The sequence below is a fragment of the Podarcis muralis genome, chromosome 3 (genome assembly GCF_964188315.1).
Source record: "Podarcis muralis chromosome 3, rPodMur119.hap1.1, whole genome shotgun sequence".
NCBI lineage: Eukaryota > Metazoa > Chordata > Lepidosauria > Squamata > Lacertidae > Podarcis > Podarcis muralis.
Window position 1 is genome coordinate 35,731,003 of NC_135657.1, and position 144,179 is coordinate 35,875,181.

The window sequence follows — 144,179 nt, forward strand, 5'->3', positions numbered from 1 at the left end:
AAAAATTAAACAAAAAACCAGAAAACAGGGAAGTGTGCAATTCTGACTTTTCCCAAAAATGTGCTTCTCACCCTGTCTGAATAACCAGGAGCAAATCATATTTTCTGTTGGAGTGTGCTCATGCTTCCTAGTCTGTGTGTTTAGAGAGAGAGAGGTGCTTGTCTAATCACTTCTTCCTCGTGGAAAACCTACAGCCTAGAGTTGCAAAAGATTAAGTGTGATTGCTCTAAGTTGAATACATTCATACATCAGTGTCCCTAGCAAAATTGATAACTCTGTAGCACAGCTGGGTTTCATCCACACACCCTACAAACCCCATCCCTGTTTGCAGCAGGAGGCAAAGTTCTGGAACAACTCTGGGTTGTTGTGGGTCTAAAATGCTTCTGCCCGGAGGTAGCCAGAGCACAGCAGACTATTGCACTAAATAACAAAGATGAAAGTGAATTGATGTAGGTATTCTGTCACCATTAAATTCAAGTAGTCCTGCACATCTGGGATTATAGGTCAGGAAGGTTTACTGGAACTCAGCTTGCGAAGGTCTTGCAGCAATTCTCATTTAAGACCTTAAGCACTGCCTCCCAACATTAGGAAACAGCCCCTTTTGCTGCATGATTCTTGAGCTCAGAGTCCTCTGCAAGATGGATTTAAAAGCATGTAAATTGGAAGATGTTCCTGCCAGACACTCTCAGCAAAACTGTCAGAATGAAGGATGATCCTACCCATCAGAGCAGCCAAGGAATTCAAGTCAACTCTCCTGGAATAACTCTCATAAGGGGGAAATATTGGCAAATATTGTCAGGTGGGGTTTGTAGGATGTTTGGTTGGGTTTGCATTTGGGGGCAATTCCTGGGTAGCATTCTTCTCCTGGACTAACCTAATATTGTGCACTTAAACTTTGGGTGCCAGCATTAAAAATAATGATCTCAATACCATGAGAAAGTTCACATTTAGATCTTAACTTTACATGGTAGTATCTTTTCCTTTCTTTTACCCAGTCCTATGCATGTTTACTTAGAAGTAAGTCCCATTGCATTAAACAAACTTTTTCAGCAGGGGGCCAGTCCACTGTCACTCACACCTTGTGGGGGGCCAGACTATATTTTTTGGGGGGGATATGAATGAATTCCTATGCCCCACAAATAACCCAGAGATGCATTTTAAATAAAAGGACACATTCTACTCATGTAAAAATATGCTGATTCCCGGACTGTCCGCGGGCCAGATTTAGAAGGCAATTGGGCCGCATCTGGTCCCCAGGCCTTAGGCTGCCTACCCATGCATTAAACAGATCTTTCTCCAAAGGGTGCATAGGTTATTGTCTAGAAAAAGAGGTCTATGGATGCTATGATCATGTAGGAATATGGAAGAAACTTGGAACATGGTAATTGATGCAGGTTCCTTTCACTTTTTAAAAAAGTAGGTTTCGAGTCCTTATGGCATTGAAGATAATAAAATAATTATATGGGCATTATCTGCAGATATTTCATAAGCCAGTAGGTGTAGTCGCACTTCCATCTCTTCCATGGCTTCTTGCATAACTGAACTCTCCCCCTCCCTCTCCTTTCTCAGAAGGCCTCCCAAATCTCACCTCCTGAATTCTCTAGGGGAGTTCCCTAACCCTCTGGAGCAGGTTTGGGAGAGAAGGTAAGTTTCATTGCACAAACAGATGTCGTTCAATGCATGCAATTACTTGGCTGGATTCAACCCCAAAGATTTGTCTAACCCTTGTTTAAACACTACCCCTAGGTGGCTGTCACCAATGGAGGCTAAGGAAGTAAAAAAACTTAACATGGAATCTAAATGGCCAAAATACTCTGAAATTTTAGAACAAGAAGGAGGAAAAGTGAAATTACAGAGTTATGAGAATTTGAAGTTCAAAGTTAGAGATTGGCTTCATTATCTTCAGATAAATGAGGTATTCAAACAGGACAGGAAAATTGGATTCCAGGTGGAGAGATCAAAACTAGAAACGGAATTGTTAGAACCCAATACCAAGAATCTGTCAAGAATGTATAACTTGCTGTTGAAGTGGAATACACAGGATGAAACAGTTAAATCAGCTATGATTAAGTGGGCACAGGATATTGGTCATGACATTATGTTTGCTGACTGGGAACAGTTATGGACCACCGGTATAAAGTTTACGGCATGTAATGCCCTAAGAGAGAATATTATGAAAATGATTTATAGGTGGTACATGACCCCAGTCAAGCTTGCAAAAATCTATCATTTGCCCAATAATAAATGTTGGAAATGCAATGAGACTGAAGGTACTTTTTATCACCTTTGGTGGACGTGCCCGAGGATTAAGGCTTTCTGGGAAATGATTTATAATGCAATTAAGAAGGTCCTTAAATGTACCTTTCACAAGAAACCAGAGGCCTTTCTCCTGGGCATGGTTGGCCAATTGGTGTCAAGGAAGGATAGGATGTTTTTCATGTACGCTACCACAGCAGCAAGGATTCTTTTAGCAAAGTATTGGAAGACACAAGAACTACCCACGCTGGAAGAATGGCAGATGAAGGTGATTGACTACATGGGACTGGCTGAGATGACCGGCAGAATCCGTGACCAAGGAAAAGAGACGGTGGAAGAAGATTGGAAGAAGTATAAAGATTATCTTAAGAATTGTTATAAAATTAATGAGTGTTAAAATGTCAAGGGTATTGGAAAAAATAGAATTACAGCTGTAAATGATTGGGTAAGAGAGGTAAGATTAAAGAAAGTGAACAAATATGTTAATGAAGTGAGGGGTTGTTGAGAAAATTTTTTTAAAAAGGGAGGCAGAAAAGGGAGGCATGGGGAAGTCGGCGAAACAAGCTTAAGAAAAGGAGGTTATGAAATTATACGTGTTTATATGTTTTTTGTTTGTTGATGTATTGTGAAGTGTATTGTGTTTATTTTATGTTGGAAAATCAATAAAAATATTATAAAATAAATAAAATAAATAAACACTACCCCAATCTATTACATTGACAATGAGAATGTGTTTGGTTTAATGTTGAATTACAAAGACTCTTTAAAAAAACAAATCCAACAACAAAATCAGGCAACTGCTTGCCCAGGAACAAATGGATGTTTCCTTAAATGCATTGCCTGTTACATCACATTCCAATGCCTGTGATATATTTACAATCCACTACATGGTGTAGATCACCAAATCATCAAATTCAAAATACTTGATCTGTGAGCACATAGAATATATGTCTGCAGTGCTCCACATGCTCTCAGGGTTTACTTCCAGGCGAGTCTGTGGAGGATTGCAGTCATATATCACAGACACACACCAAACAAACTTTTCAGTTTGATAATTTGGTGATCTACAGAGTGTGGCTGGGTTGTAAATTTCTCCCATGCATCAAGGCATGACATAATGGGCAATGCATTTTAAGAGTCTTCGTTTAGTTCCTTTCTTCACTCTCCCTCTCATATTTTCAGTAATACAAGGGGAAAAGGAACAAACCAAATGAAATGAAACACATAAAACAAAATGAAGTGAGGTGAGGATGAAATGAAATAAGGCAGTTCTAAGCCATTTTGAATCATAAAGAATGCAGAATGAATATCAGCCCAAATATTCATCAAAGCCATTTCATTCGTGAACTTCACTTGCAAATAGAGCAGGTTTCTGATCATTTCCGTCATAATAAGCAACCAGGCAAAGAAGACAAGTATTAACAATTTCCTTGTACACATGAGTAAAATGCAGCTAGCTGTGTATGTGTGTGTGGTGGTGATGTTTGTGTTCCACCTTCCCACAGAGGTTGAAGCAATCTTTTCTTATAGCAGCCTGCTTCCTTTGAAGCAGAAAACGCCAGTGACTTGTTGTGACTATGTTTGTAATACCTTGGATCCCAAATGTCTTGCGAGTCAAATGTTTTGGCTCTAGAATGCCGCAAACCCAGAAGTGAGTGTTCTGGTTTGCGAACATTCTTTGTAACCTGAACATCTGACGTAGCTTACGCGCCTTCCGATTGACTGCAGGAGCTTCCTGCATTTTCAAGCTTTCCCATCATAATCTTTCCAGATACTCTTCTCACTCCCCTAGCACTCTTTCAAATGGGGGGGGGGGAGGTTGACCACTTGCAAAATTCCCAGGGAGACACCATACACACCAATTATCATCATATGACCAAGCCTAGAGAATGTATTTTGTGCATGGAGAGAGAATATAACCCCTCTGGCTAATAACCATTGATAGCCTTATCACTATCAATCTAATCCTCTTTTGAAGCTATCTAGTCTGGTCACCACCACTGTCTGTTGTGGGAGAAAATTCTCCCTAGGTTACCTGTGTGTTGTATGAAGTACTTGTTTTCTTTCCTGGGGAGGGGAGAGAGAGAGAGAGAGAGAGAGAGAGAGAGAGAGAGAGAGAGAGAGAGAGAAAGATCCCGTTATCCATTTTCTCCAGTCCATGTATAATTTGATGCACCTCTATCATCTCTCCTCTTGGATGCCTTCAAAAGAGAATTGGGCAAATTCACGAGTGATATCAATGGCTGCTAGCCATGATGTCTATGTTCTTTCTCCATTGTGGGATGGTGCATGCCTCTGAATGCCAGTTGCTGGGAATTCCCAGCAAGGAGAATGCTATCACTGCCAGGTCCTTCTTGTGGGCTTCCTATGGGCATTCGGTTGGGCAGTGTGAGAACAGGATATTGGACTAGATGGGCAATTCACCTGATTCAGCAGGCACTTCTTATGTTGCTGTTAAGTCATGTCTTGCTCCATTCATGGGTTAACACTTTTTATGGACTCCATAGACTCAAATGTGGATTTCTTAAGCCTAGTAATGAGGCAGAGAGAAGGATAAAAAAAACCACACTGACTAGATAAGATATAGAGCAGGCAGGTGTCATGTACGTGTCTCGTTCTTTGTCCTCTATAGAGATAACTGAGGACATTCTCTGTCCCTGGTTATTTTAGATTTGGCCCTCAGTGGAGCCCTGCTAACTTACATCAGCCATGACCCCCACAAGAATCCAGCTATTCCTGCTCAGTGCTGCAGCTAAAAGGAGAGGATTAATTGTGACATCCCTCTATGTGGCAGCTTTGTGAGGTGACTTGGATTAGACAGCATAACATTTCCTCCTTTTTACCTCTTAAGGAAAATGGTGTTCAGAATCTCTTGGAAGCCCATTAACCAGCTGCACAGCCTGCAACTCAGACAAGAGATGTTAACAAAAGAATGGGGTTATTTGTTACAGCACAGAGCACCATCTGAGTCTTCAGAGACGGATTCATATGTTGAATAGGGACAGGAAGGTAGGAAGGACAGTGAACAGTCGGTGGCATCTATCTGTCTTGTGAGACAACGGAATGCACCTCTGGGGGTGAAGCCAAACCATTGTGCTAGCAGCACCAAGGTGACCTTCCCCGGGTGCAAGCCTGAACAGTGTGTATGGTGGTCCTGGGTTGCCCAGATAGCAAGATCCCCCTATCAGCCTCACTGATGTGGTCCTAAGGAAAGCAGAGCAATACATTTGGCAACAGCTTGGTTGCAGGAGTTGCCACAAGGAGGCGTACAATGCACCATCCAACCACCTTAGGGACTCCACATTGGATTTGTGTAGAGTTTACCCCTTAGCCTTTTCTTCTCCTGGAGGAAATCCTGCAAGGCCATTGTCATGGGCCAGGAGTCGGCTTCACCTTTTGAGCAGCAGCCTGAAGGAGCAGAAGGCAAAGTGACCCTACCTGCTGCTGATCAGCCTTCTTGCTCCTGATTAGAACCAGCTGGCTCCAGCTTTCTTAAGCAGGGTTTCCAGCCTCAGTCAGTTGCTGGAAACAACGTTCAGTGATCCTGGCCAGAACTTGCTGCTTCTTGAGACCTTGGACCTTTGGCTTTCTTGACCTGCCGGATCATCTGACTACATGAACTGAGATACTCCTGATCTTAGTACTGCACTGAACCTTGCATACGGACTCTGCCTCCAGGAAAGTACCCCCCTGGCTGGTTGGCTGGCTTCTCCCTCCACTGAACTCAGCCATGGCTGGCAGCACAGGACCACAACAGCTGTGGAGGATTGGGATTAGAGTTTTCCTTCTCCTAGATGGGCTACCTTTTCAGGTTGGTGAGCCCCATCTGCCCCTCATTTCCCTCCACAGCACATGCAGAAACCACCTACTTAAAGAATGGACAGTGAAGAAAAACAACAACAAAAAACCTAGTGGGAAGATTGCTTCCAGAATTTGGAGTATTACTGAATCACAAGCTGGGCTAGATCCCGCTTAAAATATGCAGAGAACTCCTTTCCCAAGAAATGTTGACCAACTTTTCTTGCATGGAGAGTGGGGTGCCATCCTTTGGAGAGAGTGATATGCAGGCAGTTTGTTCGAACTTTGAAGCCGCAGAGCTGGGTGGGAATTAGCCTTGGTGATCCTCACCAGCTAGGAGGAAGGCTGTGGTGACACCCCCACCCCTCTGAGAGATTCATTTACACAGCAAACTTACTCCTTCCTCCCTGGTAGAGGAAGGGAGTGTGCCTATACAAAGAGAACCACTGTGTCCAAGCCCTGCCAGGTTTGTACCAACCAGGGTAGCCAGCTTTTTCTTTGGTGCTGCTGGTGTTTAACTCCCCTCCCTTTCAATTTCCTCCCATTGGTTTTTATGGGAGGACAATTTGTCATGTCAGCTCCAGAACCAACGGCAGAGCAAGTCGATCAGGTGCCTGTGGCAGCGTGCATGCCCTGCACCCAGTGGCGGGGCCAGCCAGGGCAGGACGTTCCGTGGGGTCTCTGAGGAGTCTGCCTTCCTTGTCCCACTCAGCCACCCTATAGCTGAGGGGGAGGTGGCAGGTGGACTGTTTGGGCAGCACGGAGCCTGCGTGCCAAGCCACCGCATCACTCCCAGGAGAGAAGTGTGGCTCGGGGATGCTGCAGGCCCCTCAGTGAGTGCCGGCCAGCATTTTCTCACCCCCTTCAGTGGTGACACCCGGGGTGCCCCGTCCCCACTGCACCCCCTTCCTCTGCTCCTGTCCAGAACTGTTATGGTTTTCTTCTTCTTCAGGGGGCATGCTGGGAGCAAGTTCTGCATCCTGCAGATCCAAAATCTCCCTTGATCTGCCAGTCGAAAAGGAGGCTTCCACAGCTCCAATAAGGAGGCTTCCAAGGGCAGGTGTCCTTCACCCCCTTCTTTCCTTTCCTTAAGGCAGAGGATGAGATCTCTTCCATCCTATGCTCTCCTAGGGACCATATGACTCTCTCTCCTTAGTCTCTTCCCCATTATAAAATTCTCTTTCAAAATTATTGCAGATGCAAAATCAAATTCATCTTGTATTTAGCTTTCTAAGAAGTCAAGTGCTAATTCACTCTAATCTTTTCCAATGTGTTCTTTTGAGGTAAGCCCTCCAGATGTTGTCAGACTCCAACTGTCCTCAGTCCCAAGCAGCATGATCAATGGTCAAGGTTGATGGGAATTCTCATCCAACAACATTCCATGGGACTCCTGCCCTCCATTCCAAGTTTAGCTCAATAAAGATGCCAATCTAACATTCCCCTTTTGCACTTTCTGTCTGCTTCTATTTTAGTCAAAGGAGAGGAGGAGGAGGAGGAGGAGGAGGAGGAGGAGGAGGAAGAAGAGGAGGAGAAAAAAGAATATTATTCCATTCTTGGATTTTGTGACTCCTCAGTGAGAAAGCTTTTAAAAAACAGAATCAGTAACACTGGACTAATATGATTTGATCTGCATCATAAACATTGAATTATGTATATAGGCTATAATAAGATATAATGAGATAGATATATTCGGAGCTACTTTTGTTAATATTAAGGGCTTGTATACTGAAATCAAATATTGGATTGTAAGGTTGAACAGCTAGGTGAAATTGATAAATTATTTATAACCAGTCAATTCTCTCTCATATATATATGTCTGGATTTATATGCATGTTCTGCCTGGAATAATGCAATTTTAAACTGAATGCTAATAAATATGAAAAAACCCTAACCCTCTGTCCAAAGTGTGGCAATAACTTGCGCATCCACAAAACTCATAGCTAATTAGTTTTCTTTTGAGACATTAAAGAATAAGCTTTACATCTTCATTTGAAGTCGTGAGCGTTACCATCCTCCCCCCCCCCATGCAAAGACAATGAGCCAAGTAGCAACCACGTAGCTGTAGGGAAGGATTTTTTTAATTATTTAAATTAAAATGTACTCTTTAGGAAAGAGCTGACTTTCCAAATAAGGCTGGTGTCATACTCAAGGGAAGCAATTAGATGCAAAACAGGACACCTGGTATGACAGTAATGAGCCTCAAGTCCTGTTGTTATCAAGCATCAAGGACCGCACTAGGAAATTAGCCCAGAACTTTAATTAAATCTGTAGGAGCAATGAAGTCTCACATATTTTTATTAATATTACTTTTTTAAAGAATGCATTTAAATGAGGGTCTGGATAGCACACCAGCTTTTATAGAGTGCTCATTTTGGAATGATGATGGTGATGATGATTAGTATGGTTTACTAGTTATATCAGGGCTGAGAATATGCTACTGGTTAGAAACTTCACTGGGTGAACCAGTTGCAGTCTCTCAGTCTAGCCTACCTCACAGGGTCATTGTGATGATGGGGGGGGGATGCACCACCCTCGGCTCCTTCGAGGAAAGGTGAGAGATACACATACAAATGTAATAAGGAATAAAGAAATAAAGCAAACAGATTAAAAACAAGTAAAGAAAGCTGCAAATATAAAAGCTAAAAAATATTCATTGTTAATAACAAGGTGGCATATTGTACTTTCCTGGGAAGCTGTTGCCAAAGATTCAGTGTCACCTGCCCCAAAGTCCATTGGATATTTCTTCACCATGGAAAGGAAGATGGACCATGTTCTTTCTGGCAGATGTTGAAGACTGGAGAGATTCCTCTGAGAAGAAATGGTCTTGCAGATTTGTTCAACCCAACTTAGACTGTTTCCCAAACCTGGAAATGGACCCAGTACCAACTGGCAATCAGTGGGCCAGCATAGTTTTAATATAGTACCTGCAGCTTGGGTGCCTCTTTCCTGAACATCAGTTGCAAGGAAGGAAGGAAGGAAGGAAGGAAGGAAGGAAGGAAGGAAGATGGGTGCTGCTGCTCCAGATCCTATGCACTAGGGTATGAGTCAAGACTGAATTTTCATTTCAGACTACCATAGACATTTTGCTTCTTTTGAGAATTTCTAATCCATACCTTCATAGGTTCCAACAGAAAGGATTCTTAAGCTGCAGCAGTGGTGACAAAGCAAGAAGGCAGATATGGAGAAAGGGCAGAAGAAAGATAGAAGGGCAGGAGTGTGGAAACTGTGGTCTTCCAGATATTGCTGGACTGCTAGTCCCACCATACCTGACTAGGCTGATGAGAGTTCAAATCCAACCTATGCAGGTTCCTTATCTCTTTTAGGAACTTATTGTTGTGCATGAACTGAGAATTTACCAAAGAACACGTCTCATGCACTCATTAAGGAACCCTGGGTAAGCTTCCAGCTTATCAATTATTTTCCCTCTTCTAGTGTTTCAGTGAGTAGGAATCCCAAATGGATGCTAAATGCCATTTTAGCTAAAATATTATGGCGACCTAGATTTCACTATCTAATTTCACTACCATATCTGAACAATTACACCAGCCTTATCGAAATGCTTCTGACTTCTCATGAATTTCCTCTGATGGTTCACCTTAGAAGTCATCTAATTCATTCAATTTACTTCAGATTCAAATAGAGATATTCTGTCAATGTGGCAAGAATAGTTTGGACAACCTAATTCCTTGCCTCTTGTCTTCTTTATCCTTTTTTATGTCCCATCCCCCCCTTATGAATCTGACACACCTATGCCAATTTTGTAGTGGCAATACCATAAAAATCAGATAACTGTTTTTGGTTTAAATTTTGTCTAAAAAATAATGCATACTTTAACCCCTCACGTTTGGGGAAATGCTTGGTTAATTCTTTGTATGGTTTGATATTTTGTAATAGTTCATCTCTTTATGTTGCTATATTGAAACTTAGTAAAAAAATCACTTACATTTTCACTTTGGGTGAACTTGAGTGACCACACATAACAACACAAGAACCTTTTGGATTAAACCAAAGCCTATATAGCCCAGCATAATATTACACAGTGACCAACCAGAGGACTATGAGAAGCCTCCAGGAAAAACACAAGTTCAACCAGTCTCTTCATGTTTCACTGCATATTGTCTCTGGTACCAGGGATTATATATAGTATCATGGCTCATAGCCATTAATAGCTTTTTCCTCATTGAATTTGGCTACACCCCTTTTAAAAGGCTAGAAAATAAGCAGTTTCTTCATACAAGTGCTGTTGACAGTCGGTGGACATCTAGTAGCAAAATCCAAAATTTCACCTTGCCCTGTCTCTCCAGAATCCTGCACAGTTCACCTTCATTAGATTACTGATTTTTGTATTAAGAGATGAGGAGAAAAACTTCTTTCTAGCCATCTTCTCCGCAGCTTGCATCATCTTATATGCTTCTATCATGTCCTGTCCCCCAGTTACTCATCTTTTTCTTCTAAGCTATAGAGCCCCAACAGTTGGAACCTTTTGTCAGAAGGGAATTGCTCCAATCTGTGGATCATTTCGATTCCCCCTTAGTCATGGAGGGAAGATGCCAATTCAGCAAATGATAAGAATGGGTGGGTTTAGTGTTTCAAAAAAGTCAGTCGAAAAGGTAGTGCAAAGTTTGTTACTGAAATGTACTGTGCCTAGAAGAGGTATTTAATGCTCTGCTACTTTAATGTTCTGTTGATCTTTATATTATTGAAAAAAGCCACCAAGGAAGGGAGTGTAACTTGAAAAACAAGCAATTTCTTCCCAAGTTGATCCAAACACTATACTCCTACGCTTTCTTCTGGTGGAGACTTTGAAAGTCATTTAAGATGTTCAAGTCTATAGAGCTATAAGGATCTCTAAGTGCCATGGGATGTAATTTTAGCTTTCCTCAATTTGTGACCTCTGCCATTTTGCTTTTCACAAAGCTCGAACAAAGAAATAGAAAGTTACTCTTTCAAGTTTAGACACGCTGCTGTCCCATTATTCATCTTTTCAAAGCATTTAATGTTTTCTTTTCCCTAATGATTGTGCATGCCTAAAATTGCTTTGGGGGAACAACCTACATATCAGTATAACTTCTCGCTATTGCTACAGTTATGCACTAAGATGTATGGTTTCAGAGATCAGAGCTGCTGCCATTTTGAATGCTATATGGAGCGATGAGTGTACAGATAAGATGACCACTGATAATACTGTTTGAATGGTGCATTGTGCCTGTGGGTTAGCAGCCGCCATATATATATTTTTTGTACCTCCATATGAATCCTATGACAGCTTCATGACAGGGGTAGTTTCTTCTTAACTGTTGAGGGTAGTTCAGGGGAATGGAAGGGTGTTGGATCTTGAGGATCCTACAGATGTCAGTAACAACAGGAACTGCAGGACCATCGGTCCACCTAGTTCCACATTGTCATCAAGATACCAGAGATCAAACCTGGGGCTTTCTGTTTACAAGGCATGTGCTCTACCATTGAACTCTGGCTTCTTCCCAGACTTACCCCCTTCTCAATCACTAAACTGAAAGTAAGGGCATCTATAGATCACCATGCCCATTTCTTCTTTGGCTGTGTCATGCATCCTGTTTTCTCCTGCTGACGCAAACAGGATTCCAAGTGCGAAACACAGGTGAGAAGGGAAGGATGATAGGAGAATGGGCAAGAGGACCTGTGGCCTACTTTACCCAGAGATTTAAAATGCTTTGCCCACTTTCTGTATCAGATAGTGGCAACCCCAAAATATTTCAGGGGAACAGCCATAGTTCATTAGTAGAGTACATGGTCCATATGCAAAGTATCTCCAATTCAGTCCCCGTCATCTCTAGGTAGGTCCAGGAGAAATCCTTGTTCTAAACTTTGGGAACTTCTGACAGTTAGTGCAAACCGTAGTGGGATAGATGAACCAATGGTCTGACTCAATATAAGGCAGCTCCCTATGTCATGAGTAGATAATGGAAGACACCCACATAAAATTGTTGTCAGCTGTAGTGCCATCATTTTTGAGCTTGATAACTCATCCTCTATTATTTATTGTAATCGCGTAAAGATTAATAAGATAGGCAACAGCCAAAATTGGCATTAGATTGGTTCCAACACTGAAAGAAGAACTAGATTTATAATTCATGGATGATGTTGAACTAGAGCACGACTTAAAAATCAAATTCATGTTAGTGACTTGACTGTTTTAATTTATGTGCCATCGTTTTGAGAAACTCATAAGACTGGCAGTCTTCTTTGGCATATAATATATTGTCTCCCTTAACATGGCATGGCGGCTCTGCTGACATATAATTGGCTGCAATTTATTAGGTTACATTTTTTTCTCCCTGTCATGCTTAGTTTTCCTTTAAGACCACTGATTCCAGCAGGAACTTGGTTGTTTGCATTCTCAGCCTGCCTTCCCTCCTCCTATTTGCTGACTGTGCAGCTCACTCAGCATTGTTTTAATAAAATAATGTCAGATCGCAAGGGCAGCAGTCAGAGAAGGCATTCTCGGGAAATCATAAAGGTCATGCCAGTGACCAGATGATTCAGAGAATATTAATTTTTCCATCTGAAATTGCGAATAACACTCAAAGGAACCCTCAAAAGCAAGATCAGCTGGCTCCTTGGACAGAATATACACTTGAGTCTGATGAGCAAATTTTGTATAACTGCAACAGGATTTCACATTGTGGGTATATGCTAGAGGGCCAGGACCAGGAAGGGGGGAAAGAGGATTGTTGGCAAAGGCACTATTTAGCTCTACTGAATGAATCAATCGGTATATCTTAATTCCACTTTTCCTTGTGGGCAATTGGGGCCAGCAAGGAGGCTCACAAACATTATGGTTCACCTGGAATTGCTAGAAAAACAATAACTTCACGTGAAAATAGTGTGAGCTAAAAGCAGAATCCTAAACATAGTAGAGCAAAAGTAAAATAAAAAATTATAGTTACAAAGGAGACTGCTTTACACCTCCACCAAACTCATTGTCTGGCAGTGTCTACACAGACTGGCAGTTAAGGGTGGGGGCAGGAATTTGATTCAGTTTGCATTTAAAGGTGAACCTGCCTAGTTCACACTTTCTAAAACAATACAAGAACCAAAACACAGCCTTCAAAATCTGAATTTCTCCAAATTTTGCAAATGCAGTTCATCAGCCAAGTAATGTTGTCAGAGCTGCCCTAGGTCCCAGCTCACAAAGGACCAACGCCAGTTCGTTGTTATATAAAACAGTCTTTATTGAAGCTCAGTTTCTTTTTCACAGCCACGGCGCGCAGCTCTACGTCTCAAACTCTAGACCGCCAAAGCTCCGTCTGAGTCTCCTCCCCCCAGACACCAGTTTAAGACTCTAGCCTTGCTCCACCTCTTCCTCTGCTCTCTTCTCCTCTGGGCCCGCCTGTCCGCTGGGGTCTCGCCTCTCCTAGACTCTTCTGACGCAGAGTCTCCGGAGTCCTCCCCCTCCCTCCGGCGGGCTTTAGGACCTGGTTCCCCATCCGGGTTTCCTGCTGCGCGCGCGCCCAGCCGGCCACCTTCCTCCTGACCGTTACACTGCTCCTGTCACTGCTTCCCCCTTCGGGGAGGCTAGCTGCACCTGACTCTCCCTCCGTTCCCTCACTCTGCGATGGAGGCGTGGCCACCTCTGACTCATCCTCTCTCCCTGCTGGAGAAGCTGGCCCTGATACATGTGACTCTTCCCCCTCACTACGCTCTGGTGGAGGAGCTGGTCCTGCTCTCCCGCTGCTGCTTTGGGAGTCCCCACTGGCCCCTTGCTTCTGGTGTGTCCCCCCTGGGACCCCCCTTGCCCTGGCCATCGGCGCCCCCTCTGGGAATCTTCTGATTTGCTGGAGAGACTCATGGAATCTCTCGGGCCGCTCTCAGATTCTTCCCCTTCGCTCTCCATCCCCTCTCTCCCCTGTGTCTCTGCTCCTGAGCCCCTGACAAATGTGTACATAAATTCATATACTGGGATTAAGTGTGCATTAGATGCATATGTTAGTGGAAATAACATACAAATACTCAAACCATGCTAACTAGAGACTACTCCGTTTTGGTTTTTCTGGCCTTCAGTCATAGCTCTTTTCTGTCTTCTTCCACCTGTTGCATGCCATCCATTCCTATTGCACATTGCATGTACTTTTTACATAAAATAAACAGTTTTATGAAAAGTGCACATTTTTTCCAATGCTTTTCAAAGCATCCACCAATAAAATATATATCTTGTATGCATGTGTTACAGTAAATACTGTTTTTGCCTGGGCATTTTGTGCACCAAAAACAAACTGCAGAACTCTGTGTAATTCCACTGAGTTGTGTTCTGAGCTGCAAGCAAGTTCAGGAGAATTAGATTGGTTTGGTCTACTGCAAAAAGCAGACCAAACAAATTTCTCCCCCTTCCCTAGTACTAGCTATGCTTCCCCCGCCCCTGGAGTACCACATTTTTTTTAACCTCAGCTCAAGGCACTGAGAAGTGACCTAGAGGTGAGTGCTTATCTAATCCATTATCAGCCTCATAAGCAACTTGGGCCTTGCCTTCAGACCTTTCTGGTGGCTGTGAAAGCTTTATTGACTTATATTTCACTGTTTTAACAACAAGCAGGATGAGGAAACTCAAACGTCAACCTGCAGCATGAGACATGGCAACTGAAGTACAACCTTGAGAGCTAATTTATGGGTTGGGAGTGATTGTCACTTTTAAGTTATCTATTCACCACAACTGGAAAGCCTCTCTTCACTATAAACATCCTGTCCCATTACTTTAAAATCCCATTCTCTTCATGAAATGGTTGCTTACACGGCCAGTAACACCCGAGGTTGCTTCAGAGGCTGTGCCTTTTGGATTGCTATCTGAAATCGAGACATTGCTCCTTCAACCAATGATGGCCCTGCTATCGTGGAGCACCCTTTGTAGCTAGCGGGGAGAGAAGGCATGTTCAGCATCATGCATGTGCAAATGCACCAATGTGGAAGCAGGGCTATGGAGCTATATAAGCCCATGCCAAGTCCCACTTGACCACTTTAGATTTCTCCCACTTGAGGGAGATGTGCCAGATGAGATATCAGCTTCATGGTTTGAAGCAAGGGATAGTGTTTGGTGGCCTAGCTGCTGCTGGTGAGATATACTAGCCTCAGAAGTGGCTCCCTACAGTAGTTGCAACCAATAGTCAGTATCTTCCCCTTCTTTCATCACCCTTGCCTCAGGGCTTCCTGTCCCTTTGTTACTCTACATCCTGGAACCTCTTCTCATTCCCCAGTCTGTCTTTGTGCAACATTTTAATTCCACCCAAAGGGACAACCTTCTCTTTTCTCGCAGAAGCTGTTCTGCAAATGGTGTTCGGTTTGCTGAACAATTTTCAAACCAGCTCTCCCAATCCAATCCAATCCATAGCTGAGCCTTCGCAGGTAAAAGCACTATATGAGTCACACAAGACTGAGGGACAGAGTGACCTATCTTAAACAAGGGCCCTCTGCTCCTGAATTCCACCGCGAAGTTATCTTACACCTAAACACCCAATAGAAGAAGAAGAAGAAGAGTTTGGATTTGATATCCCGCTTTATCACTACCCGAAGGAGTCTCAAAGTGGCTAACATTCTCCTTTCCCTTCCTCCCCCACAACAAACACTCTGTGAGGTGAGTGGGGCTGAGAGACTTCAGAGAAGTGTGACTGGCCCAAGGTCACCCAGCAGCTGCTTGTGGAGGAGCGGAGACGCGAACCCGGTTCCCCAGATTACGAGTCCACCGCTCTTAACCACTACACCACACTGGCTCTCAATACAAAAAAGCTGTATTCAGCTAAAGAATTGAGTGAATGGAACAAGTTCCTATTGTGCGACAGGATGTCATTCTACTGTACATGTCCTGCACCTTCCCCAAATCTGCTCCCAGAGTGTAGGGGGAATCCCTAGAACAGATTTGGGGGGCACAGGGGGGGGGGATTGGAAGAACATTATGTTGTGGACTCATGGAGCATTAGCCTTAGCACAGCATGGAATTCCACCCAAAGATAAGAGGGAAGGCCCCAAATATAGAACTTTATCATAGAGAAGATGTTTTACTGATGCTACAGCTATTGTCCTTAACCCTTACATCCGAAAATCAAATCTATTTTGTCTTCCTTCCTCACCCATAAGTATTTGGGAGACTGTGGAAGATGAAGGGGCAAAGTGAACATGTCATTTGCTGGCCTGCATAGTGCCGACATAGATTTGTGAAGCTGATGAAGGAGGGAAAACTTTGGACATTTCTAGTAGGAGTGAGTTGAAATCACATGCCAAATTTTACACTCATTTTTTTGACTGGAAAAGTGGCTCTCATTTTGTGGCCATCTTCAGCACTCAACTGGGAGATATGCCTGTTTGTTTTGATGTTTTTTATTTTTGTTTTTGGAGAACTATTTCTCTTCTCTTTTGCCCTAACTGCCCTTGGCCTCATCTGCCTACACTGCTGTTTAATCATATTGGCTGTGGCCACCCAATTGATTTTGACCCGGAGGTCAGAATGCAACAGCACATGTGATGGTGTCATATTCATAAGCAAAATCGCATGGCTCACCACAGCCAATGGAAGTAAAATGGTAGTGTGGGCAACTGAGGGGAAAGGAAAATGGAAATGGCACCAGGAGGAAGCATCACCCAGAGGGATAAACAGGCACTGAATGGAATTGAAACAACAGTTCATTTAGCAAGATGAATATTTCTCAGTAATGTTTTTGGCTACATTGCATCTAACACATTTAAAGCAAATATCAAAATTAGAAGCTATTCCACAGCACTCTAATCTTTAGCTTCAGTCTTGAATCCAAATTGACTACACACCTTCATAGATGCCCATAGTTCTTTTTAATTCCCAGTATATTGAAAAGCAGATTACAGTGTCTGTTCATTTATTTATAAGGCAAGCCTATAATTATCTGTGAGGTGGATTTTTTTTTGTGTCAAAGTGAACTTTTCCCCTTTGTTGTTAAATAACAGAATGAAAAATCAAGTGCAAGTTGCTACGTCTAACTATATTACTCTAAAATGTCTTTTCAGTATATTAAAGTGTTTTCAATTACCTTCTAATACACCTCCAGGGAGCCCGAGAGAATGGAAGGATTAGTGGAATAATGAGTTTAAATTATTTAGCTTCCCCCCTTCCTTTTTTATTATGTGGCTCTATTGAATTGAATCTTTGGTCAGACGTGTTTGACAATGCAGGCCAGGTTACATCAAATGAGTTATCTTGGTTGCAAATCAAAAGGGAGGAAATAATTCATATTAATATGCAAATATCACATTTTACATAGAGAAAGCAAGTTGGCCACTCTGCTATTTATTAAATTCAATGGTTATAGCATATAATCCTTCAGAAGAGAAATGGTTGAGAATTAGGGTGATAGAAAGGGAGGTGAGTAAAGCTTTATTTTTGCTGAATTCAACGTGGTGGTGATAAAACTTTCAACTGTACCTGGCAAAATGAGTTTTAAAAACAACAACAAAGAAAACTGTGAAATAAGGTGATGAATCCTTGCAATTGCCATCTGTCTATACTTTTACCTGTATCAACTCAATGTGGATCTGACTAAATTTCAATGTACATATGATGTCCTCTTGCATTTTGTGAGTGTCACAAATGAAAGGGAGGCATCAACCAAATTAGACAGCAGAGGGAACCACAGGAAACCAGTGCATGATCTTCCATAAGAAATAAATGAACAAACAAACAAACAAAAACCAAGACAAACAACACACCAAAGAGATATTGGCAGTGGGATTGAATTATTGATTTGAATATTTGCCAATCAACTCAGAGAGAAATAATCTACACACTGCAAGAAAAAGGTTTAAGACCAAAAATATGGCTGTAGTTTCCAATGTTCTGCATGCTGAGTTCCAGCAAATAACTCAAATAGACCGAGTAATACGGATATGCAGCCAATCCTGTATCCTCACCTGATTAGTGCTCCTATTCAAGTTTCTTTTTTTTATGATCAGCCACTGCATAGAATATTGCTGGAAGCAACATCCATCTGTAAATGTGGGTGTCAGGGCTGCCTCAGGTCCCAGCTCACAAGAGACCAACGCCAAGTCCAGTTTATATACAAAGATGTTTATTGCAGTGTATTGTACGCTCCACAGCCGAGGCGCGCAGCCCCACGTCTGTTACGCTTAGACCGCTGAAGTCCCCTCTGAGTCAGTCCCTCCTCTGCACCAGTTTAAGAGGCTTGTGCTGCTCCACCTCTTCCTTTCTTTCCTTTTCCGCAGGGTCTTCCTGCCCCCTGGGGTTTCGCCCCTCCTGGATTCCCCTGACGCGGAATCCCCAGACAGCTCTTCCCCCCTCCTGCGTGCTTTGGGACCTGGCTCCTCCTCCGGGCTCCCTGTTCTTCCGCGCGCCTCCACATTTGAACTTGGCGCGTGTTCGCAACCTCTAACCTTCCTCTTGACAGTTACACTACTCCCTGCACTACTCCTCTCCCTTTCCGGGAGGATGTCTTGCTCCGATCTTCCCTCTCTCTCTGCTTTCGGACCTGCTTCCCCTGTCACACTGGAATCTCCACCCCCTTCACTGCGCTCTGGCGGAGAAGCCGGTCCCGACTCCCAGCTCCCACTTTGGGTTCCCCTGCTGGTCCCCTGCTCCTGACGAGTCCCCCCTGTGACTCCCCTTGGCCTGACCACAGGCGCCCCCTTCTGGGAATCCTCCGATTCACTTGAAAGACTCATGGAATCCCTCAAGTCATTGTCATCCTCTTCCTCGCTGTCCTGGGATTCTTCCCCCTCGCTCTCCGTCTCCTCCCTCACCTGTGCCTCTGTCCCTGAACCCCTGACAGTGGGTCTCAAATTGTCTGCTAGTCCCTAAAGAAGCCACTTTATCTTCAAATTGCCATCAATATTTATCCCAGAGTGAAATCCAAGGCAAATTTGAGGACTCATCCCTCATAAAAGTACCAATGAATTTCACCGAGGCAAATAAAATGCACCCAGGCTCTTCCACACATTCTTAAGTTGACATTAGACTTTCTACTAAGATTGCATTTTGTGGTGGCAATGCTTTGAGCATCAGGGCAATCGCTTCTTCACTCCGTAGCATCTTCTCATCAATCACAAGCAGACATGGGAAGTGGAATCAGTAACTGCACCACATACAGACTTCCTTGTGCCATAGGGGCTTTACAACATCTCTTTCTAGCGGAAGCTCTTCATAGCCTCAAAGATTTTTGAGATTTCTGGGGTGCTGCCCCATGAAGAATAAAGAACGAGAACCTGAAGAAATAATTCATCATATTATTATTATTACTATTTATTGAATTTATATACCGCCCTATACCTGGGGGTCTCAGGGCGGTTCACAGAATAAAATCAAAGTATAAAACCACAAAATACAAAACAAAAATAAAAACAACCCAATAGCCACACCCACCCCCACACACACCCACACACAAATGCACATTTTAAAAGGGCATGGAATTTTGATCAGATCAACCAAAGGCCTGGTTAAAAAGGAACATTTTTGCTTGGTGCCTAAAATGAAGGCACCAGGTGAACTTCCCTGGGGAGAGCATTCCACAGATGGGGAGCCACTGCAGAGAAGGCTGGTTCCTGTGTTGCCACCCTCTGGACTTCTCGAGGAAGAGGCACATGAAGAAGGGCCTCAGAAGATGATCTCAGGGTCTCGGTAGTGCATATGGAAAGAGATAGGCAGATAGGGGTTGTATATGCAGGCACAAAGGGGTCGCATCCCCATGAATATTGTTTGGCCAATGGTAATGTCTTTATTGGGATTTATGTATTTATTTTTTGGTGGGAGGGGGAGACTGGAAACGATACTATCATAGCTTAAACCAGTGGAAGGAAGCTGTAACTCACCAAAAGTTGCTGAATGTTCACTCCCATCATCACTTACCACTGGCCATGCTGGCTGGTGCTGATGGAAGTTGAAGCATCTGGAAGTTCACAGGTGCCCCACTTCTGGTTTAAACAGATGAACACCAAAAATATGTGGCTATGAAAAGATCTTATACATTTGTGCCGATGTATCAATATGATGCACATTCATTCTTTAAGACCTTTGCACAAGGCTCCCAGACCTACTTACCTCATTGATAGCCTACAATTGTCAATTGCTCTTCTCTGCATTTCAACACTGAAACACAACAGTTGATGTTGTAATAGCTTTGAAAGGTCAATGGGAATTGATAGATCTTTGTTAGATTCATTTTGACAACTATTTTGAGGACGCAATCAGTGAAAAATTGTATATAGAGGAGCTGATCCAGGAGGGTTAACTCATGTTTTTATTGGTCCAACTAGTGAAGTAAAAAAGAAGAATGTGAAAGGAAAAAAGAATGTGTAAAATTTGATTTGTTTATCTGACGCAATAGATGATTAGTATGGGATGCAGGAAAGCTGGAACTTCAGTATTATAGAACAAAGAAAAAATCCCCAAACTGCATTTTCATGTAAACCAACCCAACTTGCTCACTCGGTCTAGATCTAGTACTCCATTTTCAGCATTTTCTTTCTGGGAAAAGCCCTCACTAGAGCTTTTCCAAGTGCTGCAATAGTACCAAAGATGGATGCTTTTATACCAGCATGGGCCACACATTGCAGAAGCTGGTACCCTCCAGATGTTTTGGACTCCCAACAGCCCCAGCCAACATGGTTAGTTGAAGTCCCAACATGGGTGGTCACCATGTTTGTGTTGGAATTCTGCCCGGGTCAGAGGAATGTGCCACAGCGTAGGCACCGGCAGATATTCCTTGTCGACCTCCCCGCTGCGCCACTCTGCTGATAAGCAGGCGAGGTCTCGGCGATTCTTCTCAGATGTGTGAGAGGAACACACCGTTCTTCCTCTCTCCCCTTTGGTGTCCCCAGGGAGGGGAAAGAAGCAGACAGAAAACTGTTTACATTCTTTATTTTCTGTCTCCCATCTCAGTACAGAGAATCATGTCTGCACTCAACAACAGCAAGAAGAAACTCCACCCAAGTACTTCCAGTACGGGTCATATGATACACCCACTGAGCTAACATCCGGTGCTCAGTACAGAATGGACTGCCCCTTTGTTTCCATGGCAACAGTCACAAACATCCTGTCTGGCTTTCCAGCCACAAGCAGCAGACTGAGCTGCTAGAGCCTTTGCTGGCTGCAGCATTGGTGCTTTATGGTAACATACTCCCCCTAAAGTATCAATGCTTGCTGCGAGCAAAGCGTCATCCAGAGAAGAAAACAAACAGTTGTTATACTTATAACATTCCCCTGTTGTTTCAGTTCCACCCTTGGAACTTCCCGCCACTGGTTTAACCAATGTACCTCTCTGGTTGTGTGACTTCGCATTACCTTGGTTAACAACTCTCTGTTGTGCCTTTGTCTCTGACTCAGACACAGCTTCAATCTGTCCTTGATCGTTTACAACAGCAACATATGCTAGGTTAGCAAACTCCTCTGAATACCTCTTGGGTGGTACACCCTTCGTTGCTCTCTCAGACCTACGTAAGAGCTGATGCTCTTCTCTGCTTTCTGGTTCAGCCTCTGAACTCTCTGGAGAACCAGTACTAAGCTTAATCAGTGGTTCATCCTTCTCTTCTGAGGGTCTAGTCATTATTTGAGATTTCCTCTCAATGACTGTGACAACTGAGCTGTCTGAGCTATCGCTGTCATCATCAGTACCACTGAACTCAATAAGATCAAACTCATCTTCATCAACATCTGAATCAGTCTCTGTGGGAAAAGTGTGAACAATCACTCTCTCCTGTTCAGGAGCACTCTCTAGAAATTTTGTGAGAATCACTTGACCAGATTCAGACAAAATTACTCTATAGAGACCTTTTTCATAACCCACAAAAATGCCTCTGGCATTCTTTATCCCACCTGGAGCTTCTGTTCTCACATGAGACCCGAAAACCTTAAAATAGGCAACAGAAGGTTTTCTATTGAACAGCTTCTCAAAAGGAGAACATCCCAACTCTGTTGAGACTTTTCTCAACCACACATGAAGATAGGACGCTAGCGACTCGGCCCAATATTCATGTGGTAAATGTGAACTCAGCAATTGCGCATACATTCCCTTCTGCAATTCTTTGTTCACCCTAACACAGACACATTTCTTCCATGCTTCTTCAGAACTAGCAAGTTTGTGTCTTATCCCTTTTCCATCCAGGAACCTCTGGAAATCCTGTAACAGAAAAATTGGCTTGTCATCTGTGAAAAGACAATCAATGTTAGCATCATGCATACTTTTAACCTTGTCACAAAACTCCTGAAACTTTTCTAAAGTTTCCTGCGGTTTCTTCATCACATAAATCCAAGAATAATTAGTGTAACAATCAACACACAAAAGGTAATATTTTGCACCGCCTCTAGATGGTTCTAAAGGACCAATCACATCAGCATACACCCGCTGAAAAGCTCTGTCGACTTTGCTGGTCACCTTCCTGGTGCTCACTCTGGTCACACCTGTAAGAGAAATTTCGTTAAAATCAGAAGTATTACATTTCATGTAATCACTTTGATCAAAAGTCAACAAATACAGTCCATCTTTCTCTTTGGCAGTAAGAAACAGTTCTCCATCTTTGTAGATCTTGCATCTTTTAGCATCATAGTACAGTTTTAGTCCCTTCTTTGCAATCTGCGAAGCACTCAGCAGACTAAATCTCAGTTCTGGAACCAGGTAAACATCGCTTATAGTCAAGTTCAGACTCTCAAGATACACAGTTCCAATTCCGGTCGCTTCCAGTTCTTGACCGTTGGCTTGTTTCACAGTGAAGCTTTGCTTCTTCAACGTCGAAAACAGTTGTCTGTGTGGGCAGAGATGCTTCGTTGCACCCGTGTCAATTATGAAAGCGTTCCCAACATCTGGCGTGGTTCCTTTCGCCATCATAGCCTTTGCAGGTTTCACCTGGCACTTGTTACGGCTTTTGCTTGATGCCTCAGGCTTTGCTGAGCTGTTCTTGGCTCCTTTTGACTGTCGCGGCTTCCTACAGTTCCGCTGTAGATGCCCAGTCTGTCCACAATTATAGCATCTGACGGCGCTCAATGCTACAGCATGCTCTCCAGTAGCAGTAGCAGTGGGAAGATTTGAACTCTGTTCTTGCCTCCCCCTGTCCTTCACTTCCAGTGCAGCAAGTCTGTCGTGTTCGTTCAGGACCACCGCACACACTCTCTCCGCGGTCAAATCGGCGGCAGGTAGAGAACCAAGCTGACTGGCAACGGATTTGTAAGTCCGGTTCAGGCTGTTTATCATCATGAAGCAAAACACTTCCTCCTGTAGACGAAAATTGCGTTCCACCATCTGTTGACGCAAAAACTTCATTTCTGTCAGGTGCGCTTGAACATCTCCATCAGGCGCTAATCTCAGATTGGTCAATTTCTCAAAATACAGCAACGCTGAAGAACCTGCATCTCTCTGATGCGTTGTACGCAGCGTATCCCAAACCTCTTGCGCATGTTCTAAATGCTGAATATGCACCAATTGATCATCTGAGACGCACAGAATTATAGCAGTCCTAGCCTTCACATTCTGTGACTCCCAAGCACGCGTTGGTGCTGCAGGGATGGGGTTCTCAATCACCCCAAACAGTCTCTGATTCTGCAGCAGGGCCTTCATCTTTACAGACCAAGATGAATAATTGTCATTGGTCAGGAGGGGTGGAGAAGGCAGGCCTCCCCCCTTCTTAGCATCCATTTTGAGCCCTTGCATTGACTCTAAAACACAAGCCTCTAAAATCCAATAGCTGGCTTGTTTACTTCCTTTGCACCTGGCAGTTCTGACTCTGGCTGCGTTGGAAAGTCCCTTCCACCAGTTCGTGAGGACCTAGTCATAACAAAACTTTGTTTTCGCCTCTCTGAGGCATAGACTGACTGTCCAGCCCTCTCGATTAACTTTCCAATCCTCCTTCACTGAAGGACGTCGCTTAGCAACAGCGCATATCTCTCCTCGGACAGGAAACCACAAAAATGCTTGGTATGCAGGCCTCTTCTAAGTTGGAGCTGCTTTCCCACACACGCTCTCCGTGAAGCAGAGAATGAATCAATCTGCATTCACACTTTTAAGCCCTTATAAAATCTCATACCTTGGGCATCGGCTTGGCTGTCAGCTTCTTCTGGTCAGCTTCTGGCTGCAGAGAATCAGCCTCTCACAACAGGCTTCCATGGAGCAATGGAGGATTCACCAGCCTCTCATGCAGATGTCCGATGAATCGCAACCATCCGAAGGCTGCCACTGTTGGAATTCTGCCCGGGTCAGAGGAATGTGCCACAGCGTAGGCACCGGCAGATATTCCTTGTCGACCTCCCCGCTGCGCCACTCTGCTGATAAGCAGGCGAGGTCTCGGCGATTCTTCTCAGATGTGTGAGAGGAACACACCGTTCTTCCTCTCTCCCCTTTGGTGTCCCCAGGGAGGGGAAAGAAGCAGACAGAAAACTGTTTACATTCTTTATTTTCTGTCTCCCATCTCAGTACAGAGAATCATGTCTGCACTCAACAACAGCAAGAAGAAACTCCACCCAAGTACTTCCAGTACGGGTCATATGATACACCCACTGAGCTAACATCCGGTGCTCAGTACAGAATGGACTGCCCCTTTGTTTCCATGGCAACAGTCACAAACATCCTGTCTGGCTTTCCAGCCACAAGCAGCAGACTGAGCTGCTAGAGCCTTTGCTGGCTGCAGCATTGGTGCTTTATGGTAACAGTTTGGGAGGCTGATCTATAGTAACAGACTGCAGCTGTGCTAAGCAGAAGTGGGTTGCTATATGAGTATCAGACTTTAATGGACATGTATGGCAGGTAGGATCTGTAGAAAGAGGTATGGTTATATGCATCTTAAATTCCTTTTCTGTTTATGGATTTTGAACAAAACTGCTTACCGTATTTTTCACTCCATAAGACACGCCTGACCATAAGACACACCTAGTTTTTAGAGGAGGAGAACAAGGAAAAAAATATTCTGAACGAAACAGTGGATGTATGATTTTTGTGGTTCATGCTGTGGCCACAGACATGGTATGTGATTTGATGGTGAGTTTGGGGTAGCCCAATGCAAAAACCCTGAGGATCCATGTGGATCTGTGCTTTGTAATCATGTTTTTGCGCCATTGCAGCTCCACGAAACAGTGGTTGTGTGATTTTTTTTTTTTTGTGTGCAGGCTGTAGCCATTGACATGCTATGTGATCTGATGGTGAATTTGGGGTGACCCAATGCAAAAATCCTGAGGATCTATGTGCTTTTACTTTCCCCCTCCCAGGTAGCCTACTTTATCACTAGCGTCCCTTATCTCCCTCCTGATCGCTTGCCGATCAGCTGCTCTGAAGCTTCCTTTCAACACCCCCTTCCCTCTTGTTTGCCTTAGTGTCTTTTCCTTAGCTGGGGCAGTTTTTTGCTCCTCCTTTTTTTCTAATTTCTCTCCTCATTACTTGTTTCAGTAATCCTGTCTCCTCTCTTTGCAAATTCGCTGTCTTTACCTCCCCACCTCCCCCAGCAGCCTCCTTTACCCACAGCCTTATCTCCCGCCCAATCGCTTGCCGATCAGCTGCTCAGCGGCTTCATTTCAACACTCCCTTCCATCTTTCTAAAAAAAAAAAAGGCACGATCTGCTTTTCGCCCCTGGGCAATTTGGCTCCAGGGACCACACATTCACTCCATAAGATGCACAGAGATTTCCCCTTACTTTTTAAGAGGAAAAAAGTCCGTCTTATGGAGCAAAAAATACAGTAGTTACATTACATGGGGCTTTAAATCACATTTGTTTACCTACACCCAGTAGGTATCTAAAAACATCAAGCCTGAGGTTCCTTGCTGCTTTCCTAGAATGATGCTACATTGTGATAATGCATCATTTGAAGGAGTGACTGGCAACTGCCTATAGTTGAAATGTTCAAACAAGGCAGCCAGAATTCTCCCTCAGCCCATTTTTTCTAGCTAAATTGAGGGTGGCAGGTCGAGAGGCTGACGCCAGCTGTCTCTAGAACTACATAAATACAAATTTCTCGGAAAAGAACACATTACCCTGGGACCTTTGTTTTGTGATTGCTGAACCCAGAAACAACGGGAAGACACGGTGGATATTTCAGCGCTGCGTGCATGCAACAATCTGGCGGTAAGCCTCCATCTCTCCAGGTGTCTCAGTGCTGGAACAAGTGTCAGAACAAATGGGCTAGAGGGAGATGCACAGAGCTACAATTTAGATAAAAGATCCTTAATGAATACCTTTTAAAAACCGATTTAGGTTTTTCTGTCCTTGATTTAGTTTTCATGAGGGTCCCCAGAGCACATTGATTATTTATTTATTTAGCTTGAAGAAAGAAGGCTGCATCTTGTTTGGAGAACTCGTCAACAGTTCTGATAACCAAGATGTTTCTCTTCCTTAATTTATAACTAGTATCTTGTAAACTTTGGCTCGGCCTTGCATTTGGCACTGGCTAGCTAAGTACTCAGCCCAGCCCAGCTTCATGCAGCCTCACAGTTTAGGGGAATTAGAACAATAAAACAATGAGATAAAACAATAAATTAAAACACCAAAACGAAGCACTAAAAGGAGTTAAGAAGTAAAATAGAAGAGAAGATAGAAACAAATGCCTTAGAGCAGAAACTTGCTTTAGAGTTGGCCTTAGAGCTCAAAACCCTGCTTCAAGCATTCGGCAGCCATCTTTTTTCCCAGACTCCAGCAGGAGATTTCTTTTTCTTTTTTTAATCATTGAAACTTTGGTTCCGTTTTTCATTTTTTTTATCCACTATGTCTTTCCAAGCACCAGCATCAGAATATCGCAGTGCCAGTGGCTTCTCTGGAAAGGTTTTTTTTATCAGAGGAAATGTCTCAGGACATCCTGCTATTGATATTGCGTAGGAGCCTTTGCTATATTGCTTTTGACAGCTATTAAAGTCTCTTTTGTTTGGGCACATCTTACCTAGACATGCAATTTTAACATGTAATTTTATTTTACTATGTATATGTATTTATTCTGATAACATTTTAGGGCAACTTGCTTTTAACTGTCAATTTTATCAACATTTTTAACTAGTGGAAAGTGCCTGGTGCTGCCCAGGAATTCGAAGAAACAAACCAATATTGTTATTTATATAGTGATAGAGTAATCTGCAAGTTTTAGGACTGTGTGCACACACATGCATGCACACGCTAACCCAAGTTTCCAGCCTTGGGGAGCACATGACTTGGCCCTGAATCATTTTTTTGGGGTGGCAGGGGGTGCTAATGCTTAATTATGGCTTATTTGGTCTGACATCTTTATTCAATATGGCATCCAGCATCCAAATGTAGACAAAAACTGCTGCTTCCACCTCGAGATCCTCATGCCGAGTTGGATGGTGGTATCTTAAGAGCTATCCAAGCTGGTGATTGATGGAACTTTTACATCAAATTTGGTGAAGTCATGTCAAACTGGGTGATGAAATCCTCAGAGTCAAACAGATTGGTGCAGTTATGACCCATCACACCAAAATTTGGGCAAGTTAATGCCAAAGTCACATTTTGGTCCACCATCTTGATTCAGAATGGCAGCCAGTGGCCTAACATCACCCCCAAAAAAACAACCACCTCCACCTTAGGAACTCTTGTGTTGACTTCGAACTTGGCACAGTTTGGACATCTCATGCCATAAACTGGGCAAAGTCACACCATAATCAAGCTTTGGACCACCTCCCCCTGCATTGTGCTATATGGAATAACCAACTTTGGAAAGCAACTTTTCAAAATCTATTAGACTGTTATTATTTTCCAGAGCTGAATGTTGCCTTGGGCACAGATAAGAGACAATTAAAGGGGTTGCTTTTCTGGATAGATTCCAGAAGAGGCTTGCAACTAATTAGGAACGCCAATCTTCTCCATGGTATTCTGTTTTGAAAACAGAGTTATTTGACTAAACTCATTCCTGTTTCCCTAGGAAAGCTTTTATTGAGCTGTGATTTCAAGTGATGCCAATTGCAATCCTGGATGGTCACTATAACAAGGTCACTTATGAAGGCAGATTCTGTAGTTGTGGCCAATATCAGGTGGAATGCATTGTTTCCTATCTGTTAATGTGCTCCTTATACAGTGACCCAAGACAGGGACTTCTAAAACCTTTGTTGACATATGGAAGCAGGAAAACCTTGGTAGATGCAGCGCAATTGCTTCTGAGTGACACTAACGGCTTTGTGACATAGAAAGTGGCTCTTTTTGCCCTGGTTGCAGAAATGATTAGAAAGAGAGAGAACATTGCTACAAATTGTTTTGGTGACTCTGAGGGTTAATGTGAAGTTGAGTTAGCTGATGGTACTTTTTATTATATTGCTGATGTTTGTCGCTCTCCTCCCCCTCCCTCAACTCCCATGAAAATGGCAGCCTTTCACTCAGCCCAACATGCAATCCTAATATTTGTTTACTCTGAAGTAAGTACCTCTGCACTCATTGGGGCTTAAAGGTAAAGGGACCCCTGACCATTAGGTCCAGTCGTGACCGACTCTGGGGTTGCGGCACTCATCTCGCTTTATTGGCCGAGGGAGCTGGCGTACAGTTTCCGGGTCATGTGGCCAGCATGACTAAGCCGCTTCTGGCGAATGAGAGCAGCGCACGGAAATGCCGTTTACCTTCCCGCCGGAGCGGTACCTATTTATCTACTTGCACTTTGACATGCTTTCGAACTGCTAGGTTGGCAGGAACAGGGACCGAGCAACGGGAGCTCACCCCGTCGCGGGGATTCGAACCGCCAACCTTCTGATCGGCAAGTCCTAGGCTCTGTGGTTTAACCCACTGCGCCACCCACGTCCCCAGTTAATTTGTTTAGGACTGCAGCCTAAGGATGCTAACACACATCTCTAGATGGCAACAAAATAATATTGCCCAAAGTGAACTGAAGGTGAATTTGAAAGATCTGACCTAGATGAAATGTGCGCTGGCATTTGTGGGGAAGATAAAAGAATCTTGATAAGATAAGTAAACTCTCTCCAGCTTCGCATATATCTGGCGGGATATTATCTTCTTAGCTGCAGTGAGAAGAAAACAAGCAAGGATCTCCAGATCTTACTGAAATGTGCTTCGTGATTTTGGACAAGTCACTTAATCTCAGTGAGGGTATTGCTTTGCCTTTAAAACTAGTGAATTTCCTGTGAATGGGTGCTTCGAATCCTTCGTATGAGAAATTTCAGATTCTCACAGCCCTGTTTGTGGGTTATGAAAAGAGCTTGTCTGATAATTATTTAAGGCAAGCAAGGATACAAATAAGGAGGAAAGGTTTCCTTAACACAGCTGCATTCTTCACCCATTCCCTTTCCAGCAGCATTCAGGCGGGACTCCACAGTAAGCATCCTTGCAAGGCAAAAATCATTAGTTGAATGTGCTTGTGGAAAAAGGTTCTACAGCTGAGGGGCTAACACAGAAAAGGTCCTGTCTGATAGCTACCTACTTGGCTTGGTTATCTCAGCAGACAGGCAGGGTTCCGAATTGGAGTTGCTCCTTCAGATACCTTGATTTATTTGCCCTGAACATGGCTTGAGGGCTCACTGTGCGGTGTTTGAAGCATGAAGGATAATGCAGCGTGACTCAGCTCTATAGCATTTCATATAATGGATGTGTTCCCTTCAGTTTCCCTCTTAGAAAAAAAAAAAAACCCTCTTGAAAAAAAAAGTTTTGATCTGGCATCTCTATTAAAGCTTAAGGCCTGCCAGCACCAACAAGGGCAAGATATCATTATAAGAGTATGCTGTGAATCTTGGCGAGGAATTGAATATCGTTTGTTTGACAAATGAGCCTTTTTTGCAAGAGAAACAGAGCTAGCCATGAGGCCCTCATTATTAATCAAAGCCTGAATGGAGACTTGGCTAGGGAAAAGAGGGATAGGGGCAATCTGAGCAGGAAAGCATAATGCATCAGTAGTTGGCTGCAGCTGCTCTTTAGACTCTGAGAAGAGTGAGAAACTGAAGATTAAAAAGTTTGCTTAAAGCAGACACCTCGGATAAGAGGGAAAAGGCCTGCTGAGCTGGCTGCTTGCCTAACACATTGAAACTTGAAGGGAAGAGAGGGATGGTGCTGCTGCCATACAGAATAGGCCTGTGCAGACAGTCTCTTCTGACTAAAATACATGCTGTATTCAGTCCCTGTTCCCAGTCTAGGCTTGGGGCAGGCTTCCTTCACCTAGTGACTGCCTTGCGACATAATTATAAGCTGTGGCTCATCTGTCGCATACCCACAGTTGCATACGCTCTAATATACGGCCTAGGACCCTCATACCTACGGGACCGCCTCTCCTGGTATGTCCCACGGAGGACCTTACGGTCTTCAAACAAAAACGTCTTGGAGGTCCCGGGCCACAGAGAGGTTAGGCTGGCCTCAACCAGAGCCAGGGCATTTTCGGCTGTGGCTCCAATCTGGTGGAACACTCTGTCACAAGAGACTAGGGCCCTGCAGGACTTGACATCTTTCCGCAGGGCCTGCAAGACAGAGCTGTTCCACCAGGCCTTTGGCCAGGGCACAGCCTGACCCCCTCCTTTGGCAATCCTCACAGAACTCTAGCCCAATGGTTGCCATTAATTTGATTTGAATTAATTTTATAATGAAATGATTTTAGAATGTTGTATTTATTTTACTGTTGTTAGCCGCTCTGAGCCCGGCTTTGGCTGGGGAGGGCGGGATATAAATAAAAAATTATTATTATTATTTTATTATTGTTGTTGTTGTTGTTGTTGTTGTTGTTGTTGTTGTTGTTATTTCACAGGTGAAAATAGTGGCATTCTTGTGGAAAGAACACAATCTAAGGGCCACACTGTACATCAAAAGCACATCCAAAAGACATTTGAAGCACATGGCTTCTCCTAAAGGTTGCTAGAAGCAGTAGCAATGTGAAGCGCTCCCAGGATTCTTTGAGGGAAGTCTTGTGCTTTAAATGTGTGTGTGGATCTGTCCTAAACTGCCTCTTTTCTCCTCCACCACCATTCCAACCTGCTTCACGCTGACTGTATTCATTTATGGTGTGTAAGATTTGGGGGTTTGCCCCAGGAAGGGGATTCAGATTGGATCGGAACTATGCTATTTCCTGTTTCTCTAAACCAATCTGATTCAAGGCAGGGGGTGAGAGCAGCTCACTCATCACTACAGAGCCATTTTTAGAGGCATCCCAAAACCTTCCCCAAAGGACAGCAATGGGCCAGGGACAGGTACTAGGAAAGCAAGGCACACTGGAGTGACCAGGGTTACAAGCTGATGATAATTTCTAAAAGTAATTGCTTCGAGCAAATAGTTGTAGATAAAACATTTACTCTGATCCAGTCTGCTAATAATCTGAATTTTAATGATGATTTACCAAAAAGAAATGGTCTCCTTTGACATATGCTAAGAAAATGAAAAAAATGTGTACAATAGGGCAGAGAGACTGAGTTCTGTCTTTCTTCTGTGACATGTCTGCTGGGGGGGTGGAGATGCAGAAAGGACAGGGTGTGTCAGTGAAAGGACTGTGACATGTTGATATTTGGATGCTCTCCCTGTAAGATGCCCAGGAATTATAAATATAGATGATACAATGCTGTATCCAAGGGGAGAGAGTGACAAAAGCAAAACATTACAAAGCTGCTCAATTTTACGTTGCTGTTTCCTGCAGTTGAAACTGTCTTTCAAAATAAATAAACACTTCAAAAGAGAAAGCTCTGTTAGATTTATGGATTGCACCTTCTGCTTAAGGTGCCTAAACAGAGGTGGGATGGCCATCTGCCATGGATTCTTTTAGTTGAGATTCCTGCATTGCAGAGGATTCGACTAGATGACCCTTCGAATTCCACAATTATATGATTCCCTTTGGTCAGCTCTGTAAACACTTGCAGATGCTTCTGTGAATGGGCCTGGAATCTCCAGCAGCCATCCACACTGTGCCCCCAAAGCAAGCAATATTTATGCATGTGAAGTAAACCTGTTAGGGCTTTTAAAGTCTGCCAAAAGCTTTTGCGGCCCTCTAGAGAGAGGCTAAAATAAAGCGTGTGCTTTTTGTGTATGAAAGCCAGTTTTCCCTCCTCAAGCTTTTCTTATGGAGAGCGTTACTTGCCTGCTGTCTCTCCCACACAACATTCAAATCAATACCTACTCTGCCATTTGACAGGAAATTACCGTCTCAATTATTTGAGAGGTGTGTACATAAGAGGAAGCATCCTGGTTGCCTCATTAAGATGTTTGCCCGCTGGTCAAGTCCTCCCCAGCATTTCTTCTAATTAAGCATTTTGTGATCCAGGACCCTAACAAGATTGCGATCTTGGATTTTCTCCAATTCCGATAAGACCACAGGAGTACTCTATGAGCTCCACCGGCCTACACATATTGAATCATAAACAACGCTTGGGCTTTTTTTAGCAGTCTTACTTATTTTACTGGTTGGGGGCAATGGTGCTGATTATCCACAATCATGTTCTTATGCTACACATAAGGTGTGAAAAGTAATCAAAGCAGAGGATGAGTGCTTTTTTTAAAAAAAAAAAAGACAAGAAAATCCTAATTCTCACTACATGGCTACTGGAATGCACTAATAGGATGGCCTTTAATACCTGGTGGCTTTGATAATAGATGAGAGGGGGAGCCAATGGGATAAATAATAAATAAGCATTCCTCCCCGACCAGCATAGTTCACAGATGGTGGCAGACACCTACTGTGAGTATAATGTGAAAAGGGTGGAAAGGACTAGACGTGGGGATGTATGTCGACCGACCTCAGTGGAAAAAGAATCCTGCCCAGAATACCGTGAGCAGCTAGTGCCTGAAAGCCAAGCTGCAAAGTGAGTGACGTATGAGAGATGTTCTGATGCTTAGGGATGGAGGAGAAATTCAATAGGAAGGCAAACCTATTTCACAATTTCCAAAACAATATGCAAACCAGGACACAGACGTCCTTTGAAATTCACACTTCTTCGAATCTTGCAAGGCATATAATAATAATAATAATAATAATAATAATAATAATAATAATAATAATAAACAATAACAATTTTTTATTTAAACCCCACCCTCCCCAGCCAAGACTGGGCTCAGGGCATCTAACACCGAATATAAATACAGTAAAAACATTTTTAAAAAACAGTTGATTGAAATATAAATTAGAATACAGTTTAAAATGCAGCTTGAAATGCAGCCTTGTTTTAGTGGTAGCCCATAGATCAAAGCCATAAGGGGAGAAAACGTCAAGTATTCACTGGGGCCAACTATCCATGCTGGTCCTACATGAGCCAGCAAAAAGAGATGAGGGAAAATTTATATACAAAATCTCATATAAGGGGTTATTTGATATCTCTTATGAAATAATGCACAAACGCATTTCTAATGACTTGGAGCTGCTAGGGCTGTTAGGCAGTGGTGACTGGTGCCCATTGCAGCTGGTAGGGCCAATGGCAAGGAGACCAACACTAGGTGGAGCTAGAGCCAAAGTAGGGCAGAGTAAACTCATTCTAATTTGGCCCCCCTCCCCCCCTCCTCCTTCCTGCTGAATTCTGCAAGCACAGCACAGAGACATGAAATAAGCCATAGGCTTATCTGAGAGGGAACACAGCCCCTGACCCACCCACCCTGATCCCTGTTCCTTTGCCTTCAGAGGCCAGGTAAAGTGAGGCAGACGTTTGAGTCAGTTAGCAACAGAAGGCTGGGGAAATGCCTTGGGGTGGTTCTAGAGTTTCTTGGGGTGCTTGTCATTAGCATCCACCCTGCCCACACTAAATATCAATTGAAATAAGCAAAGGAACAGCCGAATCAACAATAACAAACCCATCATAAACCAATCGTATAAGGGCAGTGGGGAACAGGCAGGGAACGGTGATTGGAAAAACACCCAACAAATTCCTACTTGGCACCACAAAAGGACAGAGTAGCAAACTGGCCAAGGGTAGGAGGGTGGGATGCTGCACAGTGAAAAGGAGGAAGTTACCCAGGCAGTGACAGCCTTATAAGGCAAGCTCTGGCTCCCATCTCATTGGCCTACCTGGCCAAACAGTGTTCGCTCACCCCTCCCTTTGGAAGACTCTTGAAACCTCCTCTTCCATTGGGGTGGGGCACAGTTGTCCCCACCAAAGGGACAGAATGGTATTATGAGGCAGGCATGATAAGGGGGCAGGGGAAAGTGGGGGCGCCTGCACACTGCAAGACAAGCTGGCTGGGGATCCTTCACATTGGTACAGGCATTCAAATATGTATCCCACTAAAAGCAATGTGGATTCAGAAACAGCAGATGCTCTTCTTCTGCACTGCACACGCTTCAGTGGGATTTACTTCCCAAAGAAGATGTGAGGGAGTATCAGAACATACCCCACCCCTGCCACCAGGGAACAAGAACTGTGAATAGGCATGGGGTGGGGGGAGCAAAAGAGCTGAAGATAGCCTTTCTTTTTAACACTTCTATGCCTCTTTAGTCTTGGTGTGATCTTCCTTCCTTCCTTCCTTCCCTCCCTCCTTCCTTCTTTTTGCACTGACATTCTTGGTTGTGGTGATAATCTAATAATCTTTTTCTTCCATGTGTGTAGGTCCATGTAGAGGCTGCTACATCTGCTTTCATTATTTCAAAAGGACAAGCTTTTAGACCTCATGTGGTGGTTTTTGGCAGAGGTTGAGGTGGATAGAATATTTATTTGGGAACCCGGGAGAGGAAAAGCTAATGGCAGAGAGTTGTGTAAGAACAAACAAATATTTTGCTTCAACCACAACAGATCCAAACTGTGGAATGAGCTGGCAGAGATTTGGGGAAGGGAACAAAATCCCAGTGGCAGGTTGTATCTTCCAACTGTGCCTCCTATCGGTTTGATTTTCAGACAGAATCAGCTATGACGGACATAAGGCAAAAAGTGCTTTGCTGCTAACATTCTGCCTTTTCCAGAAATGCAATCAAATACCTGTCAGAGATGAAAGATATATGGAATGCAATGCATAGGCAGGTTGCTTGCACACCATCAAATCCACAAAGATTGATTTGGTGCTTTAGATTTACATGTGTTTGGGTACCTCTTTTTAACACCATCTTGCTTAAGTGATTTAAAAAAAAAAAAAAGAAGATTGTCTAGCTCCATCTCCCTCTACCACTAGGAAGGGGTTAACCAAGAAACAGTCAGAGATTTAGTCCTAATTCTCCATGGCTATAGCCATTCCAAGCAGCAAGGAAGGGGCATAGTTTAGTAGTGATCATGGCTTAATAAGGTCCCATATTATTTCCCCAGAACAGGGGTGGGCAATCTGTGGTCCTTGTCCCAGGTGGAAGGAAGTCCAGTTCTACAATATCCTTTTTGAAGTGAGATCACCAGAGCAGTACACAGTATTCCAAGTATGTTCTCTTCATAGATTTGTAGGTAAAACAAATTTCATCCACAACAATATGCTGGATCCTGAAATCACACACATTTCAGGTGTCAATGGCAGGGGTAAAGAGGTGTATCTTCAGCATTCACCAAAAGCCGTATATTGAAGGTGCCCAATAGACCTCTTTGGGGAGGGAATTCCACAATTCCGGGGCTGCCCTGGAGAATGCCCTCTCCCAGATGCCACCCCATACTTCTAAGGGCAGTAGAACAACCTCTCTGTTGATCTTTAACATTCCAGAAATTCTGCTACTGGTTTTCTTCTAGAAGCAAATAACACGGAAATTGGCACTAAATTGGCACTAAATTCCACTATAGTTCCAGAAAAGGTTTTATGTTGTGTGAAAACTCAAATATACTGCAGAACTTAACTGTTAAGGGAAAGTCATGAAAATGGAATAAACTGCCATCGTGAATGCAGCCACAAACAAATGTTTTGCTAGTGCGTACATCCCCTTCGCCCCTCCCTTCACAGCATGAGCAAACACATCAGAAAGTCGACAATTTACCATAGTTTCCCATTTTGTCTGAAGCAGGAAACTATCGTTACCAGCTTTGGAACAAGTCATGGCATCAAATCATGGGTTGAAGTTGGTTTAATATTCCGGCTCTTTCTGAAGCTGGTAGCCATAGATTCCCATTTTGAATTAAATGGAAAAGAGGATCCCTGCTTCAGTCATGGATCATGCAAAAGGAGAAGCAAAGAGACTGCCTGCATTGAGGAAAAGCTCCTTCATGTCTTGGCCTACTATGATATTATTACTTGTTATCGTTGCTGATCTTGTTATCAGTGTCATTTGTTCTCAACTGGAGCTTACTGTTGGTCAATGTTGATGTGGCTCCCTCCATGCATGAGGCCAAGGGCAATTACCCTCAGGGCGGCCCCAGAAGGATATGGCTTAATGATGAAGGATGTGCTACATAGTAAAACAAATATATCACTATGGCAACCTTCTCGGAAAGGTCCCTGCAACCCTGGCTCCGCTTCTCCCTTGGAACCTCACTCCCGTGGGTAAGAATAAATGCCTGGTTCTCCCCCCTCCCCCAATCTATAATACGGCCCTGGAGTCAGGGACTAACACTGTGTGTAAGTAATAAATCATACTGAGAAAAGATTTCTCTCCTCAGCCACAGCCACTGAATGCTTGAGCAAGTAACGAGTTCTTGTATCGCTCCCAGAAGATATTGCTTGGGCTGTTTCAGACCTCGGGAGCAAAGGATTCTCACAGCTGAGCAACTGCTATCAAGATCACCTCTCTGCATGTCCTCTCTGTTCTTGTCATATGAAGGGTAGCAGCAAAAGGTCACTCTTGACAGGTCTCATACTGCCTGCGATGGCAAGGAAATGGCCCCCTATGTACAAAAGAGCTCAGGATATCGAAGCCTTCACAGGTAAAACTGGCAGGCTTACATGTGCAGCATGCCTGGAAGGTGATAAGAAGTCAGTTCAAACCCTGAACTTAAGATACTTGTTCCCTATAGTGAAGATTCTACAATACAATCTGGTGCCTGGATGGGACATAATAACACCCACGCCTCCATCATTCATTTTGTAAGTTTTCAGTGTGGAAAGCTTCTCAGTGAAACGTCAGGAAATGCTTACCACTGCCCCATGTGGCAATCGGTATCAGTGCAGCTTCTCTGTGAAGCTCCTTCTGGCCATTGGCTCCTCCTGGACAAGTAGGAGAATAAGAGGGCTTCTTCCTGTTTCAGTCCTGCGCTACAAGGTCTACCTGAGCTCTGCCATGTCTTGTGTTTCTGATCTTGGTTTTGCTCCTGACCTTGCATACTATTCACTGCTGAACACTACCTACCATAGCATTCGTGGCTCCTGGCATATCACACTGCTGCCCACAGACTAACCCTAACATCCCAGGTTCCTAGGCTTCAGAGAGGAAGGCAGGGAGTCCCACTAGTTGTGATACCTTTGTATACTGATGTTAACCACTACCAAAGGGGAAAGAGGGGTGCTGGCTCCCCTGACCTTCCTGTGGAGTAGAGAGTCTCAAGCAAAGGCTGGGGAGGGGAGGACTATAAGCAGCAAAAGAGGGAGGCAGAACAGGAGAGGAGCTGTCACCTAGGTGCCACCTTCGCAGATAGAAGCAGACCCACCATGATGGAGCACACATTTGCAACCCCAATGCTCAGACAAGGAGAGCAAATGTTGCAAAAGATCCACCATCTTTAAAGCTGGTGTGTGGGATGTGAAAACTTGTCGGGACATCTTTGTCACTTCCTCAAATTCTGAATTACTTGCCCTTTTCTTGGCACCTTTGAGTCATGATCCCTGAGCCCTATGTCTGCTGCTGAGGTTGTACCTGAAAAACGATCTCTTTCTTACTTATGAGTAATAGCTTCCATCTCTGAGTGTTGGGCAGGAACAGCACACCTGTTTCAGTTTTTAAACTGCAGAAAAACTAAACGAATCACAAACCAGGGAAAGGGAGTAGAAGATGTTTCACAAGAGGTCAGAGTCATTTTGTAAACCTCGAGGGAGAAATTTGTGGCATCTGTAATGGAAAGCTGAGCTGTCGGGAGAGTGACATGGCGTTGAGGCAACTGCACCGCTGTGTCCCAAAATCCTTTGTGGCTCATTTGCTAGTTTTGCTGACTCCAGGCTGGAACCTCAGCTGCGTGTGTAATATGCAGGCTGCATACTCAGAAACTCCATCTGCTGGATTGAGAGTTGCGGGGCTCCACTAATTGGTAAAGTCAGCTCTGGGGCCTAGCTGGTAGTTGGCAAATGCTGCCGAAGCCTCATTAAGTTTCACCGGTTATGCCATTCTCTCATCTAGTCCAGAGGGGGAAAGGATCATGGCTTCCTTCCTCTGCTTGACTTGAAACACATTTCTCTCCTTAAAGGGATATTTTCCTTCAGGATCACTGGATGGTGCCCTGCAAGGATTTGAAAAGCCATTCTAAACCTTGCATTCTCGCACTTGGAGGGGGGCGAACACTCAACAGGATATTTTTTCATTTCAACTCTCCTCTTTAATTCATGTGAGAAAAAGCAGGGAGAAGGCAGCAGGCTGAATCAGTGAATGATTCTGATGTGTGGCTGGGAGCCAAACAATATTAAGTTAAGAATCATTACAAATTCAAATGGCTGCTTTCCTTCCTGAGCAAGCACAGCATTGCCATTTTAAAGTTTAAATAAAAGGCCTGACTATTTTCCCCCCTCCATATTTAAAATTGCAGAAAGCTATAAAGCACCAGAGCTTTTCCACGCCAGTTTCCTGACCATATTTGACAAAAAATCTCCATGTGTTTGGGGGCCACTGGGATTGTGATGGTTTGGGGAGTTCTTAAACCAAGTCCTCGGCTCTGGTTAATGAGCATCTCAATTGCTGGGACTAAAGGGTCTCTCTTTTTTGTACGGAAAGGGAGGGAAAGTGAATGCAATTCCCAGCTCTAGGAAAGCTTTCCAGTATTGGTAAGAGGCTACTATAGCTTTGTGCTACAGTAATTCTACATATGTTCCCACTGCTGTTCTCCACTAAGTGACTGGTGACAGAGATGTCAATGCAGAGAGCAGGGTGAAATCAAAGCAGTCTGGGAAATGATGCATATCCTGTCCTGATTTGCAGAGTATCCAAATTTGCAATGGATTGAATATGTCAAATGGGGCTTCATATTGAAGCACTAGCATTTCTTCATTGGGGATGGAGATCTTAGTGGCATCCAGTTCAGCATCAGGGAGACTTCAACTACCCCAATATCTGCTGGAACTCAAACTCTGTGAAGAATGTAAGATCCAACAAATCCCTCCATTGCCTTGCTAACCATTTCATTTCCCAGAAGGTGGAAGAAGCAACAAGAGAATTATTTATCTTGGACCTGGTCCTCACCAACAGGGAGGAACTGCTCCATGAGGTGGAAGTCCTAGGAACCTTGGGAGGAAGTGATCATGTCCTCTTGGGTTTCATGATAAAGAGGCAAGGGAAAGCTGGGTGTAGTTGGACATGTTCTCTGGACTGATTTCAAAAAGCTTAAAGAACTACTGAGTGAGATCCTATGGTGAGAAATACTCAAAGAAAATGAACTTCAGGAAGGATGGAAGCTTCTGGAAGGTGAAATATTGAAGGCACAAATGTAAACAATTCCAACAAGGGGGGGGGGAGTGAGGGGCATCTAAGGAAACCAGTGTGTCAACTTACAGATGAGCTCAGATTTAAGAAGGGCACACATAAGAAATGGAATAAAGGGGAAAGTATGAAAGAAAAGTCTACACGAGTAGCCATAAGTTGCAGGGAGAAGGTTAGGTGAGCCAAAGCTCAGAATGAGCTCAGGCTTTCAAGAGAGGTAAATAATAATAATAATAATAATAATAATAATAATAATAATAATAAAGGTTTCTTTGGCTATGTTTGAAGCAAGAGGAAGAACAAGGAAGTAGTAGTTTTCCATTTATCATCTTGGTTGCCCTCCTCTGCACATGCTCCAGTTTGTCAATATCCTTCTTAAATTGTGGTGCCCAGAATTGGGCACAGTATTCCAGGTGTGGCCTAACCAAGGCAGAATAGAGTGGTACTATTACTTCCCTTGATCTGGACACTGTACTTCTGTTGATTCAGCCGGGAATAGCATTAGAATAGTTCAAGCCAGAAAGGGAGGAAGCCTCAACATAAGGAAAATTTGTTGGAACATGTGCAACTCTAGGTCTCCTTCTCCGATCTGCGTTCCTTTCCTATGCCACCAAGTTTCTGGGAATGTGTCTAAGCAATCCATGTATACATGCTGAATGCTACACAGATCTCATTTTTATTCATTTTGTGTGTCTGACCTTTCTTAAAAAGGAAGTAGTGGTGGATTGCAAATTTCTAAATAAACATTTTCTACTAAACAAATGGATTGTGTGAATAGGCCCTCAGCAGTCCTATAGACAGATGTGGGACTTTATGCACCTATTAATCCTACCATTTTAATATGCTGGAGTTAAAAGTTGAAGTATAGTGTTCCCTTAATTAAATGTGGATTCCCATAGAAGTTAAGCTGTCCCATCTTTGCTACATTTTTATATTTGTTGATAACTTTGCTTTTCCTCAATCCTTCCCAAGTTCATCTATTTTATTTCCGCAGTTTTTCATTCTTGTGACTTTTTATGTTTTAGTACCATTTTATGATCTGAATTATGTTTTATATCCTGTTTCTCTACACTGCTTGGCTGTTCTCTGGATTTAGAACACTGTGTAAATTCTAAAATAAATTAAAAGTTTTAAAATGTTCATTTTTTAAAAAAAGGTAAAAGCTACGCAAAATGTTAAATACGATATAAATATAGATGGCATGAAATTAATAAGAGACCAAAATGCAATTGTTAATATTTATTTATGATTGACAACCAAATAAATGCTTTTGCCATTTCTATTCAAAACTTATGGTCATTTTTTCTCAGTTTGAAAGATTTAGCAAATCCACATTTGTCAAAGTTGAAAGTCTGGGAATAAAGATCCAGTAGTAAAAATTCAAGAAGTATAACGCATGTGTGTGTGTGTGTGTGTGTGTGACATTCTATGCAGATATATTTAAATATCACTATATAATTTTTCAATCCAGGAACCACTGTGTGGGAAATTATTCTTTCTTCTTCTTCTGTATGGAATTTCCTACAGTGTTCTTTTAATTAGGGTCGTTCTTTTGTTTCCATTTTCCCATTGTCCATTTACAATGAGACACTTGAGTGGCTTTCAAGCTCATTAAAATATTCAGTATTTGAAATGCAAATCATAAAAAAGAAAACCCAAACTATTTTTAAAAGCCTCCAATGTCTGTCTGAATAGCAAAATCTTAAAATATAAAATAAAGCCTGGAGGTTTTATCCATTAATAATACCAGCATGTTTAATGTGGGCCCCAAAGGAAATGGCTTCTCATAACATTTTCCCACCTCTGGCCCATCCTATGCTTCAGAATGTAAGGATAATTTCTGAACATACAAAGTAAGAAGCCATTTTGTTCTCGCTTTCTGAAACACCCTCTCATAGCAACAAGATTTAATTATGTTTGAGTCTTTGGGATTCACTTCAAAGGCTATCTACTCTTCCCAGACTTGCTTGAAGTATGAGTTGAGGCTTTATTTGTTTGTAAATTGGAAAGGGTGATTGATTGTGCATATCAACCTGCTAGAAGCAGTCTCTCTGTGTGTGTGTGTGTGTGTGTGTGTGTGTGTGTGTGTGTGTCTGCACATTGAATACAGTCATAACCCTAGGGATTAACAGCATTCCATACATAGATTCTCCAAGCACTGTTGTGGTAGAACTTCATCTGAAATGCAAACTATAAATGAACTGAGAGGTTAATAGAGCAAGCCACATGAAGGATGGGCAGGAGTTCTGTGGTTCCCATTTGATGTTCTCATAATCATTTGTAGCTCCATTGGGCATTGTATTGGGTTGCATGCAACTAAGTCACATACAGAGTAGGTCCACCAAACACTACCGGCACCTTTTTCTTTTTGAAAAGTTAAAAGTGTGGCGCTTACCGTAACAACAACATGGTGAGTACCAGCAGCATTTTTCTCAAAAGCAAAGGCACCGGACATTATCATCATGTGACAGCAGCAGGGTCTTCACAGAAACCCTGTTCTGTCTTCCTACCTCCAAAACTCTTCATTTTGGGAGTTTCCACTGGCCACCACCAGAGGTAACTTTCATCCACCTGCATTTGGGTGGTTGCACTAGGCTGCTTCTGGCTAGTGAGGTTTCCCTGCTGGTGGAGCCAGGCAAGGCTGAGCAAAGAGCCACCTTAAACGTCCTTCAGCATGGCAGATCAGGGTTTTGGATTGCTCTTTGTTAGCCACAACCACTGATTTCAATGGATTTGGGATAAAAACGTAAGAAGAGCCCACTGGATCAGGCTAATGGCCTATCAAATCCAGCATTCTGTTCTCAAAATAGCCCATGAGGCAGAATTACTCTTAGGCCCCTTATTAGTGATCCCAGTATCACAGATGCAAGAATGTGACCTGACCACAAGACTGGTAGGAAATAATAGCTGATCGTTAAAGAGAAAAACAACTCCATATAAAGTAGAAGGAGGGTCTGATGAGTAGTGGTTTGAGTAAGTTGCATTCCATGGACTGTGGTTGAATGAGAGATAGTGAAGTGCTGGGGTGGCAGAAGATGGTTTGGTAGAGGATGAACAGCTAAGATGGCATATATTTGCCTATATAGTATGTCCTCGTGGAAATGCACTTGCAGACCCTTTGGACTTTGACAGACAATGTATTACTGTATAAAGTCTGACCAATTGAGAATTGGGTGTGAACCTCTGTACTTGAACCCCGAAGGGAAATTTCCCCATACCAACCGTAGGTCCATTGGAAACCCACAAGTAGGATTCGAGCATAAGAGCATTCTTCCCTCCTATGATTTCTAGCAACTGGTGTTCAGGATATTGACTTACCATAGTAACACAAACTGATGTGTTGTTTTTCTGTTGCTTTTCAATCAGTGTGGCTCACAAGGCATGTGCCCAGTTTTGTGCTACATAACAGGATGAGGCACTTATGTATGGAAGGCAGCATAAGGCACAAGGAAGCTACAAATGGCTGTGCCAACATCAACAGAAAACATGGCCAAAGCCAAGGAACTCCTGCCCATCTCACTGTGCCTTGCTCTGAACAAAGTCCAAAGTAAATACCACTTCTGTCACAGAGCAAACTATCACATCTGGTCAGTACTGCTAGAAACCTGGCAGAGGATATTGCATCTCCCAGGGCTGTCAAACTTCATATGTGTTCTCTGTTATCAAATAAACATTACATCTGCTTTGCAGACCAGGGAATACTATGTGTGTCCCCCACTGCCTTTGTTTATTATTTAAAAAGTTATACACCACCTACTTTTGTACACTTCCTTTCGGCAAGGTATGTATGTTCTCCATTACTGTCATGGCTACCATATTGGATAATGCTGCTGCAAGTTTGGGATTTTGGAGTGGTTTTTCTTATTTTTCCTTCTTTGAATTGTTCTGTTCATGACAGGGCCAGCCCTACTATTATGCAGGAGACAGGCACCTGCTTTAGGTGTCGGATGGCAAGCGGCAGGGGGTGGTGGTGAGGTGTTAGGGGACAAAACTGTGTGTTCCACATGGTTTGTCCTGATCCCTTTGTATTAGCCTTCACACCCCTTAAATATGCCCACATTTCATTGGGTGCCAGAAATGGACACCCACCCTTCAGTCTATTTTGAACAAAGGAGAGGTACAAAGCACTTCTCTGTGAGCAAGGACAGTGGGGGTTGATTTGGGTGCCTTCCCCCCCCCCCCCCTTGATCAGGAGAGTTGACCCTCTTTGAAGTGGACTGTGGCATGGCACTATTGTGTCTTAATACTTGCACTAAAATGTGCAATGCAAGGCCAGAAAGTTATTCTTGTTCTTTACTCTATGTTTTGTCTACCTGATCTTTATGAAAGGTGTCAGATGGCATGATAAGGGGCATGCCCAGAATGTTGTGTGCTCCTGTCTCTTTATCAGCTCTTTTAGGTGTGGCCATTTTGTGTCATGCCACAATCCGATGTTGGGATGTGTGTGGCGCTGTGGGTTAAACCACAGAACCTAGGACTTGCCAATCAGAAGTTCGGCGGTTCGAATCCCCATGACGGGGTGAGCTCCCGTTGCTCGGTCCCTGCTCCTGCCAACCTAGCAGTTCGAAAGCACGTCAAAGTGCAAGTAGATAAAGGTAAATGGCGTTTCCTTGTGCTGCTCTGGTTCGCCAGAAGCGGCTTAGTCATGCTGGCCACGTGACCCAGAAGCTGTACGCCAGCTCCCTCGGTCAATAAAGCAAGATGAGCGCCGCAACCCCAGAGTCAGTCACGACTGGACCTAATGGTCAGAGGTCCCTTTACCTTTACCTTTTTAAATCCCATGTCAACCTTTTTTAAAAAATGTGATACCCCCCAAGGCAGCCATTTTGTGGCTGGTGCCTATAGCACTTCCACAAATTTCCAGATGTGTCCACTTGCCCAAAAGGTTGTTGACCCCTAGCTTAAATAGTGTGGCTTCTGAATGGGTAACATTCTGTATCTCCCTCCACCCCCACTCCCCATTTATAGTACTATCTCTGTGGGTATGTAAAACCTCCAGAATTAGCCTTCCCATTGCTGGCACATTAAATCCAAGGAATCCCAAATATGGTAATTGGCCACTTCTTTCCAGAAACGATGTGCTTAGATTATACCTTATATATTAGAGAGAGGGGGGCATTTGCAATGGAAACTGTTCATTATTTGAAAGTTGGTCAATATTTTTTTTTTTTTTTTTTTCAGGGTGTCAGTCTCAAGCCCAAGCTGAAATAAATTAGCCCTGCAGAGTTTTGCTCCGATGGATTTAGGTCACCCCTGGGTTTCTTTCTCATTGTGCCTTGGGCAGAGTATAAGCTGTGGGCAGCAGGCCTGGCTCTTAAATGTCAAAGCTTATCTGAAAAGCAACGGATTGGGTGACATACTGTGATGCCAACTGTGGTTTGTAGCTAGCTGTCAGCTGGAGTCCTCCATGTTCACACAGGAGAATTTCCTCCCTGCTGCATGCACTATATTTCTTCTTTGGGGTTCCTTTGGCTTTGCATCTTGGAGAAAACTCACTCAGGTATGCACTGGGTATCACACAGAAGGGGGCTGCTGTCTTGGATAGAGCTGTGTGCAATGTCAGGCCGTCAGGCGCACCCTTTTTCATCTTAACTTGTCTAGCAGTGTGTGGAGGAACTGGGGATTTCCATTCAACCATTCTTGCTTTTCTGGCAGAGGCAAGAAGGGCAGGAATCAAAATGGAAACTTTCCCTCTTAGGGACGGATGATAAAGGTGCCCCACAAAACACTGCAGAAATATTGCTCTACTAAACACCCCTGAACTATCTCTGTTTTTGAAGTTGGTCTCCCCCAAAGGAAAAAATCCTGAAATTTTTAATTCTGGCCATTTTTTGTCTCAGCACTACCCTGCCTGAAAGCAAAAAATAGTAATTTAGCTGTCACATGCCCTAAACCAGTGGTTCCCTCCAAAAAATAAAAAAATGGGCCACTGCCTCTTGCTCCCATAAAGTCATCCTTAGTGTCCTTAGTGTCCAAAAAGGATTGTTCAGAGTATGCATGACACACTAAGGAAGATAATAACACAATGAAACTCAAAAGAGTAGCCATTACATGCACATTTATTCAAGATTTAACTAAAACTATTTAGCTTAATTATTTCAACAAACTTGATCCAATCATACCTGCATTTCAAAGTCTGATATTAATTTGCACCTACAGCCCCCCTGTCAATCTCTTGCATCTAAATGCCCCCAAGGCAGTCTCATCACCCCCCAGGGGCCAATACCACCCACCTCGAGAACCACTGTCCTAAACTGTGCTGTTTGTATCCCCTCCCCCCCATCTCATTTTTTTCCTTAGCAGGGAAAGAAAATGGGAAATTGTGGGGAAATATTTTTCTAATTAGGGTTGTTGCTCCGTCCTAGCAGTATGAAAGCACACCAGTGCAAGTAGATAAATACTCCCACTGTGGCGGGAGGGTAAACAGCATTTCCGTGCGCTCTAGCTCTCATCACAGTGTCCTGTTGGGCCAGCAGTGTTTTAGTCATGCTGGCCACATGACCTGGAAAGCTGCCTGTGGACGAACACCGGCTCCCTCAGCCTGAAAGCGAGATGAGTACCACAACTCCATAATCACCATTGACTGGACTTAACCGCCCAGGGGTCCTTTACCTTTACCTTATTCTGAAGAGCAGAAAAGAGCACACATTTTCTGACTTCTACTTTAACAATGGATCACTATGATGACTCTCATTTTACATACCCATGAAAAGAGGATGTGTCCTGGAAAAAGAGGACATGTGGCAACCCATTTTTTAAATGTAAGCTTATTCCCAGATGTAACTCATGCATGAACTCTCTGCAATAGGGTGAAAGTGTCCTGTCCGAAAACGTTATGCTCATGACTGCCTCCCAGCCTGACTTGTGATCTCTTAGGCCACTTGTGCTGCAGTGGTGAGACCGACTAGGAACCAGCTGTAGGTTGTACAGTCATTACATTTGTACTTCTCCGCAGACATCAGACAGTGTAATGTGCTTGTGTCATCTGCCACCTTAATGAAAATGCAATGGGAGAAGGAGCTCTGACAGCCAGGGAATTCTCAAGTAACTCCCGATTTTTCTGCCACTGCTGTCCCAACAAATCTGAGCCAAAGATGGGAAAAAGCATAGAGCTCTCTGAAAAACCCATTGTCTTAGACACTGTCAGATATGCAACAATAATAGGCAGGCAGATCTAAGATCCTGTCTCTTAACAGGCAAGTCAGTTGCTACCAAGAAGGATAGCTGCTGCTAAGGAAGGAATAGAGAATAGGGATGAAGCCTTGGACTTCTGCCTCATCTCCTGCTGTGTAACTGACAGGTTGGTGCACTGGCATCAATGTGGTAGATTTTCTCCTCAAAGATGACATCCTGCAAGTACCTTCCATGCTGCCTGAGACCAAAAGTTTCTTGGTGGAGCTGTCCCAATACATGTTGGTACCTAGAGCAAAGGATAAGATGCCCCTCTGTATACGGAGCCAATTGAATTGACAGCTGAATCTTAATTTAGTACCGCTGATGGGACAAAACCAATAAAATGGAGGCCCAGAGAGGGTCAGAAATGGAAGGAGACTCCATTTTGCTTCTCATTGGTTCCACCACCGCTCCTAGCAGGAAAGGAAGGAAGCACTTATACTGGGGGTGATTGGAGGGTGTGGGGCTTCTTATTTAAAGCCCTTGGGTTTGAGACTCAACAGATGAAGTTTGTGAGGTCACATTCAGTATGGAGATGGATCATCCAAACTCCTTGGTCAGCTGCAGGCTAGCCAATGGTGAACTGTCACGCCATCCCTAATACAATGTGTGTGCTCTAGCACAGATCTACTCTATGGTCTTTCCCTGAAATGAAGGAAGTTTTATGGGAAAACCTCTGGCATTAAGCCTCATTAAAATTGTCACACACACCCTGTAGCCTTATTAGACTTTACCGATTGGTGGCCTCTGCGTTGCTCCCGGACGGGAGGAAGGAAGTCAAATGACAGGGTTGGTTCAGAGAAAGAGTTATTTATTTCTGCTCTCCGGAGCAGCAGAAAGGCACTTGCGTGGTCAGTCCACAGCAAGTCCAAAGAAATGAGAGATTTCATGCAGTATATATATCCTCCAGGCACCCTCTTCCTCCCTTCCCCAGGAATCCAGGCACGTCAGCTTGTACACGCAGGTTGACATCACAGATGTTCCTGCTCCGGTACTCTTAACCATAAAAGGGTTTTCCTTCCTGTACTTCTGACCATAAAAGGGTATTCCTGTTCCTATACTCTTATCTTGGAGCAAGAGGTCACCAACTCCAAGAACACACTCTGGCGCTGTTCCCGGACTAGGTGTGTGCATCAGAGTGTGGTAAGATAAGACCGAGACATGTCATCCCCTACTCCACTGGAACAGCCAAGTTCATCCATTGCCGTGATAAAGGAGAGAGCTTTGTTTATACAGCTGTGTTCTTGTTATGCATTTGCTCAACAGCTCAATTTAATGCATTTTAGAAATGCTCCCTTGGAGAAAGAAGAAAAGGGGGGTTTGGGGTTCAGTTTCAAACTGACTACACAGAAACCCATTCCTTCAACCCCATTGAAAACGGAAAAAAAATTGTGCACCACCACAGAACAAATTTGTCACTCCTCTGTTTGAGACTGGAATTGGAGGCCACATTATGATGACTCACCGATGTCACAACATGGGGACACGAGACTGTATGCAAGCCTTTGATAGATCCGCTCTCTTCTTCCTCTTTGTATCTGGTGTGGCAAACAGCCTCGCTTATCTGCATGGTTTGAATGGATTCTGTTAGTCATCTCTATATTGGGGGATGAACAGGATTTATTTATTTTTTAAAGGTTCCCTGATTGATCCTGAGTCCTCCTTTCTTTTCTCTTTTGTCTGTGGGGTTTAAATAAGGAGAATGATAGCCATGTATGCCACCTTGAGCTGATTTGAGAACAAGGTAGGATTTTTTTAAAAATGCAATAAATAAAATAAAATAAAATAAATCCCTACACGGTTATCATACAGCGAATCCTGCATGTGTCTACTCAGAAGCAAGAGTCACTGACTTCATTGGGACTTATTCCCGAGTAGGTAGGTATAGGAATTTCAGTATTAAGACACATGGATAAGTTAAAAAAACCAAAACCAATTCTATTTAATCCCAGTGCATTCCTGGAGCAATTACACCTAGGTTATAGAGTTACTTGCAGTTAGAGGCCCTTCTGGTTTTCAACATTTGTGCAGCATTCCCCAGGGGGCTCCAAGTGGTGGTTCCACCACTTTGTAGGCAAGAAACAGAGACAATGAAAGAAATGGGAGGACTCGGGTGAAGTCCCGGAGGGAGCCTATGGCAGAATAGGGAGCTGAGCGTGTATTAGCCGAGTCCTGGGAGACAGACCAGCTTACTAAATCCTCTTTGCTTAATAACTCTCTGTACAGATGAGATGAAGGAATTAAAATTAGAAGTGAAAATATAACAGAAAACCAATAAACCTTCACAAGAGCAGAGACTGAGGGGGCCTAGCAAGGCAAGGGCCCAGGGGGAATATGATCACACTTCAATATCTTCAAGGTAACAGTACAAATGAAGGAGCGAATTAATGCACTGCCTGGAAGATGGCAGGTCAGGAAGAAATCGCCCAGAGCAAAGGAAGGGGAAGTTTAGCCAAGATATTAGAGAGAGGTTCTTGTAGTCAGAGCAAAGGTATGGCAGATTATACTCACCAAGGGAGACAAGATTACTGCAGACATTCAGCAGCAGGTTAGGTAAGGTGGAATGTAATACAGGCTCAGAGCAGATGACTTGAAAAACCTTTTCTGGTCCTGCTATGATCTATATAAAACAGTTGCAGAAAATGTAACAATGTTTGGCACGCTGCAATGCAAAGCCCTTGGCTTGTAAGGAGCACACATACTAAAATCTCACTGCATCCTCTCTGTCGTTACCTTTCAGTCTAAAAATGAGAGAACTTGATTTCTTTCCTGTTCTGTTTCCATTGTTGACCCAGTGCTCCATGCTACCTAGTTTTAGCTGGGAATTAGATATTAGACCTGATGCATTTGGCAAAGGGTTGCTCGGCTCCGTGAAGGAAGGCTGCCAAGATCATCACAGTGCAGAAACATTAGAAACACAATATTGCTCCTAAGCTCTCAGTGATGGGTTCTGCCTCTATTGTGCATAAATATAAATCAACCATAAATGCTATGGGGGCTTCGAGCTTTGTGTAAGTGGAAAACATAGACGATGCACATTTAAAAATTAACAGAACCAAATTACTGAACCACATTTCCAACTGGAACTCTCTGTGGCAAACATACCTCATAAGCTAGTCATGCTTGATTTACAAACTGAGAGGTGCCGGGGTAGAAGTCCAATTGAGAATTTCTGTCCTGAATCTTGGGCTCGATCTGCTTGAAACAGTGATGGCTTTCCTCAAAGAATCCTGGGAGCTGTCATTTTTAAGGGTACAGTGATACCTCAGGTTACATACGCTTCAGGTTACATTTGCTTCAGGTTACAGACTCCGCTAACCCAGAAATAGTGCTTCAGATTAAGAGCTTTGCTTCAGGATGAGAACAGAAATCGTGCTCTGGCGGCGCGGCAGCAGCAGGAGGCCCCATTAGCTAAAGTGGTGCTTCAGGTTAAGAACAGTTTCAGGTTAAGAACGGACCTCCGGAACGAATTAAGTACTTAACCCGAGGTACCACTGTACTATGCCACAACCCCGTAGTCGCCTTTGACTGGACTTAACCATCCAGTGGTCCTTTACTTTTTACCTAGGAGACGCCTATTCTCCTCACAGAACTACATTTCCCAGAATTCCCTGTGAAGAGGGATTGATTGTTAAAACACTCTGGGAATTATAGCTCTGAGATTGCAACAGGACAGGACACACTTATGACTGAGTACAAGCAGAACCAAACTGGGATGGGAGTATCTGATCAGCCCATCCCTAACTTTCAGGTTAACCAGCCTCAGGCAGGTTGCAGCACAATAAGTCAGCACCAATCCCTTGACTGAATAATATGTAGTTCAAATTGTAAACCATGGAGGGGAATGAAGCCCACTACAGGTGCATTGTGGCAAATGCTTGACATTCTTCCTGTTTTATAGTCCATGGCAAGTACTGGGGGCAGGGATTTATTGGGTCTCTGGAAGGCTGTAATAGGGGCGGGTGGGCTGTGTTGAATAGGGTGGATTGCAAATTATGCATGCCTTGATGAAGATGCTGTTAAGTGAAATGCACATGAAAAAGTCATCGGTGAATACTAAGGCACCAGTGTCAATACATTCTAAGAAATTCAGAGCAGGAGGGCTTCTCTGTCTCCATTTTTGCAATCTGCCCCAGCTGTTCCAGCAGTCAGGGGCCATGACAATATGAGCCTATCTCTTAGTTTGGATACTAATGTTTCATGGCAGGAATGTCACTCCACATAATTAGAATTCAAGCTATGGAAACAGCCAGCAGACTAATTAATTGTGGCAGGAAGCACATGGTTCTCGATTTCAAGTAATTAAGCAGAGCAGAACCAATTCCCCCCCCCCCTGCTAAAATGACCTAGCTGCTGTCGTTTTTTGTTGTTTTTGTGCGCATGTTGTTTTTGTTTTTTTGTTTTTAAAGATGAATTTGGAATAATTCCATCTCCAAGGCAGACTTCAACAGAAGGAGTGCTCCACATGGAGAGGACCTTCGAAGGGACTCAGGGGGAGTTTGTTTGTGTTTGAATGTAAAGTGTGCAATCAAACATGCTGGCCTCTTGGCTCCTTTACAAACACAGGGAGGCAACCACACCGCAGGAATTTGGGATATGCAAGGGAGAGCGGGCTCAGTGTGTTGCAAGAGAAATTGGGCTTGGAGCATGCTAATGGATTAATGAAATGTTGCACTAAATGTAGTTAAAGAAGGATTAAGGCTTAATGGCAAAATTAATACATGCTAGAAGTAACTAAAGTGGTGTCTTTTAAACAAATTGAATTAGATGGTTTCTAATACCAAGAGAAGGAAAAGCTGGTTCCATAGGTAGAAAGCCAGCAAGGGATTTTGGACACAATTGCGTGGGATTTCTTCTCTTTGACAATCTGCTTGTTTCACCGATGTAATTAAGGGACGTATTAGAGACTTAAGCCCTATTTGCGTGGTGTTTTTTTGTAAAACTAGAAATTTCTCATGCAAGAGGAGAAATGGGAACAGCGGCAGAGCGTTTGACTTAAAGGCAGAAGGTCAAAGGTTCAATCCCCAGCATCTTCAGGTACAGTTAGAAAAAGACTTCTGCCTGAAACCCTGGTGAGCCTCCTCCAGTCATTGTAGAAAATACTTAGATTTGTGAACCGATGAAGTTACTCAGTAGAAAAGCAGCTTCCTGTGCTCCTAGGTGAATCAACGTATCTATGGTATTAGCAAAATCCCCAACACTTTGATGGGCCAAATTTAGCCTGAAGATTCTGCATACCAAAGGACGCAAGGCTAACTTGTATCTAAGAGCTTCCATGACTAGCTTCCTTCCAGAGAGGTTAGCCAGATGTAACAAGACCCTGACACCCTGTCTGTGTGCCTGCAATGACTGTGCTTTGGTTGAAGGCATTGCTCTCTATCTATTGGGTCTTCTGATGTGTGTTTGGTACCCTAAAGCTCAAAGGAAGCATGGTGTGCTGGAGGGTTCAGTGTGATATGGAATAAATGGAAGCCAGCTATTATATATAGATATAATGTGTGCCTATGACCTTTAAACATTTCAACATTTTATTTCATGAGTTATGCCTAAAGGTTCTGAGCTGGATGCCACTTTCTTGCTTTTCCATCTAGGAAAAAGAAAAAGGCTTCTAGGAAAAAGGCATGAAATCTAAACGAATGCAGAGTTTTGCCCATTGCCCTTGTTGCAGAGCATTAACTGGCTTTCCCTTCATGTAGTGGTGCAGCAATACAACCGTTAGCACATTTACAAAGCTTAAGCAGGGTCCAGTATGTCAGGAGGTCCTACTCATGTGTAGGAGTCCGGCAGAGACACATGCCCAATTGGCATGTTTTCTCCCTCCTGGTTGGTTATTCGGGAGATTCAAAATCTTTCTCCAGCCTGAACATCACAGCATCGGTACACTTCAGGATCAGCAGAGTATAGGCAGTCAGTGTACAAATGTACAGCAGAGTATAGGCAGTCAGTGTACAAATGCGCAGCATTTGGCTAAACTACATTTATTTACATATACACACTCGGAGCATCGTAACTCAGCTCCTTTCTCTTCAGCATCAGACAACAAAGGGAAAAAAGGAAAGGACAAAAGTCCTACATCACGGAAACACAGTAATACAAACATCCTGTCTCCATCGTTCCCACAATGTGGAATGAAAACATACACAGTCATGAGATAAAATCAGTCCCATGACTGCAACACGGGGAATGAATCCTAACACAGTATGGTTTCAAATTGGATGGGGGACTGCATGTTTAGATTCCTACATTGCAGGGAATGACCCTCAAGGTCCCTTCCAACCTATGAGTCTATGATATTTTCACCCATAGGCAAAGGGCACAGTGAGACAGATAGAAACAGTGCAAAGGGAGATGAATAAATGTTACTCCTTAATGCTTTAAAAGTCTTTGAGACCAGGGACACACAACCCTTGAGATACTTGAGACTGATTGCCTCTTCCTAAGAGGAGAGTGTCCTGCTGCATTTACATAATATTAGCATAAGTTGGTCATTACTAAGTTAAAATTAGCTTCTGTTTATGAATTCATTGATAGAGGAGCAATTTTTTTCCCCAAGCCAGAAATGGATAATTTCATTCAGTCTGCATTTTAAAAGCTCTAATTCATACCTCCTGGACCAATGCATATATTAGAATAGAACAATTCTTGGTGTTTTGTCTTTCATCAAATTCTGCAAAATAATTCTTTGCTCCAGCAAGTGTAAAAAATTCTTCAAAACGCATTTTAGGATTAAAGAAACATTTTTATATGTGTACCTTGAGATAAAATTACATTTTAAAGCAGGGATAGGTTTATGTTTGGGTAGGTGGTGAGTGGGGTGTTGCTGGAAGAGTATCTGTTGTTAGTTGTTCTCTTTTCTGTAAGAAAACTTATCTACAAACCATTCGTATACACAATATATGTTTAAATACATATTTTGTGATGAATGTGTATTTGAAAGTGAACACTTGCCTTTTTTCCATTTGAGAGGAATGCCACAGATGAATTTGGAAAAGGGGTGGAACAGATTCATGAATGAAAACATTCAAAATTGATATGGATGCATCCATCCACCTTCAATACAAGTGAGTATGTTTAGAGGATCATTCTTTTAAAAGAATCCTCAACTATGTGGAGCAGCAGTGTGGGGCAGCGTGGGTAGAAAAGAATCAAACTTCACCTAGAAGATCTTATCTGCAGGTTTAAGTAGTTTCCCAGTGCTGGTAGTCCCTCAGTACAACTCATGCTGCTTCCTGGGTTGTGATCCTTGCTCACATCCACACCATACAGGTGAAGGGATGCACACCTCTTTCTTCAGGCATTTAGAGTGAAGACATGTGATAAATGAAGGCAGTTCTAAGTATGACACAACCGGTGTATTAGTTATGTGGCTATCTTATGTGGATTGCTTTTAATGACTTAATTATATTTTGCAGTGTTTCATTTGTTGTACACTCCCCTGTGACTGTCGTGATGAAGGGGGTATAAAAATAAAAACTAAACAAATAATCCCAGGGATTTATTCATCTACCGAGTTTTGCAAGCCATTGCCGGAGCTTGTTTCAGCTGAAAAGCAGGGTGAAAATGCCTTAAATAAGTACCTACTTTGACATAGATAGCTCAGTGAGTGTTTGGGGGGGGGGGTTCTATGTTTGTTTGTTTTTACAGAGCACTAAACATAAGTAAAGGGATGCGGGTGGCGCTGTGGGTTAAACCACAGAGCCTAGGGCTTGCCGATCAGAAGGTCGGCGGTTTGAATCCCCACAACGGGGTGAGCTCCTGCTGCTCAGTCTCTGCTCCTGCCAACCTAGCAGTTCGAAAGCACATCAAAGTGCAAGTAGATAAATAGGTACCACTCCGGCGGGAAGGTAAACGGTGTTTCCGTGCGCTGCTCTGGTTCGCCAGAAGCGACTTAGTCATGCTGGCCACATGACCCAGAAGCTGTACACCGGCTCCTTTGGCTAATAAAACGAGATGAGTGCCGCAACCCCAGAGTTGGTCACGACTGGACCTAATGGTCAGGGGTCCCTTTACCTTTACCTTTAAACATAAGTGTTGCTAGCTCAGTGAGTTAGAGCGTGGTGCTGGTAATGTCAAGGTTGCAGGTTCATCCTTAGCTGAATATCCCTGCATTGCAGGTGATTGGACTAGATGACTCTCACGGTCCCTTCCAACCCTACAATTCTATGCATTACATTCCACCCTGTCCTTCAAAGTGCCATACATGGCTCTCCATTTTATCCTCACAACAACTCTGTGATGAAAACATAGCCCATCTCCTTAAGAGGGCTGCATCCATCCACCCCTAATACAAGTGAGTTTTAACAAGGGAAAAACATATGAAAGGCACCAGGTTGCTAAAGGTTGGTGCAGTCAAAACTGAGCCAAATAGGCAAATGTTCTATGCATGGATGAAGAGCCTGTATAACAATCTGTGGCCAGGTTATCTAAAGGACCACCTTCTCCCATGAACACCTGTCCAACAGTAGAGAGATCACTATCCGAAACCAGTATACTGAGGGGGGAACTCTGAACTTTGCTAATGTTCAGTGACTGATATTTCCTTCCCTACAGTGGATGTGCTGAGGAAGAGGTGCCCAAGATACAGTGTAAAAAGCATTAAAGCTACCCCTTCCAAAATCAACTGATTCTGAACCATCTCCATGCTTTTAAAGTGAAGGTGGTAGAAATGAAAGCCTTGCTAAAACTCAAAAGGAAAAACTCCTCCTCTAGCACCAGCTCTGCCAGCAAAAGTGATTTAGGTCGGCACATTATAACGAAACAGGGGGAACCACAGAAGCAGGGAAATTGCAGCCAAGTGGGTGTTGAGAAGGCAGGAATCAGCCAAGAACAGACGAGTCAGTGCAAGTGTGAAGGTTGATGCCTCTAACCATGTGCAGCTTTGAGATTTGAAAGTCTCATTCTTATTCTTCCTCTCCTGAATCAGAAGAAGGGCCGAAGGTTTTGATAGGAAAGACAATATAATTATCTGCGTCACGGTAGCTTCTCTTCCAGCCTTCAGTGGTTTTCTATTGTAGAAATAAATTGATATATTTGCATGCAAAAGCCTTGTATTATTACCCCCAGGCTCTGGATGGATTGAGAGCCTTCATGTTCCAGGGAAGCAAAAATAAAATAAAATAAAATAAAATAAGCCCACCCTTCAATGCTAGGCAAAGGTTCTTTGCATTCTGTTCTCTTGAAAAGTTGCTGCTTCACTTTCAGATGAAGCACAATGACTTCTTAACCTGTTCTTGTTTGGTGATGACCCACCACCTGAAGAAATCTCAAATGTTAACTAGCTTCTCTTCAGGAAATGTTTGCAAAACCTTCTCCACATGAAATTCTCACTTCATCTGAAGACAGCAAAGAGGAAGCCCAACTCACTCTGTGTGGATTTAGGACAGTTGACCAGTTTATGAAGATAAATGCATAAGAGCTCTGCAGAAACACATCTTGTCCAGCACCCTTTTCTCACAGTGGTTGACGTGATGGCTGTGGGAAGCCTGCAAGCATGGTAAAGACCCCTGGGTGGTTAAGTGCAGCCAAAGGTGACTAGGGGTTTGTGGCGCTCATCCGCTTTTAGGCTGAGAGGGCCAGCAGTTGTCCCCAGACAGCTTTCCAGGTCATGTGGCCAGCATGACTAAACCGCTTCTGGCACAACGGAACACCGTGATGGAAACTAGAGTGCACGGAAACACCGTTTACCTTCCCACCACAGTGGTACCTATTTATCTATTTGCACTGGTGTGCTTTTGAACTGCTAGGTTGGCAGGAGCTGGGACAGAGCAATGGGAGCTCACCCCGTTGTGGGGATTTGAACTGCCAACCTTCTGATCGGCAGGCCCAATAGGCTCAGTGGTTTAGACCACAGCACCACCTGTGTCCCCTGCAAGCATGACGCAAGTGCAAGTGTACTCCTCAACTGTAATTCTCAGCAGCTGGTATTCAGAGGCATTCTGACTCTAGCAATGGAAATAGAACTTCCAGCTTCTCTAGGATCTCCTATTCCTACTTTTGTACACTGTTGACTCTCCTGTCAACTGAAGGTCCAACCACATCATTAACTGGTCTCTGTCAGGAATGAGCTAGCTTCTAGTGTAACTTTACAGCCGGCTGCAGATCAGAGAGGATTAGATCTGATGCAGGCTGAACAGTGGTCAGAGGAGACTCCCCTGCCCCTTGGAATGCCGGTTACCAAGGGAATGACTGAGTCAGGCTAGAACACAGCCAAAGCTCGCAGGGACCTCAAACAGGTGTGAACAGACACAGAGATAGTCCTTCGGAAAAGGAAGAGGCTGGAGCTGATCCAATAAGTCCAAGTAATCAGTGAATGGGAGAGCTGCTAGACAGGAAGCAAAACAAGAGACGTAAGGGGCAACTGTTCAATATATTCTGCAGGCACTGGAAGAAGTCTTCAGAAGGGTCATCTTGAATGATAATGTCGGCGCCTTCGTTAGAGCTGCCTGGAGCTATCTATTTGTTTTTGCAATAAATCCTCCTTTTTAATTACCTACGCTTACTGTGTTATCAAGCTGGGAACCTGGACTCCTGACAGTCTCTTACTACTGATGTATTTAAATAATTGATGATGGTGGTGTTCTCAATATTTTTGAAATATGCTTCCCAAATTCACACAGTTGTCATCCCAAGCCATGAGACTGGTCAAGCAAGCAGGAGCTCTTATGAGTAGGCTAAGTCTTCTTGCACCATCCCCACCATTGTCGTATGCTTGGACATGGATGTGGAGTCAACATGGCTGACTCACTATCCAATCTGGACTCATATGTCTCTTTATGGATGGAGCTAGACGAACAGCCACTGGATCTGCCAAAGAACTTGAAGTACCTGATGACACTGAGACAGGACTGCCTCCAAAGAACAGAGCTGCTCTGCAGCATCCATATCAGCATTTCCCAAACTGCTGGGCCCCATTCATATCACCCTTTCTGGGCCCCAGCTACTTGAATACTTGGCAAAATAAAAAGATGCTATGGTTGGATAAATTGCATTGTAATAGCAAGTTCTCGGACGGAGGATCCTGTCCTTTGGCACCACATGCATTGATGGCATTGAATAAATAATATAGATATTGGAGAAGGAGGAGTAACAGCAGTGTGGGTTAGTGAGAAACTGCAGGGGCATCAGGTCAATCTAAACTGGCTGGTACCTTGGGTGGTCTGCATTTCCTCCACATGCTTTAAATGCTCCAGTTCCCAGTTTAAGCATTGGTGTCTTGACAAGAAGGATCCACGAAACCATGATAAATCAGCCCTATATGGCACTGAGACTCTAGGAAACACAATTGAAACTGCACTGTATAAAGCTACTCGATGGGTCCCTCGCATAAAAATAATTTAAATCCAAAAGGCGTAAGCAGGTTTTACAAACACAGCAGATTGCTGATGCAAATAGATAAACCCGGTAATGGTTCTGTCTTGAGTTATTTGAAAATATTATTCATTAAAATATGTTTTGTATTGCTCCTAATCCCATACAATCAACCTTTATTAGCCAAGTCAAGCTGTGTAGCCTTCGCACAGAGCGCAATCTTCCACATGCTTTATTCTCCTTGACAGCCAACTGGGGAGAACAACGTATGCAGTGACATTTAATATGGAACTTTCTGTTGCTCATGCTTTGTTTTATATTCTGCTGCTAGAAATACTTGAGGCCTCTTAACACCCAGCCATTCTACTCCTTCCCTCCTCCATGAGCTAATGGTATGGACAATTTTGCAATTGGAAGCCATTCCTAACAGAGAACTGCTTTGAGACCTAGCAAATGACATGATTAGTTTATTTGATTTTCCCAGTTTGAGTTATTGTACTAATTTACAAGGCCCTTAACAACTTGTCCAGGATACCTCAAGGACTGCCTGATCCCTTATATCTCTGCCTGATCACTGAGATATTTGGGGGAATCACTGTTTATGGTCCCCCATGCCTCAGATACACAGCTCACATCTCTCAGAACCTGGATATTCATTATTGTGGGCCCAGATTTATGGAACTTCCTTCCAGTTGAGGTCAGACAGGCTGCCTCCTGGATGAACTTCAGCTACCTACTAAAGACTTTTTAAAAACCATCAGCAGGCATTTTAATCAAAATCTGATTTCATCATTTCTTTTCTGCATTGTCCTTTTTGAATACTGCTTAGAGGAAATTGTAGTTAAGCGGTATATAAATTGTTCAAATATAATAATAATAATAATAATAATAATAATAATAATAATAATAATAATAGAAAGCCACGGTTATTGCTAATCGCACCATTCATACCAATGCAACTCCTAAGCACAGGGGGTGGGGGATGAAGCTGTGACCCTAGAGCTGTTGTGGGACTCCAAATCCTATCAGCATGGTCAATGGACTTTCCCCACCACCATTGTTCTAATTTAATTATTTTTTTAAAAGAATCCTCTGATGGGGGGAGAGAGAGAGAAACATCCTCTGGAGCTCCTCAGGGCTCTGCGGACAGCTTCCTGGTCAGCCAGACACTTTGGACCCTGGAGATCACCCTGATGAGGCATTATATAAGCAGGTATTCTAAGAAACCAACTATAAAAAAATGAAGTTCAAATCAAGAATAGACACCACCCAGCCACCTATAATGATTTTCAGCTAGGAGTACCAGGAAAGCCCTTGTGCCTCCTCTGTGACTCCTGGCAATGGTGGTTATGTTCTGCCCCCACTTTCAGAGGCATTGTGGCTTTAAATACCACTTGCTGGGAATCACAGCACATGTCTGGTCAGCCACAGCTTGAGGATGTTTTAGGGGCTTGTGGGAAGGGAGTGGGAAGACAAAATGTTTCTGCTAGCATAAGGAGGCCCTCTCCTGCCCTCCTCCTCCTCCTCCTCCCCTCCCCCTTTCTGTTGGGCCCCTAGTATGTCTACAAACTGTATAACCCACTTTACAAATAAATAGATTGGAGTCTATGAGCACAGCAGATGATGCGTGAATCATAATGCATAGTTATCTGCATCCTTCCCCCTCCCCAAAGGTGAAAGATTGTAAGAGTCATCACCACCTAATTGAAGCCCATCTCTTAACTCACTGAGAAGAACGGGACTCCATGACTTTTCCAGATATTGCCTGCCCATTCACTCCTCTTTTCTTTGCATCATGGCAGTTTAACGGAGCTGGAACGGGACTCTAGATTGCATCTGAGCATTAAACATGAGTGTAATCAAATTGTCAAAACAGAAGGCAACATATTTCCCTGTTGCATAATGCAAAAGGCACACTCAAGGCAGCAACACAAGAAAGAGATTGTGAGAGGCCCGTGGCCTTTGGGGGCTTAGGAAGCTGTTTGCAAATGGAGTCATAAAATCATAGAGCTTTAGAGTTGGAAGAGATCTTGGAGGTAATCTAATCCAACCCCCTGTTTAGTGCAAGACCATCTCTGACAGACGGCTATCAAGTCTCTGTTTAAATAACATCAGTGAAGTTGAGCCTTCCACCTCCCAGGGCACTCTGTTCAAAGAGCTCTTACCACTAGGAGGTTTTTTTCCTAATGCTTAATGTTTCCTTGTCATTTCTATCCATCATCATTATAATAATATTATTATTATCAACACACACACAAACATACACATGCTGGTATGCTTTTGAACATGCATATGCCAAAATGGCTTCGAAGCAATTCACAAGTATACAGTCAGTAATAAAACATCCATAATTAAAATATATAATAAAGCCAAGTTTCTTAAAAAGCATAATTAAAACAGTTAAAACAGCAATAAAAACAATTAGATCAGAAAGTTCATATTCAGGGGAATGCTTGTCTAGACAGTCTTCAAGAGCCGGTGGAATGCCAATACTGATGGGGGCTCTCATATTTCAGCAGGAAAGACATTCCACTGCTGTCGCCAGTGAAAGAGCCCACTTCCCTGTTATCATTACTTATAGTCCTGGCCTCTGGACCAACAGAGCAAATCTGTTCCATCTTCTGCATTACAGCCCTTCAAATATCAATGAGTGGGGGCACCTTAGTTTTATTTATTGTTACATTTATATCCTAGCTTTCCTCCAGGATTCTTCGAACACACACATACACAGAGCATTTTGTCCTCCCTGTGAAGAGGAGCAGTTTGTGTGGTGGGGTTGTGCTGCACCTCCACCCTCTTGACAGTGTCTTCGCTGCAGCCTACCAGGATGGGGCAGAGTGGCAGCAAGGTCAGGGCTACTTTGCTAAGCGGGTGGCGCTGTAGTCTAAACCACTGAGCTGATCAGAAGGCTGGTGGTTCATATCCCCATGACAGAGTGAGCTCCCATTGCTCTGTCCCAGCTCCCACCAACCTAGCAGTTCGAAAACATGCCAGTGCAAGTAGATAAATAGGTACCGCTTCTGTGGGAAGGTAAACGGCATTTCCGTGCACTCTGGTTTCCATCACGGTGTTCCATTGCACCAGAAGCAGTTTAGTCATTCTGGCCACATGACCTGGAAAGCTGTCTGTGGACAAATGCTGGCTCCCTCAGTCTGAAAACAAGATGAGCTCCACAACCCCATAGTCGCCTTTGACTGGATGTAACCATCCAGGGGTCCTTTACTCTCTTTGTTTACCTTTACTTTCCTAATGTTCCTGTGCAGCCCCCCCCCCAGGGGACCAGCCCCACACTGACTCCTTAAACCTGTCACTGTCACTAACTCATCATTCCAGCTACTTCTGCCTGTGAGATTAGACAGAGAGAGAAAGAATAACCTAATAATGTAACCCAGTGAGCATCATGGCAGAGCGACAACTTGAACCCTGATTTCCCACATTCTTCTCCAAAGCTATACCCACTGCACCACACCAGCTGTCACATTTGCAATGAACTGCAGCAGTGGCAAACTCTGCATGCTCCAGTTTCTAAATTAATTTAGGGATTCTCCTAGCTAAATCAGAATTCAGGAGAGACTCAGGTCAGAGCAAACCCATGGAAGAATAAAGAAACGGAATTGTCAGGGTATCGTTTCCACCTCCAATTATAAAGCAAAACACATATTTCAGGGTTCTACATCCCTAGAATTTCTTCATGGCATCTCTAGTGAATTTCCAGCTTGATATTTATAAGGTTGAATTTCATCAACACATTCATAAGTAAAACATACCACACATTTATTGTCTGACTAATCCCGATGGAGGCAGAACCTCAAGGGATCAGAAGGTAGCTAATTCTGCATGCTCGTTCACCTCTGATCCTTTTAATGAAAGTGCCAGTACAAAATAGTTATGAAGTGCATTGTATAGCTCTCTCAGGTGGATTGTGTTCCACTGAAATGTAGCAGGAAGCATAGGGCTAGTTAGTCATTTTCAGCGAAAATCAGTCAGTAGAGACAGGAAAATGTTGCCTTGAGCAGACATTTATTACCATACATTTCAAGGGATTTTATATGTTTCCCAAAATAGACACTACCACACACCCCCAAATTTCCCAGACACACAGTTTTAAGACTGGGAACATACATGAGCATGCACAAGCCCTTTAAATGTTGTCAAACTATGGGTTAATCTACCCCGCAAGGAGAGGGGGACCTTTTTTCAGTCCAAGTGGAATGTGGAGCATTCCAGAGGTTGCATGCCAGAGGCAAAAGTAGTTGGAGCTTTGCATGTGACTCTGACCTCTGGACAGCAAGCTAAATTCTATCCATACAAAATCAAAGGGTTTCTAGATACACACACACCTCCACCCAGGTCAACTACCCCCTTCCCCCGACGGCTTGGGGTAGGCGGGAGTCGTAGGCAGCAGCGCACCAAATGTCACCCCCCTCGGTGATTACACGCGGGGCAGCCCGCACCCACCTTGCTCCACCCCTGCCCTCCACCCAGCCCAGCAGGACACTTCAATAAAACATTCCAGCCACACAAAAGCACTCAAGGAGAATGCTGAGCAGGGCCGGAAATGGGTGGAACCTGGGAGTGTCTCAATGGCTAAGTAGAGAAAATATGAGGACCACATTTGTCCACTGGTGCTGAAGTTCTCCACTCCAATCTACCCCACATTGCCTATTCTGACTGGCCATAGATCTTCAAAGTCTCAGTCAAAGGTTTGAGACGCAGCATATCAAGCTTTCCATGGTGACACGGTGACCATGGTTTCCCATGGTGACGTGTTGGAGGGTTTGCTATGATGGCTTTTTATGTGGTCCTCTTTTCACAAATTAAATTTAGGTAGCACTCGTATTACCCCTGCGCACATGCTGATGTAGAAGGTGGTATTTCTGATTTACCAATGTGGCAGTGGAGGCTGGTCCATTAGGATGATGATGATGATGATGATGATGATGATGATAGAAGATGCATGGGGCACTGCTCCACAAAGCACAGTCTTGTAATAATCTTTGATTATCTTTCTCAAATACAAAAGAAAGTGCAAAGTGAGATTTTGATGTGCCTGAAAGTGAAACTTTTAAGAGACTTAAATGTTAACATCACAATTCAAAAGATAATTGGAAATGATGTGTGTGCTAAAACATTTTCATTTGTATTTGAGAGAAATAATCAGATATTGTTGTGTTACTTATCCTTGCAAGTTAAAATAAATTCAGAAGTTTTAAGTTTTGTGCTTTTCATTTTTTTCCTACAAGACATCTGTTTTTGAAAATTGAAGTTAGCAACTTTTTTGGGGGGGGGGGTAGTGTGCAAGTAATTAGCTTTACCTAGGGTGCAAAATAGCCAGGCACTGACATGGGATGTCTTTGGATACCAGGAGGAAAGAAGATGAGGGGGGGAACTATTGTGAGTTAGCCCTACCCATCACGGATTCTGGCTCCTACCAATCTGGTCTGTCTGTCTTCACCCCATCAATCCAAACAAACACAAGCTACTACTGCAATAAGGAATATGTGTTGCTATTCAGCTATATGATGTTTGTTTATTTATTTATTTCTGTGCCCCGGTATCACAAAATATAGGGATAATGCAAAAAATCAAAATATAAAACACATTTTTTAAAAAAATAATACAAATACTCGTAAGTGGCTAATCAAAAATTAAAATTAAACATCTGTAAAGGCCCATCTGCATTTAATAAAAGATTTAAGAGATGCCCAAAAATCAAAAGCAAGGATGCCAGCTGAATCTCTACTGAAAGAGGTTTCTACAGCATGGGACTAGTGACAATAAATTCCTGACTTCTAGCTGAGACCAGCTGGGTCTTGGTAACGTGGAGGAGAACTGACAGTCTTCTTCCAAATGATTTCAGCAATTGAGCTGAGATATAAGGGTTCAGGTTTTTTTTTTTTTTTTTTAGGGCATTCTGTGTTAACTCAAGAACCCTGAACCTAGCCCAGTAATACAATATGAGTGGTTTTCTAGACTCTGTGGTTGCCCATTTAAGAGATAGCAGGCAGACCACCTGTCCTCAGTCTGTGCTGCTGGGAGCAAAAGAAGCAACCAGCACAAGAGCAGATACTCTCCACCAAGTCAGCATTCTGGTATAGAGTTCATTTTGCTTCATCATGCTCCAAGCCTGATCCAGTTTCAGGAGTGCAATGACTTGTGGCTAATGCTAATGTGATTGTGATAAATGGTTCCAAATACCTTCCTGCGTAACCGTGCAACATGCTGACATGATTAGTACTATAAGCATGCACATATGTGTGTACAACTGCATCACTAATGATTAAAATGCAATTATATCTTCATCTTTATAATAATTTTCAGAGCAGAGGGCTTAATTTAAGTCAAGGCTGCAGCCCAGATCATATTTTTAGCTGCGGAACATGTAAAGTAATAATCGCCGTGTCTGAGCGAGAACCAATTAAAGATGCTTAGTTTTTACTTGGGTTTTAATCCATTAATCAACCAATTTAAAATAATGTGCCTATTTTCAAAACCTTGATAAAGGTGGGTGTCAAAGATACAGGAATGAAGGGCAAAGTTTCTCTTAGATGGGAAATGACAATGTTACTCTTAAATGGCAAGCTGCCACTTCACTGAAAGGCCTCTGTTAGACAGAAAGGGTATAAAATCTATTGTAATGAAATGCACACATAGGCCCCTCCCCACCACACTTTTTTTTAAAGTAGTATTTTCTAATTCGGCAACATAAGAACCTGAAATATATGTCATATGATTTTATAGTGTTCAAATATAATTTTATTGACTCAAAGTATTTTTGAATTCAGAAGATTTGCAGGGTGGCTGGCTATAATCGAATCTCCATGAGGAATAAACTCTAGAAATGTACAGTTTCCTGTACTTTCCCCTTAAGATTAAGGGAGCAACCCTCTTCCAGGTGGCTGAGGGGATGCCATGGAATTCCTTCTCTGTGGTCCACAGTCGAGAGCTTCTTCAATACAGCAGCAGCAGGACTGAAAGCAGCTTTGATCCAAAGGCATCCCTTTCCCCCTCAACGCAGTCCCTCAAACTGACTGTAAAAGCTATCCCAGCCCTGCAACTAGAATAGTTCATCCTCACCACCACTACCAGAAACACCATCCACCACAGAGCCATGTTCCCACACACTTGGCATGGCTTAGGAATTGCCAGTTTCTCCTCCAAACAAACTCACCCAATACCAGCTTCCATAGGACTGCTATGTTAGAGGTCTACCCCTAAGTGGTTTCTCCTTGAAGTGGTTCCTGGTAGCTTTGACAAGGAGCTGGAAGGAAAATCTGTTACGATATGGATGCAATGCAGCTGTAAACTGCTAGCTTGAAAGCATCACATGATGGGAATGTTGGAGCTGACTGTGGGAAACAGCCTTCCAGCCAGCTCACAGGGCAATGCACCGGAATTAGCTCAGAGTATAATATGAGCTCTTCCTCTGTACAGGAAGTACAGGAAGTCTTTGTCACTTGACTGCTGGAATTTGAAGAGTACAGACAAGTTTTCTGTAATGCTGAAAGACAGAAATAAAAGCATGTAAATACGTTTCTGTCTATCTCCTTTTCCCTGCCGGGGGAGCAGGAGGGAGGGGGTGTGTTCTTCCCACGTTTGGGAAGAATCGCCTATCGTGACCTAGCCTGGATCCTGCTGGGGAATGCAGCCAGGGAGGTCAACAGGAGACCAAGCCGGTGCCTGGGAGAGTTGCCAGTTTCTCCCGATAAAGGCTTGATTTCCGACAAAATCAACCCTCCATTTCCTTTCAATCAAATTTGGTATGTGGCTGTTTATGTGGCTTGAACACTGTGCTTGGGGGCAAATTTGAAAGCTTCAAATAAAGCTTGATTGCAGTGCAAAGCTCTAGTGATGATGGTGGTGGTGGTGGTGATGGTGAAGATTGACTCAGTTGAGTGCCCCAACACAAAACAACCACAGCCCACTAAATGGCAGCATGTCCACCTTTGCATCTCTCTCTTTGGGATAGGCTTCATTCTGACCTGATCAGCATCTTACTGGTAGAGTGTCAGCTGGATGGCGGGGGGGGGGGGACTCAAGCCCTGCCCTCAAGCCTATTTGAGAGTGGGTTTTTTAGCATCATGTGAAAGGAGCTGGCCTTGTATTATTAACTGCCTGCATAAGCCTGGCAGAATAGAAAGGTTTTCAGGAAGCATTTAAAAGTCTAAACAGACGGCGCCTGCTGAATCGCTATCGGCAGAGTAATCCACAACTCTGAGCCAATGGCACTCAAGGCTCTATTTATTGTTGTCAAATGGGCCTCACCAAGTTAGGGGGGAACCAATGACATTCCTGCAAATGATCTCAGTGATCAAGCTGGGACATTAGGTTTCAGGCGATCCCTGAAGTACCCTGGATCTAAGTTGTTCAGGGCTTTGTAAGTTAATGTAAGGACCTTGAACCTGTCTCAGTAGCAGATGGGTAGCCAGTGAAGATGCTTGCCATCATGTGCTCTGCTGGCTCTGCCCCCCCCCCCATCTGTCCACTGCATAACCACATTAATGTCCAATGAGAACTAAACATGCTCAGCTGCTGTGGAATGCAGAAATAAGAGCAAACTGAGTGAGACAGGAGAATTCAGCACAGCATTCAAGAAAGGGGCATGGCTAACGGAACAGGATTGCTCCACACTGCAACATTTTGTTGCAGGTCCAGCTGCTTGAATCCTATTTTCAAGCATGACATCAGGGACTTATTATTTGTAGGGAGGCATATTTGCTTAAAATCAATGCTTGCTTAAATTCATTTCCATGGGAGGCACATAATACTTCATTGTAATGACCTGATCAAAAGCCTTTGACCACCATTACACATGCTCATTTCACAAAGAAATTATCTCAGCACAGAAGGTGGTCCTAATATAGCAATTAGGGTGCTATATGTATTGAACCATTTGAATATGATTAGAAAAAAAATATCAAGAGATCTTTCAAAGAGAGGATTTTTTAAGCACTGAAAACACCTCAAGAGAACATAAGTCTCAATAGGAATCTTTAAGGGAAATGTCCTTTTGTATTTCCAGAATCAATGGGACTGGTTATATCAAAGGAAGGATTATTTCATAGCATAGGCGCCTCTATCTCCACATGGCTTTGTCACGGCTTTGTCACCATTTACAAAGACCCGCTTACACATCGAAGAAGGATAATTTCTGCAAGTGCCAAAGGGAACTTTCTTATGCCATTAGCATGAGTCTATCTCTTGATTCAGCTCAACAACACTGAAATGTGGTGAGAGTTGGGGTAATTTTGGTTATTGGCAGTTCATTCTAGATGATATTGGTTGAAATCCATTTGTTTGCTTATTTATTTATAAACTTATTTATTGGCTGCTATTTCATAAAATATATCAACGTGGTTTACAGCAAGAATACATAAAACCATGCAGTAATAACACATTAAAAAAAAATTAAAAACAGGCATCACTTAGCCATTGTGGAAAGATATATTATTAATTGCCTGCATAAGCCTGGCAGAATAGAAAGGTTTTCAGGAAGCATTTAAAAGTCTAAACAGACGGCGCCTGCTGAATCGCTATCGGCAGAGTAATCCACAACATTGAGCCAATGGCCCTCAAGGCTCTATTTATTGTTGTCAAATGAGCCTCACCAAGTTGGGGGGGGGGGGACCAATGACATTCCTGCAAATGATCTCAGTGATCAAGCTGGGACATTAGGTTTCAGGTGATCTCTGCGGTACCCTGGACCTAAGTTGTTCAGGGCTTTCGAAATTAATGTAAGGACCTTGAACCTGTCTCAGTAGCAGATGGGTAGCCAGTGAAGATGTTTCAACAATGGTATCATATGTACTTGGCCAGATGCCCCCATCAGCAATCAAGCATCTGCATTCTGACCAGCTGGAGCTTCCAAACCAGACCCAAGGGCAGCCCCACATAGAGTGCATTACAGTAATCTAGCATTGAGGTTACCAATGCATGGACTACAATAATATCTGCCCAGCTAAGGAATAGACACCAATTGTGGAATGGATTCACCTCTCCCTGCAACTCTTGGTGCACTCTCAAAATCTGCTTCAGAGGGTTGGGGGATTAGGAGAAGATGGGGGACGGCGGGTGGCTAAGAAGCTGCAGACGGTGGAAATGGAACAGACATCCTGTCATATGAATGAAGATCTGCTTATAATCCATGTTCCCATGAAGATCGTTGAGAAGAATACAGCACTGCACTCTTCTGATGCTTCATCAGAGCAAACAATTTGAGTTGCCAACTGGGGGCCAAGGAGCAATATTTTGAAGAAGGGGGCTGGGGCACCCCAAAATTCTGTGGTCATCCTCCAAAGCTTGTGTCAGGATGAAGATGCTTGGCCCTGCCACATTCTTTTGTGTATCACCAGCCCTGTCATGTCCCTTTGACGATCCCCAGAGTACCTCCCCGGAAGGCCCACTGCTGATCTCTGCCAAGGATGCGGCAGGGCAAAGCATCCTTGCCCTAGCACATCCCTTTGAAAATCCCTAGAGCGCCTCCCCAGCAAATGGTGGAAAGTGGTGAGGTATTGGAGTCTACCCAACTCTCATCTCTCTGACAATTGACTAAGTTTGCTAAGCATGATGGGAGTTGTAGTCCAAAAACATGTGGGCACCCAAGCTTGAATAGCACTGTCCTAAGCAACATTGCTGAAGTCCAGTTCAGTCAACTTCTGCATGTGGCATGGAAGAGGGCTACCATCAGGTCAGCCCTGGAAAAAAGGAGAAGAAAGAAGCCCAGGAAAGAAGGAAGGGGAGGGAGATCAAAGCAGAATCTGTCAGCATAGTATTAGTCATTAAAAGCATTCTGTTTTCCATTCTTCACTTTCAAGTCAACATTCTTCATTTACTCATCTCTTTCTCTTTTGTGGTTTTTGTTAAATATTTAATTGGGTTTTGTTACCGTAAGATCTTGCATTTGACTGACTTGTTGCTGCATTGGTATGACCACATCTGACAGAGTGTATGTTGTGGAGCCACATTTATTATTTACCAGTTCCCAGTTCTGCAGTCACAGTGCTCAGTAATATTAAAATCTAAGTAATGTTATCATCTGTAAAAAGGAGACAGGGGTTATCCCATTTCTCTTTGTTGTAAGGACTCAAATACACATCAGAAAACATAAAAAACTGAAATGATCCTGAAATGTGGGGGGAGGGGAGTATAAGAAAAAGCCTGGCCTTACAATTAGAGGATGAAAACACTGCACATTCATCTTCTTTACTTCAGTTTTCACCCCAACTCTGATAGAAATTATTCCAGCACTAAGAGAGCAACAACAAGAAAAATTCAAGAAAATAAAAATATATCACTGCTCTCGATCATTCCTGTGGCATTTTGCAAGCAAACTTCTCAGGGGATTCATGCATCTATACAGATTAAAAAATGACCAAGTTTACAGGCCTTACTGAAAGGGAGTAATAAAGCACTATGAAGTGCCAAACTCAATATGTTTGTTTTAACATTGGCCCATGTTCATTCGTTGGTTTTAATTTGTAAGCAACTCTACCTGCACGTGGTGCAGTTGTCCCATCATAAGCCCAATCCATGCTTATATAAGACATACCTGAGTTCAGACCAGAGCAGGGCCATACTGTTGCCATTATTACCATTATTTAATTCATTGCATCTTGCATATATGCCTCATGACAATTTAAAAACATCTCATAAGAATAGCTAAAATGGTTTTTAAAACAGTACGAAAACCGGCTGAATATTGGTTTAAAAACAATACAAGATGGACACCTAAGGCAAAGACCTTTTCACCCAGATGCAAAAGCTTGTTGAGATAAAAATGTCGCCAGTTGTTTCTGGAAACTACAAATAGTTGAGTACATGTAGTATCTCAACAGGGATGCAGTTCCACAGAATAGGGGCAGCCACAACGACAGCCCTGCTCTCCTGGTTACTGTGGAGCAGGCTTCTGAGATCACTGAAACTTGCAGGAGAACCTTTCCTGCAGACTATGGTGATCTATTGAGTATTTCAGGGATAAGGCACTCTCTTAAGTAAGCTGGTCCTGAGCTGCATTGGGCCTTATACGCTGTTACTAAAAACCGTAAACCTGGCCTATTAACAGCTTGGCAGCCAGTTGAAATCCTGCAAGCAAGGTGTTATATGCTGGCGGTACTGCGACCTGCTTTTTAAATGTCTCTTTTTAACAACACACACACACACACACACACACACACACGACAAACCACTACCTCAGTTCTACCAGTTCCATGCAATTGGGATACCTAGCTGTGTGAGTGTCCCAATTGCACAGAGACCCTACCCATGAAGAGAAAGTAGGAAAACCAATTAAAAAAAATGGGGAAAAAGAAGAAATCTTTCCTTAGCTGGTAATAATACCACAAGTACATAAGCCTCCCTATGCAATCACTATGATTAAATTTGGGGCCTCGTTCTTCCCCCCAGTTCTCTGGGTTAACGTGGTCTCTGTTTCTATGTCAGTCTATTTTCTCCTCACACAAGGATTGCTTAACCTTTTGGAACCAAAGTAATTGCTTAAAAATGCAGCAATAGATAGCCTTTCTGCTACAGGGTTTTGAGTCTTAATGGTGATGGTTGCTGTACTATTAAAAGACTATCTTAGGACCCTTATTTTACAGTCCCATTGTCCACATTGCTTTTAACTGTTGTCTCTTTTTTTGGTATAATGTATTGACTAAATGTTGAATCTGAAGTATGACAGCAGTTAGCAGCAGAAAGTCTGATGAAATATTCGATAGCAAGGTACTGAGGCTAGGAAAGAGAAAGTGTTTTTCAAAGAAGATAGGCTCCCCAGGGGTGTCCAACTCATGCAAGCTGTTAAATTACATGTATGAACCCAGAGAGGGGGGAAACGGATTCTCCACACTGCCATAGCATTATGTTTTCATTCAAATTTATACTGCATGGGGACAAATATATTCCCCTCACTGGAATGAAGACATGAGTCTGCATTCAGAGTAAAAGGACCACAACTTTATTCACCAACAGAAATTTGCAATGGACATCTCATTTAACCAGAATAACTCTAAGGAAGACAGGTGGGAAGGTGTTCCCATTTCGTTATCAAGGCATCAGATTTTGCCACACCATGATTTTCATTGCCTGTTTACCACCAATGTGAAATTGGCCCTACACTGCACTGGCCAATTTTCAAGGCCCTCAAGTCCACTGGCAATGATAGATAGATTGAGACAGATCCTGTTCACACTCTAGGTGCCTCAGAATGCTACCAGGGTAGCTGTCTTATGGGCTTATGTGCCTGCATTAACAGCCCATTGTGCTCAAAGAATTAACCAATCATCCAGCTCACAAGTGCTTAACAAGCTGATGCTTTGGCATGATAGGCCAAGAAGACATACACCACAGGCCATCATGTGTAGGGAACAAAGTAACTCATTTGCAATCTCCCTTTGAGATTCTCAAAACCAGAAACCTAGGCCTGAAAATGCGTGCTCAGACTATAGCACTTTCAGTTGAACCAATGCAAAAGGAGATGTGCATTAACACAAACTCTTAGCGAACACATTACTTTCATTAGAGCTGCTTTGAAATCCAGTCAGTTCTTTCACCTGCTGTTCTCTGGAAGGGCAGCCAAATTTAATAAACTCCTTTCAATATCACATAAAAACAAAACAAAGTGGGGGCAGCAATTTTAATTGGATACCTTTCTTTTTCCCTTTTCTTTCTTTCTTTTTCCAAGAAAGCATATTCCTCATTTTTCTATATTTGTTGTTTATTTAGCAATGGATGAGCTTCTGTTTGCTGGGAAATAAACACACATATCAGGCTGTGAATTGCTGATTTATTAGCCAAGCCAAAGGAAAATGAAACTGGAGCTCTTGGAGGACATCAAAGCAGCTGCAGAAGCAACACGAGCCACCCTACTAGCAAAATGCGGGGGTGACTAGCTTTGGTGCATAATGCATGAGAGGAAACATGAGCAGGGGGTGGCCAGGGAAGCTGTGAAAATCATTTCCAAAAACGCATCTGCAGCTGCTCTTGTAGTAGATCTTGTGCGCAATGATTCATGTCTGCTATGATGTCTGATTTGTCACACACCCCTTCCCAAACAAGCACACACACACAACACCTGGAGCTTCAGGAAAGAAAGTTTACTCTGCCCCTTTCAAAGGACAGTCTCCTCCAGGGCAAGGATGTGTTTGTCTCTTTAAGTAATAGAACATAAATGTCCAAAGGTAGAATTTCCAAAGGCAAGCATATCAACACCCTTTCTAAAACCGATTGCTGCTCTCCATGGTCCTGAAATACATAGCCAGGTTGACTTATAACCGTGGCACTGTCAAGTGCAAGGAATAACTTCAAGATGAAAGGGTGTATGGATTGCCTTCAATCACAGATAGAGTCGTTTGCTTAATCCTAATAATAATATTCTACCTTCTCACCTCAGTGGCCCCCAAACTGGATTACTGAATAAGTGAACATAAAGAACCAGGGTAAAATCCAAACGTAAGAGGAAGTCAGTGCAAAGAAAAAAACAATAATACAGCCACTTCACATATTACTGATATGCAGAGCACTGCTAATCAAGTATTTTGTATTTTTATTCTGTGAACCGCCCTGTGATCTTCAACTGAATGCAATAAATAATAAAATAAATAATAAATAAATTGACTCACACAAGCACACTTCAGGCAGACACGCAAATCCTGTAAATGATGAGAATGTACATTCTGATTATTATTAGTAGTAGCAGTAGTAGTTTTGGATCTATTGATTTTATACCAGTGCAAAAGCACTTAACTAATGTAGCACAAATTACCATCTGAATGCCGGGGGAGTTGCATCTATAGAGCAAATGAACTCCATCTCCCTCAAGAATGTTGTTGGAACCTAGCCAGCAACATATCTTTATCAACTACAGTTGCCTTGGCTATGCAGGCGTTATCAATAAAGAGCCACATTCCCCCTTGAAACCCTTCCATGCTGCGTTTAGGAGATATGTGAGATTATTAGCATTGTTGTTGTTATTATTATTATTAGGACATGCTGGCTTGTTTGACTTTGCATTTATTCAAAAATGGCTTTCTGAACAAGCCATTTTTTTAAAAAAAAATCCCTTTGCTTCAGAATGCATCTAGTGGAAAGTCATTCCAAATTCAAACATGTCACCTCTGAAAACCTCCTTGTTGAGGTTAATAATGCCAGCAGAGTTATTCATGGTTATCCCATCAGTGCTTGTGCTAAGCTAATATGCCATCATGGGGTTATCTTTAAATGAAGCTTTGAAGCACAGTGTTGAATGATTGCATTTAACAGTCATGTCTCATAACAAAGTTGGCTTCTTCAGCAAACTATGTGATTCTCCTTTGTAAAATATTTGTTCCTTGAACTATGCAAATATGCCATAAGCTCTCCTGACTGAGATGTATCACTGAATAATAGTTGCAGGACTGTGAATTTCTGGTAGCTAACTCAGGATTTTTTTTATAATACAAGTTGTGCCAGCAGCCAAAATGCTACAACGCAGCCTTTCCTACCTGCTAAGACTTTCTGTGGCACAAACCCGCAACTCACATTGCTGCAGTTGAATAGCATCTTGCATTGGACTGGGCCTGTATGAACATAAGAAGAGCCCTGTTGGATCAGACCAAAGGCCTGTCTAGTCCTGCAACCTGCTCATACAATGGGCAGCTAGATGCCTATGGGAAGCCCACAAGCAGGGCATGTGGGCATCAGCACTCTCCCCACTTGTGGTTCCCAGTGAGTGGTATACAGAGGCATGCTGCCTCTGACAGCCGAGGTAGAACATAGCCATGATTACTAGTAAGCAACGGTAGCCTCATCCTCCATTATCTCTATAGCTGAAGAATAAGTATAGATGACTGGAGCAACATGGGATCCATTTCCAAGCTAGATTTCATGTTACTGCAATAATAACTTGCATCAGGTTGTGTGACAAACATGGCTGTTTCTTGTACCAACATTGCTCCTCTCTGGAGTCCAGAAGGAACCCTGTATGGTACAAAATGGTTCTTTCCTATGACAATTTCTAGAGTGGGATAGGATCTAGCCATCTCTAACACTGACCTGGTAATCTGATTTTATCCTGTGAACCGCCCTGAGATCTTGTGATGAAGGGCAGTATAGAAATATAAATATTTTATTTTTATTTTTATTACTACTACTACTACTACTAGTAGTAGTAGTAGTAGTATTACAAGTCAATTGACCAGTGATGCAGTGTGTGTGTGTGTGTGTGTGTGTCCTATGTACAATTACATGTCCAGCTCCCAGTGCCAATGCAGAACATCTCATGCATCTTTCACTGGAACCAGAAACCTTAAACCAAGAGTATCCAAAGTGGGGCCTTTCAGACATTGTTGCACTGCAACTCCCAATGGCCCCTGCAAGGTCAATGTTCAGGGTTCTAGGAGTTGTGGTCCAGCAGCATCAAGAGGGCCTCATGTTGGTTATTCCTGTGTCCAAATGCACAAGATATGAGGTGGTATTCAACTAAGTTTTACCCAGAGTAGAACCATTGAAATTAACAGACCTGACTTGGTCATGTTGATTAATTTCGGTAGATCTACTCTGAGTAAAATTCAGTTGAACACCACCCATGACATTTTGATCATCCATATGGAGTCAGTGCAAATGATTGTTGTGATTATTTTAAGCTGAATAAGAGACAATTCTCACGATAATTTCTTCTTGCTCTTCCCCACTTACCCAGTGGCATTGCACTGGGGAGGTGTGGGGGGTGGTATGCCCCAGGTTCCATATCTGCGGGGGTGACAAGAAGTCACCCAGCAGGGGCTCGCGGGGGCGTGAGCAGCCATCACGCAGCCACATATGGAGGATCCTCTGTTCGTGGCTGCAGCCATGAGCAGAGGATCCCAGCACCGTCCGTATGGCACTGGGGCGGTGGCGGCTGCAAACCGCTATACAGCGCATGTGTAGCATTGCTACATACAGCGCATGCATGCAACACCACACATGCGCTGTACCTAGCGGTTTGCCAGCGGTGGCACTCCAGCGCTGTACGGACAGTGCCGGGATCCTCTGCTCACGGCTGCAGCCGTGAAAGGAGGATCCTCCATTTGCGGCTGTAGCAGCAACTGAGGTATCCCGGCACCATCCTTAAGGCGCTGGAGCGGCGGTGCTGGCAAACCGGCAAACGCATGTGTGGCGTTGCTACATACGGCAAACGCATGTGTGGCGTCGCTACATACGGCGCATGCATCATACGTAGTGACGCCGCACATGTGCCCTACTTAGCGATGCCTGCCCTGGGTGTCACGATGCATTCCTTTGCCCCTGCACTTAAGGTAAAGGTAAAGGGACCCCTGACCATTAGGTCCAGTCATGGCCAACTCTGGGGTTGGGGTGCTCATCTCGATTTATTGGCCGAGGGAGCTGGCGTACAGCTTCTGGGTCATGTGGCCAGCAGGACTAAGCCGCTTCTGGTGCACAGAAACGCCGCTTACCTTTCCGCCGGAGCGGTACCTATTTATCTGCTTGCACTTTGACATGCTTTCGAACTGCTAGGTTGGCAGGAGCAGGGACCAAGCAACGGGAGCTCACCCCGTTGCAGGGATTCAAACCACCAACCTTCTGATCGGCAAGTCCTAGGCTCTGTGCCACCCGCATCCCTGCCCCTGTACTTACCATCTATTAATTCATTTAAGGGGGGAAATAGTGCTACCCAAAAGATTGAAGGCTACCTTTAAATATTAGGCAGTGATTTCTGAGAAGCTCAACCTTTTCCTGAACTATAATCTGTTTCTGCTAAAGAACGACATATTCTAGCATACGACGATTTGTTGTAAGACAGCACTATTGCTGGAGGGTAACTATATTGCAGGGGTGCAGCTGAAAGGTATTTCTTCTAATTAGCTATCTCTTAAGCATAGCTGACAAGCGCAGAGAGCGTGTATTGGAGTGACACTTGCAGCATGATAGCTAGGTGCTGGGATCTGAAAGATAGTATTGGAGCCTAGTCTCTGAATTGTCTTCTTTAGAGACAAAGATGCAGAACTCATGTTTGAAAAGGGGGAGTAGTGCAGTCATATGGAAGAGCAGAGGCAACAGAAAACTGTCATGATGTGTAGTCAGGACAGGAACTGAGGCTGCATGAGAGGAGCAGACTGAAAAGAGAGTAAGAGGTGAAAATATGTGATAAGAACTGTTTTTGTTTAACTGTTTTTATTTAACCAGATATAAAAGCTGTCTCCAGGGGAAGTGGGTGCATGAAGCCCTAGCTTGTTGCTTAAGAGGGAGGATGTGTGACTAAAGGGATTTAAAGGAAAAGTCCAACCCCATCTGGTAGTGGTGGGGTGAGGTAAAGGGTAAAGGATAAAGGACCCTTGGATGATTAAGTCCCATCAAAGGTGACAATGGGGTTGTGGCGCTCATCTCTCTTCAGGCCAAGGGAGCCAGCATTTATGGACAGACAGCTTTCCGGGTCATGTGGGAAGCTGACTAAACCACTTCTGGCACAACAGAACAGTGTAACAGAAACCAGAGTGCAATGAAACGCCGTTTACCTTCCCGCTGCAGCGATACCTATTTAACTACTTGCACTGGCATGCTTTTGAAATGCTAGGTTGGCAGGAGCTAGGACAGAGCAACGGGAGCTCACCCGTCATGGGGATTTGAACTGCCGACCTTCCGATCAGACTTTATTCCATAATACAGTGGCGCCTCGCAAGACGAAATTAATCCGTTCCGCGAGTCTCTTCGTCTTGCGGTTTTTTCGTCTTGCGAAGCACGGCTATTAGCGGCTTAGCGGCTATTAGCGGCTTAGCGGCTTTAAGAAAAAGGAAACAAACTCGCAAGAACTCGCAAGACGTTCCGTCTTGCGAAGCAAGCCCATAGGGAAATTCGTCTTGCGGAACGACTCAAAAAACGGAAAACCCTTTCGTCTAGCGAGTTTTTCATCTTGCGAGGCATTCGTCTTGTGGGGCACCACTGTACATTGTTGTACAAAGTCCAAAAGAGTCTGTGAGCAGTTTCCATCAGTACACACCCTATATAGGAAATATGCATCATTGTAGCTGTTTCATTCTCTAACCAACCACATTCTGCCATCCCATTTGCTTTCCACTACAAGATTGAGCTTCAATTAGCTTTAATGGAAACAGTCTTAAAATAGTTACAAAGTAAATGTTGGCAAAAAAAAATACACATTGCACTAAAACTAGCAATGTTGTCCCGTCTTCTTTCTACTCCTGAATACAGTTCAATAAACCTTCCTCTCTCTGGTGCCAGAGAAAGATCCTATGCTTGTTCATCATCCCTGAAGTTCAAGGACTGACTAAGACACTGAGTTCTCAGGTTTCACTTCCCTGCTATGAGAGTGATCTGGGATGAGTCATCAGTTAGCCTAAACCCTCAAATGGAAACCTCCAACCTTTTTCTTGTCTCATTTGCTGGAGACAAACCCCCTGCCTAATGCAAACTTCACAAACTATTTTCAAACACAACACATACAGACATAACATTTAATGCATTTATTAAACTTACATCTTTAACAGCCAATACAAATTAATAAAGTCTGGCAGGCAGCCTGACTGAAATAATAGAACAGGACAAAATGCCTCTCAAGTCAGTGGCACAGCAAATATTGCGTGGAATAGCTCTGGAGAAACCTGGCAATTCCCCTGATATTCTACAGGAAATAGTTTGTGGGCCCAGTGTCCTCCTTATTCCCTACCCATGGAGCTCATATTTAAGAATATATGAAACTTTCATTCTTATCCAACCCACCCACCCACTCTAAATCAAAAGGCAACAAAGAAGCATATTGCTGCTCTCAGATAGTGTGGTGCTCTGGAAAGCTGTGAGTCACATCAGATAAGTAAATGAGTGAGTTGTTTCAGTCTCAGTGCAAACAGCAGTGCAGTTAGGTAATTTTAGACTCTGGACCGCATGGTCTTAATCCGACTTTAGATAGTAATGTGTGCTATTTCACTTACTTCAAATTGTCTTAGAGGGTCTCCCTGTTTAGATGGTGATGTATTTCACTAACTAAATAGGTAAAGGGCTATCGGATGGTTAAGTCCAGTCAAATTCGACTATGGGGTACAGTGCTCAACTCCACTTTCAGGCCAAGGGAGCCGGCATATGTCTGCAGACAGCTTTTCTGGGTCATGTGGCCAGCACAACTAAACCGCTTCTGGTGCAATAGGACACCTTGACGGAAGTGCATGGAAATGCTATTTAACTTCCCACCACAGCGGTACCTATTTCTCTACTCTCATTGGTATGCTTTTGAACTGCTAGGTTGGCAGGAGCTGGGACAAAGCAATGGGAGCCTACCCCATCGCGTGGATTCGAACCACCGACCTCACAATTGGCAAGCCCAAGAGGCTCGATGGTTTAGACCACAGCGCTACTGCGTCCCCCACACTGACTAAATGGTCTTACTGGGTCCATGCTCTTTAGGTGGCAATGTGCATTACTTAATTTGCTTCAAAATGTAGCAAACTAGCCCTGTTGTGTTTGGAAGCCTTCTTGCTTGTTCTGGGACCCTCAGCATCTCCCCACAAAGCCTGACCTGTTTCTCTTTAAGCTGCAATTAGGCCCGTGCTCCTTGGGTGGTCTCAAGCAAATGCCTTGCTATCTTTCACCTGTGCCTCCCTGCCTGTAAAACCCTCTTATTCTTCACAGGGTTGTTGTGATGATGAATGCTTTAAGGATTATAAAGCCATTTGTACACTTTTTTAAAAGCTCTCTAGGCATTCATATTTTTGCTGGGATGCTGAGTATATAAACACAGACTTTCCCATTGTATTGGAGACAATGTTGCTTTAACAGCATTTCCAACAATACACTGTGTTGTTCTCAAAGATGTTAGTGGGAAGCCTCATGTGCTCAACATCTGTTCACTAAGTCCAAGATCAATATTTGAGATTTAACTATGGTGGTTCTTCTAATGAACAGTTGTAACTGGAATCAGGTGGGCAGTAGGAAAACAAGGCCAGTATTGACTTACTAAAAATAGCACACAATGAAAGGTGCATAGACTGCTAGCAAGGAAACTAAGAGACTGGGGTTCAATTCACTGTTCTGACAAAGAGATCATCATTGGAAGCCCTCCTCTGGGTGACCCCTCCATCAGATGTTAGGAGCTGGCCACTGAGCAGAAGGAACATCACATTTCTGGAACTATCTGCCCAAGGAGGCTCCCCTGGCAGCACCACCTCCTCCTCCTCCTCCTCCTTCTTCTCTCTCAAAATATTTTTTTTTATTTTGACAAAGTAATAATCATAAAAAGATGTGCACCCCACCACCAAGACCATTCCATTTTAACTATCCAACCTCCCAAAATTTCAACAGATCTTGCGATGGTTTGACCACTTTCCATTTTATCAGTACACATTCCACAAACACCCTCCCTATCTCCTCAAAAGCATTTCTCCTGCATATTCCTCGTCTTACCTTAATGGCACATTTTAATTTAGCATTCATAGCTATATCCCACACCTCTTTATACCATTCTTCCATTTTTTATTCTGCTTGCTCCTTCCACTTCCTAGCTGTAATAATTCGTGCAGCTGTCAATCAATTTGTGAGCAAGTCCTTCATAGCCTGTGAACCTTCCAAGGTGTTTAAGGAGATGACAGAAATCCCTGGGTTAAAGCTGACCAGAAGTCCAGAGGCAGCATTATTATCAGTTTATGATGGCACCTTCTTTAATATCTTTTCAGCACTGGGCAAAGAAGACCTTTTCTGTTTTCCTAGGTTTTGGCCCTTCACCATCTGAAAGCACCTTGAGGTCACCTATGGTTTTAGTTCAGTGAAAGAGCATTTGCTTTGCATGCAGAAGATATCCTGTTCAATCCCTTGCATCTCCAGGTGGGGCTGGGAAGGACCCTTGTCTGAAATCCTGGACAGCTGCTGCCGTTCAGTGTAGACAAAACTAAGCCTTGTTCTCAGTTGGAGTAAGGCAGCCTCTATGTTCCTTGGGTTTTTCTTTCTTTCCTTCTGCTGCTTATATGATTTTGTTGTAGGCTTATTGTATTGCACTGAGATGGGGGATTGGTTTGAATGTTCTCTCCCCATGCAGTGACTCTGGCTGTAAAAAAAGACTGCTTGGACAAACTGGATGGACAATTACAGCCTTTTGTTAGGAGGACTAGCAGTGATGTGTCTGAATAGCTGGCCTTTACACAGGAAAGGAAATTGCTGAAGATTCCTTCTGGAAGCGGACAAGTCCTTATTCTTCCATCTTTCCCTGTATCAGCTGTATCTTTGTAGACTGAGAGTGCAAAGGGCCAAAGTGGTACTATTTCTTGGGATATCTGGAGGGTCTGGGTATCCCTCAGAAACTTATTCAGGAGCAGGATCTGTTGGAGTGTGAATACTGCAGCTCCCTACTTTATGCTCAGCATGTCTATTTGTAAATAAATGCAAATATTTCAAAATGCCATAAGGCTCCTGTGATCTCCTTCCAAAGGAAATGGAGTCACATGACTAGGACTCCTCAACACTGAAAGCGGGGTGCTTGATATCTCTCCACAGAATCAGATCTTGTTAGTCTGTGTGTCTGTCAGCGGAATGCGGTCCATGGACTAGTGAGACTAGCCTAGTCCCCTTAATGTTCCTGGCAGGACATTTCCGTGTAGCTGCTTAGCCAGGGTCTCCAGGCTCCATGTATGTGTGTGCTTTCTCTCTTCTCTCTCTATCTCTATCTCTCTCTCTCTGATTACCACTGTAAAGGCTGCAAAACTACAGGACCCTGCAGAGCAACGCACAAGCATGAGCAGGAAGCGGCTGCTTGAAGCAAAACTGCAGCCCCTTCTTCCTCATTTTTTAAGGAAGAGCAGTCGGAAACCCTTAAGTGCCTATGGGGTGGGGGTGGAAAACAAGATCCCTGCAACCTTAATATCTCACTACCTCCCTCCTCTCCTTCAGCCTCTCTCTCTCTCTCTGGGTGGGTGGGTGGGTGTGGGTGGGTGTGTGTTGAAAGCATGGTGCTTTCATAAAATAAACCCTCAGCCCCAATCTGCCAGAACCTGAAGGATCAGCAGCAACATGCAACAACCAACAACATGATCATAGAAAGGGAGATGATGAAGAAATTTTTTTTGGGGGGGGGGGGAATCCACACTTCCACCTGCAGTTGTCTTTTTCAAAAAACAAAGCAAAGCCAAACATTTCTTCTTTTTGCAAGCTGCTAAAGGTAAAAGGTAAAGGTACCCCTGCCCATACGGGCCAGTCTTGACAGACTCTTGGGTTGTGCACCCATCTCACTCAAGAGGCCGGGGGCCAGCGCTGTCCGGAGACACTTCCGGGTCACGTGGCCAGCGTGACATCACTGCTCTGGCGAGCCAGAGCCGCACACGGAAACGCTGTTTACCTTCCCGCTAGTAAACGGTCCCCATTTATCTACTTGCACCCGGGGGTGCTTTTGAACTGCTAGGTTGGCAGGCGCTGGGACCAAGCAACGGGAGTGCACCCTGCCGCGGGGATTCGAACCGCCGACCTTTCGATCGGCAAGTCCTAGGCGCTGAGGCTTTAACCCACAGCGCCACCCGCATCCCTTTGCAAGCTGCTAGGAAATGGCAAATTGACCAGCCGGAGAATGGACCTCCTTGGGAGGCTGTGGACCCTCCTTCATTGAAAGTTTTTAGGCTTCTGCCAGGGATGCGTGAGTGGAGATCCCTGCCTTGCAGGCAGATGATCCTAGGGATCTCCAACTTGGAGCCCTAACTGTTCCCCTACAAAAAAATTCACGGCACACCACTGGTGTGGGCAGGTAGGTGCTTGTCTGCTTGTGTTGATGGGCTGGTTAGATGCAAACATGAGATGGATTCTGGCCAGTATTTACAAAAGATGCAAGCAAATAAGCCGAGCAAAGGCTGAATCTACAGAAGCATCCAAGGTGTTAGTTGAGCAACATCTGTCAGCAGCATCAGGAGAATTCGCTCAAGAAACCCCAAAGAGAAAAGGTTCCTCACAAATGGAGTTAATTAATTTAGGGAAATAAAAAGACAAGGGGGCTGCTTCTGAGGGAGCCTTTTTTCTCATCTCTCTTTGGCTGAAAGGGTCTGTGGGTAGCACTCCTCCTGCTACGTCTCCAGAGTAAAGTAACTGGTGCACTGTTAAATATTGCTATTAAACTGTTTTCTTGGGAGTTGTTTTTGATTTGCATGGAATAGATTAAAAGTCTGTTTCTAATCCCACCAGATTTCCCGTGGAGTATAATTATACATGAAACAGAATAAGAAATGTGGGCCAACAATTACCTTAATTAGACTGTGGTTACGAAGCTGTCAGTGTGCCTAACCCCACCAAGTACGCAGAGAGAGGACTGGGGTAATGGAGTCGTTGATAAATGTTTGCACAGCAAGGGAATTAATTATCAGTATAAATAAATAATAGACTGCAAGACCCTCAGCCAGCAAGCAGGGCCCTGCCCTTTAAAACCACTTATACCATGAGGGTTGTCTAAGTCTAAGATTCTAGTCCTGTTGACTGCCCCTCAGGGAAAGATTTGAACTCTGGCTGATCTGTTGATCCTCTTTATATTTCAGCCTGCACTACCTGGATAAATAAGTTAGAGACTGCTAAATACACAGCCTTCCTTTCCTTTGCATGGCTGTTGACTTGTTATTGGCTCAAGCACTAGGCTCCCTCTCATGGTGTGGGAACTCCTCCCAGTCCTTCCCAGTAGGAGATCAGGCCGTTTGTTTCAACCTGGGATCACCGAGATGTAAATAGTGTGTTGTTCCACTGTGCTTGGGCCCTTTCCCTTTTGCAACCTCTATTGTCCTGGCATATGTGGTTGGGCTTGAAGCAATACAGGATCCTGCCCTTGCTGGAAACCCACAGAAACCCCCTTGCTGGACACCCGCAGAGATGAAACGAACTGCTCGCCTCTTCTTTCCTTTGGCAAATGACTGTGCTGTTGAAGTGGCGACAAGATCGCACTGGCCTATTTATTCTGAATGTATTCTGAATGTTCCTATGTGATGCCAATAAAGCTTACTTGACTTGAATTAGGAAAAATAGGAAGCCTTATACTGAGTTAGATCATTGGGTCCATCAAACTCCATATTGCCTACACAGACTGCCAATGGCTGCCCAGGGTTTCAGACAGAGTTCCCTCCCAGACCCACCTGGAAGCGCCAGGGATTGAACCTGGGACCTTCTGCATGCAAAGCAGATGTTCTACTGTGGAGCGTCAGCAATTCTGCTATGGCAGAGAGGATAGGGATCTTGTCTGGGGAGCTGGCAGTGTGACTTTGAGCCCTTGGATATTGGATCTTGCTTCTGCCAGAACTGTCACTTGCCAGGTGTTCAAAAGACGAGTAAGCCTTTGTTGCTCCCATTCCCCTGGTGGAGTGTGCGCTCACTCCACCTGCTTCCAAAACCCATGCCTTCTGCAGCAAGCTAATGGACATGGCTCCTTTGGAAACACAGCTGTGAGCTCCCTTATTGCCTGTCCTGGTTCGTCCATTTCCTGCCTAGCAAATGGTTTTGTCTCCCTCGTCGTGAATTCTTGAGCCTTTGCCTAGAGCAGCAGAACTGGTCCTCTCTATGGGGCTACCTTGAAGTGAGCTCTGTAGGCCATGTGTTATACTGCTTTTCCTACCTTCCCTTTGTGTGTTGAGGGGACTGGAATTCCTTTATGCAGGGATGCCTGGGGAACTCGGGTGCTAGTGTAGGGTGCTGTTGGCATCATTGTGCCTGGAGTGTGGGTGGGGTTAGCTGACATAGTAGGGATATCTTCCTGTCACATGTGCAGATTGGCTCTTCTCATAACAGGCTGACACGGAGGAATTACATTCTCTCTGTAACATGTCCATATCACTGTCATGTCGTCTCCCTCTTGGTATGCCCACACACACCCAGGTCTGTGAAGCAGGTGGCCTCACGGCTTTGAAACTGCCTCTCAGCAGATCTGCAGTGGGGGCCATCCTAACCAATCCCTAGGTATGCTTCTGTTGGTGATTTGTAGTAGTGACGGTTGTTGTTGTTGTTTTATTTTTTTTAAATTGTAGGTTTTCTTGATGTAAGCTGCTTTGGATGGGTTTTGCCTAGAGAAGGAATATTTTTAAAAAATAAATAAAATCTCTAATGACATCTCTGCAACAACATCTCACCGGCACATGATTAATGATACCGGCAGTCTTGGCATGACTGTTGTGCATGTAGCCATTGTTTTTGCTCCATTTTGTGGATCTCAGAGCAGTCTGCAGTTCTTTTCTGACTGGCAAAAATAGGATAGGATGCTGGGACAACCTTGGATCACAGTGCATTTGTGGAACTAGGGTATAAGATTGCTTTGATAACTTTTCAGTAATCAACCACCAATTCTAATACCTTTCTAGGGATGTAAGGAAGCAACAATTTCCCTCCCAACCTCTGTTTCTCACAATCAGTGCTGTTTAGGTTCCGCTACAGTTTGGATTCCTCTAAAACTTACGTTATTCATCTCCCTTTCTGCTCTGGCTGAAACTAACGTAATTAATTATGTAATTAATTGTGCTATTAATTCCAATATACCTCAATGGAAGGGAAATGTTAAAGACCATGCAGGAAATATTGTAATTGTCTCATGTTCGTAGACTTAAAAACAAGCAAACCACTGATAGCTAAAACTGCTCGTATTCACTTGCATGATTTCCATTCCTGACCTCAGACAAACATGCAAATTGTGGCAATTTCTACTCCCATTTCTGCTTCTAATCAAATTTGCTTACATTCCTGCACTTATCTCTCCTTTTTTGCCACCATGAGAAAAAGAGAAATTGGAATATTTATCACATATTGCTCTAAACTCAGTAATATGTAAAAAATAAAATAAAATAAATCCAATAGATTGGGTTAATGTGAGCAATTGAGTGCCTTGATAATGCAGTAAAATACTCAGCTCAGCTGGGTCTTTCTTTCTCTTTTCTCTCTCCCTCTCCCTCGCTTGTCTCCTTTTTCATTGGATTTCTGCAATTTTCCCTTGATACTGTCAATTTTCAGAGCCTGCATTTAAATCTTATGAGTTAATATTACAAAGTGTTAAGAAAGATTGAAGGGCAGCAGTAACAATATCATTTTAAATGTCACTGTAAATTATTTTTCTCCTTTTTGTGGGGGAACGTGCTTCTTGCATGTTTCTTTTCATTTCTTCCCCAGGTATGCAATGTCTCCTTGCTTCACATGTTTCCATACCCATATGCCTCCACATTTGTAGCCAAAGACTAAGGAATGTTGTTGTTGTTTAGTCGTTTAGTCGTGTCCGACTCTTCGTGACCCCATGGACCAGAGCACGCCAGGCACTCCTGTCTTCCACCGCCTCCCGCAGTTTGGTCAGGCTCACATTTGTAGCTTCGAGAACACTATCTAACCATCTCATCCTCTGTCGTCCCCTTCTCCTTGTGCCCTCCATCTTTCCCAACATCAGGGTCTTTTCCAGGGAGTCTTCTCTTCTCATGAGGTGGCCAAAGTATTGGAGCCTCAACTTCACGATCTGTCCTTCCAGTGAGCACTCAGGTCTGATTTCCTTAAGAATGGATGCGTTTGATCTTCTTGCAGTCCATGGGACTCTCAAGAGTCTCCTCCAGCACCATAATTCAAAAGCATCAATTCTTCAGCGATCAGCCTTCTTGATGGTCCAGCTCTCACTTCCATACATCACTACTGGGAAAACCATGGCTTTAACTAAGACTAAGGAATACCTGGCCTAAATGGCCTTGGCTAAGTCTATCATACTTTTCCCATGTGAACTCCCCAGTGTCAAAGCTGGAGCCAGATGCAGGTCAGCAATAAAGCAATCAGATCTCCATTGTCAGAGACGTTAACTCTTTGTTCAATGAAACAAACATACAACTCAGGCTAGAGGTCTCAGCAACCCTTCCCAGTAGGTCTTGCCCCTATATGAAGCAGTTGCCAGGACTGAAGGTCCCTGCCTTCCACACCTCTCTAAGTCTCCTCCTCTCTCTGATGTTTCCCAAACAGTCTCAAACTGCACCTTCACCTTCTGACCTCTGCTCTGCTTTTCTAATTACTCTGCAAATTCTTGGAGACCGGGGATGTGGGGAGCTCATCACAGCAGGAGAAGAAGACTCCCTGCAGCCTTCAGCCTTGGAGTCTGAACAACTCCCTGTCACAAGCTCTTCCTGCTCATTAAACCCTGTTGCCCTTCAGCATCCAACCCCTCCTCCCAGCTTTCTCCCTCTGACCTCTCCTCAGTGTCCCACCACCAATTTCCTGGCTCTGAGCCTTCCTCCTCTGGGGTTTCCCTTGGGGGTTCCCCAGCTGGTGCTTCCCACCACTCCCCTTCATCCAACCAGTTCATGACACCCAGCATACTTTGCAGTGTCATGCCCCAGCATCTGCCACCTAAAGCAGCTGCTTGACTCAACCTAATGATAGGGATGGCCCTAAACATAAGCTGCTTTCAAGACCACGTTGAGCAAAAAAGGGTGACCATGGAAGTAGATAATGCCAATAAAACTTAGGAAACTAAAACTTTAGTGACCAATGACCTAGCAATTACTAGCTAATAAAGTTGCTAATTACGTCAGCAACATGGATCCACTGAACATGATTCACAGAAGGTACATCTGCAGCCAAGGCCGCATAGCTAAGGGCTGTGCAGGTAAGCTAATCTCATTTTTTTGGAGCAACCCACTATCAGTTTCTTTTAGCACTGGAAGTTCTCAATTACCACACTGTCTTACAGGCGCATGACATGAATGAAGCAGAGTGGCAATGTGTTGGATGACAGTAATTGGGCAGAAAAATGATTTTCAGTGGGGACTCTTATCTGCTGAGTGGCTGGAGTTCAAAACAGTTAAGCACTGCATCTGCCCTGATGGGTAACATTAAACAGAGCTATGGGTAAATCAAAATGTGGCACACGCCTCCGTCCAAAGAAGTTGCTCCCATAAAAGACATTAACGATCTCTCATTCTCAGGGATCAGCATGGCAATAAGTCCCAATACCAAACTCCTATGGAGTGAATTATTATAAGCTTTTTTCCCCTCCTTGCTACCTCTCATAAGCCTTTAAATTCAGGAACCTTTCAGCCTGACCTGTCCTGCAGAGGGATTTTGTGCTCTACTGATAGAATACAGGAGAATAACAATGAGCTCCTGTGATGGAGACCCTCCCATCCTGTAGGCCACGTGGGACACTTACAACCCCACTGATAGATTCAACAAGAGGCAAAGGTCATATTAATTACTCAGCATGGCTACCTGCTGCCTGTAGATATTCTTTCCATTGGAAAATCTGTTCCATTTAATTTTTTTGTTAAATGTGGGGTTTGGGGGTGGGCTTTTTTTTCTAGGCAATGTCCACATCAGCCTGGGTGATTAGCAGAGATGTTCAACTGACTGCAGGGCTAGAGGTTATGAATTATTTATACAAGTTGAGGGAATAACACCAAGCCCCACAGTTTCCATTTCTGTTGAAGCCTCCTGTCAAATGCAGAAAAGGTTAATTAGTTGTCACGCGGGCATTTTGGGATCAGAGCTCTGCTCCCTCGCTTGGAAATCTGCAGCATCTACTGTGGCTCTTTGTTCCCCCTTCCCCATTCCTACCTCACCATGGCATAGCTGCAGGGAGAATGGCAATGAGTAAAATTATTTTAGACCACTTACAGATGAGTTTAATCCCCTAACCAACATTGAAGGGAGCGACTGAAAGGTAATCTCCCTAATGGTTCCAATAAAAATCCCCCCCCCCTGTATTATCAGATATAGTTTTGTAAGTCAAGAAACTCCGGGTGATGCACAGGATTCCCCCGATTCCCCTATTTTGTTCTTACAACAATCCTGTGTGATAGGGTAGGGTGAGGTAGGGCTGAATCAAGGAAGCCCAGTGAGCATCTGAACCCATCTCCCTGGTCCTCCTAGTCTAACATGCTGACCACTGCAACATGCAAATGGGAACTGTGTGGTGAGGCTTTGAAAGCCCTTTGTGACTCTCAAACAGAGGGGCTGCACAGGAGAAATGGGCAGGATAGTAAAGGGCTTTCAAAGCCTCCCTGTGTTTCTCCTTTCCTTCCCCAATGTTGGTGATGGAAGGGAATTGTGGGGGGCAGGAAGAAGAGGAGGAAGTCTCTCCTTTGTTACCTCGCTGCCACCCCCATGACTGCTACCACCGCTAAAGGAGGCACACGATAAAATGCAGCCTTATCAAAGCAAGTGCTTGGAAATGCCAAAAGACATATTGACAGGTGGGTGGGACAACCCACCCATCAGTCATATGATGGGTTCTGGATCCATTCCAGTCCGGCTTCCGCGCTGGTCATGGGACCGAGACGGCTCTAGTTGCCCTAACAGATGATCTTCGTAGACAGCTGGATCGAGGCGGGTCGGGGCTGCTGATTCTTCTAGATCTATCAGCAGCTTTCGACATGGTCGATCACGAACTTCTGGACCACCGCCTTGCCGACATGGGGATCCAGGGCTCAGTCCTTCAATGGCTGCGCTCGTTTCTCTCTGGTCGGGGACAGAGGGTGGCGCTTGGGGGGGAATTGTCATCGCGCCACTCCTTGTTGTGTGGAGTGCCTCAGGGTGCGATTCTCTCCCCGATGCTTTTCAACATCTTTATGCGCCCCCTCGCCCAGCTTGTTCGGAGTTTTGGGCTGGGTTGTCATCAGTATGCCGATGACACCCAACTCTATCTGTTGATGGATGGCCATCCTGACTCGGCCCCAGACACACTGACCAGATGTTTGGAAGCTGTGGCTGGATGGTTACGTGGGAGCCGGTTGAAGTTAAATCCTTCGAAGACAGAGGTCCTCTGGCTGGGACGGGATGATATGGGATGGGGGGGGGCAACTCCCATCTCTTGCGGGGGCGCAATTAGTGCCAGCACCGTCCGTTAAGAGTCTGGGTGTAATCTTCGATACCTCCCTCTCTATGGAGGCGCAGATTGCAGCTATAACAAAGGCGGCATTTTTCCATCTCCGCCAAGCTAAGCAGTTGGCTCCTTACCTCTCTCGCCCTGACCTAGCCACTGTGATCCACGCGACGGTCACCTCCAGACTGGATTATTGTAACTCGCTCTACGTGGGGCTGCCCTTGAGACTGACCCAGAAACTCCAGCGGGTGCAGAATGCTGCGGGCGAGACTCCTTACGAGGTCTTCGCTGCGAGATCACATTCACCCGGTGCTATACCAGCTGCACTGGCTCCCGGTGGAGTACAGGATCAGGTTTAAGGTGCTGGTTTTAACCTTTAAAGCCCTATATGGCCTAGGACCCTCGTACCTATGGGACCGCCTCTCCTGGTATGCCCCACAGAGAAACTTACGGTCTTCAAATAAAAACATCTTGAAGGTCCCAGGCCACAGAGAAGTTAGGCTGGCCTCAACTAGAGCCAGGGCTTTTTCGGCTGTGGCTCCGATCTGGTGGAACACTCTGTCACAAGAGACCAGGGCCCTGCGGGACTTGACATCTTTCCGCAGGGCCTGCAAGACAGAGCTGTTCCACCAGGCCTTTGGCCAGGGCACAGCCTGACTCCCTCCCTCGGCAATCTTTGCGGAGCTCTGGCCCAATGGTTGCTAGTGGCTTGAATTAATTAATTTTTATAATGAATGATTTTAGAATGTTGTTTATGTTGTACTTTTGTACTGTTTTATTGTTGTTAGCCGCCCTGAGCCCGGCTTCGGCTGGGGAGGGCGGAATATAAATAAAATTTATTATTATTATTATTATTATTATTATTATTATTATTATTATTATTATCATGTGATCAACAGGCAGGTAGATCCACCTTCCAGTCAAATTTGGTCCATGAGGCTGATCCCCACCCTGCTTTAAACTGAGTCAGACCATTTGAGGCTGAATGTTCTGTTTCATTTGTTGCTAATGTTTCCTGCTGTTATGCTCAAATAATTATAAATAAGGCAGCACACACATGCATCTGCTTTATTGGAATCCAAACAATCTGTCATTGTAAATGTCAGTTGGGGTCACTACTCTTTGCATTTATATGTGCATCAACCCTGCTGCAGAATTTATTGCAACAGAATGTACTTGTTTGACACACACACGGCATCATGGGGCTAGCCTATGTAGGAAGCTGCTTTATTCCAGTGGTCGATCAAACTGAGCATTATCTACACTGACTGGCAGTAGGTCTCCAGGATTTCAAACAGAGTTCATTCCCAGCCCCATCTAGAGATGCCAGGGAATGAATCTATGACTTTCTATGTGCAAAGCAGATGCTCCACCACAGAGCTATGGCCTTTCCCCAAGAAGCAACTCAAATGCAGTTTGTGGGTTGCATATTGAAGAGCCAGCACCTAGATACTTGTGGGAGATTGCACTAGATACTTGTGGGAGATGCACTGCTAGGTAGTACATGAATGGGTTAGGACAATAGAGCTGTGTCCCTAGACTCAACATAGGTCATGTCCTCTCTTCTCTGATGAGGAAGGAAGTGAAACTCTCTTCTTCCTGTAATCTAATTCTCTCTCCTCTCCAAGGAAGAGGTGTCTAAGCAAGCTGCAAGCTTAGAGCACGTCTTTGAAGCTATCTTTCTTTATTTTATACCCAAAAGTATTCTGCCTATGTTCTCCTTCCTGCTGCTTGTATAAATGCACTAATCTGACCTTTGGAACATTTTGTAAGTAAGGCCTTTTAAACTTTCTTGACAGTGTGTGGTCTGCTCATCACAAAAGGGGTAAAAGAGAGAGGAGCACTGTTTGCAAGCAAGCTAATTGGGATACAAGGGTCTAACAAGCTATATTCCTAATGCTATATTGCTGCTTGACTTTTGTGTGTTTAAACTCTGCTACTGGGGGCTTTCTCCCGCTAGAGAGTGTGTTTAGCTCCGCATTTTGAATCCAGGCACCCAGCCAATTCTTTTGTTATTTACCCCACACATGTGGGTCATGGGGATTTACATATTTTCCCTCCCACAATACTGACATGTCATCTGACACAGTGATCACAACAACCTGATAACATATGTAACGAAGGATCGTGTTGCTAGGATGGAAATGAGGTGCACAGTTTGAGTTGGCACTGATGTGCCGAAGAAACTATGGCACAGCTAAACAATTCTCTGTCATGTTGCCCTTTTCCCTCATTTGGATGCAGCATCATGCCTCAGTCAGTTAGATGGAAAGACAATGTAGCCTGCTTTTGTTTTTTTGCCTCAACACTGAGCTGTCACTGTGGTTTTATCCTCTCCTCCACTGAGCAAGCTCGTTATATATAACCCAGGCTGAAAAGTCCATTATAAGCAAAGATTAAAATACATAAAATATACAAAAAAGGGAAAGAAAACATATGACATTGTGCATTTACAATATCCCTGTTAACAACATCAAGCTAGCGTATAAAGTAATGCCTCTCGCTTGGCTGCGTTCCCGCAGTTCTGCAGCAACAATTGCAGCTTTATGGGATGGCAATACAGGAGGTTGAAGAGGGCGATTTATGTTGGTGTGGATGGAGCTCTTGCTTTGTGTACAGTTTACCTCTGGGAATAAATAGTGATATGACTCTGTTCCACAACCAGATATTTGGTGCTTTGATTAAGTTATGCATTACAGACACGTGAAGCCATTGGTTCAGCTTGGAGCCTGGCTGCTGGAAGTTCATTGCAGCTAGCATTGCTCTTTGCTTCTCTTTGTTAATGCTCAAGGAAACAAGGCTGCAGGGGTTTTGGGTGTGTGTGTGTGTGTTTAAAAGCAAATAAATGAATTGTGAGTCAGTTCCCTGAAAATAAAACAGTCTGTTCTTCCATTTTGGTTAACAAAAAGAAAGCTGGTGTCATGTAGAAACTAAGAGACAGAGCTACAAATCAGGAAGTTCAAATCTTGCCTCTTTCAAGAATTCACACCATTCTGAGTTGCTTGGCTTCCATTTGTTGAATTTGTTTTGAAACAGCCGGTAACAGTCCCGTTCCCCCCCCCCCCCAGATCTCCATCACCCATTATGGGCAGGTATTGCTAGAAAATTGGTATTGCCAACCTAGCAGTTCGAAAGCACCCGCAGGTGAAAGTAGATAAATAGGGACCGCTTACCAGCGGGAAGATAAATGGCGTTCCGTGTGCTGCGCTGTCTCGCCAGATGCAGCTTTGTCACGCTGGCCACGTGACCCGGAAGTGTCTGCGGACAGCGCTGGCCCCCGGCCTCTTGAGTGAGATGGGCACACAACCCCAGAGTCTGTCAAGACTGGCCCGTACGGGCAGGGGTACCTTTACCTTTACCTTTATTGCTAGAAAAAGAGGTGCCAGAACTCACCATAAATGCCTCACTTGTTCTGTTATCATGGCAATGGCACACACCTGAGACTTGCTGGAACCGAGTTCCAGTGAATTCTAGCTGGGGGAAAAGCTGTGGGCATTATACCTAAACAGTTCCAGCCTTTAGATTAAAAATTTATAAGTTACCTCTTTCAGTCTTCCAGATTTCCGCTTCTATATTTTTCTATTTTTTCCCTTTAGTTCACAGTCGAATTTTGTTATGTCTGTTTTATTTCTTATGTATTTCTTATTTGTCAGAGAAAATTTCAATATAAATTGTTTTGTTTTGTTTAAAGTCATTTGGCCTCAGCCTTAGTCCCCCGCATCTGCAGTATGGGATAGAATAATAGTACTGATTACAGCTTGCAAGTTTGTGGTAAGGATTACAATTACATATTGTATGTGACATGTTTGCAACATTTGAAAGTGTCATGCAAATGCTAAGTATTATTAAGGCAGCCACAGTATACACCATTTCATCATGCCCACCTTTCTAATTTTTTCTTCAAGTTAAAAACCCCCATTGTTGTAACTGTTCTTCATGGAGGAATTGCTCCAGCCTAGTGATTGTCCTTTCCTGCACCTTTTCCAGCTTTTGAGATGCAGAGACCTTCACAGGATACCTAGTGTGATCTCACGATAAGTTTATATAAAGGTATTGTAATACTGGCAGACTTATTTTCAATCCATTTCCTAATGGTCCCCAAAACTGAATTCACCTTTTTTCACCGCCCCAGCACAGCAGCTGCCCACTGGATTGATTTTTATTCATCTAGCTGTCCACCACAACCCCAGAATCCCTGTGAAATGATTGGTCAGCACTAGGCCAAGAAGAATTGTTTCCTTATTTTAGTTAGCTAGAGCAGTGTTTCCCAACCTTGGGCCTCCAGCTGTTTTTGGACTACAATTCCCATCATTCCTTGCCACTGGTCTTGCTAGTCAGGGATGATGGGAGTTGTAGTTCAAAAACAGCTGGAGGCCCAAGTTTGGGAAACACTGAGCTAGAGCATTAATCTGGCACTCTTTTGGTTGAAGCCGCTCAGATCAGCATGCATAGATGATAGATAGATAGATGATAGATAGAGATAAGCAAACAATACATACAAAGAACTCTATAAAACAATGTAAAATAAGAATGATTGAGATATTATATTGTACCAGTTAGGAAAAAGGAAGTTTGATCTCAGCAAGTCAAGTAAGCAGCATACTGTCGGCCACAGGGATTTTCAAGGCTCTACTAGAGTCCCAAAAGGCACTGAAGAGCTAGCTGTGCTTGGTTTTGCCCATTCGGCTTCCAAGCGCATAAGTTCATTTATCCTCCTAGCTTCAGAGGTCCTGCAGCACAGCTGCTGGGAGGGGAGGGGAGGGGAGGGAACCTTCCCGGATGGCTTTTTCAGGGTGTGGCACAGTGCCAGGCACCCCTTCAAAGGTACCCATGTGGCGAGATTGATGACAATGTTCAGGCACTCCACATTTAATCATTTCATAACTAATTAATACGGTTGTTACCACAGAGTGGTGGGGAAAGGATGATTATTAAAGGTTAATGTAATTGTTGCACGTGCTGTGCTCTGAATTGCTATAGAATTCCCCCCCCCACAAGTCGTTTAATTGAATCTATAAGTAACAATGTAATTACATTTAATAATGTATGGGCCACAATGTTCCCCAGTGAGGTTGCTAACAGCCTACAACTCCGGTTGTGTGGAGGAGAGAGAGAATAATTCTACTGGCCTTCCTGCTTTTCTTTTACATTTGGGTGTCATGATCTTCCTCTTCTGGGTTTGTTCCCAACAGATTGAGTAGCATGGCCGCTTCACACACCACACACACACACACACACATACATACAAAAGTGGAGAGACGAGAACACAAATTTGCACAAAATGCACATGTATATGTTCATAGAATTAGAAATAATTACTATAATAGAAAAAGAAATAGAGCACAGGTGTGTCCCCTGCACTTACATGGGGCCACTATGCACACAAGTGAAAATCGCATAAGTGGGGAGCACCCGCTTAAAAGTCCCTAAACACCTGTTGTCTCCCCCCCCCCCCTCACAACTCTCTCATTAACTAGAGTTGAAGCTCTGGGGCTGGCTGGAGGTTGCACAGGAAAGTGATTGCTACTGTGCTACCCCACACATCAGCTGTTAGGCAGGGAGGCTGAGCAGCCAAAACAATGCCCTGCTGTGCCTCCAATGTCTTTGGGACTTCCTCTGCCCTCACTGAAGTCCTCTTCAGGCTCGGGGGGGGGGGTCTCCTCATAAGCCACGAGGACTCTTCAGTTCTTTCCCACCATTTCCTGGTTTGAATTTATGTATTTATTTATTTTCCTGGTGCCACATGTATATGCGGTCAAACACGAATCGATTGCGCGTAAGTGGGGGACGCCAGTACATTTCACAATAGCGGGGGGAGTGACCAAGTATCCCAAGTGCCTGTTTAGTCTTCTGTCCAGGTGCTCACTGTCAATCAGCAGCTTCAGCAGTGGCAGACTTTGGATTTTTTAAATTTCAGTAGCACCCTGAGCACCACCAAAATCCCCCCCCCCAGCCTCTCATCTTCCATCACTGTTGCAGCACCCTCTCAGGGTGGTGCCCAGTGCAGGTGAACTGAGCACACTCCCCTAAATTCATACCTGGCTTCATGGCTCTCCCTGCTCTCCTTTATTAAGCTTCTTTATCATTAAACGTACCTTGGAATAGAATCTGCCATTGTAATGGTCATTCATCAGGTTTGGAGAGATGTGTTTGGAGATTCTCCCAACCCTTTTTAGTTTGACCTGTTTACCCAGGTGTTTGATAGCTGAGGGTTCTGTCCCTGGAAACCCTATAACTGGTGGCTTGAGAGTAGTGAATGTAGGAGTTTTTAACTGTTCTTTAGAAAGTTGTTCTTAACTGGTTTTTGGAAGTTAATGGGATTGGCTAAGAACTCATGAAGATCTAAAGGTTCAACTGCCTTGTGATTTTTGCCAGACAGAGGACAAGGGGATGAGAGTCATCAGTGGGCTATTCTATTTCTATAGTGGATCTCACCCACAGATTTTGGGGAAAATTATTGCCCTTATTCCTCTACACCCACCAGCTGCACTTATATCAGTTGGCCCTACTTTGCATCATGGTAACCAATATTTTATGAACTAATCTCAAAAAGATTCATGGTGGTGTTCAATTTGTTAATAAAGCCAATCTGAATAATAGACCTAGTGTTGTGTTTCCTTATATTAACAGGTATAATAACAACACAGAAACATGTACTTATCCTATTAATGGATTTGGTATTTCTTGGCTTAGTAACTATGGCACTTGGTTCAAATTGCAGCCTAGGTGTAAGAGATTGCTTTTTCAAGACCCTCCTTGCTAAGTACACTAACTTGTTATATTGTGCTGCCCAAAAAAAGTGGTTCAGCTTGATCTGCAAACGTTTGCTGATAATAACATTTCTCTCCAAGCTATGAAAAGCTTCACCTGCTGATTTTTGCAATTCAGGTGCCTGTTAAAGGAAGACAAAATAAAGCAGTCCAGAACATTGCCCCCCCCTCCATTATTATTATTTTCTGTAAATAATTTTAATTGTTTTTAAAGCTGTATAACAAAATAAAACTATTTAATTGACAACACTGCACCAAGATGAGAGTGGACACTTTCACATAATCAGAAAAGAGGGAAATGGTTTTTCTAATTTATATGTAGTGATGCAGATTCGGAAACAAGCACAACAATCTGAATAGAAATTGCTTTTTACTCCCCATGTGGAGAGGAGAATATGTCCGGGTGACCTATATGCCAGCTTAATCTGCTGTCAGCTGCTAACTGTAGATGGGCAACTTCATCTTCTTTTTTAAACATTTTGTGAATTTTTGAGAATAGAATACAACTGCAAAAAAAAAAAAATCAATAGATTGTACAAATCAATCAAAGGAAAACAAAAAACCATGACTGTGGCTGTTCTCTGTTCTTATGGTTCTTTGCCTTTAAACAAGACTTGGACTATGGACAACCCTTCAAATAGAAAGGAGGGTCCTTTCTGCAGTGGTTCTTCATCTTTAGAACACTTTGCGTGTTGAGGTCCCCAAAACATCCCTTCCCCAAATAACTCACACATCACACGTAATTTTTGTTTAAGGTTTTTGGCATAATTTTGGCCACAACTTTATTATCATACAAGATTGTGAATGGTTGCTTAGGCATTGGTTATGACTAGCTATCCCCCCCCCCGCTTTGGGGATAGCACTGACTCCCGGTTTCCAGCGTAAGTCAGTGTGGAGGAACAGGCAGGGCAACTGGGGCTGCGATACAGACCCTTCAGTTCCTCCCTGCGTGCGCCTTGGGGTCTTACACGGCCCGCACCCGATTCCAGGGGTTTGGACAAGGGGGATGGTAAGCCCCAGAATTCCTTTAACGGAATTCCCATTTCACAGCAGCATTGGAGGGGTAGGCACAGCCAATCCATACCCCTCCCTCAACCAATTTTAACCAATGCCTAACCGCCAACCTTACAAGTTGTGACGATTTGCTAAGTGGTAGGCAAAACCCAATTGGCACACACTAATCAGCCAAAAGGTAAATTCCTACCAGGCCCCCGCACTAAGGCGAACGACCCCATGACAGGCAGAGCAAGGTCAAGCAAAAGCCCCTTCAAGGGAGGGCGGGCGGGTGATCCGGTGTCCACAGCGAAAGAGAAAGGAACATTCTGTGGACCCAGTATAAATAACCTCTGTTCCCACCCCTTAACTGGCAACATCACATTTTACCCAGTAACAGCAATCACCACCAATCAATTCCCTTGCCACAGCCTGGCTAGTAACTAGGAATGCTTTTGCTGGCCCCAACCGCAACACGTGCTCTCTTTTAGTGAGAACACGCTTTGCGTGTTGAGGTCCCCAAAACATCCCTTCCCCAAATAACTCACACATCACACATAATTTTTGTTTAAGGTTTTTGGCATAATTTTGGCCACAACTTTATTATCATACAAGATTGTGAATGGTTGCTTAGGCATTGGTTATGACTAGCTATCCCCCCCCCCGCTTTGGGGATAGCACTGACTCCCGGTTTCCAGCGTAAGTCAGTGTGGAGGAACAGGCAGGGCAACTGGGGCTGCGATACAGACCCTTCAGTTCCTCCCTGCGTGCGCCTTGGGGTCTTACACGGCCCGCACCCGATTCCAGGGGTTTGGACAAGGGGGATGGTAAGCCCCAGAATTCCTTTAACGGAATTCCCATTTCGCAGCAGCATTGGAGGGGTAGGCACAGCCAATCCATACCCCTCCCTCAACCAATTTTAACCAATGCCTAACCGCCACCAGAGCCCTTACGCTCGCCGCCACCATTCACAAAGCAAGCCACACTCTCAACTTGGACACCACTGCCTCCAACCATAAATCATTCCCAAACATGGAAAGATGAACCCCATCAGCCCTGTATAACACCTCCTCCTTAAAGGAAATACGAGGGTGAGGAATCACCAAACCGCCCAAACTCACAACCAACTTGCCCACCGCGGAATTAATCCGCTTCCTAACCTTCTCGGTTGACGCCGGGCAAGGACTGCCCCGCCAAATGCGACGCTGAAGCAGCTGTGACCAAATCAGTGTAGCAGCAGGCACTATGGCCACCAGTTCCCTTAGGTCCTGCAAAATTACATTACGCAGCGTATAGCATGGAAAAGAACCGATATCATTTTCGCCTAGCTGCACCACAATCGCCGAGGGTGGACCAAGCAGGAGGAGACGCCGCTTCATAAGTGGCAAGAATTCCCTCCAACGCATGCCCCTTCTGGAGATCCAGGACACCTGCACCTGCTGTGGAAGGCCCAGACCATCTCCTAATCCAGCCCGGCGAGCTCTGTCAGCGGCCCAGTGCACAATACTATGGCCCACTATCCAGATGCGGACAGTGCCCGGACCTAGGGTTAAACAGAAACGTAAGTACACAACACATTATTACCGAACATAAGTCTTGAAGGCGTCTGACCTCCACCGACCCAAGTCCTTTATTCTCTTCACGGATAAACCCCAATGGGCAGCTGTTGTAGCTGCACCAATCCGGAAAGAATGAGGAGCGAATTCTGATGCCCTAAGCCCGCATGCTGCGATAGCCTTACGCAGCACCTTAGAAAATTGATGCCTCACCAAAGGGTGCCCATCCTCATGCAGCAACAAGGGCCCTTCGCCAGCAGGACGCAATGACATGTACCTGTTAAGATCCCTTACCGGACAAGGGCCAGCTTCCCCAGTCGCCGGGAGCCTGATGAAGGCTCCCCTACCCAGCTGGTCCGTCTTAGAGTTCCTAATATGAATATGCAAATCAGACGGAGAGATACTCACGTCCTGCAACAACAAGCCCCTGGATCCTCCATCCCGCAAAGGCTCAAGGACCACCTCTCCTACCCTTAGGGCCCCAAAGAAAGCCAATGAAAAAGCTGCTGAGAACAAACGAGTCTCAAATTTTGACCAACAGATGCTACGCAGTTTTAACTGCAGCTGTGCCAGCAACTCGAATGTGATAGGCCGTCTAAGGGAAGGCTTGGAGGGATTGAGACGCCCCCACCCCTCCAAGGCCCTGCGCACTACAAACTTCCCACACGGATCCCTGTTAAAAAATGCCTTGCTAAAAAAGGAAATTGCTGCCGAATGCAGTCGCAGCGTCCGGGACGCCCGGCGCAGCTGGAATAGGTGTGCCAAATACCTGAGCACCTGGGAGGTAGAATGGGGTACAGTAACCTCCCCAACGACCGTTTGTCCATTAAATGCTAAAAAATCCGCCCAGGCCTTTTCATAAGACCTTAAAGTGGAAGGGGCAACAGATGCAGCTACTCCCTGTAAAACTAGGTGCTGCCAAGGTTCCAGAGATGATCCGGGAAAATTTCCGGACGGTCTCGAGCCTCTGGCGCCAGGGATCTGAATCGCTCCATCTGAAAACGGGACAGAGCATCAGCAATCTCGTTAGAAATGCCGGGAACAAAACGAGCAGAAAATACGATATTAGAACGCAAACAATGCAGAACAAAGACCCGCAGCAAAGCCGCTACTCTAGTAGAGCGAGAAGCCTGCTTGGCTAATATCTTCACAACCGCCTGGTTATCTGACCAAAAGCAAACGCGATGATCCCTGAAATACTCAACCCACAGATGCACAGCCACTACGATGGGAAAAAACTCGAGAAAAGTTAAATCCCGAGTTATAGCTTTCCCACGCCAAGCGGGGGGCCACCGCTCGGCACACCATCTGCCATCCCAAAACAGACCAAAGCCTAGGGACCCTGCTGCATCCGAATGCACCTGAAAGTCATTATGGAGGTTTAGAGTGTCCTGCCACAATGACACACCATTGAATTCCTCTAGGAATTCCATCCAAATGCTGAGGTCAGCTCGCACCTGGCTAGACAGGCGCACCCTATGGTGCGGAGCCTGCAAACCCGAAGTAAGTTTGGCCAAGCGGGAGCAGAATGGTCGCCCAGGAGCGACCACCCTGCAAGCAAAATTCAAATGCCCCAACAAAGACTGCAACTGACGTAGGGTGACCTTCCGCAAAGGGATCAATTCCTCAATAATGCACCTTAAGGCGATTATCTTATCTGTAGGCAAGCTGGAGGTTTGGGCCACGGTATCCAATAAGATACCCAAATAAATAAGCTGCGTGGATGGGCCCTCTGTTTTTTCCGCTGCTAACGGAACGCCCAGCTCTTCCGTTAAGGAAGCAAATTCCTGCAACAAGAAAACACAGTCCCCCGTATCACTAGCTGAGGAAACCAAAAAATCATCGAGGTAATGAGTGACGCCGTCCAGGCCAGTTCTGGCACGCAAGGCCCACTCCAAAAAAGAGCTAAAGCACTCAAAGGCTGCACAGGCTACAGAGCAGCCCATAGGCATGGCCTTATCAAAATAAAATCCTCCTTCAAATTGAAAACCCAACAACCAGAAATCATCTGGATGGATCGGAAGCAGCCGAAATGCAGATTCAATGTCGCATTTAGCTAATAGGGCCCCCGGCCCAAACTTCCGGATCATCTTGATCGCATGATCAAGAGTAGCATAACGCACCGAACAAAGTTCCGGGGGAATCACGTCATTTACTGACGTGCCTCTCGGGTGAGAAAGGTTATGAATGAGGCGAAATTCCCCCGGGGCTTTCTTGGGAACTATACCCAAGGGTGACACATGTAATTTTGGAAAGGGGGGGGGGGCGGAAAAGGACCGGCCATACGATGCAGTGCCAATTCCTTTCCAATCTTTTTACGCGCCACCTCTGGCATGTCTTTAATGGATTTTTGATTGACTAAATTCCCGGCTATGGGGGGCGATGCCACCGGAATCCTAAAACCCAAAGAAAAACCCTCACGCAAATAAGAGGCCGCCTCCTTGTCAGGATATAGATCCAACAAGGATAAAAGCGGCTGCAGCCTCACCGGAGTGTAGGCTAAAGAAAACAGGGTACTATTTTCCAGCTCCAGCGGCTGGCACCTGGGGGGCAGCTTTCGGGAGCTGCTGAGAGCCCCCACCCTTGCGAAAGGGACGCCGCACCACTGTACAAGCAGACGCTGAATGGCTCCCTGAGCACTTCTCACAAAGATGTGTATACCTACAGGACCGCCGCTGGCATGCGCCCTTATTGAAATCCCAACAATACGACCGGCGACCCGCCTTTTGAGGGAGCGCCTTAGGCCCCGGCTGATCTGAGGCCTTTTTGTCAATGCGGGGGGCAACGTAAGTAGTCCAAACGTCTAAATCCTTACGATCCCAGCGGGCAGTAGGGATCTTGGCCGCTCTACGCCTGAAATTTTGATCATAAGACAAGGCAGCGGTCTCTCCAGCCATCGTGAAGGCCGAGCGGACTATGGACAAGTAAACCCATAAATGTAAAGACCTCCTAGGATAAGCTGCGGAGACTATGCCAGCGAACACCTGAAAACTGTCAAGCCAACGCTCGAAATTCCTATCCGCTTTAGCTATACTTGCCCGCCTTTTTGGTGCAGCAAAGTCCTTCTCCAAGGGCTCCTGACCATCAAGCGGAGGGGCTAAGCTAAAGATATCCACATAACGACCATTCAGAATCCTGGCCCGCAATTTGGCTGATAAATGGGCCCCAGGAATAAGGTCCCTAGCTGAATTGGTGGAGACTTTAACGTCGGGCACCAAGACACCCTCAAGACACTCCTGCACCGCCCCATACTTTGCACGATGTGAATTTGCCCTGCGCTCCCAAACCCACTTGGGGAGCCCGGAGGTCTCACCAAAGCCCCAATAAAGCTTAAGGGAAGCCTCCTCGTCACTGCTAGAGCTCTGTGAAGAAGTACCTGACGAAGAAGAAGAAGTGCCCTTCCGTCTACGCTTGGAGCGCCTCTTGGAGCTCCTCTTGCGTCGGCGGCGCCCACCGGAGGAGGCCCTTGGAGGAAGAGGGAGGCTGTCTTCAACTGATGACTCCGAAACATCGCCTTGTTGCACCACGCCTGAAGCTGACTGCGACACAGGTAAGGACAGTGGGTCTTCCTCCTCATCGCTAGAGTGGTACACAGCGCCTGGAACTGACTGAAAGGAGACCCCACGTGAATGCCCCATAACTGAACTTGGTGCCACTGAAGGCTGCCCAGTAGAAGCCTGCACAGCGCGGCCCCGTGTTGCTGCCCGCCTCCCGGCACCAGCCCTGGCACTCCCCCGCCCCTTTCGTGTGGCGGCCCTGGTCCTAGGCAAGACCCGGGGCCGGGCCGGTTGCATGTCAGGTAAAGAAACACTGGCAGACAAATATACTCTCTCATCTTCACTAGATGACGATACAGGAGAAGACGCTCCCCCAAGAGGAGCCGGCAACACCGAAGACGTCGAAGGTGTTGAACAACGATGCATCAGGCCTTCCATCTGAGCCTCAGCCCTTGCCAGAGCCACCGGGTCACCGGCCAAGCTATTGACCATGGATTGAAGACGACTCAACGACTGGCCAGGCACAGGAGAACGCAAGGCCTGAGATGGGCCTTTTATAGGCCGCTTTGCAGGAGGGGTAGGAGCAGCCTTCTTTGTTGCCTTCTTAGGGGCCATTTCTAGCACTGGTGGACAACAAGAAAATAAATTATAATCGAATCAAACACGGTTAAGACACAAATTAAAATAAGAAAAAACTAAATAAAAGAAAGTAATAATAATATTAAATAAAATTAAAATTAAAATAAATCAAATCCACCAGCAGGAAATGCACTCCAAAACACCACTAATATTCCAAATTCAGCACCAAATGATACAGCTGAATCCAACAGGCAGCAGGCAAACAACGACGAAATCACTGCTATTATGAGCTGTACCACTAGAGGCCGCCCAAAGATAGCCTAATACTAAGAGCCTGCTTCAATATCGGCCAGCCCTGCAATTACCAGGCCTGGCCAGTAGATGTCACCCCTGACTCAGCAAAGAGACAAAATGGCGCTCCCGCCAAAACAGCGAAATGGCGGGCCTCCAACCGCCCCCCCCCCACAGCCCAGGGCCCTAGGAAGGCGCCGGCCTGCAAGGCCTCGAGCCTGCCCCCAACGCACGCTGGAAGCGGGGGCCGACGGGAGCCTACAGCCGCCCGCGCTGTCCCAGGGGAAGGCGGAGGATCAAAGGATTGCCCCCCCCAGCCGCCCCTCCCAGGCCCAAACAAAGAGCGCCAAGCGGGCAGGCGAAGAAGACCACCCTTAAAAGGTAAGGCACCCCTCTTACGGCCCCAACCCGGCGTCCCAAGGCCCTAGGAGTGAGGGGGGGGCAAGAAAGGAGGGGGGACAGCGAACCAGCTCCAATGTCCCTTAAAATCGCACGATGGGCGGGATATAACCCCGGTAAATCCCCCCGGCCTAGGCCCCTTAGCCCGGCCTAGCACCGGGCCTAAGCCGCCCGGGCCAGAAGCCCACCCGCTGACCAAGGGAGTTGTCTCCACTCAAAAAGGGGAGTAAATTAAATTAAGCTGAAAATAAAGGGGAAAAAGAGGGGTAAAGGAGCAATAAGGAACAAGAGAGGGATAAGGGAAAAGGAAGAAAAGAAGGAAGATTTATAGAACCAGTCTCTCGCTGCAAGCACTCCGTTCTGATCCGGTGTCCACAGCGAAAGAGAAAGGAACATTCTGTGGACCCAGTATAAATAACCTCTGTTCCCACCCCTTAACTGGCAACATCACATTTTACCCAGTAACAGCAATCACCACCAATCAATTCCCTTGCCACAGCCTGGCTAGTAACTAGGAATGCTTTTGCTGGCCCCAACCGCAACACGTGCTCTCTTTTAGTGAGAACACGCTTTCCCCAGAGATGTGTATGTGATTCCAATGTCTTTCTGCACCAGACCAAGGCTGTGTACACACTATACCTTCAAAGCACATTCAAAACACAGTTTCCCCTCAAAGAATTCTGGGTATTGTAGTTTTCCCCTCACAGAGTTACTAGCAACTTTTAACAAACAGCAGTGCCCAGTATTATTTGAGGGAAAGAAAGTGCTTCAAAGCATTATAAAGCTTTCTGGGAAATTATTTATAATGAACTGGGGGGGGGGGGGGATGTTGAAGGTATCTTTTACCGCAAAACCAGAAGCTTTTCTTTTAGGATTAATAGGTCAATACATGCCCAAAGACCAGGAAAAAAAACCTATTCATGTATTCAGTGATGGCTGCCAGGATGATTTACGTTCAGAAATGGAAAGAAGAAGCAGTTCCAACCAAGGAGGACTAACAGTTAAAACTGATGGAGTATGCAGAGATAGCCAAATGGGAAGAATAAGAAACCAGGAGGAGAAAATGTTTAATAAAGATGGGTGGGTGGGATTATTGACTATTTAAAAAGTTATTATAAACAACTTAAAATGTTAGCAGGGTTAATGTAAAATGAGCAGTAAATAATATATAAATAAATATTTAGAGAAAGCAAATAATTAAGGATTTTTTGTGGGTATGAAGAAATAGACATCAAGTGGAAGGAACCACGGATAGGGGGAGAGTCGATTTGATGTTCCTTTTTGTTTTGTTAATTTGTATGTATTATTGTAAAATGGAAAATGATACATATTTTTTAAAAAGAAAATAAAGTATTTTTTGTACACCCAAGTGTTTGAATGTTGATAGTGGTTTCTCACTCATTCAGGTAGATAGTTTTTGGATGCTTCTTGTTTTATGGTGATTGCTTGTGATAATTTTGTGGTGGGAAATGTATAGTGGGCAACATTTAACAAGATCACATTTAGCTGTTATTATTGTTGTATTGTTTAACTATTAAATTATTTGCTGTGCAAGCCACATTGAGTCTATTGGATATAAGGTGACATATAAAGCTGTTATTGTTAGTATTAGTATGACATACAGGACAGTCCTTTCTAAAGTGTGACATATGGTTTCCCTGGATGCTGATGGGGCTTTATATAAATCCTAATTTATTCTAAGCATCCCCACCAAGAATTGGTCTACCAAAACTGAGAAGCATCATACCCCTGTTCAGGGTGGCATTCCTCTCATGAAGTTAGCACAACCGTTCTTACTTGGTACAAGAGAAGTGGGAGAGATTTTGCAAATCAGAAAAGTAAGTGGCTGGCAGAAGACATTTAACAAAAGGAAACTGTTTCCAAGCCCAAGTAATAAAAAGATGCTAATGGATTTAAGCAGAGGGTCCCAGAAAGAGGTACTTAATTTACACTTCAAAAAAAAACAACAACAACTGTGTGCAAATTAAACATTGATCATAAAAGCCAACTCATTAAGTTGTTCTAATTACAAAACACTCAATTGTTGCTCAATTTGAGCACAATTACCAGCAAACAAATATTTAACAACAATCCCCTTAATATATTAAGTCAATATTTTTCTTACAGACTTCCAGAAAGAAATGAGTGTCATAAATTCTGTTGAAACAAGAAACATTTTTTTTTTTAAAAAAAGAAGAACTATGGTTACATATTTTGGTCTTAAAAAGTCCAGAGTCAGTTCTACAATCTGTGGATGATTGGAAAGGTTCATATCCACAGACTAAATTGTTTAATCAACTATCTTAACTAGGTAATTTTTTAAAAAGTGCTTGGAAGGAATAAGTGCAGCCTGATGATTATTGGCTTGTCATAACATGGAGATGTACCAGCACTGGTGGAATTTAATTTATCTTTTAAAAAGCAAAAGCCATCATACCAAATCAATGATTTAAGATACCAGGGCTATAGCAGGAGAGGTGGCAGGTAAACCTCCTGAATTTCACAAAGGGAAGGCCACATCCAACAGTGGCTTATCTCCAGTTGCCAGCTGCCTCTGCCTCAATGGCAGGAGCAACTGGGGAAAGAACATTTGTAGGCAACCTCAGCATAGGAGCAGCCTAATGTAGCAACAGGCATTTCCTCAGTTCCAAGCCAGAACATCAAACTGAGATTAGAAATGGACTTGTGGCATGTTGATTGTATCTTAAGGGGCCTGCAAGGAAACCGTCCAGTTTTCCTTCTGGTATGGTTTACTCCAGTGGTTCCCAAGCTTTTTATGGCCAACGGCTCCTTGGTTCCACAAACTCTTCCTCAGTGCCCCCTACATACCCTAAAAAAAGCATTTTCCCATGACAGCACAGCAGCCATTTAGGGTGCTGTGATCTTACATGTTTCCCGTAGAGATCTTGTCCTGAAAAAAGCACTTATTTTGGGTCTCAAAACCCACGTTTTTGGGCACTGTGAGAGCACAGCCCCCCAAAAGCATGTCTTTCGGGCTCCGTGATCTTACATGGGTCACGTGACTCACACAGAAGCACGGATGGGAAGATATGTGTCCCAGTTTTGGGAGTCAACAGTGTAAATGTTGAGCTTTTCTTTCATTAGGCTTCAGAGACTCTTGCCTGGTCTCTGTTCCACCTCTGAATAATACCTGCTTTTTCAGGCTGGCCACAATGCGCTTTTTGTTAAAAGTTCCATACCCAGCTAATTTCACAGCTTCAGTAGTCAACTGGCTCTTCACTAATTGAAACAATCCAGAAATATTTGCAGTTTGTTATTTTTCTCAAAAAAAAATATATAATGATCCCAGACAAGTCCCATGCTTTTCCATATGCAAAACTACAAGGTTAGCAGGAGTTTCATCTCTTAGTACACAATAGTTAAAGCATTCTGCCAACCTCACCAGCTTGCAGCTGTTTCTTTCATGTACATGAGGAAGCCTGGGTGCTAGGGGAGGGGAAAGATGCACTTCCAATTCATGTTGGTGACCTCAGCCAAATACGTTTCACTAATGGCACCGGGTAAGAAAGACTTATTAGTATTCATTTTTGCAGCCAGATGACAAAAATTGGCTAAGCCCTAATTTACTCTGCATATATGCTCAAAGTTCTCTTTTCTCACAACTGTCCAGAGGTTATGGGGCGATATTAATGGAGCTATTTGGAAAATGGAATTGCATGATAAATTTGGATCAATTAACATTTGTTTCATTCTAAATCAATGTAAACAGTAGCATTAAAATAAAAAGCTATGAATGAAAATCCCTTTCTCATTCATATGGAAACGCTTCACAAAATGTTAATGTTCAGGTGGTTGGACCCAGCCTACGTTGTTGCTGTTATTGGATCCTGCTGAAATCAATTGGACTTAAAATATTACTAGCTTTCTCTCTCCCTCTCTCTATATATATTTAATGGTACCTGTTTTCAACTTTGTCTGGATACAGACCGAGGAATTTGATAATTTTCCTTACAAAGTAGGGCTGAAAATTATAAACTTCAGAATGGAAAATTATCTATTTATTTTCTTCCTTTTAAAATTCATTTTATTCTGCCCTGCCTTTCAGCACTCAAAAAGAACCACAAAGCAACTTCCACATTAAAAATGCAAAAGTACAATAAAAATAATAAAATAAAAGCAAGTATTAAATCACGAAAGAAGTAGCAAGAGAGAGGTATCAAACAAATGGGTCTGTTCTAAAAATGCATTGTGTTGTTTCCATCAAAGTCATTGTGTGAGCAGAACTTCTTTGCAATGAACTTTCCTCTCCCTTTCTTCCACTTTTGTACCCCCTGCACCCCCAAAAAGATCTATTATGGGATTTTCCACAAACCTCTCTAGAGCCGGTTGGAGGAGGCATGTGAGAGGGAGGGCAGGTTTCACTGCTTGAATGGAAGTCATTCTAATTGTGCAATGAATCTCTTGCCCCAGAAGGAGGTTAAAATAGGTTCAAGGCACAGTGAAATAAAAAATTATTTGCCACCCTCCTATCCTAAAATTTGAAAGAGAGGAGGTCATTTGAATCCCTTTGTGGTGTGGAACTCCCTTCCAAATTTGGGTGCCACCACTGAGAAGACCATAGCTGTCAACTTTTCCCTTTTCTTGCGAGGAATCCTATTCGGAATAAGGGAATTTCCCTTAAAAAAAGGGAGAAGACCCACTCCTGCATCCCAGCCAAGTGTATCTCCAAAGGTGACAAAATACAGATCAGGGTCATGTGGAATGTCTCCGCGTTATACTCAACAAGTATATAATCTGTGTACTTGTGTACACAAATAATTGGGCTGTACACTAATACAGCTTTTTACATGCAATGTTCATTGAGTGTACGTTCTGTGCACCTATCAGAAGTGTACCTAGGATTGCTTGCACCCTTGGCAAGGAGCTGTATTAACATTCACACCGCTATGGAAAAATCACCTTTGTGTTGTGGTGCAAGAAGGATGGGAAGCTTCTGCATTTGATCTCACCACGGCAGCAGTGTCATGTCATCACATACATCAGCATCATACATGCCATATAATGGTGGTGATTCTTACCCCCTAGGTATGCCTTTGGCAGCCATGTACCCAATAGCTGACCTGTAGAAATCAACAAGTGCATGCACTTTTATGCAGATACCTGCAAAAGTATAGAGGCAGTTTGTACCTACATTAAGTGTACCATGTCAACCATCCTTAAGAGATGGCAATATAGGTTTATAAAATTACCAGTAAATGCAGTTGACATTCTGTTGAAATCCTCTCCTCCACATGTGGCTTGGCCTGTCATCAGAATTTTATATATATATATTTATTATAAAAATATATATATTTTTATTCAGTTTCCATTTTATATAATTAAAGCACAACCTTATTTTCACACATTGGTAATTGCTCCTATGAGCTGGTCAACTTCCCTCCCTTCCACCTCATGGTTACCATAGTTCCGTTCTATATCATAGCATTTGTCCTTTCTCCTGTTCACATTTCATTAACCTCCATTGTCACCATTTTAAATAAATATATAAAAAGGTATCAATCAAAAAAACTTTACAAGTTTTCTTAAGTCATTCCTGCTAGTGTTGTTAATTGTTTGCCATTATCTTTCAAATATTGTATAAATTTACCCCAGTCTTTTTGGAAAGCTTGATCACACTGGCATTGGATTTTCCCAGTCAACTTCACCAACTCTGCATATTCCATCACCTTCATCTGCCACTCTTCAACCGTTGATAATTCCTGGTGTTTCCATTTTGGGGCTAACGAAGTCCTTGCTGTCCTAGTTACATACATAAACAATTTTTTTGTCTTTCTTTGGAATTTCTTCACCTACTACACCTAGCAAAAATGCTTCTGGTTTTTTTAACAAATGTATTCTTGTACATTTTCTTTAACTCATTATATATCATTTCCCAGAAAGCCTTTACTTTACTACAGGTCCACCACATATGATAGAAATTTCCCTCTTTTTCTTTACATTTCCAACATTTCTTATCTTTTGTTTTATACATTTTGGCAAGTTTAGTTGGTGTACCTCATTTTCATAATATTTTCTTTGAGTGCACTACGTCATCAGAATTACATTCTTGGCTGCTACTTCTATAAATCAACTCTACCCAGCAAAGGTTTGTAAGTATGGAAATAAGATGTCTCCCTCTCTAGGGTAATTACAATGGCTGGGGGTTTGCAGACCCAGGTGCCTGTTTGTGGGCCCCAGACCACAAAGGGCTATGCTAACAACAAATGGGTGTGGGTGCTGAATCTAGCTCCGTTGGTGCCATTTTCTGTTTAGGAGAAAAGACTGTAAGAGAAATGTTTTCTTGAGCCCTCATGTTGTGCTTAGATGACTACATTATGGCTTTTTCCAATATAAGCAGAGCAACAAACCTCAGGGAGTGCAAAATAAGGACATCAAGATGCCTGGTGGAAACAGTAAAGCACTGACAGACTCTGAGTCCCCAGTTCAAGAGCCCCTTTGCCTTCAAAGTCAGTCTCAAATTGATCTAAATATATATATATATATATAATAAATACATCAACAGAGCTCCTGCAGGCGCTCCAAGTTGCAATGAATTGCCGCTTTCCAGGCACGTGCAATCTTGGCTAGCTGATAAAGCGCCATCAATAAAGGAGCATGCATTCTGAAATGTGCAGCACTGTTCTCTCCAAAACCTAAGCAATGATGTTCAAACTAGCTGCCACCCCGGTGGTGGGACTGTACGAACTTATTTGGCCTTCCCTCCTTCCCTGTTCACATCTTCATCTTCCACCCTCACATCAGTGTGATGATCACGCACAATTGCCTCTTGCACACGTTGCAGGCTGGCGCTCATTAGAGCAGGACCGTTCATTTTGTACACAACTTGATGGTCCAAGGGAGGCTAATCTGAATCGAGCTTTCTGAAGCACATCCAACACCCACAGTCTACGTGTAAAATTTCTGAGCTCTGCGGGGCATTTCTAATTTTCCATTCAAATGATTTTCTCTTTCAGTTCCTCCACTTTGTTCATTAGAAATGTGAATTCAGTTTTAATCGGGAAAGAATCCAAGTGGCTTCTTGCCTGTGCATAAAAATGTGTGGGTTGGTTTTTTGAAAATCACCCTTAACTACAAGCAGCATTCTGCTGCTTGCTAAATGTCAGCATAAACACATGTTTATTCATATAGTCTTAGTATAGGCACACTTAACATGTGCCTGGAGTGTCCCCATCCCTGTAGTACAGGAATAACCCCAATGCAAAGGCACAGCTGAAAGCAAGGGTGGATAACCTGTCTAATCTGAGGACCACATTCTCCATCTGGGTAACCTTCCAGAGCCCACATGCCAGTGCTGAGTGAATGTGAACTTTATATTTTATATATTGAAAGAATGTGAACTTTATATTTATGTAGCAGACTAATATAACACATATCTCTCTATCCTTCATCCAAGTAAGCAGGAAGTATTATCAGAGTTCAATGACATATTCTAGCCAGGCAAAAACATTCAAGGAAGGGTGCAAGCAAGACTGGTGAGAGGGGTGTTTACAGATCGAGCATACAGATTCCCTGCAATTCTCAGCTGGTGTGCCCGGTAACGGACAGAGTATGTTGAATTCTGCACATATTTTATGCTGTTTTGCAGGTGGTGGTGATTCTCAAACCAAAGTGTACCCAACAGTTTATATTTGTGGAACTAACACACAAAATGGCATTCTATTGTCTAAAGTAGTACCACATGCTTGGCTGAAGTAGTGACATTGTTGGTATATTTGATTTATATTCAGCTCTACTGTATTTAAATGATGGTTTTTACTGTTTTAAACATTGCTTTTGATGTTTATTTTATTGCATTCAATATTTAAATATGGTTTTATTGTATTTTAATGTTGTTCCTCACTCTTGTGTGAACAATGGAGAGCAGGGGAAAAACAACTTAAGTAAATAAATAGGAAGATCTCCCTTTAGTTCCTTTTACCTGGGTTGATAAAGGGGGGAAACCTCATTACTCTCTGTATTCAGGCAAAGTATTGTACTCACATGTGATGTTCCCATGGCCAACTGAGCATTCACCATCTTCTTAAGTAGACAGTTAGGTTTCAACACAACTGCCAACATTTTTCAGCTTGCAAAAAAAGCTCATTAGCACTTTAAATAAGGGGGGGCAGTGGCTTGTTGTCAACCAATCACCTTGTAGGCAGCTACAAGTGTAACTCTGTAGGAGAGCATTTGCTTTGCATGCAAAATGCGCCTTTCCTGGCATTTTAGGAATGGAGATGGACGCTGTCTGAAACCCTGGGGAGCCACTGCCCTTCAGTAGAGATAATATAGTGTGAGGTGGACCAATGAACTGACACAGTATAAGGCAGCTTTCGGCTTTCTGGAACATAATGGGAAGAGTCAGTAAGCCAGAGTTCTTCCACCTACAACCTCCTTAACCAACATGATTAGTGTAATTGGTGTCATCGGTGATTATCTGTCAGGATAATCCATTTGTAGCAATAGTTCACCATCAAGCCAGAGATAATCCTGATTCTATGTGGGCATATCATATTGTCTCTAGCTGGACTGCAGCAAATATTTGATATGCGCATAAATAGAGGAAAATGCTGATTTATTATTATTATTATTTATTTATTACTCAGGAGCCCCAAGTATAGCTTGAGGGCTATGAGGATTAAATAAACTGGATCAAATTAGGTGAACTCAGCTGTATTAAGGGGCTCAGCACTTAAATCCTACTTTAAGCCCTCAGAGGGCTTACAAAGGAATGCAATAGTTCCATTGTGACCATCAAGCAAAGCAAGTCTCTCTACCTCTGCCCAAGGCACATGTGCTTTTCCACGACTGTTTAGTTCTATTTAAGTGGTGTAAAGGCGTTTTGCTGTCCCTGAATGCAGGAGTGAATTCTGCCCACAAGGATAGTCATGCTTCATTTCCAAAGCATTGCTAAGAACCTGAACAACATGAAATCTCCAGGAGGGTTTTACTTTGTAAATAGTGTGAGGCCCACCCAATGCATCCAGCAAAAAAAGAAAAAGGTCATGGAAGAAAAAGGAATAGAATTTTACCAAAAGAAAAAGGTTTCCTTTCAGAGCATCATTTCACCTTGCTAAAATGGTCCATTGCCTCTATGAACTTCAGAGAAGGGCTTGGCTTATGAAGATCAAATGATGCTTCGGCAGTGGTTTGTCATGTTCCCTAATGGCAAACAAGTCAGGGATCACCAAGGCGATATAAGCATGACCCATGGGACACTGACCCTGTTTTCTCCCTTTTTAGTAGTCAGGAACTGTCTGCCGTATCCTTTGACAGCTCACTGATGAAAGCATTAGCAACAGAAGAAGTGATCTGTGGCAGATGCCTGGAAGATTGCACGCTCCTTGCAAAGGTTGTGGCACTAAATGAAGTGTCTTCTGCCAACTCAGTAGGCGCGAGGGAATTCCAGCAAAGCAAATGCAGTTAAGAATGGAAAGGAATGGAAGCTGTCTGATTTTGTTCAGTGCTGTGCTGAAAATTCATCCCACTTTTTCTTTTTACCAATCTCTGTTAGTTAAAGAGGAAATTTGATTTTGAATTGATTTTAGAATGAATTGATTTTAGAATGCTGTGTTACTGTGTTACTTTTATTGTTAGCCACTCTGAGCCCGGCTTCGGCTGGGGAGAGTGGGATATAAATTTAAAGTTGTTGTTGTTGTTGTTGTTGTTGTTGTTGTTGTTGTTGTTGTTATTATTATTATTATTATTATTATTATTATTATTATTATTATTATTAAATTGCATATAAAATTAACAAAAAAGGACGGAAATTGTGGTGACATTCTCATGCATGCAGTGCAAAACTTTTTTGTACTCACCTTACCTTTGAGGTAGCCAAGGGGTTTTGTGAGTACCAGTTTGGGGGGGAGAGAGATTTAATTCAGTTAGCATTTAAAGCAAACTTACCTAATTTTCACTTTCTGAAACAATGTTAGAATTAGATATCTTTTGAAATTTGCATTTCTCTGAATTTTGCAATGCAGTTGTCCAGTCAAGTTTTGTGTGCAAAAAAAATGCATATACTGGGGTAAAGTGTGCATAGAGATGCATATATAAATGTACAATGCATCCTATGAGGGGGAATCACTTTGTAAAAAATAGGCATGTTACCAAAAATTGCTGCCACCTCCGACAGCCAAAGTGGTTGCAAGAAGAAGACACAATGTTGGGAATAGGGCTAAAATCACAGCTCCACTCATGATAAGCATGGTAATGTCCTACACATGAATAGCAAATACCCCAAGCTTCCATATTATCTTCTGAGAAAAATCTTTGTCCCCCCCACCCCCTTTAAGCTCAGTGGTAGAGTATCTGCCCTGCTTGGAGAAGTTCCAGGTTCAATCCCAAGTATCTCCTAGGGCTGGGAGATGCCACTGTCTAAAATCATGGGGATCTGCTGTCATTCAGCTTAGACAATGTTGAGCAAGATGGCAACTTCCTCTGTTATTTTTCCTTCCCCTCAAGACCAAGAATACATGAAGGCTTTTGGAATGTGATTAGAAGCAGTACGGAGAACCAGGAAGACCAAAATTTGAATAAGGAATGGGGGAAATATATAATTTACCTTAAAAATCATTGTAAACAATTAAAAGTTTTAGCAGGACTAGAACGACACTTGTAGTTTAACGTTGGACTACGTTTGAAATGGAATTATGATAGAACTGGATTAATAGAGAAGATGCAGGAAGAAAAAAGTTAACATAAGGACCCATGAAGGGTAGGAGGGAAGTCCATGGGAAATTATGGAATTCTCTTTTTGTTTTGGTTGTTTGATAATTGTTTGTAAATCTCAAAATCTGAATATATATATATATATATAGAGAGAGAGAGAGAGAGAGAGAGAGAGAAATGGCATCTCCTCCTTCAGGACAACCCGTTTATAATTCTCTTAAAGAATGCATTCTCATGAATGGGAGAGGCTGAAGTGCAATATAAGTTGATTAGAGCCAAATATGATCTTTTCTTGAAGAATGTGAAACCATTTAAATGAACTGAGAATAGGCAAAATTACAAGTCTAATGCTTTTCTAATTAAAAGATGAGACACTGACAGAGTATAAACCTTTAATAAAAGCTGCTGATTTTTATCTTTTTAGTCAAAAGGGAATGTGCCTGTATGTTTAACGCCAACTATAACTGTGTGCGATAAATTTAATCTTCTTATGTTAGAGAGAGAAGGGCAAGGAATAATTAGTTTACCAGCCTCAGCTACACTAGACGGTAACAGCTCCTGACAAAATGCCAAAAATAATCAGAAGAAGCTTGGCAAATAATACAAACAAAAAATTATGGTTCCAATCTTCAGGCCTAGAAGGTGTTCTTAAAATAGTCATTTCACTGTCTAGAATTGCCAGGAAGGAACTGAAGCAAAATTAGATTTAGTAAATGGATGAGAGGAATTAGTGGAGAGAGATGAAATTATAACAAATGATGTGATAAGTATGACAAAGAGAGGAAGTGGTTCATCTTTATCTGAGGGAAAGGAGCAATATAAATATCCTAGGTAACACACAAAGATTAACAGGTCACAAATTCTTTTCCAATAGGCAAATCACAGCTTCGACCAAACCAGTGGGCAACATTCACTGTGTTGTGAATATTAAGCACCTTTGTGAGTCAGATTTGGAGCTTCCTTCAGAGTACGAAGAGAGCAACAGATCTATGTCTGTATTCAGAGAAGACAGCCAAATGCAGTTGAGACATCTTTGCACTGGATACGAGAAAGGACTTGCTGTTGTCTGATATCCATCTCAGCTCTGCCTGGGTTTCTTTTCCCCATTCGCTTAAGCTCATTTATCTTAGCTCAGCTAACCAAATAGGCACTACAGATATCTAGGACTTTTTAAGAGCAATCAAATACCCTTTCCTTCCACCATGCAACCCAAGAGCCACATGAGATGAGAACCATGTACAGCCTATAAGACTTGTGTATGCTATCTTCCTCCCTCTCCTTTGACTTTTTAAAAAAAATAATGAAAAATAATTTAAATATATATTTTACATTTTATGTAAACCACTTAGATCAAGGGTTTCTTAACCTGTGGTGCATTGACACCTGGGAGTGTCCATGAATTGGGCACAAAGGAGGGGAGAAATCCTTTTATTTCCATCCTGTTATTTGAAAATGTTGTATGTATATGTTCAGGTACCTTTTCTGGGAAGGTGTCCAGAGCTTTCAGCAGATTCTCAAAGGTGTCCATGACCCTAAAAGAACCCTTGGCTTGGTTTTTAAGCAGATTTTGGATGGCCATCTGTTATGGATTGAGATTCCTGTTAGTTGAGATTCCTGTTAGACTAGATGACACTTGGGGTCCATTCCAAATCTACAATTCTATGATTCTACGTATTTATATTAATATTAATATAACCATTGGCTTAAAAACCTCCAATGAAGGAGAGCTCACTGCTTTCTAAGGGAATCTGTCCCACTGTTGAACAGCTCTTTCCGTCAGAAAGTTCTTCCTGATATTTAGTCAAAATCTTCTTTCTTGTAACATGAGGAACATTTTGTGGCATCACTTAATTCAGGGATGTGGAAGCTTTTCTGAGGTGAATGACTGCATTGTCATAGGAGACAGATGTCAGGGGGTGCATTCCAAACGTGGGCAGTGCCCTGAAGGAGCGTCTTCACCCCCATCGTTCTACCTGGACACTGAGGTCCAGTGCTGAGGGCCTTCTGGCAGTTCCCTCACTACAAGAAGCCAAGTTACAAGGAACCAGGCAGAGGGCCTTCTCGGTAGTGGCGCCCGCCCTGTGGAACGCCCTCTCACCAGATGCCAAAGAGAACAACTACCAGACTTTTAGAAGACATCTGAAGGCAGCCCTGTTTAGGGAAGCTTTTAATGTTTAATGCATTAGGGTATTTTAATATTTTGTTGGAAGCCGCCCAGAGTGGCTGGGGAAGCCCAGCCAGATGGGTGGGGTATAAATAATAAATTATTATTATTATTATTATTATTATTATTATTATTATTATTATTATTATTACAGTGGTACCTCAGGTTAAGAACTTAATTCATTCCGGGGGTCCGTTCATAACCTGAAACTGTTCTTAACCTGAAGCACCACTTTAGCTAATGGGACCTCCCACTGCCACGATTTCTGTTCTCATCCTGAAGCAAAGTTCTTAACCCGAGGTACTATTTCTGGGTTAGCGGAGTCTGTAACCTGAAGCATCTGTAACTTGAAGCGTATGTAACCCGAGGTACTACTGTATTATTATTATTATTATTATTATTATTAAAGAGTGGGTGGGGGCAAAGAGGCACAACCTTCTAATCCAGAGACAAAAACAAGGCTCCTTTTAACATAGTATGCACACAATTGCACATAGAGACACATTTACCATGCAGAGTTACGAGAGACAGACGGACATGGCCATTTAGCATACACAGCATTCACACAAATGTACCATCCCCTTCTCAGTCCTCACAGTCCCTCCATTCTTCAATCCATGCAGATCAGCAAAGGGGTTGTTTCCCTCTCCCATCATGATGCCATGCTGGATATGCTGACTGGAATGCAGACGAAAAGGGTCCCCCTCCCTTTGTGCCTCAGAGCTGATCTCATTGCTCTTCTGGGTACCATGAATGGGGTGCCCAGGGGCACAATGGAGAAGAAAATTGTTCTCTGCTGTTCCACACTTCCACTCCCATCCCCACCCCTGGTCATAATGGCAAGCAACTGGCAAATCCTTTGAATCAGCATCACAGACTGGATCTGCTCCACAGGCTACCAGCTTGCTACCCCTGCTTTAAGTGCATGGGTGTGAATTGCAAGTGGGATCATTACCTGGCAAAATTTCTGAACTTGGATCTGCCCTTGGGGGTCGTTACCAAAGTCCAGCATGATGGATTTTCGAGGGGGAAAGAGAGAGGAAATAGCTTGGTAATAGTGCCATCCTTCTTTATGCCTAAAGATTATTGTAACAGACAAATCTTTAGTTCACTGTACGCTTTAAATTCAGGTGGTATTGTAAATCTAGCACGGAGGTAGTTAACAATAGTATGTGCAAGATTAATCACCCTCCACAGCTGCAAGGGAGAACAAAGGCCCAGAGGAACAATGTTTTAATAGTATGAATAATCTATTTAGGAAACAAATTTACATGAATCCTTATACCTTTTCTCCCCGGTATTTTTTGGTGCATATTGGTTCGCCGTCTGCTCCATGGTTACAGTTTGTGAAAATGAGAGAAGAACCATTCATTTGTTTTTTCCCCTTGGATTTAGGATTGGGGAGACTTTCATTTTTGGTCACAATTTTTAGTGAACTGAAGTAACGCATGCTTCTCAAAATCATGCACAGATTAGGGCAAAATCAGCCTTCAGGGCTGGCACTTGTGATGATTAATTGCAGCAATCCTTACACATCCCTAAGGTGATACCCATCTTCAACAAGTCTCGGCAACTTGGGGGGGGGGGGGAATCCTTACTGAGCCTCAATTAAGTGAGCCAGTAGGATAACTTTGATGAAGAGGGTGGGTTGTGCTGCCTGCCCAAGTAGCCAAACTATTTAGGGTAAGGTTTTATATGAGCCTTCTAAAATCTCAGAAGGCTCACACAAGGCTGTGAGATCCTGTGCCCCATGAGATCTAAAACTCCTATATGCTTCTTGTGATAAATGGAAGCTCCCAAACATTATAAGAGTTCTTACAAGCTCCATGATACCTGGATAAGTCCCCACGTGCAATACACCCTGGGCATCCTTCAAAGGGGTGGTGGCAGTGGCTGGGAGACCAGGGTTGCCTCCATGATCCCCACAACCTTCCCTCTCTTATCTCTCCACAACCACTGCCATGGATCAGGGGTCCTATTTAACATTAAAGCAATTAGGTTTGGCTGGATTGTGCCCACTATGTACTCCTTGGCAAGTAATTCACACCTTGCCATGTTCACAGCACCATGAGAGCTTCAGGGGAAAGCTGACCAATGAGGGCTGCGTAAATCCACCATTATTTGCAAGTCTGCAGCGGATCAAAATGTTCCAAGGAAGCCTGGAACTGGCACTATTCTGTGTCTCTTCCCATTTCTTCCCAGTAACTGCTATTTGAACCCAACTTGTGATATGACATCGATGTGCTGTGCATAGCCCTGTTTCCAGTCCGCATCCTTAGTAAAGGGAGTAGGGAAACACAGAGAAAAGGGGGGGGGACACATGCAGCAGCTCTTTCTGCTTGAGGGCCACCTTCCTTTATAGCAGCCTTCCAGGGGCCACCTGCCAGTGCTGGGCATGGCAAAGTTTGTGTGCTCAGACACACTGCTCTCCATCCTTTATCCAGGCAAACAAGAGAGGTTATCACAGTTCAGGGACACAATGCAGCTAGGTAAAATCAATAGAGGAGGGCCCAGAGTTGGGTGAACAAAGGTGATGGTCTGAGAGGAAGTGGCCAGGGAAAAGTCCTGAGGACCGAATAGAGAAGCCTGAATGGTCGCATCTGAGCCCCGGGCTTGAAGTTCCCCACTTCTATTCTCATATCTAGCATGCAGGCCTGGAGGGAATTTTGCTGCCTGAGGAAAAAGACAAAATGGCACCTCCCCAACCCCCATCATTCCAATAACAAAAGCTGCCCAGAATGGCCGTTGAATCTTATTGAGGAACTGGAAATAGAACAGTTTCTTCCACTGCCCTGAGGGTGGCAGGTTAGCTTAGGGGCAGGTCCTGTTTCACACCCGACTGTTTCCACCCCTCAAGACTTGCTGCCTGAGGCGGCTTCCTCACTCTGACTCATGGTAAGCCCAGCCCTGCCGCTTTTGCTTTGTTGGGAAGAACAGTGTTTTCAGTAGCTTACCAGCACCACTGTTAAGAAACCGGCAGATTTAAGAGCTAAAGTAATTATTCCGGGAATAAAGCTCTGTGACCTCAGTATTTCACATGAGCCCAGAGGCTGCTCATATTGTTCAGCCTCTGAGGTTGGTTTTGTATCTACTGAGAGGAAATATTTATCCCTCGTAAATTTGATGAGAAAGGGAAAAGAACATATATTCTCTCTCTAATCAGTGTAGCCTTTAGCATGCCTGTATTTTGAACAAAGATGTTTCGAAGGAAACAGAAGAAGATAAACAGCACATTCACAAGCTCTTTGTTAGAAGAATTGCCCCGCCGGTGACAAGCAATGTGTGGAGAGGGAAAGTAGGGCTTGTGACCACTGTCTGTCTCCCTGACCCCCCACATATGGATCATTTCTTGGGCACCCTCTGTCAAGGGCCTCCAGCCTTCTTGGGAACATGAGAACAAACTTCAAGCACTGCTATGGGCACCATACAGGCCCTGCAACCAAGCACACACCACAGCCTGTTGGTAAAGATAGAGGAAAAAGTTGATCCAGTTTGCATTTATAGGGGAACCTATCTAATTTGTACTTTCTAGAGCTAAATGTGAACTGAAATACAGCCATCTTCGGAAATTCACACTTCTTTGACTTTTGTAAGGCAGTTCTCCAGTCAAGTTGTGTGTACTATAATGCATATGCCAGTGTAAAAAGTGCATAAAAATGTATATAGTCATGAAAATAACATGCAAAAAAATGTACTCTATTAGCAAAAATGCATATATTGGGCAAAATTGAATTCTGCATATTAGCAGAAATTTGCACTAAAATGCTGGTGATTATTCACGGGGATTTTAAAAAAAAATTGCAAGCTGATGTGGAAATGGGGTGAATGGAAGCTAAGATTGGCAAAATCAGAAACCAATAGAAACTGACATTGATCGATTGACCCATACCTATGACTGAATAAATGGAACAGAAGAATTTGTAGCAGGACTGGAAAGATTAAAAACTAACATTTAACTTTTAAATCAGATTTTTAAAAAGAAATAAGTAAAGCTACTGATGTTTGTATATATGCAGAAAGGTTATAGATTAGACAGTGATTTGTCGTGAGCAGCACCAGACATCTGAACCAAATATGATTATTTTCCCTGCTTGCAACAGCAGGCTGTGCAACTTTATTATTAATATTTTAAGGAAAGGAATGAAGAGGCATTCTTGTCTATTGTCCCGACAATAAATCACCAGCCATTTCCGGTGTCCAGGCATTGTGAGTAAGCACAATGACAACCCCAGTTCAGGAATGCATGTCCTATTGGACTTGAAGAGGGGTCCCTAATAAGACACGCTGTGATGGATGCTTCTTTTGTCAGAGCGGAGGCGACAAAAGGCTGGGGGGAGGGAAGCTTCTTTGTCCAAGTGAAGACAACTGAATCAACCCTTGCAAAGGCCAAGTCTGGAGGGAGCCGAAGCGGCAGTGAAACTCAGCTCTACCTAACAGCACTCGAGAGTTGCAACTTTCACTGCTGACACTTTCATTGTCACTGTGTCTGCTGCTTTCAGGCCCTCGCCTCCTGCCAGCAATCGTGTGCCCAGGACATAGCCTCAAAACTAATTAGATGTACCATGGGAAGCAGACACACACACACACACACACCCTAACCTATCAGCTGTGGAAGGTGCAGCTCACAGAGTTGCACAGCCAGAGTTTGTGGAGATCAAGCAGGCAAGGGAAAGGGCTGCTCTTGAATCCATCCTCTATGATAAACCACCCTCTACGATAACAAGTTTATTATTAATCATGCAGGCCAGCCTTCCTGTCATTCAGGACTGCTTCTGAAATATTCACAGATTTGCTCCAGTGTTGTGTTCGCGCCCCCCCCCCCTTCCTGGAGCCTGCAACTGAGTCAGCTTCGATCCATGGGAAATCACCTGCAGTCATTTTACAGGTTCTCCTTTGTGAAATTGGACTGTCAAAGGGGCATGAGTGGCCCCTGCTATGAGGTTGGGGGGAAATGGCCCCACTATACAGTGGTAAAGGTAAAGGTAAAGGTATCCCTGCCCGTACGGGCCAGTCTTGACAGACTCTGGGGTTGTGCGCCCATCTCACTTAAGAGGCCAGGGGCCAGCGCTGTCCGGAGACACTTCCGGGTCACGTGGCCAGCGTGACAAAGCTGCATCTGGTGAGCCAGTGCAGCACACGGAAACGCCGTTTACCTTCCCGCCAGTAAGCGGTCCCTATTTATCTACTTGCACCCGGGGGTGCTTTCGAACTGCTAGGTTGGCAGGCGCTGGGACCGAGCAACGGGAGCACACCCCGCCGCGGGGATTCGAACTGCCGACCTTTCGATCGGCAAGCCCTAGGTGCTGAGGCTTTTACCCACAGCGCCACCCGCGTCCCCTATACAGTGGTACCTTGGGTTAAGTACTTAACTCGTTCTGGAGGTCCGTTTTTAACCTGAAACTGTTCTTAACCTGAAGCAACACTTTAGCTAATGGGGCCTCCTGCTGCTGCCGTGCCGCCGGAGCCCAATTTCTGTTCTTATCCTGAAGCAAAGTTCTTAACCTGAAGCACTGTTTCTGCCTTAGTGGAGTGTGTAACCTGAAGTGTATGTAACGCGAGGTACCACTGTATATGTTCTGCATTTGTAAGGGAAAAGGTTAGGAAATCAGACAACGGAAGCTGGTTTTTCTACTGGGCTGTGTAAATAACTCCTCCCCACCCCCAGCAAATGTATAAATCTTGCTCTGACCCAATCCCTTCTAGAACAATTCAGTTTTGTTCCAACCCGCAGTGGATCCAAATCAGATTCGGAAACGGACAGCTCTCCAGAAACCCCACTGACCAGCGCTGCAAAAGTGAAATGGCTATAACTTTCTTGTTCCTTTTCCGCACAGAAAAGCTAGCCTGGCACAGCGCAGTTCTAACCTCCTGACACTGTGAGCATAACATTCGTCCATGCAACCTGCTAAGAATTCCCATTACATGCAATTTTCAAAGCATCTAGCCTAGAGGCAAAAAGATACCCCCTATCACCATCACTTCACAATTTCTCAGAGATGCTCTGCTTTCCTGTGGTCCACAGCACAGAGAATTACAGGGCTGATAAAAATCACCGTCTTACCAGTACTTACAGATGGAGGTACTAATTGCAGCTTGCTGAATTATTTAGCGCTGGAAGTGGGGACAAATAAAATGGGAAGTCTTGAAGGATGCATCTGTGGCCTCAGCTCGATTGTGTTTGAGACCCTGCACTCAAAATTCATACCAAAAGCAGGCTGAGGGCAAATACTAGATGTGTGCTTCATGCATAGAAAGCAGCTATATATTTCATTTTTTCACACCTAATTACCTATGCCATGGAACCCGATTCTCACCGTGATGGGAGTGTGTATGGAAAAGACTATGTCTATGTGTTTCCAACCTTCCTTCCATTTTTTTTAAAAATCATATTTATTAAATTTTACAGCAATAAAAAAGTCCAAAAAAAGAAAAACAATAAAAAAGAAAAATAGAAAACATTTACATTTTAAGCCTTAATTTCAATAACATCTTTCCCGGACTTCCCCACCCCTCCCCTTCTTGTATTCCATTTCTATTTGTTTAATTCAACAAGTTCCTATCCCACGTTTTTGACCTTATCATGTTTGACCCATTATTCAATTTAGCTCATTTTACATACCCTCTTTCGTATTCCACAGTCTTTAAACATACACCTCTTTTTTCTAAGGTCGACCCCTGTTCTCTTCCACGAGTTCCCCTTTCTTTGTATTCACTTCAAAACAACACATGAAAAAAAAAGAAAAATTCAAAATATAATTGTACACCCTTTGGATTCCCATTCTCCCTCCCCTCTTTCCCGGTTTCAATCCCCAAAATCCATCAGTCTATCTAGTGTCAGCCTGGCGATCTCACATCCGAGGCTCTTAATTCTCTCTCCGCTCCTCTTTGCCGGTTTTTTTTGATAATCTTTTATATAAGGGACCAGATCTCGTGGAAGCTCTGTCTCAAAAATGTCCATTTTTCTTGCATCCAGGCCTCTATAATTAAAAATAGAACTCCAATCTTGTTTCTTAATCCTTTTGAGCCTGAATGTCCCAAATGCTCCCACTTCCATCTTGCTCAGGTTTGTACTCCATAGATCTTCTAGTCCCTCCATCGGAAAGTCTCTCCAGTTTTCAATGTCCAGTTTAAACCAAATTTCCATGATCCAATTCCTGTTTTCCTTTATGACCTTCCTGACAGGCCCTTGGCCTTCCTTAGTCTTCTGCGATGGTGAAACTCCTCCTTCATTCCTTTCCCACTCATCATAGATCTCCTGTTCCCTTTCATCACATTCTTCAGGTTTCTTTTCCTGTTCAGTTGTAAGTATTTCCAATTTCGCTACAGAAGTTTTTTGTTCAGGAACCAAAACTTGCGTCAAGTCCCTTCCTTTTTCAATAGATGCCTCTATTGTTTCCTTCAGTGTAGATAATTCTGTAGACAAAGCAGTACTCTGGTCTTGAAGCTTTCCCAGGAGATAAAAAGTCCTGTTCAACTCCATCAGTATTTTTCCACTTACAGCCATACTTGTAATGTCCCAAAACCCCCTCTAGAGGGGTTATGGTTACTTAGTTTCCTTCCAAATCCAAGCCAAAAGTCAAATTAACTTGTAATTCTTTGTTTTCAATACACTATATCCAAATTGTAGCCAATCTAACCAGCAAAGTCGCCAAAACAAAGTTCTCTTTTTTATACTTCATTTTGACAGCTACTTTGACAGCTGTCAAAATCTCAATCTCTCTTCCCCAGGCTCTCTCGCAGTTTACTCCCAGTTCCGAGGGGGGGTTGCACTTTAAATCTCAGTCCACTCTTATCCTCCAGCACGATTACTTGTAATTTTAACTCGTGGAATTAATAACTTTTTCTCAATGAAGAAAAGGCTCTTCTCTCAACCTTAATTGTTAAATCCTTGCTTTATGTTGTCTACAGTGGGGGGGGGGGAGACGGACTTCCTCTTTGCACCTCCCCTGCTCGTTCCGAATTTCAGAAAATACACAAAATTTCCCTTTTAAATCAATTTCCTTATTACTCACGGGTTGTTGTTTTTAATCCAAATGTTCAGAAGAAGAAGTCAGCGCTCTCCGTCGAATGGCATGCGGCTTCGCTCAGCAGGGGAAGCAGAGGACTCTCAGCACCGCGCCGCTCCCCGTCCCCCGTTCCATAGCCTTTAAAAAGGCTCCTTCGCGGGTCGGGAAGGGCACTAACGGTGGCCGCCAAGTCACCAGGTCCACAGGCTTTCGCGCCCGTGGTTTTTAAGGGTTCCCGTGTCGCCGGCGCGGTAGAACCCAATCCCTGCTGAGCAGATTCCCTCCGGAGCTCAGAGGGAATCTGCCATTCGGCGATGGTGCCAACCTGGAAGTCTCCAACCTTCCTTCCAAAGGAGCCCTGGTTAGCAGCTAACATAGTGGTAAAACAATAGTTAGAAGAAGAGAGAAACATGCTTAAAAATCTGAAAAAAATATAGTCACATGCTGTTCCCTCCCCACACACAGTTAATCATTTCAGAGTTGCCAGGAACAATAATGTCAAGCCACCAAATATGACCAAGTATCTTAGAATCATAGAATTTTAGATTTGGAAGGGTTCCACCAATCATAGGGCAAACAAGATTTTTTAAAAAAATCTCATGAAAGTCAGTAATGAGGGAGGTGGACACAGCTCACCAGAGAGGGGTTCCATAAAGGGGGAGCTGCTACCAAGAAGGCCCTGCCATGGGCAATGCCAACTGGGCAGCTACCAGAAGTGGAGCCACCAACAGGACCTCCTCTATCAATTGTAAAGCCCAAGGTGGTTGGTATCTGAAGAAGTATTTTACCATTTAAGGCTTTGTATGCTAGCACTAAGACCTTTACTAGAATGGAGATTCCCCACCATGCCCAGCTAAAATTGAAAACCAGGATGAATGCCTTTACATTTTGCGGCCCGTTATTTAAGATGAGCGAGTAATCCTCCATGATGTATGCAATGCCAACTAAATAAATATTGAAAGGGGCACATGGCCCCTTTAAGAGACACAGCTATGGCCCAGGAGGCCAGCTTCTGGAGAACTGGCTCAAGAGGTGTGGCCTGGCCTCCTCAGAAATAATGATCTGTTCTCCTGTTAACCCTGCTTCTACTGAGTTTATCTGTAAACAGCTGAAGATAAACATCCCTTATTGCAGCTTCTTTCCTGCAAAACCTCAACCAGAGCGCATGATTTGTAGCTGAGAAGCAGCAGGCGGAGGAGGAGGAATCCTAAATCCATTCCTACCTACTGCTTTTCTCTTGCAACACGTACATATTCCTGTCCTACCTGCCATAGGTTCAAAACAAGGATTGCCAATCTATATCTGGACCACGCTGGCTTCTCATGTTGTCATGTCTGAATCTGCTCTGTTCCATTTCCACAATAACCTGCAATTTTTGCTCTTTTTTAGAACAATCTGCACAGAAAATCATATTCAAATAATGTATTTTATTCTATGTATTTATTAAAAAATATCTCTAGCCTCTAAAAGCAACCCCAGAGTGCATTAGAAACTTAATACTTTTGGCTATCAATGGTTCCTGCTTGCGTGTTTCCCATCTGGTTGGCCACTGTGAGAAGAGGATGATGGTCTAGATGGGCCATTGGCCTGGTACAGCAGGTTCTTCTTTCATGTGCTCCCCACCCCACAAAAAATCCCAAACCCCTCATACCACCCCGTTTTGTGTGGATGGTGTTATTTTGACCTCAGTAGGATGAGCGTTTGGGAAAGTGAGATAGATGTTTGTATGATTCTATCAGCAAGGAGGAATATGCAAACCAGGTAATGCGGCTATGGTGTATATTCAAGCTCTCTCCAATAAATCCATTTTAATTGAACAGTCTTCTTACACAAAATTTGTCCTGCTACAATTTAACCTGGCATATTTGGCTGTATATACGCCTCTGTCTAGGGAAATATTCAGCAGCCTCCAATGTGATAGTTCCTTAGTTGGTGGAAACCTGAATAATTCTTAAGAAACTGATTTCTCTGCATGGGGCTGTGTGCGGAGTCCCATATCTATGCTTCAGTATCCGATCCAAAATCCAACATGTTTGTAAGCCACTTTGGGATTCATTTGAATGGAAAGTGGCATAGAAATACCATTGGTATATGTGAAACTGAAACTACTAGTCATTCCTTATCTGCACCGTGTAATGTAAACAATCTAGAAGCAGGTGGCTTCAGGGTCAGAAGCATGAGGTAATGTTCATGCGCAATGTGTTTTGTTTTTGTTTTTATAATATTTTTTATTGCGTTTCTTTTCATAATTTTGTAGATTCCAAGCCATACAAAATAAATCAAATACAAGAAACAATTTTTGATTTTTTTTACAAAAGAAAGCATTGTACTTCCCCACACCTTCCAGATCTGCATTCTTTGTAATGACAATATCAGCAATTTGTTACCTTATTTCAAACCTTGTTACAACTTTCAATTATTATGTATCCGTATTCAATATATTGTATCTCAGATTTGTTACCTTTAAAATAAACATAATATGTTTGGTTCACTTCGTCTTGTTTTCTCTTTTATCACTTATTTTGCCATTTGCTTAATCATATTTGCTAAAGCATAACATTTCCGATATCATGCACAATCTTAGGGTTCATACAATTTATAATGTTTTTGCAAATAGTCTTTAAATTTTTTCCAGTCCGCCTCAACCAATTCCTCATCCAAATCTCGGATTCTGCCGGTCATTTCAGCTAATTCCATGTAGTCCATCAACTGCGTCTGCCATTCTTCCAAAGTGGGTAAATCTTGTGTCTTCCAATTCTTAGCGATGAGAATTCTTGCTGCTGTAGTAGCATACATAAACAACGTTCTGTCTTTCTTTAGCACTTTCTGGTCCACCATGCCCAGCAGGAAGGCCTCTGGTTTCTTAGGGAAGGTATACCTAAATACCTTTTTCAATTCATTATAAATCATTTCCCAGAAAGCCTTCACTTTTGGGCAGGTCCACCAGAGATGATAGGATGTACCTTCTGCCTCCTTACATTTCCAACATTTATTATCAGACAGGTGATATATCTTAGCTAGCTTGACTGGGGTCATGTACCACCGGTATATCATTTTCATAATATTTTCTTTCAGGGCAGTACATGCCGTGAATTTTATTCCGGTGTTCCATAACCTTTCCCAGTCTTCAAACATAATGTTATGTCCAACATCCTGTGCCCATTTTATCATGGCAGATTTAACTGTCTCATCCTGTGTATTCCATTTAAGCAGCAAGTTATACATTCTTGATAATATCTTAGTTTTTGGTTCTAACAATTCTGTCTCCAAATTCGATTTTTCCACTTGGAACCCAACTTTTTTATCCATTTTAAAAACCTCTTGAATTTGAGCATAGTGTAACCAGTCTCGCACCTTATTTTTTAATTTGTCCTGGCTCTGCAGCTTCCAATTATCTCCAGTTTTTTCAATTATTTCCCAATACTTCGGCCAATAAGCCTCCATATTGGGCCTTTTTCTAGCTTTGGCCTCCATCGGTGATAGCCACCTCGGAGTTTTACTCTCTAATAAGTCTTTATATTTCATCCAGACTGCAAAAATTGCTTTTCTGACAATATGGTTTTTGAACAGTTTATGAACTTTAACCTTGTCATACCACAAATATGCATGCCAACCAAAAGCATTATCAAAACCTTCCAGATCTAGGACATCAGTGTTTTCTAGCAAAAACCAATCCTTCAACCAGCAGAAGGCTGCAGCTTCATAGTATAACCTCAAGTCCGGCAGGGCAAACCCTCCTCTTTCTTTCGAATCAGTTAATATTTTAAACTTTATTCGAGGCTTTTTGCCCTGCCAGACAAACTTAGATATGTCCTTCTGCCATTTTCCAAAACATTCCACTCTGTCCACGATCTGTAGGGTTTGGAACAAAAATAACATTTTCGGCAATACATTCATTTTTATAGCTGCGATTCTACCCAACAAGGAAAGTTTCAATCTTGACCAAATTTCTAAATCCTTTTTAATTTCCAACCAACATTTTTCATAGTTGTCTTTAAATAAATTCAAGTTTTTGGAAGACAAGTGAATCCCTAGGTACTTCACTTTTTTAACCACATTTAGTTCTGTTTCTCTCTGGAACCCCTCTGTTTCTGTAGATGTCAAATTTTTGGTCAAAACCTTTGTTTTTTGTTTGTTTAACTTAAACCCGCCACCCGACCAAACTCTGCTATAAGTTCTAGGACTCTTTTTGTACTGGGTTCTGGCTCCTGTAGTGTCAAAACTAAGTCATCTGCAAAAGCTTTCAATTTATATTGTTTCACTCCGACCTCTATCCCTTGTACCAGCCGGTCCTCCCTAATCATGTTCAGTAGCACCTCCAGGACTGAAATAAATAAAAGAGGGGATAGAGGGCACCCTTGTCGTGTCCCTTTTTCAATTTTAAATTCCTCCGTCACCACATTGTTCACTATTAATTTAGCTTTCTGTTCTGAATAAATAGCATCTATTCCATTTTCAAACCCCCGTCCCACTCCCATCCCTTCCAAGTTTTTCTTCATAAACATCCAAGATATGTTGTCAAAAGCTTTCTCCGCATCAATAAAGATTAACACCGCCCTTGTGTTCCTATTGGTTTGCAAAAGTTCCAAAATGTCAATGATGTTTCTGGTGTTTTCATATAAATGTCTACCAGGGAGAAAGCCTGCTTGGTCCTTATGGATTACTTCATTTAAAACCTTTTTAAGTCTGCTTGCCAAAATGTCTGCAAATATTTTGTAATCCACATTCAGGAGTGAGATGGGACGGTAGTTCTTAAGCTGCGTCTTTTCGGATTCTGACTTAGGTATCAATGTGATGAAAGCTTCTTTCCACGTTTCTGGTGCCCTCTTCCCATCCATAATCTGGTTGCATACCTCCATCAAAGGTTGTATCAAATAATCCTTCAAAGTCTTATAGTATTTGGAGGTAAGCCCATCCGGGCCTGGAGATTTGCCTAGTTGCATACTCTGAATGGCACCTTCGATTTCCTGTGAGGTTATTTTAGAGTTCAAGATTGATCTTTTATCTTGAGTTATTTTAGATAGTCCATTTGTCTTTAGGAATTGTTCTATCTCGGATTCTTTCTGAGGCCCCTGTGCATACAATTCTTTAAAATATCTGTGAAAGCACTTCCTAATTTCCTCTGGTTTCTGAATCATTCTTCCTTCAATCTCTAGATTTGTAACTGTATTTAACTTTTGTATTTTTTTCAGCTGCCAAGCTAGCAGCTTTCCACATTTATTTGCTGATTCAAACGATTTTTGCTTCATCTGTTTAATTTTCCATTCGATTTCTTGATTTATTAATTTGGAATATTGTGCTTGATGGAATTTGATTTCTCTCAGCACCTCCTTTGACTTTGGGTTGATTCTCAATTTTTTCTCTCCCTGATGTATCTTCTCCAGTATTTTCTCCTTCTTTCCATTCCAGAGCTTTTTCTTGATTGAGTTTTGCTGTATGAGAAACCCTCTCATGACCGCTTTGCTAGCGTCCCAGATCGTTCTTTTTTCTACTGTAGTATTCAAATTTATCTCAAAATAGTCCTTTAACATTTTTTGGGCCTTTTTGACGACCTCTTGATCTCTTAAAAGGGTGTCATTCATCCTCCATCTGAAGGAACCGGTTTGAGTAAGTCTGAATTCTAGTTTCAAGGCGTTGTGGTCGGAGCATGTTTTTGGGCAGATTTCCACCTTTCTGGTCTTGGGTGCCAGCCCTCTAGACGTCCAAATTTGGTCGATCCGTGTCCAAGACAGGTGGGCCTCAGAGAAGAAAGTTCCTTCTTTACCTAGTGGGTTCTTTGTCCTCCATATGTCAATCAAATCCAAGTTGTCAATTAGTTCAAAAAAGGTTTTAGGCAGTCTTCCATCTGATGTTAGGTTTTGATTTTGAGACTTATCCATGTGTGTAGACACCACTCCATTCATGTCTCCCATCATTATGATGTTGTTATAGTCCAAATAGTCCAGCATAGTCTCATGCAGCTTCTTAAAAAATTCTGATTTCCCGTCATTTGGCGCGTATATTCCCAATATCAAAATTTTTTCTCCTTGTGTCTGAATTTCAATCGCCAAAATTCTTCCTTGCTCATCTTTAAATACAAATTTTGGTGCCAGGCTCTCCTTAGCATATATCACCACACCTCTTTTCTTAACCTTGTCAGATGAAATAAATTCTTGGCCTAGTCTTTTATTAACTAAAACTTTCCTGTGGAGCCTGGTCACATGGGTTTCTTGTAGACAAATAATGTCCAATTGTTCTTTCTTCAATATGTGAAATATTTTCCTTCTCTTTTCGGGGGAGTTTCCGCCATTTATATTCCAACTAAGTAGCTGCAGGGACATCCTGTACTATTTTGTTACACCTAGAGTGGTGTTTCTTCTTTGTCCTCTGGTTCCGAGGGTGAAGGGCCTGATCCGCCTCCAGGCGGTATCCCAGATTGTGGTAGAGGCCAATGTGCTGCTGCTTCTTTTTGGAGATCTTCTCCGTGGTCATGCAGGAACTTTTGTAAGTCCTCTGGTGTTCTTATTTTTACCTTCTTCTGCTTGTAAGTAAAAGATAATCCTTGTGGAAACTCCCATCTATAGCGAATTGTGTTGAGTCTCAGCAGTCTTGCCAGTTCTGAGTAGGTGGTTCTCAAGTCCAATAACTGTTTTGGTATATCTCTGTAAATTTGTACCCTTTTGTCCTGTATCTCCAGTGCGTTTGCAAAGTGTAGGCCTAATATTTTGTCTCTCTCTTCCCTTGATCTCAAGATTATCAAACAATCTCTGGATCTGTCCTTCCTTACCAATCTTCCCAGTCGAAAAGCTGAAGTTATTTTAAAATCACTTTCTTCCTTTATGTTCCAGAATTTTGAGAATTCTGTTGTTAAAAATCCAATCAAATCTTCTTGTTCAATTTCTGGAATTGCTCTCAATCTGAGGTTCTTCTCCCGGTTTTTCAGTTCCACCAAAGAAAGATAGGCTTGCTGTTCACCAATTTGTTTGTGCAGAGGCCTAACTTCTCCTTTAACCTCCTCAATCTCTTTTTTTGCTGCCGTTGCAATTTGAATAGCTTCCCCAGCTAAGTTACGATTTTCAGCTGTAGCTCCTTGCAATTTTTCAATTGCTTGTGTGTGCTGGGAAACCTGATCAGTCAATTTCTGGATTGAGGATGTGGCTTGGTCTATTTTTAATGATTGGTTGTCAACCTTTTGGTTTAAGGCTGCCAATTGCTCCAAAATTTGTTTCAAAACTCCCTCCGATCCTCCTGCTGCCATATCTTCCTCTGCAGAATTTTTAGGCTTTTCGACTTGTGCCTTTTGAGAGCCCAGCACAGCTGGGACCGAAGATCTGCGTCCCTGAGTCAGAATTGTTTGTACTAGCTGTGCCTGCTTTTTTTCTTTTTCTTTTTCTTTCTCTTTGGCTTCCTTCGCTTTAGCTGCCCTTGTCTTTCCTGTGCCACTCATCAGTCAATGTTCAAGGTCAAATTTTTATTGTCCCATGGGAAAGACAGGTCCAGTTTCAAAACAATCCAGTAAGAGAGAGTAAACATAGAAAGCTGTTCCCAGGCCTTTATAATCCCAAAGTCCTCTAGGGGGAGTGCAACCAAAATTCAAAGAGAAGAAGGCAACTTTTCCGCCATTAAAGTCCCTGCTATATTAAAAACACACAATAGTCCCAGAAAAAAAATAGCAAAAGAAAATCTTGCAGAGTACTTTTAACTTTTAACTTTTAACAAAGTTTCAACAAGGTGCGTGCCACTTGTATCTCATCCAGCTCATTTAAGCTCAAAAGTAACACTTTCATCTGATGAAAGTCTGTAACAGTTCCGCAGTTAAAACAGTTTCCCCTCCGGCAGCCCAGCAGTTTAGAAATTGACTTTCAATAACCTTTAACCGAGGGGGGTTTCTCCAACTTTCTCTTAAAGATTTACTCACAATTAAGTCTGTCTTTCCTTTTTCGCAACTACTTCTGAGAGTGCATGAAAGGCTCTCTTTAAAGTTCCCCTTTTCCGCTGCTTTACGCTTGGTGGATCCTTTGCTTTGATCTTGTAAGCAGTACCGGAAGACGGACTTCCTTTTTATCGTCTCCCAGTTTCAGCCAATTTAAGAACAATTTATTTCCGAATTTAATGTCCTTACTCACGGGTTCGTTGTTTCAGCCAGATCTTTAAAGGAAGAAAGGTCGGCGCTCATCTGTGACAGCCGCGCGGCTTCGCTTCCGCAGAAAGAGCGATGAACTCACAGCACCGCTACCCCTCCTTCGCTCCGGAGCCCCTTACGGGGTCCCTTCCGCGATTTCAGGGTCGCTCCAGGTGCCCGCCGAGTCCCACGGCCACGGGCTCACTCTACCCGTGGTTTATCTTAATGGGTCGTCGCTGTGCCGTGGCGAAACGACCCTTTCCTGCGGAGCCCCTCTTCAGAGATCGAAGAGGTCCGCCATCACCGTTTCGCACCGACTCCGGAAGTCCATGCGCAATGTGTTTTGGGGCCTAGATAAGAGGCTGAGAGAAAGAGCGGAGTTTGTTCATTTCTCTCTCTGCTCTTCTCCCTGTTGGGAGGGGGAGAACCATCTCCATTTATGGGATGTACAGAACCATTAAGCTGTAAATGAGAAATTTAAATATCCAGAGAAGCCATTTTGGCATGTCATGACCAAACTTGTGGAGTTCATAAAAGCTAATAGATTTGTTGTTTTGGCACACAGTCATGGGCTGTACAGTGGTACCTCGGGTTACAGACGCTTCAGGTTACAGACACTTCAGGTTACAGACTCCGCTAACCCAGAAATAGTACCTCGGGTTAAGAACTTTGCTTCAGGATGAGAACAGAAATTGTGCAGTGGCGGCGCGGGGGCAGTGGGAGACCCCATTAGCTAAAATGGTACCTCAGGTTAAGAACAGTTAAGAACAGTTTCAGGTTAAGAACGGATCTCCAGAACGAATTAAGTTCTTAACCAGAGGTACCACTGTAGATCAGTTCCTTTAGACTGAAAGCTTAGCTTTCCAAGGCCAATGTAAAGAGGTGTGTCTTCAGCATACAGCGGAAACGACGTCATAATGGCATGTATTTACATAGAGAGTTCTGCATTTTCCCAGGCCACCATTCCAGTACACTTCTGAGAATGGCAGAACTCCTCTCTGGATGGTCTTAACTCATATAGCATCTTTAGAGATGTTCATGCTCTTTCAGATACTTGGGTCCAAATTCATTTAGGGTTTTAAATACCAATGTGAGCACCTTGAATTGGGTGTTAAGTTTTTGAATTTTTGAATGGTATAGACTTTTTTTTTTTTTTGGACATAAACAAATGTTTGGACATTGCTGTTTGGGAGGGCGATTTTGAAGGGATTGGAACTGGACATTACCCAATTCAGCACACAACTTAACATTGTTTAATGTCACCCACAGGGAACCTGCCACATTCAGCCCAATAGCAAGGTTGAATTAACATGGCACAGCTTCAGTGCACATCATGAAGCGTCCTGTGCTATTTATTACTAATGCCTCCCAATCAGCTCATTGGGTAATTACAAGTGTATTAGCCCATCAGTCCATTTTCCTCCGTGTTTGGGTGTTCCGCATACAAAATAAAAATGCCCTGGCCATTTGTTTTGAAGCAAGCAAGCTTGCTGTATGTTTTGTGGTGGGGTTTTTTTGTTTTTTGTTTTGTTTTTTTGTTCTTAAATTACCAGCGGGCTTAGCAACTGAGCTGCAGAACTAAAGCAGGCACAATGAGCCCAACAGCTGGCTTTGTGCTGCCACCATAGAAATGTCTAATTGCAGCAGAGAACACACGTTGCTCCTGATGGCAACATATCCACATTCAGATGCCTTTGTTCGGCCCCATCGCTTATCGAAATGACTATTATTTTCGCAATTCCACTCTCCAAGCTTTTATAAAAATCTATGAGCAATTTGCAGCCATTAGCCCACAGATACAGGCTTTATTCAGTGGGAGCACATGATTGCCAAGATGTCAGCTTCCCTGGCGTTGACTCCAGCTCTACAGTCATGTCAGCACACTTGATTCCAGGGGAAATGGCGCCTCTGGTTTTGACTGATGCCTCATTCCTTTCGTCACGTTGCCAAGTGAGGTTGTAATTCATGCCCGGATGGGTCCACTGTCGCCGATTTCTGCACTGAACATCTGTCTTTGCTTTTTTTCTGAGTGTATTTTTAATTTGTAGGCTTTTGTTTTCCTCAGCGGCAGAATTCTCTCCACATTTGGAGTGGCAGCTTCATAGAACATACTCAAGGGGGAGAGCCAAAAAGAATGGATGCTGGAAGGCCCTGGGCTTCCTGGTTCTGCCTCATGTAAAGTTTAATGTGAGGGAAAAAGAGAGTTGGCAACCAGAGCTTTTGGACTGTGATCTTGTCTGCTGCCTTTCTTCAAGCAGTATTGGATCTCTGCAGCATTTGGATGGGAAAAGAGTGACAGGCATTGAAGAACCAGCTGGACCCTGGTGCACTTTTCACTCTGAGGCTGAATTCAAATGAGCAGAAGTAACACTTGGTATCATGTTGGACTGTGGGCTCTTCCCAACAACCTGCTTATGGGTCATTCATCCTGATTTGCTTGCATAATAGTTATGCAGAGGTTAAACTAGAACTGGTCTTTCTTGGGCATTCCTTATTATTTGTTGGCAGGAAGATTATATGACAATGTACATGCATCCTGACTTTCTTGCACCATGTTTACCACCTTTCCTGTCAATTACTCTTTCATCCCACACTTTCCAGCACATTTCCCCATCACTTTCCTAACAGCAAAATGCCACTGTTGATTTTAAAGTGAATTTGTTACACCAGAGCATCAGAGTGTATTAATCCACTGCAACTGCACAAACCTAAGTATCCAGCATGTGTTTGAATCTCTCCTGCAAAATGCTGACCTATAAACATGTGTGAGAATCACGTTTTATAACTGGGATCATTATGTGATATATGTATATACACATATATACATGTAGATACACAAACACACACCCTGCATATCTATGTTGGGGGATATTTCTCCAGTCTTGGGAGTCTGTTTTTTACATAAAGATCCTGCTTGGCCCTTTTACAGACAGAAATATAAGCAATTGTTTTGCTTACAAAGTCCAGTAGCAATCGTAGCCAAAGAGTACAGACAGTGGCGGAGGAAGAGGAGTGCAGGGGGAGCTCACCGCCCCCGGCAGCATGATCCCGGTGGGGTGCCATTGCGGCTGCCCTCCCAGCCCGCGCTGGATGCCACGCTGCCACAGGTGGCACGCCATGCCCCCAGGACGCACGCCAGCCCCGCCCCCACCTGCTCTTTGCCCCCTGGTGCCGGAGCATGAAGCTCCACCACTGAGTACAGAAATCCCAATATATAATGGTAACCCTTTAAAACTGTCAGGGATCTTTCTTTTTCACTTGCTGATCTCAATTGTCCTCTCTGCCGGCTCCTCTCAGCAGTGTGGAGCAGCTGCCTTTTAAGATTCAAGCTCTTCTCATTAAACTCCTGTTAGGCTTCACTTGGACTAATTAGCTCTGCCTGCAACCACACACACATCATCAACCAGGAAATGCACTGACAGTTACAGTGAAATAACAATGACATTATCAACATGAGGCTAGCCAGGGATAACTACATTGCACACTTCTGTGGTGAGTATTCTATCCAAAAAATACAGGCAAGTAGGTAAGGGTATTTATTGAGAAATGACAGAAAAGCAGTGGTTCCTTCAGCTTGCTTAATAGTAATAATAATAATTTTATTATTTATACTCCAGTCATTTGACTGGGTTGCCCCAGCCACTCTGGGTGGCTTCCAACACATTTAAAAAACATCAAGCATTAAAAACTTTCTGATACAGGGCTGCCTTCAGATGTCTTTTAAAAGTTTATATCCTTGACATCTGATGGGAGGGCATTTCACAGGGTGGGCACCACTACCAAGAAGGCCCTTTGCCTGGCTCCCTGTAACTTCACTTCTCGTAGTGAATGAGCCACCAGAAGGCCCTCAGAGCTGGACTTCTGTGTCTGGACTGAACAATAGGGGTGGAGTTGCTTCTTCAGGTATACATGGCCGAGGCTGTTTACGGCTTTAAAGGTCAGCACCAACACTTGTTCCTGCCTTCTCACTTTGTAACATATGAACTGGCTCTCTAATCTGCCATTTTCTGGAGGTTCCTTGGACCTACTATTTCATTTCCTAAAGAGCTGCAGTATTGAACTAAATTCTTCCAAGCAAGCACATTTGCAGTTTCTTCTCTTCCCCCGTCCGCCCCAGTCCCTAACACTCTTCTAACTTCGGCAGAAGTTAGAAGGGAAATTTAATGGGGGAAACTGGAGCCAGCCAAATGGCCCTTTGCTGATAAAAGGACTCAACTGAAACTGAGTCCGCAATGAATCACAGCTTGACAGAGATATATCAGCAGCAGAGCTCAAAACAGAAAGAGCCATGCGAGCCACAGTCTGCAAATCAGAAATGAATTCCCTCTGCTCAATGGCCTGTTTGTTGTGTCCAATTCCCCTCCCACTTTCCTTTCCTAGAGATATGGGAGGGATAAAGGTGAAGCACTGTTAATTAGCTCTCTGAGAGGACGAAGACTTTTATCGCTGATACAGGAGATAGCTTGCCCATATTACACTGCTCGCCCAAGCAAGGATTAATGCCACTACATTTGGGATGGCACATGACTCTTATCTACCAGCTAAGACCATTTTACCCGTTGCTGATCAGCTATCTTCAGAGATGCAATGGGGAATGTGCCTTGCAGACACCTGTGTGAACAACTTAGTCTGCTAAATATCTCAGTATGACACCCAAGCAGCTAAATGTTTAGCTGCACATATTATTCCCATTCGCCAGTGGCCTCCGCACACCTCCGCATTACAGCTGGGAAGTATTCACAAAGAAGTATTGTTTGTATAAACCAACAGCTCCACACAGCTGTTTTCCATGCAGCTGCTGCGGGATTGGTCCTACCATTGGGCAAAGCGAGGCAATGGCCTCAGGCAGCAGGTGTTGGCATGCTACAAAAAAAAGCAGCTCATGGAACTCCACACACCAAACTGGGTAGTTGGTGCTGGCAGCCAACAGCCAAACAGCCTACAAACAGGACCTCAGCACAGCAGCACTTTCACTTCAGGTGGTTTCCAGCAACAGCATACTGCTTCTGATGATGGAGGTATAACATAGCCATCAGTGTTAGTAGTCATCCATGGACTGTTAATTGGAACTGCTGAGTTCCACATGTGTCTCACAAAAGGGAGTGGTGTTCCATATTACAAAGTTTATTCTTGTTTCAGTTATGAAAAGAACGTAGCATCCTTCAACTGTTTGACAGCGTAGATTCAGTTTTGCTCCTTCTTTACCTGTGCGTCACTTTCTGACTACTGCCTGTGCTGCTGAAATATTGTGCAGTAATTATTCTTTTTGATGCTATTATTATGCCACAAGTTAAAGCAATAAAAGCCTTGGTTTATTGAATTAATGTTTCATATGAAGAGCATTTGATCGAAGTGAAATCAACATAGCACACCGTGATTTCCATAAGAATGTTTGTAATATCTACAAATCAGATAAGTAACATCAATATCTCCTACAAATTCCAAGGTCCTTTAAAAATATCAATAGCTTGGAACTCTGTAATACTTTTTTTTCCCCCTCCACTCTCAGAATGCAATGCAGAAATTACACTTGACAGGCTTGGAGCAGGGAGAATGGATGTAGATGGATAGAAATAAATCATGTGGAAGTTGGAAGTGATCATAAGAAATCCCACTTTCTCCCTCTCATGTATGCTTCCAACAAGAGAACATAAGGCTTGGCACATAGGAAATACCTGAGACTGATTCCTGAGAAATATATATATATATCAGAAAGACAAACAAGAATCACGTCAACCCTATTTGGGCTTTCAAACAATATGTGTTTTGGGTGTGGAGGAGTCTATAAAGGATCCCTTTATAGGGATTTGATTCAGTTTGCATTTAAAGTCAAACCTACCTAATCTTGCACTTTCCCAAGCTACACAAGAACCAAAACACCAGACATCTTTCAAAATTTTCACTTTGCAAAATTCACACTTTGCAAAATTCACTGTCAAAGTTTGCACAAAAAAATTCACTTTTGCAGTGCAGTTCTCCAGCCAATGACTATGTACTAAAATGCATATGCTAGGGTAAAGTGTGCATTCAAAAAGCATATTAGTGAAATTAACAATAAAAAAGAAATTGTCATAGGCAAGATTGCTTCACGAGAATTGTATACTAGGCAAAACAGCATACAAAAATTATGTTGAAAGATGTATTCAAATGCTGGTGAATTTAAATTGGTTAAATTTGGACCTTGTGTTTCTCAGCAGGGTTGGCGGGAACACTGAGGTTTTCAGCCATGAAAAAAGTCTTTAAAAAATAACCCTTAAAGATCACACACACGAAAACAGCCAGCCCAGCGAGGACTGGGCATGGTCAATGCTGGTTGCCAGTTGGGGAAGGATAACACAAAGTAGAGTGAGAGTGGTAGAGCAATCTGCTGGGATGGAATAGCTGACTTGAGTCCTATTAAGAAATGATGGTACACTACAACATTCTGTTACAGAACGCACTTGTTTTTATTATGTAATAAACGCAGCATGTAAATCTATAAGGTATTAGAGAAAAGCAGATACAGCATATGTAAAACATAACTGCAGAAGTTCATTTTCAAATGAAAAATGAAAAAACAAAACACTTTTTTCCTTTCCCCTCTCTCAAATCTTACCTGCTGGTCCCAGGACTAGCTCCAGGTTTTACTATGGCTGGATCTAGACACATTAAAAAAAAGCATTTCAGGAAAACGCATTGAATTTTGCCTTGGTTTGACAGATGGGGGGTATCAGGAAAATTCTTCCTGCAGCATAAGGCCTCCCCCGCCCCCATTTTATGGGAATGCCTTTCATTTGCTGGTTTGTTTGTCTGTTTAGGCAACAAGAGCTCCACCACTTTCCCATGAATGTGGAGCAGCTGGAACTATCTGAAATTCAGTGATTCGAAGGTAGGCAGTTTTTCTTCTCCAAAGCCCCCTGACATGTCTCCTTAGGTCCATTGCCTAGCTAAAGAACTTGGGATAAACATATCACAATGCCAGAACAGTTGTCAAATTGCATTACTCGGGGAAGACCAAAACATTATAAGTGACTGGTCCAAATTTAACCAATGCTGTCACCTTCTATGCCAGAAAACTATTCTAACCATGAAAAACAAAACAAAAAAAACCTCTACACCTATGGGGATTCCTCTGTACTCAGACAGCTGCTTCATTGTGTTTCCAGCCCACTCTTAGCTACGATTTTCCACATCTATCCACTCACACAAACACATGGAATGAGCAGGCATGCTGTATCTGTGGAAGAACTGCTCAGGAACAGGGCGTGGGTAAATGACAACTGTCAATATGCAGGCCAGATTTAGAAAATTATTACCAATGCAACTTTTTGTAGGGAGCGTTACTTCCCAAACCTATTCAAATATTTTGGCTCAGTTTTAGTTTTTCTAAAGGCATGTATTTGTTTTGCTTTGTTTTGCTTTGACATTTAAAGAAATCAGTGCAGTTGAGATAGAACAAGACAATCACCCAGAGCATCAATTTCAGGCACTCAGTAACCAGCCTCCCCAGCTCCCCACACTTCAATCAAACCTGTGGGGAAGAGGTTATGAGGTAACTCCTCCCATAGGACTTTTTCAGATCAGGAAGTGCAGGCAGCCAGAGAGGCTGCAGAATGCTGGAGAAATGTTTTATGGAGAAAAGCACAAACGCACTACCCTTGACCACTTTGCCATGCGTGAAGCATCATCCACCACTTGCTTCTGATGTCTTATAAATACATATATTTTTGCCCAGGCTTTCCCTGGCTCAAAAGATTGAGCTCTGCTATTACTGCATTTCTGACTTAATACTTTTATAATATTGTACTGATGTTCTTATGATGCTGTTTTATTGTTTTTGTGTTGCACTTTTAGTACCAGTCGGATATTTTTAAATATTAAGCTGTTTAGAAATGCTTATAAATAAATGACAAGATAAATGCAACCCCACATCCATTGAAATTGCAAGGGAGTTTGGGCTTCTACTTTCCTGAAAAATTATGTTTCATTACCATTTGGTGCATAAACTCCTACTATAATTAAATGTTCTTTACCTTTTGTTATTTTGCACTTTCCAAAACATAGGCATCCTTTAAAAACATGCACTTATCGAAAATTATCAATGCAATTCTCCAACTGTCATTTACAAAAAATGCATACATTACAGGGAAATGTGCATTTAAAAATGAATATATTTGCAAAAATAACATACCGGACTGCATTGTATTAGGAGAAGTTGCTTACAAAAATGTGTTCATTGGGGGAAATTTGCACAAAAATGCTGAAGAATTTTCATGAAGATTTAAATCACAAATAGCTACAGAAGTGCAGAGAACTGAATTTAAGATTCTCATTCTTCCAAACTAAGAGAACCAATATTGACAGATCCTTCCATCCTTACCTGCAAATGAGGCAGAAAAAGAAGCTCTGGGAGAAAACTTCCAAGCATTTAGACGAAAGGTTTTGATCTAGCACCAGGACTCAAACTGCTTATTCAGATCATGAAATTGTGCCACCTTAGAATATGTGAAAGCAGAATCAGATGCAGCTTGCCAGGTGAGGCCACTCCTCTAGCTTCCCAACATGTGGGTCATTGTTGTTTACCAGAAGAGGTGGGAAGAGGAAGCAGGGAGGTCTGTGCAGAGGCATAGCAAGGTCAGGTGGTAGCCAGCGCGGAAATATTTTTGTTGTCCCCCCCACACACACACACACATTGACGGCTCAGGTAGGCTTCAGAGTCACGGGTGGGCAGTGCACCAAATGTCACCCCTCTCAGCAATGACACCCAGGGCGGTCCGCACCCCTCCACACACACCCCGCTTCCTATGCCTCTGGGTCTGAGAAGAACCAATACAGGCAAAACACCACTGCATATGAAAAGCCACACATATTGCAGAAAAAGCTAGGCTAACCTTCATCCCGAATAAATTAACCTTCGCACGCAAGAGCCTTTCTCACTTCCTTGGCCCATTCCCAGGGGAGGGAAAATTTCTAGCAACACAGAGAAAACATGTCATGTAAACACACGCCCCATCAAATGAGCTATGACTATGACCTTCGTATATTTACAGGAAACTCATTGCAAGACCAGAGATTATTGACAAAATGTCACTTGTGAAGTCGCTTGGAATAATGAATAAATCTGAGGGGGGAAGTGAAGTCTTCAAAGGGTATCTCACAGGCAGAAAACGACGAGGGAGATGCCTGATAAATATTTTCCCAAGCGGATTTACACTCTACAGTCAAACATGAACTAGTGTGCGAAAGAAATGCAATTAGCTAACTTGGCCAGGACATCTAGCTTCATAGGGGCATGGGTAGCTGCATTCTGCTGAGGTTCATCTACCTCAGCATTGTCTCTACTGACTGGCAGTGACTCTCTGGGATTTGAGGTAGGGTTCTCTCCCATCCCTACCCAGAGACGTCCTACCTGGGACCTGAACCTGAATGCAAAACAGGTGCTCTGCCACTGAGCTACAGCCCTTCTCCTAATCTACAGCCTCTTTGTGAGCTCCATGAATGAGAAGTCTCAGCATCCAGGAATGTTGCTTAGGTGTTTTTATGTTCATAAATGGCTCCAGCAGCTTCACGGTGGCCTGGCACACATCGGTGCATTTGCACAGAATTCAGCAGAGCCGGGCAATCTGAAAATACAGCCTGTGGTTGTTAATTGGGTGGGAAGGGGAGAGAGAGAGAAAAAGGAAAAGTCAAAAGCAATTTCCTCTCTTCATGTTGTTTGCATGCTGGTTTCACAGCAGTGCTTTCTCCATTTGTTTTTGTGAAATGCCGGGGAGAAGGGCGACCTGAGCCGCTGACCTGAGATGCCGCAATGCATCCACCTCTTTCCTAGTGTCCCCTGTCACATCTGGGTCATTGGTTTAGGAAAGAGCAGGTGTTCTCCTTCCAGCAGGTGCGACTGATGGACCCACTGAATATTTATGAATGCATCGTGGTCACTCAAGCTTGCGTTATAGGAACTAATTTGTTTATCTGTTCTGTGTTACCCATCTTCCAATCTCTGAGCCAGCTGGAACTACTTTCAGGCCCTTTTGACCTGCCAGTCTTGTGCTTACCTCCATTTAATGCCTCCTTCCTTATATAATAGGCATTAATCAATGGCTGACTTTCCTCATCTTTCTGGCTATTTACCCAAGGTCAGGTAGAGTGAGAAGGCAATGGAGTCTGATGTTAGCATTGGCTAATGTAAAATTACTTGGTTTCTAATAAATGCCAGGCTTCAAACGTGCCTCCAGGCTATGCATTTCAACCCAAATGAAATAAGATATCTAACAGTATATCCATGAGGAAATAGAACACATCAAAATTGTTCCAACACAATGGGCAAATATAAAATGAAAGATCCTTCCCCACCCAACCACAAGGTGAACAGGTAGTGCACACAAAGTCTGCCTACAAACCCAGTGCTATCTTAATGGCCAAAACTTGCTTAATGTTGGAAAGTTGACAATGTTGGTGCCAGGTGAACTTCCCTGGGGACAGCATTGCACAGGTGGGGAGGCACCACTGAAGAGGCTTGTTCTCTCTTCCCCGTCCTTCATGCGCCAATTTATCTTGGAGGTGGCACGCAGAGATTGCCATCACTGGGTCCAGATAGGCACAAAGGAGGAAAAGCAGACCTGAAGGTATTGGGGTTCCAAGTTGTATAAGGCTTTATGGGTGAAAACTGGCACTTTGAATTGGGCTCAGAAACTATTTGGCAGTCGGTGCAGCTGAGTGAATATTAGTATCATATGCTCAGAAAGCCTAGTCCCAGCCAATAATTAGCCACTGAGTTCTGCTGTAGTTACAGTTTTTTAACCATCTTCAAAAGCAGTAAAGCAGCCTAGAACTTATCAGAGAGCAGACCACCTGGATGAGTGCATATTTTCCATAATTAGATATTGTTATGCAGTGTGGTGTAGTGGTTAAGAGTGGTAGATTCGTAATCTGGGGAACCGGGTTCACGTCTCCGCTTCTCCACATGCAGCTGCTGGGTGACCTTGGGCCAGTCACACTTCTCTGAAGTCTCTCAGCCCGACTCACCTCACAGAGTGTTTGTTGTGGGGGAGGAAGGGAAAGGAAAATGTTAGCTGCTTTGAGACTCCTTAGGGTAGTGATAACGCGGGATATCAAATCCAAATTCTTCTTCTCTTCTTCATTTTTATATTTTAAAAGCAAATCAAACAGACATCTGTTAGGATATGCTTAAGTATAATAGATCCTACTTACAGTGAGCAGGTAGAACTGATGGCCTTTTTATAGTTCAATATAAAAATCCAAGGGGAAATGGAATGTGTTAATTTGATTTAGGAAAGGTAGCAAAGAGGTTAAAGCTGATTGTGCAGGATACAGAAGTCTACATTTGTGCAAAGTAGAGACATTTGCTAGAGCAGGTGTGTGTGATGTATAAACTACACAAGATATGTGGAATGCATTACATCCTTGGGGAATATTGTAAGACAAAAACAAAAAAGTTGGAGACGGTGATGCGTGTCCAGTGAGATATAGATAGCATATTCACTCATTCGCAAACACACAGACACACACACACACACACACACACACACACACACACCCATATATTGGACCATTTGGAAGATGAGAATTGGGGTTTGTTTTACTATCAATGTTGTATCACATTGCAGAATCCCAAATGTCCTGTTTCTTAATCAAAAATAAGAAGAAAAAACCCACAAAAGCCTAAAGTTCAAAATTCACATGACAGTAAATCTATGAGTCATCATACCAAGTAAATTTGGACTTGTTGGTCAATATACCTAAAAGTTTTGTAACCACTGAGATAGGGGGAAGTCTCAGCCTACCTACAGACCTTCTTGGGACCTTCTGAATGCAAATCAGATGTTCTGCCACTGAGCTACAGCCTTTATTAGTCTCTGGGTAGTTCAAAATTCTGTCCAAACTACAAAGCCTTGCCTAGGCAGTCATAGGATGTTATGTGTATCTCCCTCTAACAATGAGTGCCTGTCAGCTTGGAAACAAAACAATGCTATATTCTTGGAAGATTCTGTAGGTACATAGAAGCATTGGGGAGATTCTGTAGGTGCACAGAAGTTTGTACATTAAAAGAAAACGACATATTTAAGAAACCCATAACTGCCTGACAAGAACTCATGAGTTTACAGAATGATGGTGTTTGAGCCTGTTGTAGGGAATCCTGTTGTCTTTTCTGTGAGCACGGAATAAAGTAAGGCTGTGGTAAATAATAGAAGTGACCTATGCTAATCAAATTTCATTTATGAGTGCACTTCAGGTGGCAAATATGTGAGGTTGTTCAGAACTGTGTCTAGGTCAGCTTTCTCCAATGTGGTGCCCTCCGGAAATTTTGGACTACAACTCCCCTGTCGTCGTCCCCCCCTCCCGCCCCACCATGCAGAAGTAGCTCTCTGGATTGATGCAGAGCTTCTATGCATCTCAGCAGGTGGGTTGCAGTTGCTTACTGGGAGGGAGAAGGGAGGGGTAAGGAGGTGGGGTGGCTGGTGGAGTGCAATTGCATTGGTGGAGGCAAGTCAGTGTTCCCACGAGTGCATTTGAATCATGCAGACCTCCCTGCCAC